Source organism: Podarcis filfolensis, assembly GCF_964270895.1.
Source record: "Podarcis filfolensis genome assembly, chromosome: 11".
Taxonomy (NCBI): domain Eukaryota; kingdom Metazoa; phylum Chordata; class Lepidosauria; order Squamata; family Lacertidae; genus Podarcis; species Podarcis filfolensis.
In genome coordinates this window covers 14,242,005-14,376,130 of record NC_139613.1, presented here as the reverse complement: position 1 = coordinate 14,376,130, position 134,126 = coordinate 14,242,005, and the positions used below count along the sequence as shown (strand labels likewise).

General features: G+C 45.1%; 1 protein-coding gene and 3 long non-coding RNA genes across 4 annotated transcripts; 3 read left to right on the top strand and 1 right to left on the bottom strand.

Annotated features, from left to right (window-relative positions):
• The first annotated feature begins 26,803 nt into the window (after window positions 1-26,803).
• On the top strand, window positions 26,804-31,247 carry LOC310744535. Its single transcript, XR_014539613.1, has 2 exons — window positions 26,804-26,857; window positions 31,125-31,247. It is a non-coding gene; the product is annotated as an uncharacterized lncRNA (long non-coding RNA).
• A 10,119-nt stretch (window positions 31,248-41,366) lies between these two features.
• Window positions 41,367-111,743, bottom strand: ONECUT2 (one cut homeobox 2). The gene is made up of 2 exons (XM_083575748.1): window positions 110,027-111,743; window positions 41,367-43,915 (listed from the first exon to the last, which is right to left on the bottom strand). Exons 1-2 carry the CDS (start codon window positions 111,255-111,257, stop codon window positions 43,629-43,631), a joined length of 1,518 nt encoding a protein of 505 aa, XP_083431874.1. The 5' UTR covers window positions 111,258-111,743; the 3' UTR covers window positions 41,367-43,628.
• Window positions 111,744-115,985: 4,242 nt separating this feature from the next.
• On the top strand, window positions 115,986-117,858 carry LOC310744524. Its single transcript, XR_014539603.1, has 2 exons — window positions 115,986-116,110; window positions 116,892-117,858. It is a non-coding gene; the product is annotated as an uncharacterized lncRNA (long non-coding RNA).
• Window positions 117,859-122,198: 4,340 nt separating this feature from the next.
• Window positions 122,199-123,679, top strand: LOC310744312. The gene is made up of 2 exons (XR_014539518.1): window positions 122,199-122,333; window positions 122,819-123,679. It is a non-coding gene; the product is annotated as an uncharacterized lncRNA (long non-coding RNA).
• The last annotated feature ends 10,447 nt before the right edge of the window (window positions 123,680-134,126 follow it).

Sequence of the window (134,126 nt, the reverse complement as noted above, 5' to 3'; positions counted from 1 at the left end):
CTGTAAGCCTGGAATGCTCTCCCGAGACAGACAGATGCCAACCATGTCGTAACTGTAGACATGGGCAAGCTTCGGTTCTGGGTGGTGGGAATTTTTATGTATATAGGATGATAAAGTTCCGTAAAGCTTCACATTGATCATAATTTATAAAGCACACATCTTTGCAAGGAAAAGCTAAAACAACAACAACAACAAATATATTATTTACACCCCGCTCTGGGTGGCTGCCAACAGAATATTAAAAACACAATAGAACATCAAACATTAAAAACTTCCCTAAACTGGGCTGCCTTCAGATGTCTTATAAAAATCAGATAGTTGTTTATTTCCTTGACAGCTGATGGGAGAGCGTTCCACAGGGCAGGCACCACTACCGAGAAGGCCCTCTGCCTGGTTCCCTGTAACCTCACTTCTCGCAGTGAGGGAACCTCCAGAAGGCCGTCGGATCTGGACCTCAGCGTCGGGGCTGAATGATGGGGGTGGAGACGTTCCTTCAGGTATACTATTTGATATAGGGAAGTTGTGGACTCTCCTTGCTTGGAGGTTTTTAAACAGAGGTTGGGTGGCCATCTCTCATGAGTGCTTTAGCTGAGATTCCTGCATTGCTGGGTGCTTATCTAGATGACTCTTGAGGTCCTTTTCCAACTGCAATTCTATGATTGTAGTAAAATCTCTTAAGTGCTTTACAAGATGTTTTAAAATTATCAATTAAAAACAAAAAATTAAAAGGTAAAAACTCGTCAACAGGGATAGGCTTGCCCAAACAAAGCAAGCAATAAAGGCACCTGCCTAATGTCAATAGGCAGGAAGTTTCAAAGTGCAAGTATTGCCACACCAAAAAGACTTGATTTCTTACACCTGCAGAATGATTATTGTGTAGAATCTGTAACTGATGGAATGGACGCATGTGGGATAAGTTGATCCCACAAGTAAACTGGTCCCTAGCCACTAAGGGCTTTATATATACGTACCAATACTTACACCTTAACCTTGGCTGGGACGCGGGTGGCGCTGTGGGTTAAACCACAGAGCCTAGGACTTGCCGATCAGAAGGTCCGCGGTTCGAATCCCCGCGACGGGGCGAGCTCCTGTTGCTCGGTCCCTGCTCCTGCCAACCTAGCAGTTTGAAAGCACATCAAAGTGCAAGTAGATAAATAGGTACCATTTCAGCGGGAAGGTAAATGGCATTTCCATGCGCTGCTCTGGTTCGCCAGAAGAGGCTTGGTCATGCTGGCCACATGACCCGGAAGCTGTATGCCGGCTCCCTCGGCTTTAGCGAGATGAGCGCCAGAATCGTCTGTGACTTGACCTAATGTTCCGGGGTCCCTTTACCTTTACCTAACCTTGGCTTGCTAACAAGCCAGAAGTGCAGAAAAGATGGTGGCAATGCAGAACACACAAAACCAAAGGACTGTACTCTTTCTACCTCTTCCTCAAACCCCAACAGACAGCGCTTGGACGCTCATGCAGATTGCTTGGCTGTCTGCTGAGAATCTGCCCAGACGTGAAAACTCAAGTCTTAAGTTTTGTGGGAATGTTATAATGGCTATAAAAATTGATTGGGGTTTTTATCTCCGTACCAAAGAAGGGAGGAAGAATTAGCTGGCATTAACGATGAGGCATCGTGTTTTATCCCACGGTAGCAGGAGGTATTTAAAATTCAATTTTTATGTATCCTTAACCTCAAGTGGGATAATTACCCCAACCTGTTTGGTTTGCTTTTTGCTGTTAGCCCATAATGTAGATAACAATTAATTTTCCAGCTTCTGGCAGGCAGATGATGATGGGGAGAGAAACACGGGTGGTTTTTGATTAGCTGGGAGTGTATAATTAGCACAGATTTTTTCTTTTGCCACATCTATTTGGCTGACGTCTTTTCTGTAGCATTAGTTTATAATTGTTTATATTTTCATCTGAAAAGGATGGCAAAACAAATCTGAAATATACTCAGAGTTGCAAAGTGATTTCATGCTCTTTATTCAGCTCATAGTGGTGAGGAGGAATGAATGAAAGTCCCCTCAAAGTATCTGCTTTATATACATTATTTACACAATGGGCTGCACATGATTGGCTAATTCCGGAATTCTACTGTAAGCCAATCAGGTTGTGGATTCACTTCTATATGGAGCATGATTGGGTGGTTCCTGCCAACCAATCATACTGCTGCATTGTTCTAGGACCAATCAGACTGCTGCCTTTTGGATCCTATTCAACTCAGTACATAACAAAATCCTTGAGAGCACAGTACGAATTGCCTAGCCTAATCACCAAATCTCTTAAACTTACTCCATTGTAAGGCAATAACAGGGTATCACAGCTTTATTTGATATTAGGCTGAAGGTGCATCAGTTTTGAGGCTGCATGTGAAAGTGAAGCTCTACTAGCTGTAGAGTGGAACAGAAAGTACAGATAGGAATGGCCATTGTCTTTGATGACTTTAAAGGGGTACTGGACAAATTTGTGGAGCTGGCAATGGTTATTAATCACAATGGTTATTTACCCCCGGTATCAAAGACAGTGACTGCCAGATGCTAGGGTACCCAAGCAGGAGAATATTATTGGCACTTGTGCCCTGGATGTAGGCTTCTCATGGTGATTGACAATTGAGGGAACAAAATGCTGGACTAGACAGACCTTTGGTCTGATCCAGCTGGGCTCTTTTTATACATTTTTATTGATTTTTTAACATATCCGTTCCAACAGTCATACAACGTATCTTCTCACCTTATACAATGTTTTAGACTTCCGTCAACACCTCTGATGATTTTCCGTTCTTTATCACTTATTCTGCATTTCTTAATTTCTATATTGCATTTAATTGTCCTTAACTAATAATTCTTTTCATAGTCTTTCTTGTAATATTTCAAATAATCCACCTTACAAAACTTATTGCAGTCTACTAGCGTAATCTGTTCATCACAATTACTTTTCAAATAGTTCATATATTTACTCCAGTCCTCTAAGAATCTCTGATCCTGCAGGTTTCTAATCCTGCCTGTTAATTTATCTAATTCTGCATAGTCCATCAACTTCATCCTCTATTCTTCTTTCGTCGGTAATTCTTCTTGCTTCCATTTTTGTGCCAATAATATTCTTGCTGCTGTCGTTGCACCAGCTGGGCTCTTCTTATGCGTTCTTTGCCAGTGTAAAGCCACATGGATAGAGTCTGCCTAATAGCAGCACAAGCTTGTGTCGTGCTGGTTTATGGAACTCACTCAACCTTAGCTTTTTGCTTCTAGAAACTGGTGCGTCATCATCAATATCATTGAAACAGACCTGGTGTAAAAACCAGTCATATACACATAGAAAATGTGCAGCGTGACATGCAACTTTGATGCAAGTGATGTCTTCACCCATTTATTAAAGCACAAATAGCGAAGCCGCATGGGTTGCCTTCACTGCTTGTCTTTGCTTGGGAAAAGCAGGCTGAACTTCTGATGCTATGTCGTTTTCCAAACGTCAAAGGCAAAACAAGTGTGTGTTTTTGCAATGCGCTGAAAGATCCTTGTTGAAGGATGCAAGCACAAGCAAGGACATAAAACCATTGGCTCCTGGCAGAACCATCAACGGCCTGTGAGACCCCAATTGGGGCAGCTGCTCCCCCAACATCCCTGCAGCTGCTAAAGACCCATAGGAGCCAACTCCTAGGGGCTTAGGTCCTTTGGCCTCCCCAATAAAATATTTGAGGGGGCCACTGTGGCGATCACAGAGGGTCCCCAAACATTTCACCATCTATTGTTCCCTGTGCCACCACTTTATTTCTCGCTGCCACCACCCAGGACCTACCGTATTTTTCGCCCCATAGGACGCACCGGCCCATAGGACGCATCAAGTTTTTTTGGGGGGAAATAAAGGAAAAAAAAATTATTTCCCCCCTAGGCGCTTGTGGTGCCGGCAGCGGGGAGAAGCGCTCTTCTCCCTGCCGCCCGCCCTCAGACCAGGTCCGGGGACAGCGGGAAGACGCGCTGCACCTCCCAGCTGTCCCCAGAGCTTGCGGGGCAGGCGGCGGGGAGAAGCGCTCTTCTCCTCGCCGCCTGCCTTCAGATCAGGTCCGGGGACAGCGGGGAGACGCGCTGCGCCTCCCCACTGTCCCCGGAGCTTGCGGGGCTGGCGGCGGGGTCTCCCCGCCGTCAGCCTCCAAACCACTTCGGGAGACAGCGGGATGGCGGCGTTCCGCCTCCCTCTGTCCCCCGACCTTGTGGGGCTGGCGCTGGGGCTCTCCCCTCTCACTCTCCAGGCTTCAGCGAAAGCCTGCATTCGCCCCATAGGACGCACACACATTTCCCCTTCATTTTTGGAGGGGAAAAAGTGCGTCCTATAGGGCGAAAAATATGGTACCTGGTACAATACTGAGTCCAGTCAGGGTTAAATTGGAACATAAACTTCTGTTTATTTATTGCAGTTTAACAAGCGTGTGGTTTCATAAACAGTATCGGTCCATTACAAATATTGGGTGCCTATCCAGACCTACAACTTCCGCTACCTGCTCTCACTCACTAAACCACCTCTCAGATATTTACTTGTCTTCCTAGCCCCTAACTGTTCTTGACTCAGCTTATTTCTTGACACTAACTCAACCTACCCACAGACTCACTCCCACTCCAACCAACCTCCCAACGAACTCCTCCCTTCGCCCCTCCCAGAGCTGGTTTTATAGTCCCTCTGACTCCACCCCCCCGGGTTCTGATTGGGTAACCCGTTTAACTATTTCACCTCCAGCACTCTCATACATTAACATCATAGCCACCCCCCCAAGTTGATGGACATTGCCATTCAAATGGTGCGTGTGCACCATGTCATGTGGTCGATTATGCAGGGCGGGGCGTCCCTGGCCTCCCCCCCATATTTTATTCAAGTTGGCCCACACCAAGGGCCACATATGCCACTGGCTCCCACTTGGCCTGAGAGGACTCTTGATTACTCTGCATTTTATATCTTAGTGTTTTAAAATTGTAAGGCACCCTGGGTTCTGCAAACTGCCCTGACACCTACGGGTATAGAGCCGGTATATAAAGTCAGTAAATAATAATAATAAATAATGACGACAGTGAGCCTCAAAAACCTCACTTACACCCATCCGAAGCTGAATATTACGTGGAGATTAGCAAAAGGTGGGCAAACTATTCACAGAAGCTTACCCTCCTCCATTACTCTGTGAGAAACTCCTAACGTGCTCCTGCAGAGCACCCTTTGGAAACGACGGCCTCGCACAATTTCCCATTCCCTTATCAAAAATCAGCTGAAACCCAAGGACAGCATTAACAAAGAGCTTTTTTTAAAAAAAAAAGATGGCAAGAGGAGGAGGGGGAAGGGAGAGCAGGCAATTTGACCTTGTCTCAAATGAAAACCCACCCACAACTGTTAATTTATTTGGTTATCTATTAACAGTCTCTAGGCAGCTTAGTTTTTACGTTTAAAATTAAGTGCTTGATTGATTATTTTCTGGAACAGTGATGGGATGTTGTTCTATACTTAAGCCAATCCATTAGTGAGCTCTCATTACTGATCTCTGGCATGTGTGTGTGTATTTATGTAGAAAAGGCATGGAGGGTGAAGGGAAGACCAGGGTGAGCTCAGATTCAAGATGCTGTATGGATTTGATTAGCCATTAAATGCAGGTCCAACATGAATGTATTGCTGTATACATGCATGTGTGTACATATGGAAGCCCATGCACATGACCCCGTGATCCTCATTCATGGCTGCATCCAATCAGAGCAAATTAACCATAAAATGCTCTCTTAAGGGCAGGAGATAAGGAGCTGGCCTTTCAGGCCAAAAAGGCTTTCTTCCCCTGCCCTAGGAGAAACCCAGGTGTAAGTCTGTATTAAGAGCCATGCCACAGAACTGCATGAATTCCTGTTTCATAAACCTCTTACATTACCAAGACCTATAGGGAGCCTGAATCTGTAGGCGGGAATCAACAGGCTGCATATCTGTTATTACCAGGGTTGTCAACCTCTTTATATAGTAGCCTTCTTAAACGTTTCTTCAGATTTACAGTGGGACCTCGGTTTACGAACTGAATCCGTTCCAGAAGTCCATTCTTAAACTGAATCCGTTCTTAAACCGAGGTGCGCTTTCCCTAATGAGGCCTCCTGCTGCCGGTGCGCTTCCACCGTTCAGCTTCCGTTCGTAGACCGAGGTAACGTTCACAAACCGGGACAGTACTTCCAGTTTTGCAGAGTTTGTAAACTGAATAGTTCGTAAACAGGACTGTTTGTAAACTGAGGTACTACTGTACTAGTTAATTTTGGTTTATCTGTTATTATCAAGCTTTTGGCGTGACATTTGGGTTCTGCGTTGTTGTTTTTTCAAAAGGTCGTGTATATGCTTCCTGAGGAGTATTTAGATTTCTGACTAATTTAATTCTTCTGTTATAAAAGGCTCGGTAGGCCTATGGGCTAGAGAGCTGGGCGTGCCAATGACAGAGATCCCTTTGCATTAGAAGAAGAAACTGTTTTTAAACTACATACCCACACACCCACACCCCTGCAACAAATTGTTTTCACATTCAGTTTCTGCTTGAATCTAACATTTCTGGGCCATTTCAAATTTCCACAGAGCTTATTTTTTCTTGCTGGTAAAAAAAAATTTCTCAGCAAATGTTTAAGACCCACTCTCCTGATTTGGTGACAAAAATTCAGTATCAAGCCTTAAAAGTTTGCTGAAAATTATGCTCTTCCCAATGCCCTCGGAAAGGAAATCTAGAATGGTAGTATATTTAATTCCCCTGCAAGAGTTCAGGGAAGAAAAATCTTAACATTTTGAAACTCTAAATACCGCTCTATGGTGGTTCCTTTTATACCTAGTTTTTCCCCTTTGCCAACCAACGCATAGCAGATGAATCAGCTGAAGGGAGATATAGGTACTTCTGGTCACTAAGGCCACCTGAGCCTCACATGACGATTCTGGATCCAGGAATACACCCAAACTTCAAATGTGGAGTAGTCTGGGTGTTCCGAAAGTGTACGTAGGAATAAGCCATCACTATTATTTCCTTAATCCATGTGTAGTGAAATTTGCTTAACTGCAGACTGAATTGTCTCATGATGTTGTATGTAAGTCCTTCCATTCCATCCATAGGCCGAACCAACGTATAGAGGAAAGTGGAAGGTACAATTCACATTTGGTTTGTCATTCAGCTGAGAGAATTACTGGGCAATGCTAATTGCATTAATTAAAGATAAACAGGGTTTGAGCTTTCTGTTGATCCTAAAATGGGAGTTTATTACGAAGCTATTAAATCCAGTCAGGTCAGTGTGGTGGCTACTGGAGTGGGGAATCTTCCACCATTCATGACCATATGGAGAAAAAAATATGGACGTAACAGTTCTCAAACTGTATTATAATCAGAGAAGGGTGACAAGTGAGAAGTCTGTAGAAAAAAAGGATTTGATTTGCTCAATATGGAAATGAGAAGTACAGTTGATAATAGTGGTCAGTCATTTTCTTGACATCATAAATTGCTTCCTTTACTCTTGCCGTAAATTATGGACAAGGCTAACTGCATTAGTTAAAGGTACAACAAACTGGATATGTGTTGTCTGTTGGTCTTGAAACTAAACTAAACGAATCCTAAACAATTTAGGCCTCAACCCTATGACCACTGGCCTGGGACGAAGACCTATTGGGGCTTACATTCATTGTGTTGTTGGTCAGCTAGTTATCCAGCCTCACAAAAGCCACTAGATTCATCTGGGGGGAAGCAGGCAAGAGATCCTTTAAACAAGAATGCTCTGAGATGCTTCGCCTTGTCACAGCTCTGAATCTGGCAGCTTCTCCCTTTATTGCAGGGAAGAGTGAATAGTGGACCCGTCTGGCTGTCACAGGCCTAATCATGTCAATTCTTCCCACTCATCACATCACAGGCTGATTGGAAAATGCTTGCCCGCTGCTAAGAAAACACCCCACTTAGACTTATTGCATCCAGAGAAATCTCAAGGTGCTACAATACCCGAGTTGCAAAAACCCAACCTGCACGGTGCCCCTCCACTGTGGTACAATATGCAATGGTCAACTTGTTGACTTAAAATGGCACCTTCCTCACCCTACCTAATGGTAGAGGCTCAGCCTCTGGAATTCTCCTTTCTCCGCTGACAAAGTACAAAGTAATCCCTTCCAGAAGTCCGTTCTTAAACCAAAACCGTTCTTAAACCGAGGCATGCTTTCCCTAATGAGGCCTCCCACTGCCGGTGACCTTCCACCGTTCAGATTCTGTTCTTTGACTGAGGTAAAGTTCTCAAACCGGGACACTACTTCCGGTTTTGCAGAGTTCATAAACCGAATCGTTCACAAACAGGACTGTTCTTAAACCGAGCTACCACTGTATTTCTGTAATATTTATTGGAACAGGATGATGAAAGGGATGACTTAAAACAACAAGGAATGACGCCTGGGTAATCTCATTCACGGAAGGCCAACATTAACATCCTTCCAGCGCCAGGTGAAGACCTGCTCTTTCTTCCAGGCAACAGAGAGAACGTTTCCTTCCACCGCTGAGCATCTTTCTCCCCATCAAACCACAGCGAGGAACGGCTTGCAAATTAATCGTGCTTGTCAGTCACGGCTTGGAGAGCCTTCCCCGCTGTCCCACGCCACCAATTTGCTTTTGCACCTCACCGAGTTGGCTCGGAGGGTCATCCTCCCCAGCTCTGTTGCAGCTCCCTCTCCCCTCGCGACACCTCGCCCCACACTTCCCTCCCCCGGTCCCCAATACACAAGGCGAATTTAGATTCAGGAGTGAACGCCGGAGAGAGAGAGAGAGCGTCATTTAATTTGTACGCCGTGCCCTGATTGAATGGCATTCTTTATTGTGACCGCGCAGAGATGGATCGTCTCTCAGGGCTTCGCAGTCTTTTATCCTCTGGAGTTCAGAGGTTACATCAAAAACTGCCTGCCTGCTGCCTGAGGTGACCTATGAACCGCAAAGGCCAGGAGGTCATGAGGCCAGTGAAGAAGGCAAAGGCACCGAGAGTGTCATCCCCATTGTTCTCGAAGGAGAAGAGTTTAAGGCTGCACCACATGGCTCACACTGGGTGGAATAACGAGAAATGGCACCCGCAACTGCCTTGTGATTAAGAACTGGCGTTGAGCCTTGGGGGTCACTCTCGCACCCCGCATATATTCTTATAAGCATCCCATTTTAATAAGAATGTTCGTTCTTTTCTGTCATGCTTTTCGTATCTGTCTAAAGCCAATAACACAACATTTTATTTTTTTATCTGCTTCGCACATGTACAGAAACGGTTCGGCGAGGTGGTTAACTCTCTAGGGTGCTTTTCTCCTTTTTTGGTCAGGACTGTCCAGAGCTTGATGATAATAAAGGAGCCATCACTCCCCGTCCGAGCGATTTTTATGTTCTTTTAAGGATGGTACACAAAAGCAGGGAAAGAAACAAAACTCTTTTAGCAATTAAATAATAGTAGTAGTACAAGGAATTCGGTGGCACCATAAAGAGCAACAAATTTATTGCGGCATAAAGTTTTGCAGGCCAAACCCCACAATATACTTGTAGGCCTTTAAGATGCCACCATGGCGTTGGTTTTGCTACAACCGACTAGCATGGCTGCCCGCCAGGAATCTTACGAATTAATCCTCTGCCTCGTGTCTCAGGAAGAGTTCTGCCACCAATTTTGTTTTCCCAGCCACAAGTGATGGATTCCCACAGAATACACGTTGTTATGTACTGAGCTGAATCCTAGAACAATAGGATCCAGAATGCAGCAGTCTGATTGGTCCACAGGGGCCACCCAATCCAGCTCCAGGTGGAAGTGAATCAGCAACCTGATTGGCCTGCATGAGCAGCCAATGAGGCTTCTGGAGGAGGTGAATCCGCAACCTGATTGGCCTACAGGAGCAGCCTGGAATTAGCCAATCATGCAGGGCCCAATGTGTAAATAATGTATATATAGCTAGACATTTTGGGGAAAGTTTCATTCATTGCTACTATGAGCTGAATAAAGAGCATGAAATTCACACTCGACTTTGAGTATATTTCACACATGTTGCTTCAAACAGACATTTTCTTCGTTCTCTTTACTTTCTCATGGTTCCCTGCTCCCTCCCCTTCCCAGTCGCTTGATATAAACTAGATCTCAGCAGCTTCCATGCCTATGTATGTGGCCACACTGCATTACGTGCCTGATTCTTACAAATGCATAAACACTTTGGCTAGGATCCATTTTGTGATGTTTGCTGGAGCCAACCTCAAAAGCATCCTTCCTTGAAATACTTTGATCTCTCTCTCTCTCTCTCTCTCTCTCTCTCTCTCTCTCTCTCTCTCCGTCAGGGTAAGTAATGGCTGTATGAGAATTTTTCAAAAGAAAAATAGTGCTGATTTGCAATGTTTTTCTTCAATTTCCTGGGCAGATAATATACATAGCATTTATTTCGTGCTTTACTATGAGCTTTTTAAATTGCAGCAACTTTAATAGATACGACTGCAGCTGGAATTACCATGGCTGCTGGCACCAGACTCGGCCTCCAATGGATCCTTGTTAAAGGATTTAAAGCACACTCATTCCAAATACAGGGACTTAAAAGAGTCCTATATGGTGTGTGTTTTTTTTTTTTATCACTACCTCCCTGACTTGGAAGTGGTTAATTTGTACACCTGCCTCCTTCCTTGGATGTGGTATCTTCTTTCCCAGGGAACTTCATCCTGATTCTCCATTACTGTGGTAGACGCAAGCTAACTATCATTTATTTCTTTATTAAATATCTATCCTGCCATTCCTCCCAAAGGAGCCCAGGATGGCAAACAACAAATAATGAAAATGATAAAAACATCCATAAAACAATTCCAATGCAGATGCAGGCTGGGAAAGTCAGTCAGTCAGTTTTATAGCACGTAGCCTAAGGCTGCTGCAATGTACACAGAATCATTCAACAATTAAAAGAAAATATACCGGATTGATACAAAAAGCTTAAAACATTTATATTATCAAGACATTACCTACTCTAAACAGAGCTATAAAGGTACCTTAATATACAAATTTAGACGTTAAACAATAAAATTTATAAGCTAAAATTATCACATGGCCACTAATATATATATATAAAATGTTAATTAATACAGTGTGCAATTATATTCAGAGTTTGGTGATAAAGATAGAATATAGCTTGATGTAGATAGGGTCAAATAAATTCATCTCCTTTACAGTTGGTGGCTACCTTGGCTATATAATTTGCTCTAATTTTCCTAGCGGCAGTTGCAAAGAGTACTACACACCAAGTCACATACTTATCTGTGTCTGTGAGGCGATATAAAATCATGTCAGAGGGGTTCTGGCCAGGGAACCTTGTCATAGGTGCAAAAAATCTTTCACTTCATTATATAAGGGGCAGCGCAAGATATACTGCATAAGGTCCTCTACTTCAGGACATCCCCGAATGCAAACATGTTCGTTTGTTGGTATGCCTCTGTGTCTCCCATCTCTAGACTGGGAAAGAGGAAGTTCTTCAGTAGGCACTGAAAGAATAACAGCGGTGGTGGTTGTTGCTGGCATCCGTCTGTCTTGAGAGACAATGGAGTGCGCCTCCAGGGGTGAAGTCAAACCCCTGCGTTAGAAGCACCAAAGTGACCTCCCCGGGGTGCAAGCCTGGGCAGCGTGTATGGAGGTTTTGGGGGTGCCCAGATTACAAGACCCCCCTCTTGGCCTTGCTGATGTGGTCCAATGGAAAGCAGAGCAAGATGTTTGACACCAGCTTGTCTGCAGGAGTTGCCAGAAGGAGGCATACAATGCATTATTCAACCATCTTAGGGACGGCTCTGTGTAGGGTTAACTCCTTAGCCTTTTCTTTCCCCATAGATATCACACAACGCAGTGGCAGTGCCTATCTAAGGAGGGAATACCATAGTGTGGGTGTCACAGCACTAAAGGCCCCGTTCCTACATTGTGCGGAACCTGCAGAGCTCAGTGATCAATTTGGTATCTAAGGGATAAGCAATCTTTTAGGCAACTAAAAACAGATGGACACTATGCCTCTCAAGCATATTCAGTGCACGCTTAAAGCACATGACTTCCCCCAGAGAATCCTGGGAACTATTTTTTGAACTGGAGAATCCTTGATTCAGCTTAGTCTTCTAAGCACTACACTAACAGACCCTCCAAGTGCCCCTATTTTCCAGGGACGTCCCTGATTTAGAGAAGCCACCCTGGTTTCTGATTTGAGCCCAGAATGTCCCACTTTCCCTTAGGACATTCCTATTTTCATCAGAGAATTGTTGGAGGGTATGGAGTTACCCGACCCTCAACCCATCTGAAGGCAATCCTGTATAGGGAAGTTTTTTAAAAAATGTTTATGTTTTTATATATGTTGGAAGCTGCCCAGAGTGGCTGGGGCAACCTAGTAAGATGTGTGGGGTATAAATAGTAAAATTATCATTCTGGAATGGGACGTCTCTATTTTTATCGGAAAAATGTTGGAGGGTGTGCACCAAAGTAACAAAACACAGCAACATTTCTCCTTCTCTTGTACAGTGGTACCTCAGGTTAAGTACTTAATTCGTTCCAGAGGTCCGTTCTTAACCTGAAACTGTTCTTAACCTGAAGCACCACTTTAGCTAATGGGGGCCTCCTGCTGCCGGAGCACAATTTCTGTTCTCATCCTGAAGCAAAGTTCTTAACCCGAGGTAAGAACCTGAAGCGTATGTAACCTGAAGCGTATGTAACCCGAGGTACCACTGTATATTATCAGAGCAAATGTTTCCAGTTTACACAATCTGAACCTTTGGTTCTCACCCACTCAGTTTTCCTGGGTAACTGGGCTGTTCCTTAGCGAGTATTGAGGTGTTTTCTACTATCCTCCCACCCACCCACATATTGATTATGCCCTTGCCCCCCACCATCAGCGCTGATGTGATATTCCCTCCCTGACCAAAGATCTTACGAGGTTCATTAGGCCCAAACAGATATTCCTAAAAGCTCTTTTAAGAGCTATTTGTCTTACAAGTAATGGGGAGAATGAAGTAGGGAAGCAGTAGAAGGAGGGAGAGAGAAACTACCCTCATTGCTCAAGCAATGGACTAAAAAGCTTTTTTTTTAAAGTGTCATAATAGTAACTATTACTGCTTTTTAAAAACACAACACAGCCACCCCCAAGGGGATTGGAAGCAACCCAAGCTTCAAAACACAGCGAGATGTCATTAGAGGGCGGGAGGAACAACTCTCTCAACATCGGTTTCTCATTTTTCTATTCATAAATTCTGTTCTTCTAACCTCCCTACCAGTTTGCTAAGTAATAATATTTTTTTTAAGTTGTCGTGAAAGCTCATGTGCATTTTAGTGCAAATCACTCTGCATGTAGACATTTTTGCATGAAATTTCCCCTAATACAACATTTTTGCATGTTATATTTTCACTAATATATGCATTCCTCTCGTGTACACATTTTGCGTGCGTCGTTCGGTTGGAGGAGATCACCAAATCTGGGAAAGCGCAAAGTTTGAAAGATAAACGCAGTTCGGTTTGCGTATTGTTTCAGGGTCTATGAAATAAGGAATTTGCACTGCAGTGCAAACTGAACCAAATGTTTACCCCATCCCTAATTCGAGGTGAGAAGATCTACTTGGAATAAGAGCAGCACTACGCTCTGTGCCTGGCTAGCATCTCAATACACAGCAAAATAAAATAACTACCCGATAAAGTGAATCCGAACACATTTAGTGTTCCTGACGCTTTGAAGGACTGTGCCCCCCGGTGCTCCCAGAGATTTTTATGGACGCCTTGGGTGTTCAGAATTTCCCAGTAAGCCAGGCCTCAGCGGAGTACAAGGGAAGTGTCTCATTGTCTCACTACAAAAATACATTACAAAAAATTAACTTCTGCTGATTTATGCCAAGGCTTCAAAGATCTCTTCGGAAATGCACGTGGAGGCACATTTACACTCCCCAGAGGTCCGGAAAACCTTATACAGCAGCAGAAAAGCAAAATACGTGAGTGAAGCTGAAAGCTTAAGAGCAGCGAGTGCACAGCCGTGTCTGAAAAGAGCCATTATAAATAGAAATCTCTCCTCAAACAATATCCCCTGACGGTCGTGATAGTGCACCTAACTCTGTGCCAAAAGCGCTTTGAAACGCAATGCCTACACGCACACATACACACACCAGCCATAGATGGTATCCCAACAATTCAGATGGAGGGGAAAAGGAAAGGGAAACTCTTGTGTATTCGCAATGTTTCTCTTTCTCTATCAAGGACTAGGATCTTCCTTTGTCTCCCCTCCCCCTTGTTTAGACATTTCCAAAGCACCTATTGCATGGGTAGGCAAACTAAGGCCCAGGGGCCGGATCCGGCCCAATCGCCTTCTCAATCTGGTCTGCGGACGGTCTGGGAATAAGCGTCTTTTTACATGAGTAGAATGGCCACCTCATGAGAAGAGAAGACTCGCTGGAAAAGACCCTGATGTTGGGAAAGATGGAGGGCACAAGGAGAAGGGGACAACAGAGGACGAGATGGTTGGACAGTGTTCTCAAAGCTACGAACATGAGTTTGACCAAACTGCAGGAGGCAGTGGAAGACAGGAGTGCCTGGCGTGCTCTGGTCCATGGGGTCACGAAGAGTTGGACACGACTAAACGACTAAACAACAAAGAATGTGTCCTTTTATTTAAAATGCATCTCTGGGTTATTTGTGGGGCCTGCCTGGTGTTTTTACATGAGTAGAATGTGTGCTTTTATTTAAAATGCATCTCTGAGTTTTTTGTGGGGCATAGGAATTTGTACATTCCCCCCCCTAAAAAATATAGTTTGGCCCCCCACCAGGTCTGAGGGACAGTGGACCGGCCCCCTGCTGAAAATGTTTGCTGACCCCTGACTATTGTGTATTGTAGTCGCCCACTCTGCCTTCTGTTGGCTTCTGAAATAGGCAGTGATGTGCAACACTCTGTTGCCCTTTGCATTTTTGAGTGGACTTGCATAGGATTGCACTGTTACATTTAGGCAGTTATAGATTTTTTGGGCACTGCAATCTCGCGCAGCCCCGAAAGAAACACATGTTTTTTTCCTGCGGTGCCCCAAAATGCATGTTTTGGGGGAACCATGCTTTCAAAGAGCACACCCCCTCAAAACAGAATGTCCCCATCATGGGAACAGTTGAGGGGTATGCACTCGCATACCATGTTGTAGATGTGTCACACTTGGCGTCGAGTAGGAGGCTAAGTGGACCATGATTAACCATAATCATTAAAGGATGAGGTGCTGGAAAGAACTCTGTGGACCCAGATGACTGAGCTTACTCACAGAAAGGAACTCTTGAGTTGTTCATCAAAGATGAAACTTCCTTCTAATGTTGAGTCATGGTGAACACACATTTCAGGACTGTGATGTATGCAGAGAAGGCCAAGATATCTCTGAAACAGAGGCAGAAGACTACGAAGGCAGACTGCTTTCTGACATGGCACACAGAACAATGTGAAACTTTAATAGGATCACACAGAATGGTACTTTGTGTGCCTTTTAAAATTGCTCAGGACATTCAACTGCTCAAAAAATGACAGCCCGACTTTTGCCTAGTGCTAGATGACGAAAGCATATCATTCTGAGTTTGTTCCAGCATCACTGGTTACCTGGGCTTGATTTAAAACTTCAGTATTGGCCTTCAAAAATGGTCAAGGTGTTGGTTTACCTCAGGCATTACCCGCTTGCTTCTATAGCAACAGCCGGCCCTGCCATTAGACAGAGTGAGTTGGTTGCCTCAGCAAATTTTGGGTGTCACGAAAAAGCAGAAAATAATTCGTTTAAAATTTATTATCATTGCATTTCTATTGCTAGGAAGCAAAGCAGTTGCTGAAGTACCCTCGTAACTTGACTATCTTTGGTGCTATGTACTGTAGTGCAGGTGGTGCCATTTGCTATTCTGCCTCAGGCAGTAAAATTTCTTGGACTGGCCCTGCTGCCTGGACTTCAATGTTTCAAGAATCTCTGCTCTCTTTGTGCCCTCATTATAGGTGGCTAAGCGAGTGAGTAAAAAAGACAGAGCCTGCTTGATAGAGACTTTGGACTGCCCTCCCTGTGGGGTTCTCACCTGGTTCCATCCTTCCCTGTTCTCTGTTAGAAATACATTGCTTGAACTGATTTTATTTTTAATTCAGAGGCTGTCAATGTCTAGGTCTGCTCCTGCTTTAAATGACTGCTATATTAATTGGTGGGTTTAATATTTCCTGTTGTGTTTCTGTTTTCTGAGTTGCTCTAGATGTTAATCTGAATAGAAAAGTGGGGTGGAAGTATGACTGAATAATAATCTGCCTCTCAGCTTCCTCATTTAGAATGCGGTTCTCACAATGATATAGGAAGATGGGAAGCTGTCTTATACTGGGTTAGAGCACTGGTCCACCTAGATTAGGACTGCCTACACTGGTTGGCAGTGGCTCTCCAGGTTTTCAGGCAGACAATCTCTCCCAGCTGGGGATTGGGACCATCTGCATTCATAACAACTGAGCTACAGCTCCCCACTATAAACCTTTGAGTCCTTCTAGGCCATGCACTTATGCTTATAGGGATCTTGCCTAGAATATCTGTTTCTCGATAGATAGAGATATGGATTGATTAAATAGACAGATAGATATAGATTGGTTGGATTTCCTTGAAGGTTGAACCAAAACAGTTGCGCAGAACAGAACTGTAGAGTCGAAAGGGACCTTGTCTCGTCCAACCCCATGCAATGCAGGAATTTCAACTAAAGCATCCATGGCAGATGGCTATCCAACCTCTGCCTAAAAACCTCCAAGGATGGAGAGTCCACAATCTTCCAAGGGAGACCACTCCACTGTTGAACAGCTCTTACCGTCAGAAAGTTCTTCCTGATGTTTCGGCTGAATCTCCTTTCTTATAACCTGAAGCCATTGGTTCGAGTCCTACCCTCCAGAGCATGTCCAACTCAGAAGTAAACATGCTCACCTGAAGCCTCTTATTTGAAAAAACACATGATGCTGGCTGCCTCGTACCCTGAACTATGGGGCATTCCCTGGAAGGTGGACCTGCCCCCTCTGTTTTCAACAAGTGGAACTCAGCCAGTTCTTGGCATGTTTATGTGGGAGATAAAGGGGAAAGCATTGCTAAGACTACCACCGTTCTCATTTCCTGTGCAGAAAACACATGGGCACCAGCAAGCACACCCTTATATGAGAAGGGCCCCTGAGATACGTTGTTTTCTTGCCATCGGTTGGTTCGGCACACTCAAAACGTGCTATGCTCCTTCTTTGCGTTTGTCATAAAGTGGTAATTTTCCCACATGGCAACGTAATGGAACAAGAGGCGTAATGGACCTTTCAGAGCTCTCTAGGTCGTTCATTCCCCCCTCCCCTTCCTCCCCCCCACCCCTCCCCTGTCATTTTTAAGGATGATCCACAATGTGTGAACGCCACCCACAAGTGAGGCCTAATTACGTTTCTTAAGTGAGCATGTTGCATTTCGGAGGAAGTCTTAAACGAGCACTTATGCAGTAATGCTCCAGGGTCCGCCGCTGCGGATTTTAAGGCCCACTATGTATCCTGGAGGCTGTGCTGAGCTGGTCGCGGACTACTCCCACAAGTACTTTTAGCACAGAGTTATTAGACCATTATGGCCGACGATTGTCTTTTACTGCCTTGGATCTCGTCTGTTGTCAGACGTGAGGAAAGTGATGTGTAATCCGATCCAAAAGGCTCTTGTTTGTTTTAATCTACTGTTTTAATATATTATGGCTTCCTGCCATTATAGCTTCTCCAAGAGATGGACCCTGGAGTAATTGGGAATGGTTTCTATATAGGCCGAAACGTAAAGCTTCCCGCCCCTCCCCCTCTCGTTCCTTACCCACCCCCCACTCCAAATGGCCATGTACCATAAGAAGTAACACTACCCTTGCTCTCTTGTAGCTCTTACGCAGAGCAGGAGATGGAGAGGCATGTGGTGGATGCTTGTAATGGGCTGTGTGGGTTAAAAGAGCCCTCTACACATTATTGCGTAATGCATTATGGCTGTGGGCCTCAACTCTCCCTATGGATGCATGATTGCTTGGAGGTGCGAATTGTTCCTTAGGCTTCTCCCAGCCGTGATCTGAATGTGTCTAGGTTAACATGACTCTGTTCCCATTGTAGTGGATCAGGACCAGGCAAACGGCATTTTAGGCCACTACTCTGAGCTGAGAGGGTCTCGGATTGCTTACTCTGCCTTTTTTTGTAATCCCTACCCCTATCTTTGGAATGCACTGTCAAGGAACGGCAAGCAGAACATCCTCCTGGAACAAGGGCGAAGATGAGGTTTTCATTTTTTAAAAAAACATTTTAAAGAGTTGTTTTTAACTGTTTTTACTGATAAATTTATTGTTTTATTCTTTTTGTAAACCATTTTGAGGTTTTGCTTTGCAATGAAGCCGTATATAAATTTTATGAAGTAATTAAAATGTGAATAAACTGAAGACTGCAAAAGCGAGAGAATGGGAGAAACCGGAACTTGACATATTTGTCCATTCCTTGTCTTGGTGCAACCATGTTTTCCCACATCATCCTTGTTGTGTCTCCTGGTACATTCCTGAAGTTCTGCTCTGCCTCATGATGGAGACCAGGCTGTATGGTTCCTCTTTTCCCTACTGCACAGTTTCTCAAAATGGAGAGTGCTCAGAATATGAAGGGGCAACTACGGAGAGCACCACAACCTTACTTCGCCCAAGATTTGGAGAGCCAGTGTGGTGTAGTGGTTAAGAGCGATAGACTCGTAATCTGGGGAACCGGGTTCGCTTCCCCGCTCCTCCACATGCAGCTGCTGGGTGACCTTGGGCCAGTCACACATCTCTGAAGTCTCTCAGCCCCACTCACCTCACAGAGTGTTTGTTGTGGGGGAGGAAGGGAAAGGAGAATGTTAGCCGCTTTGAGACTCCTTCGGGTAGTGATAAAGCGGGATAGCAAATCCAAACTCTTCTTCTTCTTCTTTAGGGCTGGCACCAGGTTTAGGCATACCCAGTTTATTTATGTAATGTTATTTAATTTATGAATCACCAAGCCAAAACAAAGAATCTCCGTTTCTCCTGATACCAAATTCTAGACACGTTATCAAAACTCTGTGTTTGTGCTGCATTTGCATGGAATATGCAGCCCTACCTTTGAGGAATAATGTGGTAAATCAATCAATTAATAATAATAATAATCATAATACTCTGAAATAACTAATCACTCCTCTGAATACATATTTCCGTATAGGTGTTTAATCATTTGCGCTGTTGTTTTTTCTCTGTTCAAGGTCAGAATTGTTTCTCGTTTCTTTAAAATAAAATAAGAGAGAGAGAAAGCAGTTTAACTTGAAATAATCATGCAAGATCTTGTCGGGTCAAAAAGCGGGGAGACCAGGGCAAGGTCATAAGAATAGACTGATTGCACAAAGTGAAGTTAATCTGGCTGGCATGGAATGTAAAATGTTAATGGAGAATGGAGTATAAATGTCATGACCTTAAACTGATAGAAACAACCGTATGACAGAAATGTAATTTTTGTCTTAGAAGGCTTTTTAAAATATATTTTATTGATGTTTGCCAGCCCAAGAGGGAAAGGCATTTCCTATGTGGTAAATGAATGCTTTTCTCCTCACAACTCCTGGTGGTGTTAGTGAAAATTATACTTGCAGTCCCCTGAGCTGCACCTTGATTTTAAAGAATACAGAGAGAAGAATTTGAATGAGATTATAAGGTGGCAGTGATGTTTGCTTTTTTGGTAGGAAAACATGGTTGGGAGGCGAGAGGAATGACAGAGGGACAAAAAATTATGAACGATGGGAAGACTGGGAGAAATCCTCACTGCCCCACCCCCACTATACGACAAAATCGGCAATACATTCAGGATGGGGTAAAAAAGTAATGACATATCCATGTAACACATAATTAAATTATGGAACAATGTAGGAACATAGGCAGCAGGCTAATACAGAGTCAGACCCATTGGTTCATCTAATTAGGTATTGCCTTTACCAAGGTGGGGAGCCTTCAGTCTTCTGGTCAAACTTGGCCGCCATTTTGAGCATTGTGACACCAGAGGATTGACTGGTGGGCAGCCCCGTCTACCTGCCAAATTTGGATCCTAATCAGGATTTAGCCCATGAAGCCTAAAAGGTTGTTTGGTTATCTCAGTCCCCTTGGAATTGCTAGGGATTCGACAGTTGGGAGAAATCCAGTCTTCTCCTGGAGCACATTTGGTGAAATTGCCTCCCTAATTTTGCTACCTGAATTGGCTGCAGAATTTCGGGTGTACTTATTCCCCCCTAGAGTTCCACCCAGTACCTCCTTGCCACCCATCCCTGACAGGTGTTAGACCTGCCGAGCTTGGGAAATGGTGGATCTTCTGTCACGGATTCTGCTTCCTTTACTAAAGCTCTCCAAGAGTGGAGCTTAAATCATCCGGGGCGTGTGGAAATAATCACACAAAAAGCGTTTCACATCCATCGGCTTTTAAATACATACATTGTGGGGAGACTAATTAGACTCCAAAGTCTTCGTCCTAAGTGGTTTATAATGACAACCAATCTAAAGAAGCCTATAAACATCCTAGAAAGATTTCCTGTCCAATCTCTTGTCTCCCTGCTGGCAAAGAAGATAATATATTTTGTGTAGGGTGGCTGCACATTCCCCACCCCCCATGCTCTGGAGAAAAGAAGTGCAGCTCTTCACAGTGTGCTGCTGTTACCAGATACACAGATGTTTTCTGTGGATGTTTGTTTGTTCCACTTTAGCGATAAACAGTGAGATTTCCTGGGGAAAGCAGCAGAATGGAAGAAAAAGCTCTCAGACTCGTGTCCAAAAATCAGAGGACAAGTGTTAGAGTGGGCGAGCCCTTTGTCATGTTCATTAATGTCAGTGGGTCTACTCTAAGGTTACCAGATTTTTTTCAATGAATCTGGTGATACTTCAACTTCCTACTAAATAGATGGATTTTGTCAGGGGACTGTCCCCGGGAAATGGGGACATCTGGTAACCTTAGTCTTGCTGTTGTTTAGTCGTTTAGTCGTGTTCGACTCTTCGTGACCCCATGGACCAGAGCACGCCAGGCACTCCTGTCTTCCACTGCCTCCCGCAGTTTGGTCAAACTCATGCTGGTAGCATCGAGAACACTATCTAACCATCTCGTCCTCTGTCGTCCCCTTCTCCTTGTGCCCTCAATCTTTCCCAACATCAGGGTCTTTTCCAGGGAGTCTTCTCTTCTCGTGAGGTGGCCAAAGTATTGGAGCCTCAGCTTCAGGATCTGTCCTTCCAGTGAGCACTCAGGGCTGATTTCCTTGAGAATGGATAGGTCTGATCTTCTTGCAGTCCATGGGACTCTCAAAAGTCTCCTCCAGCACCATTAACCTTAGTCTACTCTGACTAAATCTTAGTTGAATGCCACTCATTTTGTTGCCTGACTTGTAACAACAAGCGGCACCTCTGCCTGCTAAGGTGTGCGTATTATTATACTCTCCTTCCTTGGAAGTTATGAAGTAGAAGTTGGACGGCCATCTGCCATGGATACCTTAGCTGAGATTTCTGCATGTTTAGTCTCCATGGGGCTGCTTTTGGGGCTCCGTTTTAAAACTTTGTGTGCTTCTGGAAACTGTGGGGCTCCCCTGAGGATGAAGACACAATCCCAAAACGGTTTGCTCATCTGAAGCTGAATTTGATGTCTTCTCCGCACAGCTAGCAAAGGCCATTTTATTTAGAAACTGAGACAGGACATTTGTTCATCTAGTTGGAAGATGAGAATGGCTACCAGCCACAATGGCTATGTCCTGCCTCTTCTGTTGGAGGTAGTAAGTCTCTGAATGCCTGCTGCTTGGAATTGCAGAGTGAGGAAGAGTGCTACTGCACTCAGCTTCTGCCTGCAGGTTTCTCATGGGCTCCTGTCCTACTCAAGTCAATTGTATTGCTTCTGTTTTGAGTGCAAGAGACATCTTTGTACTATCAAAGTACAGTGGTACCTCGGGTTACGAATTTAATTCTTTCCGGAGGTCCGTTCTTAACCTGAAACCGTTCTTAACCTGAGGTACCACTTTAGCTAATGGGGCCTCCCGCTGCCACCACACGATTTCTGTTCTCATCCTGAAGTAAAGTTCTTAACCCGAGGTACTACTTCCGGGTTAGGGGAGTCTGTAACCTGAAGCGTCTGTAACCCAAGGTACCACTGTATGGCTATTGTTTTGGGAAAAGGGAGGTTCATCCCAGTTTCTTGCGTATTTTGTGTTTTTTTATCTTTCCATATGAACCTACCCATCATCTTCTGAGGCCCTCCTTCGTGTGCCTCCTCCTTGTGAGGTCCAGAGGGTGGCAACACGAGAACGGGGCCTTCTCTGCAGTGGCTCCCCATCTGTGGAATGCTCTCCCCAAGGAAGTTCGCCTGGCGCCTTCATTATATACCTTTAGGCGCCCGGCAAAAATGTTCCTTTATAACTAGGCCTTTGGTTGATCTAATTTACATCCTACGCCCTTTTAAAATGTGTTTTGTGTGGGGAAGGGAGGCTATTGGGTTGTTGTATTTCTTTTTATTATGTATTTTGTGGTTTTATATCTTGATTTTGTTTTGTGAACCGCCCTGAGGACCGCCCCCCCCCCCCCGGGTATAGGGTGGTATATAAATTCAATAAATAAAATAAATAAATAATAAACAAATATGGTTGTTTTGTGTTGTGAACAGCCCTGAGATCTGCGGGTATAGGGAAGTACAGTGGTACCTCGGGTTAAGAACTTAATTTGTTCTGGAGGTCCCTTCTTAACCTGAAACTGTTCTTAACCTGAGGTACCGCTTTAGTTAATGGGGCCTCCCGCTGCCACCGCACGATTTCTGTTCTCATCCTGAGGTAAAGTTCTTAACCCGAGGTACTATTTCTGGGTTAGCGGAGTCTGTAACCTGAAGCGTCTGTAACCTGAGGTACCATTGTATACAAATTTTAACGACGACAACAACAATCTGGTTAGTCCTGTGAGAACAGGATGCTGGACTAGATGGGCACCTGACCTGATTCAACAGTGTTTTCTCATGTTTTTATGCTCATTATTGCCCACACTCATTGGCAGACAAGAGACTCTGCCAGTCCCTGGAGATGCCAGGAATTAGACCCAAAACCTTCTGCAGGCAAATCAGAACCTCTACCAACTAAGCTGGCTTTAATGTGAGCGTGTGTGCCTCTGCCTCTGTGCTTTATTGATTCTGCTGGCTTGTTTGTTTTTTATTAATTCCGCTTAGTTTTTGTTTTTATTGCTCTTCTGTGTTTAATTTATGTTTGTTTTTCTTTGATATTGCTCTGGCGACTGGGAGTTTTGTTAAACGGAAGGGCGGCACAGAGATGCCTTAACGTAAACAAGTAAAATAAAATAAAAGCAGTTTGCCTTAAATCTGGGGGCTCCGTTTAGCTTTCTTGGATGAGAGGTTGGCGGATAAATTGGCCTCTTTAAAAGCTAGCGAAGCCAGTCAATGCAATAAAGGAATTGCATCTTGAGTGTGAAGAAGCGATTCCTTTTGTCCATCTTGAATGGGCTGCTAATCAGCCCGAACAATTGTAGATCTGGGCTGGGGATCCTGTGATCCTTCAGACATTGTTGGACTCCACCTCTGAGTCCAGCAGCCAGCACTGCTACTGGCTAGAGATGGTGGGAGTTATAGTCTAACTATAATAATTATGGGACGCGGGTGGTGCTGTGGGTAAAACCTCAGCGCCTAGGACTTGCCGATCGCATGGTCGGCGGTTCGAATCCCCGCGGCGGGGTGCGCTCCCGTCGTTCGGTCCCAGCGCCTGCCAACCTAGCAGTTCGAAAGCACCCCTGGGTGCAAGTAGATAAATAGGGACCGCTTACCAGCGGGAAGGTAAACGGTGTTCCGTGTGCTGCGCTGGCTTGCCAGATGCAGCTTGTCAAGCTGGCCACTTGACCCAGAAGTGTCTGTAGACAGCGCTGGCTCCCGGCCTATAGAGTGAGATGAGCGCACAACCCTAGAGTCTGGCAAGACTGGCCCGTACGGGCAGGGGTACCTTTACCTTTACCCTTTATAATAATTATAATAATAATAATAAGTTATTATTTATACCCCGCCCATCTGGCTGGGCTTCCCCAGCCACTCTGGGCGGCTTCCAAAAAAATATTAAAATACTGTAATACACCAAACATTAAAAGCTTCCCTAAACAGGGCTGCCTTCAGATGTCTTCTAAAAGTCTGGTAGTTGTTGTTCTCTTTGACATCTGGTGGGAGGGCGTTCCACAGGGAGGGCGCCACTACCGAGAAGGCCCTCTGCCTGGTTCCCTGTAACTTGGCTTCTCACAGTGAGGGAACCTCCAGAAGGTCCTCAGCGCTGGACCTCAGTGTCCGGGTAGAATGATGGGGGTGGAGATGCTCCTTCAGATATACTGGACCGAGGCTGTTTACTAACACCATCTGGAAAGCCAAAGCTGGTAGAATGGACTCTACTGCTTCAGAGTACAAGTCACATTATTGAATGCTTTGCTGTGTTATAAAATACACACAAACTTCCTGTACCTAGCAAAGCGGGGTGAACACCCTGGCCTGCAACATTTCTCCAGTATATGCTTTAAAAAAAATACATTGGAGTTTTTGTTTGTGTCCATAAGACAGCAATACAAGTGACACCTGCAGTCTGGAATAGTACATTCCACTCTACCCCCCTCCCCTCCCAAATTATCACCTTATCCTGCTGCATGTACAAACCCGGCCTAATATTGTTCCCAGTGGGGTGGTTGTTGGAATGAATGGAAATGTTCAGAAAGGATGTTGTCAATCAAGCCGCACAATGCAGGGCAGGGTAATTAATACAGTGAATTGATCCCATCAGTTAATTGCCACTTCAGATCCTCTTAATGGCCATTTGGTTTGCTCCAGTCACCCACTCCAGAAAAATATGAAGTGGTTTCTTAGATTTAGTCAAGTGGCTCAGAGTCAGAAGTGACAATTGGTTGCAGCCGGTTGAACTACCATCCATCTCCGCGGTCTGTGCTGCTTAACACCAGGTCAAGCGAAATATAGGCTCTGTAAGTATCCAAAGTCTACAAAACTGAACTCACAAATGCAAGGGCAACAACAGATGGGTCCTTCCGGTTGCTGGACTAGTAGAATGTCACTTATGCGTTGCCAGAAGAAGAGGAAATGCCACTCCAAAAATGGGGACACAGAAGATGGAGCAAACCTTTATGGGAAGACATGCAGAATGGTTGCCCAGCTGAGGTGGAGTTGCTATGTTAGCTTCCCAGCAGATCGGGTCCTCCCTTAAAGAGGGCACGTGTTGCCGTGAGACCTGGCAACCAAACCCTGTGTTGTGGGTGGGTACGATTGGCTAGCCACAACACCCAATTGGTAGGTCCTTCGATGCAGGGTTTAATCAAGCCAATGGGGCGCAGTCCAAATGGTTCGAGGGACCTATTTATGCCCATGCACGTGACCCAGAGCTTCCTCTTTCGGTGCATGCATAGGAACACCCGCCCACCTCTCCCTAATTTTAGGGCTGTGCGCTTGACCTTGCTATGCCGTCGTGTCTCGTCTGTCATTGGGACAAGGGCACGGCAGGAATTTCCCCACTTGGCTGATTGGCTGTTGCCATTTGGGTTTCGCCTGCTGCATATCAAATCGTCACAACTTGTAAGGTTGTGGATAGGCTCTGGTTCAGGTGATAGGGATGGGAGAACGCTCTCGCCATCCCTATGTGAAGGGTATTCCGTTAAAGGAATCCAGGGACTCAATGGTTTGGTCAACCCTGTGAGGGGGTTGTGCCGGTGCCAGAGTCCAAGGGGACTTCTGGGTGGTGGACATAGCCTGTTCCCAGCTTTCCGCCTATCCGGGTGTTCACCCTAGGCTGACCTATGCTGGAGCCCTGGGTCAGTGCTACCTGCAACGGTGCAGGGAACTAGTCAAACCAGAGCCTATGAAACCACTCACTTGCTGTAATCAATAAAGTTGTAGCCTAAATTCTGCCAAAAACCAAACCAAAATTTGAGTCATGTGTGAATTATTTAAGGGGGAGGTTTAAAGGTCTGAACACGCAAATGGGCAGCTGCTGTTTACCAGGCGGAAGGGAGGGGGGGATGAGGCAGTTGAGAGGTCAGCATCATGCAATTGCACCAACAGAGACAATCCTGATGCTCAGCATGATTCAGGTTCACCAATGGGCCAAATCTTGTGCCCCTGTAACCAAAGCACCTGGCTGGAGCCCTGCCCCACCGGACCAGGTTTACACAAGTCGTCCTCTATGGCTGCTTCTGAGCAAACTGATTTCATCCCATGCCACACGCAAGGAGTTGTCACACTTGGGACCATTGTTCCAAACCTGTGTTTCTCCTAGCCTGATACTGAAGTCTTACTTTCTTCTTCTTAGTTGAAACTGGAACCACCTTTCAAGACGCAAGCCCAGAGTAATGAAGAACAGCCAGCCAGGAGCACAGAACACAATTGTGTCTCTGGGTGAGTACTTTTGGGGTGATTGGAGGGGTGGCTTTTTATTATTCAATTAATTTATTTCTCATGGCCTGGCACACCAGCTTGGGAAGGGTGCCTTTAAATATTGCTTCAGCAGGTTAGTATGAGCCACTGTCAGCCCTGAGACCAGTTGCATCTAACGTCAAAGGAAAATGGACTTAAGGTCCTGTGTATGTATTTGTGTGCGCGCGCTATTTTTCCATTTCAGTTGATAACAGAGGAAATGGCTTCTCTAAACGCTTTAACTTTTTTTTTTCCTTTTAAAAGAAGCAGCAACTCTGAGACACAAAGGGAAAGTTCACTCCTAAGTGCTTTCCCTTGTTTGTTGATGCAATTGCATCTGTTCTACTCTGCGTGAGGCCACTCGAGAGACAAATGCTGGACTTTTCCATTCAAAGTAAAATGAAGGTCAGCGGAATCCATTGTCAGAAAGCCTTCAACTCTCTTCTAGGTAACTAAAACACTTTTTTTGCGGGGGGGGGGGGGAGAATTGTGTCTACATTGGATGGTTTCGCTCAACTCTTAAAAGATAACTATCCCAGTTATATTTGGATTCTCCGAAGTGGTTGCCCTTTTATTCTCTCTCTCTCTCTCTCTCTCTCTCTCTCTCTCTCTCTCTCTCTCACACACACACACACACACACACACCTGTTGGACTTACTGATTTAACAGTCTTTCTTTCTAGAGAATCTTGGATTGGGAACTTGTGAGGAAAGTCAAAAGCTACACAATACACTTAGTACATACTGGTGGCATAGACGCCATATTTTAAAACCACATTTAAAGCACTCCCCCCAAGAATTCTGGGAATTGTAGTTTACCTCTCAAATAGCTACAATTTGCAGCACCCTTAACACGCTACAGTACCCTGCATTCTTTGGGGAAAGTGGAATGTGCCTTACATACGCTTGCAAGGTATGGTTTGTATGCAGACTTTGCCTCAGTTTCTCCCCCCCCCCACTTTGGACTAGACGCCCCATCTGCTCCCTTCCAATTCTACAATTCTATGGTTCTAGGTGTTGCAAATACTGTGAGTGGCACCCGCTGGAATTTTTCATCACTCAGGGAAATGAGGCAAGCCCTTTGGGAACTATAATAACAGAAACTCCGGAGTGACGCTATTCTCTCTTTTGCCCAGTTTCCTGCTTCATTGGGATGAAATCTGGACTAAGCCACCTTATGCATGCGTACTCAACCCGGCTGAATTCAATGGGTGTGCTTTTTTTCTAAAAAAATATGTTTAGGGGGTACTCTCATTTTCCTACTCATATTGAAATACTGCCCCTCAATGAGGCCAAACTTAGATTCGCAAAATGTTTAGGGGTATGCATCCCCCTGCGTCCCCCCCAGGAAAAAAACACCACTGCTCTCAGGCATTTGTGTTTAGAAATGCAGCCTTATACAGTGGACCCTCTGGATACGAATTAAATTCGTTCCGGGGGTCCGTCCGCAACCCGAAAAGTCTGTAGGCTGAGGTGCTGCTTCTGTGGGCACACAGCGAAATCCGGAAGTATGCACTTCCGGGTTTGCCGCGTTCGTAACCCAAGTTACATATCCAGAGTGGTATGTAACTAGAGGGTCCACTGTACAATTGTGGGTTGCATCCAAACCAAGTTAGCTGAACTTAATTCCCATTGAAATCAGTTGGGTCAAGTTAGTCCTGACGTAATTTCCATTCCACTGGCTTCAATGGGAAGTAACTTTGCCTGGATGCAGGCCTGTGTTCGCTCCCACCAGCTCGGCTTTGTAGCTTTCTAAGAAGAGTTTGGATTTGATATCCCGCTTTATCACTACCCGAAGGAGTCTCATCTCAAAGCGGCTAACATTCTCCTTTCCCTTCCTCCCCCACAACAAACACTCTGTGAGGTGAGTGGGGCTGAGAGACTTCAAAGAAGTATGACTAGCCCAAGGTCACCCAGCAGCTGCATGTGGAGGAGCAGGGAAGCGAACCCGGTTCACCAGATTACGAGTCTACTGCTCTTAACCACTAACAACATTTGGGCATAACTCAGTGTCTACAATGATTGGCAGAGGCTATGCAGGGTTTTAGGCAATCTCTCCCTTTTTGTCCATGGCACAAGGTGCAAGGGGATGCAACAAAATAAAAGTAAAGTAAAATAAAAAATAAAAAAGAGTAGGCATTCTTCATTTATTCAACTTTGACAAACCATACGTGTTTTTCTCTTTATTTTCACATCAAGAACTATAAATTAAGACTTTGACACATATACAGTAATTTGTTATTAAGGTAAAGGATGTCTGTTGGCACAAATAATTGAGTAAAAACCATTTAATAATAAAATAACATTCATTCTGTAGCTACTTTTATTTGTCTGGAACACTCGATTTAACATATCACCTTCACAAAAGAAAAACAAAAAAAACGAAAACGAAAACCCAAGACATATAATGGCATTATAAAATATACCTTAAATTACAAGTATTCTTGGCAAAACTTAGTAAGCTGGACCACCCGCTGTTTGGCGAAACAGCAGCTGGCATTGCCATTCTCTCACATACCCCTTATTTCCTTTGGATCGAAAGAAAAAAATAAAATAAATGCATTTGAGTGTTATGCAAACATTACAACAAACGGCTGCATTTTGGATAACTATGGTTTGTGAATCTGTTAGCATGACTGGAATTCACTTGAAACAGATATTTGGTTCGGCTTATTGCGGAAGAACATATAAAGCTTTTGGGAAGTTTTTTTTCTTTTTCTTTTTAAACACTATTACAATCATTAACTGTCTTACAAAAAAACCTATTTAAAATCCTTGTATCCAGTACCATCTTTGGCAGATAAATAGGAAAACAAAAATAAACAGACTATAGTACAAAGCTTTCGTTTATCACAATCTACTTTTATAAGGCCAAATAAAAAATATGTTCCTTTGCACTAATGTAAAGCACACGTCCAATATATTCTTAATGACAAAAGACATAGAAACACACTACGGATGTTAATGTTGGACGTCGTCTTGTATAGCAGACTGCCGTTTCCCACACATGGCCTATTTCCTAAGTGGCACTCTCCTAAACATAGTAAAGTGTACTTAGCAGTTTTTTTGGCTTTATGGTGTGGCCAGGTGGATGGTTTGAGGCAGAAAGTTTGCAAATGGGACCAGTAACGAACCCAAAGAAGATCTGGTGTGCTAATGACAAGCCAGTTCTGCCACATACTATGGTTTTGGTTTTGTTTTAATTTGGTCAAGGCTGGTTCAAGTATTGTGTGCTACCCTTGACAGGAGAGTGTGCTGCAGGGATTGGGCCAAAAGGAATTCCCCTCATAACCTGAGAGTGCACCCCATCGTTCTTGTTAAAGGATTCTGCAAAGCACTCTTGCAAGGAGCTGGCTGAGACAGATGCAAGAACTCGTGTTTGACATCTGATAATGGCAGGCCCAAGGTGTACCCTGCCTATATGGTTGAGGCAGCCTTTGATTCCAAAACGCTGGACCAGATGTTGTGGGTGTCCAATTTTTGCGTCCGTGGTTGGAATCAGCGATGGTGCCCCAACTAAGGACCAAAATCTATTGCTGCCCACCCTCCTTAGCAAAATGCTTCTGAAAGGACCGAGTCAGAATAGAGTGCACACCATTCTTGACCTGTCTCCAAAATATACCTTCATAAATATAAGCCATGGTGCCCTACTTTGTCCTCTAAAGAAGGCTGTCCCCATTTTCTTTCTTTCTCTTTTTTTTGGTGAGGTACAAAACAAAATGGACAAACACCCTTCGGACACACTTGAAAAGTGAAATACAGTTGCATAGGCAAGGTAGATGAGTAGCTATTATAACCGTGTTGGGTGTGGTTTTTTTTAATTGATTTTTTTTAAAAGACTGAACTACCAAAAGAGCCTGTTGTCAGTCACAGCAGACAACAAGACTTGAACAGACCCTGCTAATTCCGGTGGGGTTTGGCTTATGCCAAACGTTGACCACCTTGTATACACCCCAAGAGAAATAAAGCACTGGACCATCTGTATGGTGTTCATTCCCAGCAGAGCTAAGGGGAAAATTGCTGCTCTTTCTTCTTCATCTTCTCAGAATCGCTATATAAATTTGCTATAATATTTCATGTATTGCTGGAGATTTATTTTATTTTATTTTTTAACCATAAAGCCAAAGGAACTCCTTTTGTATTGGAAAACAATGCACAGCTGACTCATATTTCCAATTAAGAGGTGTCAAAATACCCACATATAAGTGACATTTGTCTTAGAAACAGGGAACTGCCGACTGGCCAATCTTTCTTGTTAACATTATAATTTGAATCTAATTTGGACTGGGTGTGGGTTTTTTCTCTCTCCCCAATGTGCACTGATCTAAATGCATATTAGAATGGAAATAACTTCACTTTGCAAACCAATATTTCAACTGTATGAGACAGAACTGTGCACATTTTTCACAGTCTAAATGCAATGTATACACAAACTGTTTCACAACCGCTAACGGATAACAGGCTCTCATGCATAAATAAATTTCATCAAATGAAAGGGAAACATCTATTTCCAAATGAAAAAGAAATTGCTATTAAGAACCACAATGCATTACACTGCTAAGTTTTTTTCTTTTGCCTCATGCATCAAAATTATAGCACTGAAATTATAGCAGTTGCTAATTATAATACTACACCGTTAACACAGAACAATTAATTGTTCAGACCAAGTAGCACAAATGTAGAAAATAAATCATACTTTTTTTTCTTCTTCAACAGAGCAAATTAACACAGATTGTTTCTTCAGCAAAATATGAAAAACTGTAAACTTTGGGCTCATTCTGCAACTTTTCCCAATCCAGAATAAATAAAAATCCAAAGGGAAGAAAGACGGACATACAACTTTAAGCGCACCTTTTTTTTCCTGTCTATTACAAAAGCACAACCTAAAACGTATAAAGCTTTTTTTTATTTCTTTTAAATCACAGTTACCAAAATGAAACAAGTGAATAATTTATTACATACGCTATAATAACATTACTCTAAACACTATCATCTATGAGGTATATCTGAGAAAATTCGGTAAGGAATTGAGCGGTCTGCGTTGCCAACATGCCCATGGTTATATTTTAAAGCTTTGGAACCATGAAGAAAGAGAGAGGAGAGGAAGAGAAGGAGGGAGAAGGAGGAGGAGGAGAAGGACAAGAAGAAGAAGAAGAAGAAGAAAAGGACCTTTGGTATTATTATTACAAGTCATGTTCTTTGCAGGGTTGCATTGCAAAGCACCACAGTACAATAAGCCCACCAGTTACAATATGGCGGCCCAGTTGACGCTGAGGTATTCACAGGAAGAATTAAAAAAAAAGCACAGAGAGGTCTAGACTGGCAAAATCGTTGCTTTGGTTCAAGCAAGGCACTCATCCTGTGGTAAGTTCACACTTTGCACGTGAAGCATGAGTCTGATAGGAAATGTGGTTTGCCATCAAAGGGCCCTGCCAATTTTGCATCATTTTCTGTGTCCAGGCTCTGGGACTTCCTTCGACGTTCCCTTGCAGGGCGAGAGGTCGACGGAGGGCCCGGCCGGGAAGGGCTCAACACAAAGGATCAATCATTGTCTTCCACACATGGAAGGCATCCTGAGAATTATTATAGCTCTATGTTGAAGGCATATCGCCATACGCAATGTAGAAAACTTTACACAATAGGAGTCAAGAAACTGGTGGCGGTGGGAGGGGGGGTGAAGTACGTCATATGGAGGGGATGGGAGGAAGGAGGGGAAAGGAAGGATGCGAAGGCAAAAAGGAATCTGTGACAGGATTGGGGTTTCGTTGTGTTGAACTGACGAAGGGCACAGTTTGCACGTCAAAAAATCTATGCCGATCTGCTAAAACCTTGTTGGAAAAAGGCAAAGTGGAGGATGGGAGAGGAACCGTTGTTATTTATTATTAATTACATTTGTATACAATATTGTCTCATTTTACTTTTTGTATATTTTAATCTGCTGTAAGATGCCTTGGATCTTTCTTAGAAATAGGCTAATAATAATAATAATAATAATAATAATAATAATAATAATAATAACAACAACAACTAAACTAAACCAAGGTCTCATCTGGACTATACATTAATATACTATTATAAACAGCCATGGCTTCCCCCACCCCACCCCTTTTCGCCTCACAGGGCTATTGTTTCCAGGGTGGGGTTGATGGTTAAACTCTGGGAATAGGTAAAATGAGCTTTGCAAATTTTTAAGCTGGGAAATGGCAGAATAGAGATGGTTTAAACAGTATTCTAAGAAGCAGGTTTCCCCCCCTGGGACAGTGAGTTCCTGCTTCAGGTGTTCTCTTTGGGGAGGCCAAATTGGCGATGGCTTGGAAAGGGTCTTCTCCTGTGTCATTTTTATGGAATTCCGAGCCCAGGAAAAACCTGGAAGCAAGTTCTCCTCAGAGTTTGTGAGGAACATCTGAAAGCACATTTCACAAGGTCTTTTGAATATTTTGGAGTACAGGAAGTTGCCTTACACTGAGGCAGGCCATTGCTCCATTTACCATTTAAACTACACTGATTTAATCTGCCTGTGGTTTGCTTTTTCAAATAATAATAATAATAATAATCAAAAGATGCATATTTGTGATTTTTTGTTTACTCTCTTTTCTTATCCCTTTAAACTGGATTTCTAGTAGAGGACTGTCCTGAAATAGATGACTATGTATTGTAAACTAAGACACACAGACAACCTGAGTATGCCAGAATCAAATGGTGTCAACAAATCTTGGGTGAAGTCCCTCAGATATTTCCAACAAGTATTTAGCAGCTAGCAGAAAGAGAAACAACAACGGCTGAGGTAATTTCATAGGAACAACAAGAATAGCAATGAAATATGACTCATGTTCAACACATTTGCCTTCTTTACTTTGTAGATCCCCACAGCTTGATCTCCAACACATCTACCCTGATCCTTGTGCAGAAGCTTGCATGAGAATCAAGCTCTTCAATGAAGTGGCCGTTCCTTGCATTCGAAGAGATGCCTTGCTGAGCTTCTGCTGAAATGAAACATCGTCCTGGAAGTTTGTGCATGCACAGAAGCCCACATGGCTGGAGCTCCACCTCCAAATGGCCACAAGCCAGAAGAACACTGGGCAAACTTAAGTTAATCAAATGCATAGGTTGATGGTCCAGCCACAGTTGCTCTGAAGTAGGCACCACTGGTGTTAGTTGGATTTACTTCCAAGGAAGGGTATAATTTAAGGCATCCTTCACCAACCTGCCCATCCTCCCAATGTTTTGGACTACAATTCCCATCATCCCCGGCCATCTGGGGATGATGGGAATCGTAGTCCAAAACACTGGGAGGATGCCGGGTTAGGCAAAGCCTGCTTTAAGGGTATGATTAGCACATTCATTTATTTGACCCGGACCCTAAACACACCTGCTTGGAGATTGCATTGATCTCAGTGGAACTTACATCCAAGGATGGGAATCTATAATCACAGTCTTACACAGAGTCTGAATGCTCCCCTCAAGTTAATGTGAGTCCCCTTAAAACTGGTGCACTTGCTGCATGTCTATGAACAAACCAAGCTAAATTATGCTGTGTCAGACCATTGGTCCGGTCCAGCTAGCTAGTAGCGGGCAACAATTTTGGTCTTCAAGAGCTGCATTCTCTCAGGAGTTAAGCTGCTACCACCTGTTACCCATCAATTGTAATCCACAGTAATAGTTGTAGTGTATCTCATGCTTCCTTCAGCAGCGATACATTATTTAATTTTAATGGGCGATGGCAGTTGTTGAACCTGCGCCCTTCTGGGTGCATAGCCTGTGTCCTAGCACCAAGCGACTGTCTCTCCCCATCGGTCCCAGGCCATAGTCCCAATCAAGTTGCAGTCATGGGCAACTAGATCCAGTAAACTTAACTAGATTCCAGAAAGGGACTCACATTCCCATTCAGCTGGCTAAGGCCACTCCAGCAGAGCATCCAACATTTCTCTGATGAAAACAGGGATGTCCTATTCCACAATAATAATTTTACCATTTATACCCTCGCCCATCTGACTGTGTTGCTCCAGCCACTCCAACATATATAAAAACATAATAAAACTTCGTCTTTTTTTAAACTTCCCTATACAGGGCTGCCTTCAGATGTCTTCTAAAGATTGTGTAGTTGCGTATCTCCTTGGCTTGGAGGTCATGTAACTCCATACCCCCCAACATTTATCTGATGAAAATGGGGGTGTAATAAGGAAAATGAAGGACATTCAGAAACTGGGATGGCTTCTGTAAATCAGGGACTGTCCCTGGAAAACAGGGGCACTTGGAGAGTCCGCTCCAGGGAGCGCGATGCTAGATTTTGTACGTCTTTCTGATTCAGGTCATTCCAGAAAGTCATGCACGCTGCCATCCTTCAGAGTAGCAAGCGTGAGTGTCATGATGCAAAAATTGCTGTGCAATTCCATCAGCTACACCCACACCCCTCTCTTTTCTGCATGTGGATCATTCTTGCTGTAAGAAGGCAACTGTGCCTGAGATCAAGCTGTGGGTCTCATTTTTTTGGGAGGCAGTGGGTAGGGACTGGGGCAGGGGGAAGAGGGGGTGGCAGAAGGATAAAACACAGAAAATGACTTTGTCAGAATTAGCAGTTCCCTCTGATAACGGTGTTTGTCGGGACAGAGGACGGGGCATCTAAGTTGCAGCTGTACATACTGGATGTAAAGGAGGAAAAGTTAAAACTATAAAGAGCACAAGCAAAATGCAGACCGCACAGAGAAAGAAATCTTTGGTATCTTTGGTATCATCAACACGATTAAAATTACAAATGGAAAAAGTCAGTGAGGTAGCCTCTTTGGTTCTCACTAGAAATAGAAAGTTTTTTTTTCCTTTTTCAGTTTTTTTTAATCCTTTTAATTTTTATTTTTTTTACACACACACAAAGTTCATTCTTGGAAGCAGCTACTTTAAGGGTTTCTCTCTTTTTAGGTTTTTTTTATTCGTTTATTATTATTATTTTTTGCTTGTTGTTATTTTATATTTTTTCCCCCCAGCTTAAGTTTTTAAAAAGCCACAAAGTTCAGGCAAAGTGTTGCAGTGTCTTGGTTTTTTTTTTTCTTTAAAAAATCCCCTGTTGTTCCTGAATGCATGGTTTAGACAAAATATTCCTTGCTTGTCCAAAAAGAGAAAAGGAAAAAAGAAAAATCATCATCACTCTGTTGTTCTGACAGCAAATAAGTTGTAGTGCTTTAAGTTGATTTCATAAAAAAAATAAAAATATAAACTATACAAGGGCACCTGCAGTAGATGCTGAATAAGTTAAATAAATAAGTTATATTATGAAGGCTCTTATGTGCCATAATAATAATAATTAAAAAGGTATCCCTCACTGGGTTTTTTTGGTTTCATTATTTTGAGTGAGGTGAGGAAGAATTAAATTAAATAACTTAAGGGTCAATCATTTTATAAAACCATTGAGATTGATTATAAGAAATAAAGCATGCTACAGTTTGGGAAGAGGGGTTGGGGACTCTTTAATATTTTTGGTACCTTGTCTCCCCGCCCCCCCCATGTCTGTAACAGAACTTTACTAATACTCCCTCCCTCCCTCCCCATTAAATTTATGTGCTAACCTCAGATTTGCATCTAGGATGCACTACGATTCTAGGATTGATAAATAAAGGGGGGGAGAGCAAATTAAGTCTAACAAAAAGGCCCAGCCCAGCAGGAAAGGCTCTTGCATACGACCCATTGAAATCTGCGGCAGTAGCATGCATCCATGCTCCTGCACAACTTTGGTTCATTTCAGTGGGACATGTTTGGGAGCACATCCAAGTGGGCTGCGACCAAAATAACCAGCAACGTCATCAAAATAATCACAAAGGGTAATCAACAGAAATCTGACCCTACCGTTTTAGCTCCAGCTAAAGTCACATCCGAAAATCCAAGATGGCGCACTGGCTCCATTGGAACCAACAGAAGCTTTGGTCGGAAGGAAAATTTAACTGGAGCTAAGGCTTTCGGCTTAGGTCTTGATCTCATCAAAGCAAATCTTACGATTGATAACCACCAATATAGCCCCAACATTATCAGGAAAGAAATAAAGGCTTTGAAGATGACTGGCGTAACTTTTAAACAATAGCAAAAATAATAATTCCCATAATAAATATAGAGTAGGCCAAGCATAATCTATAAAAAAAAATCACAAAATACTTAAATATGGTGACAAGCAAGAAAAACATCAGAATTTTTGTTCCCCCATAGCTATGTCATTGCCCCTTCTCCTCTTTTTTTTGGGTAAAAAAAAAGGAGGTTGCTATTCCCGTAAGTCGGTCTGAGCTTTACGTTTTGCTGGTTTTTGTCCTCCGTGGGTCTTTGGATTTAGCTTTAGTTAAGAGAGATCCAGTATAAAGCTATTCAACCGAAGTAATCAAGCACATTCTTTGTTCCTCCACAGATGATTAAACAATATCCAAGGTTTCTTGAAAGTTGAATTCATCTTGGATGTGCCCATGAAAAAAAAACTCCAAGTATAAAAGGTAAGGAAGATGTTGGGATACTATGTCGCTACTATTTGGTGGAGCAGAACACACAAAATGAGCAGTACTCAATGCAATTATACAGAAGTTTAAGCCAAGACATTAAAAAAATTCAAAATCTTAACAATGGGTGCCATGTCTCCAAGATGCCCTTGTCATTCGGTGAATGGCAGGTGGCAAAGTTACATAAATGTTTACCAACAGTGCAACTGCAACGAAGGAAATACGGCTGGGACAAGTCAAAATAAGACCACAAGAGGTTAGGAACAGAAGTAATGGGAACAGAGACACTGGAAAACTTCAGAGAAGGAAGAATGTGTGTTATACGTTGAGTAGAAATCACCAGCTAAACTGTTGGCAGCCATTGGTGGAGCTACAAATGGCATGTCAAACATTAACCACTTTCTTTCGTATTCATATAATTAAAACAGAATATGTGTCTCATGCCTGAGTAGATATACCAGATGACAGGATTTGACAGTCTGAGATTATCCCTTTTCACCAATATGACCATTACGCCAGAAATGCTGTCAGAGATCTCTTTAGAGTAAGACCGCAGGTAAGTCTGAATGTGTGTGTCTATATATGTATATATCCATGTGCAATGGGTACACACACACACACACACACGGGAACACATCATTGTGCATAAGGTATATTTTATCAACACTTGGGCACTCCAATCCTAGCAAAGCACAGCTGTAGCAACCTTGATTGTGTGCAATGAATCTGCTCTCCACACGAACTCTTTCTCCTCATCCCTAGGGATTCCTGTTCTGGTGCTTTGCCTTCCAGGGCTTGCCGTGTGTGTGTGTGTGTGTACACATGTGCACACACACATAATGCCAGTGCTGACCTCAGGAATGCAGTTCAATGCTGATGAATACTTTTGATGTTTCATATTATGTGAAAAAACCCAATGAGATACATGCATGCTCTACTGTTCTGAGTTTAATCTCCCTCTCTCTCTCTCTCTCTCTCTCTCTCTCTCTCTCTCTCTCTCTCTTCTCTCTCTCTCTCAAACCTGGAGTAAATGGAAGACCTAATGTGTGATGATATGCAAAAGCCACATCTCTGACTTGTCCCCAGGTAGCAGGGGGCTAAGGATCTCTAAAGGAAGTTTCTCTGCACTTTTCCAAATTACCTTTCATGGGATTTTTAGGGGGAGCCCACTATAAATTTGATGAGGGTGATGGGCTTCTCCCAATAGCTGCAGGGCCACAGGTTTCCCATTCCTGGCTGACTGCTTTGCCAGTGCAATCCTATACACATCTACTCAAAAGTAAGTCTCACTGAGTTAAATGGCACTTTCTCCCAAGTAGGCGAATGTAGGATTGCAGCCCAAACCTTTTGCCATGTAAAATATTTTCATGCGGATTTTGCTTGGGTAGAAAGGGAGGTCCTAGTTAAGAAGAACATAGTCAGTCAAAATGCAGAGCTCTTGCATCAAGTGTATTGTTTGTACTGAACTGTTGCTCAGTGCAATACCAGCAATTATCCTGAGCCCTGGTGCCTCTAAGTGCTTGGATAAAACTGAATTCCTCCCCCCTTAACGTGCAAAATCTGTGTCTTCCACATTTCTTGTTTTTAAACTAGATTTCCTGTTGTCATTGACTGTGACTTCTTTGCCTGCATAGAACAGAAATGGGGTGTGGGGTCTTTCATGACTTGTGACTCGCATAGATTACAAGCCTCTTTGGACAGCAATCTTAGCACTGTGTCTAGCCTTTCCATAGATAACTGAGGGCTTTCTGCCCATTGCTTGTCTGTATGGTATGGCTGCAATTGGATTTTGTCTGCATCTTTGACAGAGGACAGCGGGATTTGTTCTAATACTGTCTCAGGGGGTGGTTCTAGCTCAGAGTTTTCCAAACTTGGATCTCCAGATGTTTTGGGAATACATTTCCCATCACCCCTCACCTGCAAGCTAGGAATGATGGGAGTTGTAGTCCAAAAACAGCTGGAGGGCCAAGCCTGGGAAACCCTATTCTGGCTCAAGGAATAGGGGAGCACTTAGTTATCCCTGCCTTACCAGTTATGTGTGTGTATTGTCATGCCAGTGTGTGGGGGTGGGGTGGGAGCAGGTAAATGTGGAGGGAATCTCTCCACCCCTTTGCTTGAAAGTTTGTAACACCAATGCAAGATGCTCTTTGGACAAAGGCAGACTTCTGCAATTTAGGAAATCCCTCCTGTTGCAGCCATTTACACTGATGCAAAGACTCTGCAAGTGACTGAGTGTAACGAAACCTTTTCCCTGTAGCATCTATGGCAGCCATCCGCAAACTCAGCCCTCCAGATGTTTTGGGACTACAACTCCCATCATCCCTAGCTAACAAGATCAGTGGTCAGGGATGATGGGGACTGTAGTCCCAAAACATCTGGGCTGATCTATGGGGATGCCTGATCTATGGTATCAATTGACAGGATTGGAGCGCTGGCCATGCTCCCTAAAAAAATGATCCAGAAACATCTTCTGCAGTCCAGAGTGTGTCTGATGGTGTGAGCACCTGGATATTTAAAAAAAAAAAAATTCCCACATTCACCAACAGCTGGAAAAAAAGGCAATATAAATGGATTCTAGATCAGCGGCATTCAATCTGTGTCACTCTAGAGTTCCTGAGAAGTCTTATCAGGGCTTCCTGGATACCTAAGAGCAGCCAGCATGGCAGACAAGCATTCCGAGAAAGACAGCTTGCTTATCGCTGCTAATGTTTCCCTGCAATGTACACACAGCCACAGGGGAAGGGGCGGCTGTAATATAGGGCACACTCTCAGTTCATGCAGGGCAAGAGTGAGGCCTGATAGTCTTGGCCAGTGAGCTGCTTGATCTGACTGTGCTGCCTAGGAAGTCCCCCAGAATCACCCATCTCTCCCTGGCAAGCAAAGGAAAAACAGAGAGCAGTATTTGAAGAGGTTGGAAATGACCTTTTGCTCTTCAGCTGAAGTACCATGTTCATCGCAATTAGACGTCTGAGACATATGAGCAAATCAAATGCAAGAATGAATCGACAGCATTGCATAAGTGAACATTCTTGAATAGAACATGACCCAAGATGCAAAGTGTGTATCTTATTTTGGAGGGATGGGCCACATCTGCCGATGCCTGGATCTGACCATACCCGGACTTTCACATGGACCTCGTGATCCTTTTCATTTGCACAAGAGGCTTTGCAAAACTCACTCAGTGTTGATGTTCTGTGACCATTGAGAAGCCACTGTGGCAATGGTTGGACCTCAAGCCAGGCTTTCAGTTTCTGCCATGGCAATTCTTAAAATAATTAGAAGGGGAAATTTAGGTTTTTGGCGCAAAGACTTTTAGGGCCAACACTCCCTTCTGATATAAGCAAAATCCACCTCTCACACCAAAGCACTTTGGAATGAATTTTGGGTGCTTTTCCTTTAGATCTTCAGGTTAGGATTAGGATTTCATCTTGAACTCTTTCTCATGGAAGAATCCAAGTTTGTTCTACAGGTGAAACAGTTCCAAATTCTTTCCTACAATTAAGTTAATCATAACCACCCTGTTATTGTTATAGCGATGGATCTGAGCTGAGAGCTTAGTCCAGAATTGTTTTTTTAAAAAGAAGGGGAGAGTTTTGCTACCAAAGTCTGGCAATACTAGCAACAATTTTAATGGGTGTGGATGATACCTGCAAGTCAACATCTCCAGCTCCTCATCCAGCTTAAGTTACTGATTCCCAAACAGTAACACCCCACAGAGGAGTTGGAGGTGTCTTACGGGTGGTTCCCCTTTGAAGTGGGGTGACTGAAGGTGGATTTTGCATATAGCCGTTATGAAAATTTCATTACTAGCTCGAATTAACAGAATGCAGGCTCTCGATGGAGACAGAATACCATTGGTGGGTCCGCAATATTTAAAAAGTCACCAAGAACAGTGTTTCTCAACCAGGGTGGTGGTGTGTTATTACTTAATACGCTTTCAATATTCTGGGTTCTCCAAAGGAAGGATTACCATTCCACTCACATTGATGACTGAGAAGGGTAGAGTCATGCATCTCTGATGTTATATGTCCAGTTCCTGAGTTCAGAGAGGGAGTTCTCCCAGGAAGAGTGAATGTATATGAATCTAAGGGAAGAAGCTGTATACCGTGGATGAATCAGAGCTGTATACTGTGTGAGCAGGAGCTAGGCATAGTATTGTTTGGGCCTGCTTGGTGGTGTGGGGACCAAAGAGCTAGAAGGTCTAGAAGGTCTATGATTTTCTAATTTGAGAAACACTGGTCTGGACCTGAGTGGTCAAGACTTAATGGCCATGTGCAGGACACTAGATAGTGAAGTTAAACTGCCCAAAGATCTGATTAAGAACTAACTATTCACTGTATGGATTATATGTGTCAGGCTCCTTTCCAACAGTATGAGATTCCTCAAGTATGAAACAAGAACACATACCATTCATTTGCATTCACAAAAGTTGTCCTCTAACCCCTGTCTCCTAGGTTATCATTTAAAAATCACATAACATATGCAACCCCACTGAGCCAAAATTATCATTTAAAGAGTAAGATGCTTCTCCACTCCACACACGCACAACATAGGGTTGGAGAAGATCCATTAGCTTAGTATCCCAACATCTTATACTTGGAGCCCATGGAATCCTTTGGAAGATTCCACGTGAGAGCAGAAATTGAAAAAAAAAGAAAAGAACCTTTTAATATTAAAAAGAAAAATATCATCCTTTTTGTGTGTTTGTTTTTTGTTGCTCAAAAGAAACAGAATCAATTTACCTTTGCACAGATCAATCGTGCTATACGCATATTAGCTGTGCAAGGGGGGGAAGAATGAACTGAACTAAAAGTCGTGAGAAATCCTCATCTTTGGTATTGTAGCTGTTGAGGTCTCGGTTGCTCTGTTCCTTGTTCTTTTGAAAAAACTGCATAGGCACAAATTAAAGACAATCTTCAACTTTAAGATTACTGAGTTGTCAAAATGAAGCAGCAATCCCCATTGGCTTTTCCATTCGTTTCCTTTCTTGTCAACCCTTTCTTTGAACTCTGCTTCCTAAAAATGTCCCAAGATGTCTGTCAAAACACAGTGTGTTAGCATTGGTTTGTTTCCTGACGTGCTTCCTTGGTTTGGTTTTTTTATTTTTTTATTTAAATTATTATTCATTTCTTTATTTTTTTTCCCCCCTAAATGGAACAGTTTGTTGCAGAAGAAGTAGGTGCAGAAAAAGTTTCTTTGGTTTCGATTAAGTAGTACATAAAAGAGTCTCAAGTGTCTTTAAAGGATCGTTACAGCATTTGGCTTGCTTTTGAACACTCAAGTGGTGTTCCAAGGAATGGGGGGCTATTCACTGGTGAATATGCACATTGAGTGACCATAGCAATTCTGATGAGAAAGATGGCGCGTGTTGTGTGTGGGTATCCTTAGGTGAACACTGTACCCTAGTGAGATTAAAAGTTATCTTTGATGCTTCACTTGAGAACACTGTCTCTTTCAGCTCACTGGACAGGTGAACTGGAATAGAGCCGTACATTGACTGGTGTTTACTTCTAACATATTCAAAACCTGACTACACTGATGACAAGGACAATGGCGATGGCGATGACGTTGGAAAATGGCAAGTTATAATGGTCTTTGGCTTGCAATATCCTGCATCTTTGGTGTGTTGCATTCTTACATGAAGTGGTGGGTGGGATGCTTTTTATCCATGGAAGAGACTTGGAGTAAGTGCTCCAGTGGCCAGTGAAGTTATGAAGGTATTGGCTTTATTTTCCTGCCTGGAAACACCAACTAACTCAAACACAGAATGGATATGGCCAAAAAAAATAATAATTAAATAAATAAGTGAGGGGATGAAATTGGATGTCTCATAACTGTTTAGGACATATTCACCATTAGTGTTTTTTTAATATAAAATAAAGTCTAGAGCGTTTCAAGTGTTGCATTTGCTCTATCTGTGGTAGCATCTTAATCTGGCTTCCTGAGTGTGTGTCTGCACTATGTACAAATAGAAATTGTGAAGACCTGCAAAAGTGTGCTTGAAACCAATGTGTTCGCTAACACCCCCTAACTCCGAGCACGTCTTGTAAGAACAGGCAAAGAGTCCAGAGCTGTTCCTGTTTTCTGGTGTCTTTGTGCTTGATAGTTTGGGTTCAAGGGAACCGAATCGTACTGATCCAAGACCTTATCTCCATTGACATTTTTCCCCCCCGTAAGAGAAAGCAAGTCGGATAGTTCTGAAAATGTTTAACGTAACAATGCCTGAGTTTCTAAAATAAACCCCCCATGTTCTTAGGTCTAGATTAAGTTTGTGCTCAGTACTTGTATGTTTCAATGCTTATGAGCTTTGGTATAGTAGTGTGGAGAAACTAAGCATGTTGGAAACAAAATAGGTCCAGTGTCTTTGGATTTCCTTTGGTGAACAAATCTTAGCAAAGTTGATGCTGTCCTGTTGACCGATTCCTTGGCCCTCGAAGCTGATGAATATTTTCAGCTTCCGTTGGCTCTGTCATGATAACCCTGGATTAATTTGGGTCATGCACGACCTACTTCTGTTTCAGACATGCTTAGTCTTGCCTTTTAATGTATTTTTGACCTGCACATATATTTTTTTAGAAGAAGAAAACCCTAAAAAACCATTTAAATAAAATTAAAATGCCCTGTGTTGTAAATCAGTATTACTGTTTTAAGAGGATTGTGCTTTCAAATCACCAGTGAAGGGCCCCAGGAAGAATCCATTCCTTTTCATATATATATTAGTTGAGTTGTGCCCAATTTAGATTCTGATTTTCGATCATGCTTTGGTACAAGTGGTGGAGGTTGAGGAGGGCCCCCCGGTGCTCAGATCATCCTGCCATTTCTCGAGGCTCCGCCTCCTAGCATTCATGAAGAAGTTACTGACAGTGGTAAGTTCCAAGCCCAGCTGCTGAGAGATGGTGATCTGCATTTCTTTGGATGGACGTTTGTTCTCTTTGAAGATGGCAAAAAGTGTTCTGCGTTGGAGATCAGTGAAAACCAGACGAGATTTCTTCTGGGAGTTGTTCCTATCTTTGTTTGGTTCTTGTTCTTTGCGTTTGCATGCTTAGGAAAGAGAAACAGAGAGAGGAGAGAGAAAGGAAAAAAGAATCAATGCATGCATAAGTACCAGTCAACTGAGCAGGTGATACATTGAAAACATTGATGAAGCTGTAGAGTAGATGTAAACTGTTAAACTTTTATTGTGCAAATTGCAGAAACGTCAATATCTAACCTGCCCAGGCCCATCTTTTCTGACTGGGAGTGACTAATGCAGGCGAAGTGCATAGTAAAAACCATCTCTGTTAATACAGAGTGTGTAATTAACCGGGTTGGCATTAGCATACAGGCAGACTACCATGGCTCTGCCCCTAGGAATGGAGGAGAAACTCTGCTCTGCCCAGATTTCAAAGGGAACCCACCCTATCCTGTACTTTCCAAAACAATACACAAATAGCCATCCTTTGAAATTTGCACTCCTCTGAATTTTGCAGCAGTGAATTCTCCAGCCAAGTAATGTGTAAAGGGACGCCTGACCATTAGGTCCAGTTGTGGCTGACTCTGGGGTTGCGGCGCTCATCTCGCTTTACTGGCCAAGGAAGCCGGCATACAGCATGACTGTGGCCAGCATGACTAAGCCGCTTCTGGCGAACCAGAGCAGCGCATGGAATCGCCATTTACCTTCCCGCCAGAGCGGTACCCATTTATCTACTTGCGCTTTGATGTGCTTTCGAACTGCTAGGTTGGCAGGAGAAGTAATGTGTACAAGAAGCATATCAAAATAACATACAAAAGTGAATTGTTTTCGGGGAAACTACATTGCAGAAATGTGTCTATTAGGCAAATTTGATGAATCACACCATTTCAGTTTCTCATTTTTCCAGCCTCAAGTTCAGTTATCCAGATTTGCACATTAGTTTGTGGTTGGTTTGGTTTCGGTTTTTTTAAAAAAAGTCATTGTGAAAATTCAACAGCATTTTAGTGTACAGCGGTACCTTGGTTTGCAAACAGTCTGGTTTGCATACATTTTGGATTACAAACACGTCAAACCCGGTAGTGCGTGTCCCGGTTTGTAAACTTTTTTTGGGATTACAACCCATTTTTTGGGGGATTACGACAAAAAAAATTTGGAAGCCTCATTGGCGAAAGCGCACCTTGGGTTACAACCTGCTTTGGTTTACAAACGGACCTACGGAATGGATTATGGTAAGCCAAGGTACCACTGTATTTTTCCCCTAATGTGCCCATTCTTATCCCATTTCCCCTAATGTAATGCATTCTACACGTCCTTTTCACCAATATGTGCATGTCTACCCACGCTTCTCCCCAGTATGTGAATTTTGTACACATTACTTGGCTGGAGAGCTGCACTGCAAAATTGGGAGAAGTGTGAATTTTGAAGGGCGGCTGCATTTCAGTTTTGTGTATTGATTCAGAAAGTGTGAATTTAAAAGGTCCACCTTTACATGTGAGCCAAATCAAAATTCCTCCTTCCAAACAAGCTTTTTCATCTTCCATGTGACAGCCCTTAAGATATTTTGTGCCTGTAACCTCTCAGTCTCCTCTTTCCCAGACTAAACATACCCAACTCCCTCAACCATTCCTTATAAGACTTGGTTTCCAGACCCTTAACCATCTTGGTTGCCTTCCTCTGCACATGTTCCAGTTTGTCAATATCCTATTTAAATTGTGGAGCCTAAAGTTGGACACTGTACTCCAGGTTGGGTCTGACCAAGGGAGTATAGAGTGGGACTATTACACCCCTTGATCTGGCCCCTGTACTTCCATTGATGCATCCTAAAATAGCATTAGCCTTTAAAATTAAATTGATATACTGCCCTCATTATATACTGTAACATAAAAACACATAACATATAAAGACATAAAAACACATGCAAACAAAAACAACAACTCAACCTGCCCCCCAACACATTTAAAAGTGTGTTAAATCCCAATCACTAATTTCTATGGACAGATTCACATCTTCCTCACAATCCTAAATGAAAGCTGGGCATTCACAGATTCATGGAAACGAACACTGAGAAATCTATGTGCAAAACAAACTGAAAAGCGGGTCTTACAATGGATTGTGTTAATCCCTTGGGAAGAATTACCGCAGACACAGTTAAATCATTGTATTTCCAAAAGATATAGCTATTAGTGTTGGCTTACGCTACTGATTCCCTCCTCCGCCCCCAAAATTAAGAGACCTGATTATCTGAACGCTGTAGGATATATTCCCCAATGGAAGCATTTCGCTCTTTTCCTACAAGGTCTCTTCAGGAGACATGCTTCTCTGCCTGATTCCTACAGCTGTGGGTTTGCTGTCCCTCAAATCCAGCCCTGTGTTAGGCTGCAATCCTAACGCCACTTACTCAGGAGTAAGCCCCACTGAATTCAACAGGTAAAAGTAAAAGGTAAATGATCCCTGGACGGTTAAGTCCAGTCAAATGGGGTTGCGGCGCTCATCTCGCTTTCAGGCCGAGGGAGCAGATGTTTGTCCACAGGCAGCTTTCTGGGTCATGTGGCCAGCATGATTACACTGCTTCTGGCGCAACGGGACACCGTGACGGAAACCAGAGTGCACAGAAACACTGTTTACCTTCCCACCACAGTGGTACCTATTTATCTGCTTGCACTGGCATGCTTTCAAACTGCTAGGTTGGCAGGAGCTGGGGCAGAGCGACGGGAGCTTACTTTGTTGCAGGGATTCGAACCGTCAACCTTCTGATTGGCAAGCCCAAGAGGCTCAGCGTCACCTGCGTCCCTATTCAACAGGACTTACTTGTGACTTGCTGTGGTTAGAATTGGCAGCCTTGGGGCTTCTCCAGATGATCTGTTTATTGGGCATTCATGCAGATTTGCAAGCAGAAAGCTTATGCAGAGATTAGACTATGTCTGGTAATTACTGAGTGTTTATTCTGATTTGTTTGCAGAGCAGTTCAATGACAATGAGAAGCGGCTATCCTGATTTGCTTGCAAGGTGTTCGTACGCCTTCCCGTTCATCATTCATTCATCATTTTTCTAAGCTAAAAAAAGCATGCTTTTTAAATAGTGGTGAATCTGTTGCACTAGAGCCCCAGAGCACTTCAAAGTGCTTTAATTGCACAAACCTAGTATGCTCTCCAATCCCTCCTACAAAATAGCGATGGTTTGGAGGCAGCCCTAGTCCATAATCTGGTAGGCAAAGTATAGCATATTCTTGAAGAAAGTGAAAACAGCTGTGAAATGAATCCAGAACAAATAACTCTTTTAGCATAGCGGGTCAGGCAATCTTGACCTAATATTTTATATCTACTCCCATGAACTCTACACTACTATATTTCCTGCTCTCCTCGGCAGTACTATGCTGAGTAAATGCAACATTAATCTGCTAAGTTAATGCACATGGTTGGAGACAAAGCTGAGCCAACATAATTCTCCTCCCCTCCTTGTTTTGAGCGTGGAAAAGCCTTGCCAAATGCACATTTGCAGAACTGAAGTTCCCTGGATGAAATGTGGAAAGCCCCTGTGGAACATCTACACCAGGCATGGCCAAACTTGACCCTCCAAATGTTTTGGGACTACAGTTCCCATCATCCCTGACCACTGGTCCTCTTAGCTAGGGATGATGGGAGTTGTAGTCCCAAAACAGCTGGAGGGCCAAGTTTGGCCTTTCTGATCTACATGTATTTCAAAACCAAACCAAACCAAACCAAACCAAACCAAACCAAACCAAGCCCTTTGAGAAACTGTTTAGGTTCAGTTTAGACACTAGCAGAGCAAACCAAACCTCCTTTACACATGGCTGGGGATGGTTTGGATTGGGTGAAAAGCATTCTTCTGTTGGGTCTCGGTGTCAGCCTTCTGACATCACTGGGCATGCTGCTGCCTTTTATACACATGCGTGCTTCCGTTCCCACATGATTAATCCATGAAAATGGCAGGAAAGAACTGTCTGCTGGAATGCCACCCCAAATCGTGCCCCATGGTATGATGTGTGACAACTGTGGGGAAATTACACCGTGGAACTCCTACAACATTCTGGCTTAACGAAGTTGCAAACATTTCTTTTTCTTTTCTGGAAGCAATCATCGTGAAAATGAGTGCAACACATCTGCTAGATTTCAAGGAGTGGCTTTTGTGCGAAATATCACATAAAATGCAGGAAACATCAGGTGTGGAAACACTGGGGAAATTGAATGAATGCTGTCTGAATGCAGCCTTAGGCTGCTTGTTGAAAGGGTAAACTCTTCAGCAGCTGCCCAAAAGACAACAGATAGCGTCTTTCTAAGATTAAAGGGGAGGGAATTCCAAGGGCAGTAGATGCCACAACACTAAAGGCCTGGTTCCTATATTTTATGGAATGAACCTTCTGATAAGATCTGCAGGAGGTCTCCCCCTGCAGTGACTGATTGGGCATATAAGGGGCTGGATCAGGTGGAGGATGCATGTCTGCAGCAAGTGTTTAGATGCAGGATTCCTCACCCAGATAGAAACGGGCCCAAGGCAGATTGTTTCTACATTATTATTATTATTATTATTATTATTATTATTATTATTATTATACGTGCTCACCCTAACTGGATAGGAATAACATGCCCATCAACAATGCCAATTTCACCATCCTGGCTTCTGATTGGATGTCCTATTTTTGATGCCAAGCTCTCATGTGAGTCAGCTGGCTCCTCCGAGATCTTGGCACCAAAATATATGCATCCTCATCCCTTGATAAGACTCAGTTCTATGACTTTTATGCCTCCAGCCCTTAGGAATAACAACAGCAACAACGACAATAAGTGGAATAGTAATAGTACTAGTAGTAATAATAATAATGGTAACTACTAGTACTAGCGGGACGGAGGTGGCGCTGTGGGTTAAACCACAGAGCCTGGGACTTGCCGATCAGAAGGTTGGCGGTTCGAATCCCCGTGACGGGGTGAGCTCCCGTTGCTCGGTCCCAGCTCCTGCCAACCTAGCAGTTCGAAAGCACGTCAAGGTGCAAGTAGATAAATAGGTACCGCTCTGGTGGGAAGGTAAGCGGCGTTTCCGTGCGCTGCTCTGATTCGCCAGAAGTGGCTTAGTCATGCTGGCCACATGACCCGGAAGCTGTACGCTGGCTCCCTCGGCCAGTAAAGCGAGATGAGCGCCGCAACCCCAGAGTCACAACTGGAGACCTAAGGGTCAGGGGTCCCTTTACCTTTACTAGTGCTAGTAGTAACAACTAGTAGTAGTAACAACTACTAGCAACTACTACTACTAGCACCTAGCAACTACTACTAGCCAGGGGCAGAGGAAGGGGGGTGTGGTAGGGGCAGTCTACCCCAGGTGTCACCAGTGGGGGGGGTGACAAAATGCTGGGCGGCACTTACCACGGGGCCTGCAGCGTGCCCGAGCCATGCGTCTCCGCACTCCGCGCTGCCCCAAACAGTCCCCATGCCGCCTCCCCCTCAGCTGTAAGGCGGCTGAGTGGAAGGAGGCAGGCGGACTCTTCGGAGGCCCCACGGAGCGTCCTCCCCCAGCTGGCCCCGCCCCTGGGAGCAGGGCACACGTGCTGCCCCAGGTGCCCGATCGGCTTGCTCCACAGCTGCTACTAGCAACTACTACTAGTAGTATCAGTAGTACGAATAGCCCTGCACACTTAAGAGAGTTTCTGTTCACATTATCCCAAACTTCTTTTCTGCCTTGGGAAGGAGAAAGATGAGAGAGAGAAGGCAACAAGCTGCTCAGGAAGCTTGCAACCTTTCCCTTTTCCAAAATACTCATTCCCTACTGGAACAAATCACTGCTGATAATCAGTAATGTGACATCAGCAGCCATCAAGCCAAACTCTGCCCTCATCTCATGCTTAGTTGCAGTCAGTGCAGGACAAAGCAAAGTCAGGGGCTGGAAGCAAATGGTCAAGAATGAGTGTATGCAGAGAGAAGCAGGAGCCAGCAGTCCCTAGCACCATTATAATGATGGCCTGTATTTGTGGCCTCATTCTGAGACACATTCCTACAAACGGGTGTTACTACTAAGTCACTATCATCACAAACGTTATTTCAGTTACCCTTACAGTTACCCTTGTAAAGTAAGCCAGTCTATTGTTATTCTCATGTAAGCATACCAATACCTGCCTTTGTCTTTCTGGAATCTACTGGATTTTTCAGTGTATAAGACGCCCCCTTTTTTGGGGGGGGGAATTGCCGCCATTCCCTCTCCCACCTGACCACCACTGCAAATCGCACGCCTCGACAACCAATTGTCTGCCCACTTGCTGCCATCAGCCGCCAATCGCCCGCCATATTGCCGCAGCAGCAGCCAATCGCAAGCAGGCCTCGCCACAGCCACCAATCACACACACAATTGCCGCCGCAGCAGCCAATCGTCAGCAGGCCTTGCCACAGCCACCAATCACCCGCCCAATCGCCAATCGGATTCTCCAATTCGCGAATGCCACCAATCGTCCGTTCCTCACCTACACTATCTGTGTATAAGACGACACCCTAAAAAAACACCGTCTCTTATACATGGAAAAATAAGGTATTTTCACTGTCAACTCAGGCTTCAAACATGTGAAGTCCTACTGAAGGCAAGAGTACCTCTGTGCATATGAAGAGCACTTTGCCTGCACCACTGAGCAATTACACCTCCAAGATGAGCAGTAAGGACATCCTAAATGACAATGTTGTGGCTTTTATCAAGTTTCATTCTTATTTTATTTTACTTACAGTGGGACTGCCTTATAAAGTTCTTGGAGCAGTCCACAAGAAGAAATAAAACAACCTAAAAGTCACAAAACCCACACAGAGTTGGAAGGGACTCAAAGGGTCGTCTAGTCAAAAACCCCAACCCTCAACAAATGGCAGCAGCAATATGCTCTTTTGCTAAGAATAAAAATGGTTCATGTCTAAAACGGATTTAAAAGGCCTGGGGAAATAAAAAAGGTATTCGCCAGACACCTGAAAGTGCCAGATGAGCCTGATATTGCAAAATGAGGGGCCACCACTGAAAAAGACCTTGCTCCATTGCCGTTGTTCCTAGTTGTACTTTTCATGAGGCAGGAGCTAAGAGAGGCTTTTTTAAAGGTTCTAATACCTCCCCCCCCCCCCAAATCTTAAACTGTGTATGTGGAATAATTACTGGTTTAATAGGGTCGTATGAGATTTCTTCCCCAACCTCAACACTCCCCCCCCCATTTCTTTTTGCTTCACTTAGGTTATTTATTTATGATGCCTGTCTCCAATATGGTCCCGCAAAAAGCCAAGAGAAGTTACGGAATATGATCAGGAGCTCTTACCTTTTCACTGTAGTTCCTAAAAGGTTTTTTGGGAGGTTATTTTATCACATCACTAATTCATGGCCTTATCCTTCTCAGTAGTGAACAATAAATAATGCAAAGGTTGAATGCGTCTCGATGCGATTCGGTAAATACTTTCCTCCAGCTGTTAAGTTTGCTCTGGAAAAGGAATTGTGGGGGGGTCTTCTCTGCCCTCCTCATCTCCCCTTGCCCCAATCACTGAATTTGAAATCACATCTCATGGCTGCAAAAAAACCCCAGCACCACACTACACACCAGAAATACATGTTTGGCTAAGCGTGTGACATTTGCACGAGGAATTTTGAGGGTTTGTTTCCGGGCAGACTGTAGAGTGCGCTGGGACTGAGGCAGGAATGTTTGAGGATAGAAGCACAATAAATTACCTCGCGATGAGCCTAACACACATAGTATTGTCCACACTGACTGAAGAAGAAGAGTTTGGATTTGATATCCCGCCTTTCACTCCCTTTCAGGAGTCTCAAAGCGGCTAACATTATCCTTTCCCTTCCTCCCCCACAACAAACACTCTGTGAGGTGAGTGGGGCTGAGAGACTTCAAAGAAGTGTGACTAGCCCAAGGTCACCCAGCAGCTGCATGTGGAGGAGCGGAGACGCGAACCCGATTCACCAGATTACGAGTCTACCGCTCTTAACCACTACACCACACTGGCTCTGACTGACAGCAGCTCTCCAAAGTTTCAGGCAGGAGTCTTCCCAGCCCTACCAGGAGATGCTAGAGGAATGAACCTGCAACCTTCTGATGTATACATGGTATATTACACCAGTACAGATAGCAAAAATGTACAAAACCGGGTCAAACATATGTTGGAAATGTAAAGAGAAAGAAGGGATTTTTTATCATATGTGGTGGGAATGTAAAGGTAAAGGTCAAGGGACCCCTGACCATTAGGTCCAGTCGTGGCCGACTGGGGTTGCGGCGCTCATCTCGCTTTACTGGCCGAGGGAGCCAGCGTACAGCTTCCGGGTCATGTGGCCAGCATGACTAAGCCACTTCTGGTGAACCAGAGCAGTGCACAGAAACGCCGTTTACCTTCCCGCCGGAGCGGTACCTATTTATCTACTTGCACTTTGACGTGCTTTCGAACTGCTACGTTGGCAGGAGCTGGGACTGAGCAACGGGAGCTCACCCCATTGTGGGGATTCGAACCGCCGACCTTCTGATCGGCAAGTCCTAGGCTCTGTGGTTTAACCCACAGCGCCACCTGCGTCCCGGTGGGAATGTAGAGAAGTTAATTTTTTTTGGGAAATGATATATAATGAATTGAAAAAAAATGTTTAAAATGACATTTGTAAAAAAACCAGAAGTATTTCTGTTAGGGGTTGTAGGACAAGACCTGCCAAGAAAAACAAAGAACTTATTTATGTATGCTACAACAGCGGCAAGAGTCTTGATAGCACAAGGATGGAAGAATGAGGAAATCCCAACGAAAGAACAGTGGCAAGAAAAATTGATGAGTGACGCAGAGTTGGCTAAATTGACATACAAATTGTGGGACAAGGACAAGTGTGACTTTAAGGAAGAATGGGAGCTTTTCACAATTTATCTAAAAAGACAACAAAATGAATTGGACTCCATGGCAGGTTTTGAATAAACATACACAAATTTATTAGTTGATAACATGGTAGATAGATAATGTAAGGATATGTATAACTTTATAACATGCAGAGAATAATAGGTGCTGAGAAATCAGAGAGAGGTGGTGAGGGAAGCATCGGGGGGGAGGGAGGGTTTGAAGGGGGAGTGGGAAAAAGGGGGAGAAATAATGAATATGATATGTTTTGATAATTTGTTATGTTGAAATTGTTAATAAAAACTTTTTTTAAAAAACAAGAACCTGCAACCTTCTGCATGTTGCAAAGGAGATGTTCTGCCATTGAGCTATGGCCCTTCCCTGTATTATTGCAGACAGCTCTGAGTGCAGACAACCATCGTCCCAAGGCATAACTTGCTGCAGTATACACATAGCCACTTTGCATGCCCGTCCCCCTTTATGCTCCCTCCTATTAAATGGGGAGGATGGTTATTTTTATATGTGTATCGCACAGCTGCATTTGACTGGGGTTTGACAAGCATTTACCAAGTATTAAAATGTACTGCAATGGACATAGCCCTATCAGCTTCCTTCTTTCCTCATAATATTTTTAGATTGTGGTTTCATAACAACTTTGCCATTCAAATCATTTTAAAAGCATTTTGGGCAGGATTCAACTAATGAGTCCTGCTAAGCAGAAGTGGGGCTGTCCCCTGCTCTCTTCTCCCCATACGCCCCACAAAATTATCTTGGGAGAACCCCCAGAATGTTGTGCAGGGGGAGGAGAGGGGAGATTGTCCCGTCCGGCAAAGTAAAATGCTTGCACTGATAGAACGATTGCCGTAGCGCTACATTTAATTCCTCCATTTATATGTTCTTAGATATTTTAAATTGTTTTTATCATTACAGTGGTACCTCCGGTTACGAACTTAATTGGTTCTGGAGGTCTGTTCTTAAGCCGAAACTGTTCTTAACATGAGGCACACTTTTGCTAATGGTGTCTCCTGTTGCTGCGTTGCTGCCGATGCACGACTTCCGCTCCTGGGCTAAGTTTGCAACTACAGTGGTACCTCGGGTTAAGTACTTAATTCATTCCGGAGGTCCGTTCTTAACCTGAAACTGTTCTTAACCTGAAGCACCACTTTAGTCAATGGGGCCTCCTGCTGCTGCCGTGCAATTTCTGTTCTCATCCTGAAGCAAAGTTCTTATCCCGAGGTACTATTTCTGGGTTAGCGGAGTCTGTAACCTGAAGCGTCTGTAACCTGAAGTACCACTGTAGAGGAATCTACTTCCGGGTTAGCAGAGCTCGTTACCCGAAGCATTCATAAGGAGGACGGTACGTAACCCAAGGTTCCACTGAACGCACATTCACCCAGAAATCCACATGTGCCCATGGATCTAAACAGGTTGGCAATTCCTGCTTTAAGCACTCTTGAGTGTGTTTGGACCAGTCCTACACTGGCTTCCAAGCACAATTCAAAGTGTTGGTGCTGACCTGTAAAGCCCTTTTCGGACTTGGTCCTGCATAACTCCATTGTTTAGCCCAGACACTGAGGTCCAGCTCCAATGGTCTTCTGGCAGTTCCCTCACTGCAAGAAGTGACCTTACAGGGAACCAGGTAGAGGGTCTTCTTGGTAGTGGCACCTGCCCTGTGGATTGCCCTCCCATCAGATGTCAAGGAGATAAATAACTATACAACTTTTAGAAGACATCTGAAGGCAGTCCTGTATCAGGAGATTTTTAATGGTTGATGTTTTATTATGTTTTTATATGTGTTGGAAGCTGCCCAGAGTGGCTTAGTCAACCCAGCCAGGTGTGTGGGGTATAATCATAAGCATAGGTAAAGGTAAAGGGACCCCTGAGCTTTAGGTCCAGTCATGGACGACTCTGGGGTTGCGGCGCTCATCTCACTTTACTGGCCGAGGGAGCCGGCGTACAGCTTCTGGGTCATGTGGCTAGCATGACTAAGCCACTTCTGGCAAACCAGAGCAGCGCACGGAAACACCGTTTACCTTCCCACCAGAGCGGTACCTATTTATCTACTTGCACTTTGACATGCTTTCGAACTGCTAGGTTGGCAGGAGCAGGGACCGAGCAACGGGAGATCACTCCGTTGTGGGGATTCGAACTGCCGACCTTCTGATCGGCAAGTCCTAGGCTCTGTGGTTTGATTAATTTAATCTATTTGTAATTTGTGGGTTATAGGGCCAGCTCTACCATAGCACCAAGTGAAGCGAGTTGCTTAGAGTAACATCATTTGGGTACATTTCAACCCGGGCAGCCGCAGTTGTTAAATCCCTGTTCCAAGGAAGCACGCCAAATGAAGGAGACAGATGGAGGTGGGCATTGATGTGTGAAAGGATTGGCCTTTCTATGGAGGGGGGGTGGGCAAGGGGCATGGCTTGGCGCTTTGGTTCAGGAAGCAAAATGTCTTGGACTATCACTGCTGAGCTGAGCTGTCTCTGGGATGGATTGTCTTGAGGCTGTCCCTGGAAGGGAATAAGGAAATGTCAGCTACTTGCCAGGGAAATTTGGAAAACGCTGTTGAGGAAATCTCCGAAAGGCTAGGAGGGACGCTCTGGTGAGGCACTCAGCAAAATCATTAGCATTCACAGCCAGAGAAAGAAGCTGCCATTGCATCAGGTGATTTCTCAGAAGCAAAAGCCTCGAGAGATAGAAAAAATAGAGAGGAAAAGTCATGTCAAACAAGAACATTTTTAGTTCTTACCAGACATCTAACAATGCAGACTCTGGTAACTAGAGGACAAGAGACCGGCTGCGAAGATGAGTGATGATATGGAGAGCCCACTGCCAGGAGAATTGAGACAGAATCTGGTATGTTCCCCCAAACTTGCAACATATGCATTCTGCATATTGAGCCATTTTTGCAGGCTGGGAAGATTTTGGAAAGCTTGCACAACCTTGTTAACTGGCATAATGTGTGTGTGCCTCTGCATGTGTATAAGGCAGAATTGGCTGTCGAGATTAGTCTCTGTTCAGAGTGGCAGGCGTTGCTTCTTGCAGACCTTCTGTGGGACCTTGTTTGTGACCTACCCCACCTGCTAACTCAAGGTCTTGGAGGGAGAGAAGGGGGCTGAGAAACCTGCAATCCTTCCACAGAAGCAGCTAGATTTTCACGCCAGGAAGTACAGGTCCCATTTTGCATTTCTCAGAAAAGCTGCAAGTGTGTTGAATGGCTTCTGCAATCTGCTTTGACCTAAAATTTGGATCTGAGAACTCTGCTGGCCAGATTTGGGTTTGACCCAAATGTTCCAAGCAAAAACCTTAATCTGACTTATCTGGGCTTCTTTACAAGCAGCACAGACCCTACCATTAGGCAGAGTGAAGCAGCCACAACTTTGGGTGTCATAAAAGAGCAGCAAATTGTTAGTAACTTCACTTTCTTTTTGTATTTTTGCTGCCAGAGAGAGAGAGAGAGAGAGAGAGAGAGAGAGAGAGATGCAACATTTTGTGCAACCCTATCATGTCTTCAAAAAAACGAAGATCGTGGCCACTGGGCCCATCACCTCCTGGCAAATAGAAGGAGAAGAAATGGAGGCAGTGAGAGATTTTACCTTCTTGGGCTCCATGATCACTGCAGATGGCAACAGCAGTCACAAAATTAAAAGACACCTGCTTCTTGGGAGAAAAGCAATGACAAACCTAGACAGCATCTTAAAAAGCAGAGACATCACCTTGCCAACAAAGGTCCGTATAGTTAAAGCTATGGTTTTTCCAGTAGTGATGTATGGAAGTGAGAGCTGGACCATAAAGAAGGCTGAAGAATTGATGCTTTTGAATTATGGTGCTGGATGAGACTCTTGAGAGTCCCATGGACTGCAAGAAGATCAAACCTATCCATTCTTAAGGAAATCAGCCCTGAGTGCTCATTGGAAGGACAGATCCTGAAGCTGAGGCTCCAGTACTTCGGCCACCTCATGAGAAGAGAAGACTCCCTGGAAAAGACCCTGATGTTGGGAAAGATGGAGGGCACAAGGAGAAGGGGACGACAGAGGATGAGATGGTTGGACAGTGTTCTCGAAGCTACCAACATAAGTTTGGCCAAACTGCGGGAGGCGGTGGAAGACAGGAGTGCCTGGCGTGCTCTGGTCCATGGGGTCACGAAGAGTCGGACACGACTAAACGACTAAACAACAATAAGTCATGTCTTCTCTAACTTGCATTCCTCTAAACCGAAAAGTCCCAGATGCTGCAACTTTTCCACATAGGGGAGTTTTTTTTAATCCCACAGAGTCATTTTGGCTTCCCTTTTCTGAACCTTTTCCAACTCTACAATATCCTTTTTGAGGTGAGACGGTCAGAACTACACACACTGCTCCAAATGCATTTGTGTTCTCATATTATTTCACATCACTTCTAATTAATTTTTTTAATTTCTTCATCCTTAGGCTAGTTCGCACACGATGAAGTGCTGTGGAGTGCCCTCCCAGCTGAAATATGAGATGCCCCATCAACACTGGCATTCCGCCGGCTCCTGAAAGCAAACTTTTTAAGGCAAGCGTTCTCCTGGTTTTATTGTTGTAACTGGTCCTTTTATCTGTTTAAACTGCTGTCCTTTTAGATTGTGTGTTTTATTATACGCTTTAATGTTTCAATACTCCAGTGGAATTGTTATTGCATATTTTAATTATAGGTATAAAATGCTCAGGTGCCATTTTGGCACATAAGGCACAGCAATAGATTTGGGTACATTTCAACCAGGGCAGCCGCAGTTGTTAAATCCCTGTTCAGTGCACTTGAATGGCAGGCACTGAAAAGTGCTGGGTTGATCTGAAACTTCTACCTGTGGCCTATTCGTCATGCCAGGAGACCTGAACTTGTGGTCCTCCTTACGCCACTGGACTACAACGCCCATCATTCCTGGCCAACATCAGCTGGCAGGAGCTGATGGGAGCTGTAGTACAACAACACCTAAAGAGTTTCCCACGCCTGATGCAAGCCATCACTTGATGCTGCAGTCATCAGGTGATGTACATGCATTTGTCAATGAGCCCCAAGGTTTCTCACTCTTGTTGTAAGCCATCACTTGATGTTGTAGTCAGCAAGTCATGCACATGAGCAAGTCAATGGCAAACACCCCCGTTGACTGAGAGGCGTGACAGCAGGTTTGCCAGGGACGCAGGAGGAAGCAGCTGCATATCTCTTTGCAGCAAGTCAGGGTGACTGTGTTCAACTAATTGTGCAATCCATTTCTTAACTCTGAGCAAAGCATCATAATGTCCCCTTGGATGCATTATGGAGAAGTGATCAGATCTGTAATGAGGAAGAGTGATTAATGAATCACTCTATATGTATGAACTGGAAAGCTAGTTCAATTAGCGTGAGATCCTTAATGAAACAGGCTTGCAAGCCTGCCCGATGCAGAATACTAAAAATATTCGCACTTAATGCTGACATTAAAAGTGTTAGCATTTTAGTTGATCCTGTTGCAAGATTAATGGAGGGCAGGGAAGTTCATGCTTTCTTAAGCTATCTGTTGGAGCTGTCTGAAGCTGGAGCTGCTTACACATGCAATTCCCCTGATCCAGTAAAAGGAAATCCCTGCATGGAAACCGGGGCATCATTTAAGGAGGACAGAGGGGAAGTAGGGCCCTCCCTTCCCCTTGTTTCTGATGTGATCATTCCTCAGCAGCATGGATATTTCACTGGTTCGACACATTAAGTGGCTATCTCTACAAACAATTAAATGGGCACATATCCTTGGTGCAAGGGGTAGCTGTGGTGACTCTTGGTTCATCACCTTTCAACCAATTATTATGAAGCTTTAAAAGGCAACAATAGCAAGTGCTTTTAAAAGACACCACTTTTGCTCTCCCCATTTATTTTTTTAAGCACTCTCTCACACACACACACTAAAACAACATTATACACCTTTTTGTTTCTTTGTTAACAAGCTCACATCTTATACCATTTCCTACTTCTTTCACAGGTCATGTCTCAAGTCTGCATTCAAGCTGCCAAGTTCCAATATGCTCAGGAAGTCGCAGTCTGCTTTTGGTGAATTTACCACTGGGTGAGTCGGTGTTACCTACAGCCCACATTATTTGGAGATCAGGGGCCTTTCCAGAGCCGGATCTGTACCACAGCCAATGATCTATTAGTGCTGTTGTCAAGAGCTATGTTGCGGCCCTCTAGTTTCTCGCATCAAGAAACACAAGAAGGGCCTTTACTCTAGCCAGAAGCTTGCCCTTGCTGGTTTTGGAAGCAGCATTTGGAAAAGTCCCGTATGCTCAGAGACTTTGCGCCTGCCCATTAGGGGAAATAGGAAGCCCCAAGCATTTATTTTTTAGATGTCCCTTTTATGACGAGATACACAGAGATACCATTGACCCTCAGCTGGAGAGGCTTGCTAAGCTTTCGAATAAGTCTACACTCAATTTTCTCCTCTTAGGCAAAGACCACAAGACGACCTGGATGGCTGCCAGATTCTGTGTGCAGATTTGTGGGCGCAGACCACCCCCTGAAACAAATTAGTTCACTAGGAAAACAATCAAAGTCGGCCTCCATGGTGGCAGGGCCAATTTGTATGGTAGCCCAATTTTTAGGTCTTTATGTGTACAGTGGTACCTCTGGTTGCGAACGGGATCCGTTCCAGATCTGCAACATGAGCAGAATGCAACCCGCGTCTGCGTGTGATTCGCCGCTTCTGCGCATGCGCGTGACATCATTTTGTGCATCTGCGCATGCGCGAGCTGCGAAACCCAGAAGTAACCCTTTCCGGTACTTCCGGGTCGCCGCGGGACGCAACCTGAAAACGCTCAACCTGAAGCAAACGTAACATGAGGTATGACTGTATATGCGTTTATCTCTTATGTGTATATGCGTTTATGTCACTGCCAAAGAAAACCAGGGTTTGCCGTGCTTCATAGAATTGTAGAGTTGGAAGCGACCCCCCCCTCCAAGTGTCCTCTACTCTAGCCCCCTGCAATGCAGGAATCGGGGGCAGGGAACCAAGGGCCATATTCCTTTGTGTGCATCCTTCCACAGCGGGTTGGGGGCATATGCCAGTGGTGAGCAAGGCCAGAGGCAGAAGCGTAAAGAACGAGAGAGGTAACTCTGAACTTTGCATAGAAGGCTACACAAAAGCCAGAGTGTTCTACATGACCTCCTACCCCAAATATGCGTCATCCATCCAGACAAACAAGAAGCATTATCACCATCCAGGGGCTCTTTCCAGCCAGGCAGAAGAATATAGAGAGGGCATGAACCAGGGCCAATAAGAGGGATGGTCTAAGCAGAGTCCTGAAGGCCAGGCAGAAGTTCTCCACCCATGTCACCCTTTATTCTTGAGTGCATCCCACAACAGGCTGTCAGGGATTGGCAGGACTCTGCAGAGAGTGTGCCAAAAGGGGAGTGACTCAGGAGAGGGGACCAGTGATTTGTAGGGTGTGATGCCACTCACAAGGCAGGAGCCAGGGAAGTCCAAGGAAGGCACACAGGGATGGGTCAGTAGATTCCCCACCTTCCCCTGCACCACTGTCCCATAGAATTCTGGAGGTGAAAAAGCAGGATTCAGATTTCAAAATAAATACATACAATTAAGCAAGTCAAGGCATAATTTTGGGAAACTGAAGATAGAAAAGTCATCACACAGAGCATGTTCAAGGGCAGAGGAAGGGGGGCGGTGGGGGCAGTCTGCCCCGGGTGTCACCACTGAGGGGGTTGACAAAATGCCCGGCAGCATTCACCGTGGGGCCTGCAGCGCGCCCGAGCCACACGTCTCTCCTGGGAGTGACGCGGTGGCTTGGGTGCCCGCCATAGCTGTCAACGTTTCCCCTTTTTAAAGGGAAATTCCCTTATTCTGAATAGGATTCCTTGCAAGAAAGGAATCACATAAGCCTCAATGCAATTTATAAGCATACATAAGCCTCAATGCAATTTATAAGCATACAACTAAAAACAACTAAGATAGAAACACCCAGGGCAGAGACCTAGGAATGAAGCGTTCATCGGGTTGGTTCGCACATCACTTAAAACCACAGTTATGCCTAACTATGGTTTACAAGCGAATGTGCAGCACACAGGTACACAGGGGAAAAGCCACAGCCTCTTCCCTCTTCCCTTCTTTGCTAGCAGGAGTTAAGCCATGGTTTGGCTCAGCATGATGTCCAAACCCAGGTTTATGGTTTGCCTCTCTCCAAACAAAACACAGGCTGTAACCAAGGCTAGCTCACCAGTCCTGGAGAGAGGCAAAGCACAACCCCAGGCTTGGATAGAATGCCAAGCAAAACCATGGTTTTAGCTCTTGGTAGCAGCAAAAGCGGGGGGGGGGGGATAGCAAAGTGGCTGCAATTTTCTCCCCGTGAACCAGCATGCTGTGTGTTCACCTTAAAACCATAGTTAAGCTTAAATTGTAGTTTAAAGTGGCGTGCGAACAAAGCCAGTGTGATCGCAGCAGTTTGTGAAGTGCTTTGCCCATCTGGTGTTCCTGCTGGTGCATTTCCACCATGCTGACCTCCCCACCACCTCAGCCCCCCTTTTCCCTCCTGGGAAGAAGAAGAGGAAGAGGAGAAGGAGGAGGAAGAGGAGGAGTTTAGATCTGATATCCTGCTTTATCACTACCCTAAGGAGTCTCAAAGCAGCTAACAATCTCCTTTCCCTTCCTCCCCCACAACAAACACTCTGTGAGGCGAGTGAGGCTGAGAGACTTCAGAGAAGTGTGACTGGCCCAAGGTCACCCAGCAGCTGCATGTGGAGGAGTGGGGAAGTGTGACTGGCCCAAGGTCACCCAGCAGCTGCATGTGGAGGAGTGGGGAATCGAACCCGGTTCACCAGATTACGAGACTACCGCTCTTAACCACTACACCACACTGGAAAGCAACAGTAACCCATTCACTGGAATGCTATCACAGCAACACCCTCCACCCAGCGAACCGCTTTTGAAGTATCATGTGGAGTGCAGCCATATGCCTAAAACCCATCAACCCTCAACAGGATCATATCCATAGCCAATACATTCCTAAGTCACTCTGCATTTTTTGCAAGGGAAAGGCTTGCATATTGGTTTATTATGTGCTGTTTTCTGCGTGTGCAGAGTGCATCTAGCTCAGCCGAGTTATCTGCCCAATGGAACTAAAAAAGAAGAAGAAGAAGCAGTTTCTCAATTTGATTTCAAACAGACCTCAATGTGAAGAGAAATTCAATTACGCCCGTAATGCTGAACACAATGAAATGACTGTCAAAAGGGGGCTTCCAAAGGTTTAAAATGTTTTCCTTTTTCCCTCTAATTTAGTTACAGCAACCTCTTGTATATCTGTGTTAGTACAATCTCTTAAAAAGTAGGCCCCAGAAATCAATTTGATTACCTCTCTGAATTAAGTATGCACAAATGAGAGCAATTGAGATCGATATAAATTAGGTTAAGTACTCCGCTGTGTACAAAACCATTATGTAACAGGGAACAATTGGAATGAAGACACAAATAAACATAGCGTAAGGGGGGAGGCTAGGACGGTAAACATATTTATCTGCTTATTTCCGCCAGGTAGTTGCCCATTAAGCCTGCCTGTTATTTCTAACCTTAGGAATACCCTCTAAAGACACTTTACACATCACTGTAAAACAGGCATTTGGAAGCCATTAGTCAAGCCAGCAGTCCTCCTACCGGCATAGACGTTTCCCATCCCTGGTGGGTGCTGGAACTTCAAGCTGATTTGGTGACCACTGGGAGACAGTAAGCCCAGTTCAGACATTGCCCTAGGGAGAGTGGTTGCCATGCCAAAGTCAGCTCAAGTTGCACTGATGACAAGAGAGGTTTCCTACCATATGGGCCACCCAGATTGCATAGGTACACCAGCGCCAGGGGTGTAAGAAAGCATTGCTTTCCCATTCCACCACATGCAGCGCTGTTTCTAGTGCACTGCAGTTCATCTGCCACCCAATACTACATCATTCGTCTCGCTGTCCACTGTGGTGAAATTACATAGGTTACACCATTTACCGTATTTTTCGCTCTACAGGACACACTTTTTCCCCTCCAAAAATTAAGGGGAAATGTGTGTGCATCCTATGGAGCGAATGCAGGCTCCTTGGCTTCAGCGAAAGCAACGCGAAGCCTCCAGAGCGCTCCCTCTGCGCTTCGGAGGCTTCGCATTGCTTTCGCTGAAGCCTGGAGAGCGAGAGGGGTCGGTGCGCACCGACCCCTCTCACTCTCCAGGCTTCAGGGATAGCCGCCTGAAGCCTTCGGAGCGCAGCGCAAGTTCCTGCTGCGCTCCGCAGGCTTCAGGTTCCTTTCGCTGAAGCCAGGAGAGCAAGACTCTCCTGGCTTCAGCAGAGAGGGAGAGCTGCGCAGCGCCCCTTCAGCCAAGCGGGAGGAGAAATGGAAGGGGCTCCGTTTCTCCTGCCGCTTCGCTGAAGGGGCGCTGAGCAGAGAGGGGGAGAATTTTTTTCGCTTGTTCTCCCCCTCTAAAATAAGGTGCGTCCTATGGTCTGGTGCGTCCCATAGAGCGAAAACTACAGGAATTGCATAAATTACATTGTTGTTACTTTACGCCATTCCATTTGTACCAATGCAAACAAGGAAAGGAAATGCCAATGGGGTGCAACATAATTAAGTAACATTTACAGACCGAAAGCAGAAGCAACAGCGAATAGCAATCTTATTCACTGGGTTGATTTCAGTTCTGGGCATGGGATGAATATGCAAACACCGACCGTTCCCAATCCTGTTCCCATTTCCACTGGAATTTTCCAACATCTCCAAGTGGTGTGGGTGTGTGAAGTTAGCCACAAATATTTCATCCAGTCATTCTTTCATTATTAAAATGCATATTCCATCTTTCTTGGTGAAACACCCACCAAAGGCAGCTTATAAGAGCGAACTCAGGTGGCAAGTGCCGACTAAAAAAGAAGCCCAAACTGGACAACAGAGAAATTAAGGAGTGGCATCAGCATACTCATGGTTTTCAAAATATAGACTGAGCCTGCTCAGTAGTCTAGCTTTGGTATGCTGGGTGTTCATAGGCAAAGAGAAATGGAAAACCAGGTGGGAGTTGCCATGGTTTGGCTGGCTGGAACCCTGATCAGGAGCACGCACCTTACATACCCTTCAACATTTTTCTGATGAAAATAGGGACGTCAACAACAACAACAACATTTTAAAAAACTTCCCTATCCAGGGCTCTCTTCAGATGTCTTGTAAATGTTATACAGCTACTTATCTCCTCAGTTCGTGGGGCTCATAACTCCGTACCCTCCAACATTTCTCTGATGAAAATAGGGATGTCCTAAAGAAAAGTGGGACATTCCAGGATCAAATTAGAAACTGGGATGGCTTCTGTAAATCAGGGACTGTCCCTGGAAAAGAGGGACACTTGGAGGAGCTGCTCTTAGGAGGCAAAAATGTATCACAGTGTTTTGTTGCAGCAACCTCCTTTGTGTACCTTATGCAAGATAACAGAATGAGATAAAATATAATGAAAGCATAAACCAGTCTCACTAGACAAGGCTACATGGAGCAATATCCATACATCTGAATGACCTACAATATTATGGGGAACATCATACTCTTCTACTTCCCAGTAGGGTTGCCATATTTCAAACTTTTTGGGGACAAAGTTGTTGAGCTTTTTTTAATTTTTGGCAAAACTTGTTGAGCTTTTTGTGCAAAATTGCAGAAATAAAAATTTCTCCTCCTACCAGGTCCACTGCCCTGCTATTCCCTACTGATCTAGGCCTTTACACCTCATTACTGTATGCTAGTTTTGGGGGGATTTTTACACTGCAATCGCCTCTCTCCCTCCCCATTGCCCCCTGAGGTATAGTAATTCGAGTGCTGTGCTAGGACATGGGGGACCAGAGCTCAGATCCACACCTGGCTATGAAGCTCACTGGGTGAATTTCATCCAGTCACTGTCTCTCAGTCTGCCTCGCAGTGTTGTGAGGACAACCCATGTACCATTTATGCCATCTTGAACTCCTTGGGGGTAACATGGGGTATAAATGCAATACTAAATAAAATAGAGGGCATTGCTGGTTCAGGTGTCTAATTTCAAGCAAGACTGCAGAGGTGCCAGCCAGATGCTGCTCCCCATCTGTCTTATAGGAAACTGTGTTGTGCTACATCTGAAGATTTGCCTGTTTAGTCCAAGGATGGGGAACCTACAGTTCTGCAAAGGATGGACTCCACCTTCCATTAGCTCTGGCCAGCGGTGGCAGACCTACATTTTTTGGGCCCTGAAGCTTGAACTGTTATGGGGGTCCTTTTGCAACCAGCAACGAGGTCTGAGTAACCACTGTTATCTCCTTCAGCTGTGTTAAGATAACCACTGTTATCTTCTTCAGTGGGGTTGTTCCACAACAGATCGCCACAATTTTTGGGTGGGGAAACACACCTCAAATTTTGATTAAAATTGCTATACTGAATTACCGTATTTTTTGCTCTATAAGACTCACTTTTTCCCTCCTAAAAAGTAAGGGGAAATGTGTGTGCGTCTTATGGAGTGAATGCAGGCTATGCAGCTATCCCAGAAGCCAGAGCAGCAAGAGGGATCACTGTGCAGCGATCCTTCTTGCTTTTCTGGCTTCTGAGATTCAGAATATTTTTTTCCTTGTTTTCCTCCTCCAAAAACTAGGTGCGCCTTGTGGTCTGGTGCATCTTATAGAGCGAAAAAATACGGTATCTCATATTATGTGAAGCACATTCTACAAAATACACCTTTTCTGATTTTTTCTAGCAATCTATTCACGTACTGTTTCATCCTACGAGAGTTTCCTTGCAATATCATTTTCTAGAGGTAATAGGAATAAAGAATTTAAGCACTCTTACCGTGACATTCCACTTTTACAACGTACGTCCTACTGACTCTCAACTTTGGGATTGTTGACATATATACAACAAGAAATTAAGCAATTTGAGTCATGCAACTCAAATTGGGTCTACTGGACCTAATGTTTTCTTAAGCAATGTAGATGAAAGTCACTTCTGGGGCCCTTCCTGGATTAGGAGCCTTGGAGCTTAAGCTTCATTAGTTTCATAGTAGATCTGCCCCTGCTGGCCAACAGGGCCAATGGTCAGGGATTACGGCAGCTGGAGTCCAGCCACATCTATCAGGAACTCAGGAAGCTACCAAATGGTCCATCAAGCTCAGTCGTGCCTACATTGAGTAGCAAAGGCTCTCTGAGGTGTCTTCTCCTAGCCGGAAGGTATACACAGGAAGTTGCCTTGTACTGAGTCTGACCATTGGTCCAAATAGCTCAAACCTGTCTATGCTGATGGGCAGTGATTTTCCAGGACTTCAGACAGGGATCTTTCCTACTTAGAGGTGTAAGGAATTGAACCAAGGATCGTCTGCATGCAACGCATGTGCTCTAACTACGAGGGGCTTAGTTAGATGGCCCTTTCTGAATTGCTGGAGAGCCACTGCCAGCCTGGTGCCCTCCTGATGTTTTGGCCCACAACTCCCAGCAAGCATAAACGGACCATAAATGGAAGCTGCAGTCGAAATATTCCACAGGGAACCAGGTTTGCAAAGACGGTTGTAAGTTAAGGCCCTGAATCCAAAACAACATTCACTGTTCCTGAGATGAAAGTTATCTGGTGCCATTCTGAACATGCTCTAAAGAAGCGAGAGGAGAGAGGAGATTAAGCTTCTGTGGCGATCACACAGGGTCCCCGGACGTTTGACGGTCTATTGATCCCTGTGCCACCACTGTGATTGCCTCTTCGCTGCCACCAACCCGTTTCTCATGGGTACACGGGTCCAGACAGTTGTTAACATTAACAAATAATCAAGTTTATTTTATAGGCATGAACAAGCTTATGGTTTCAGTTAATTTTTCTTGTCAGTTTCTTAATCTTAGTTCCTTTACTGTCCTATATGTTCCTAACAACTTCAAACTGATTATTCCAACTATCTATCTGACTCCACCTAACAATTCCTCTCACTCTCTCACAACTCGACCAACCCACAGACTATTCCTCCCTCTTCCTTTTCCAACTCCCCACTCTCAACTGACTTCCACACACTCCAACTCTCTGTTTCCACTGGCCAATCACTTCACACTCATTTAACCCTTTCCTTATGACCCACCTAGGAGGCAAACACCACAGCTTCTTCTTCCATTTCCATTCTGGGGTGTCCAAAGCTGTTCTCAAAGTGCTCTGTGCAACTATGGAGCAACTTGGGTTGCCCAAAATGCCCCATCTGTCTTTTCTCTCTCTTTCCTCGACACAATATGCACATCACCACCGCCCTGATGTTCTCGCTACCTCATATTTTCACACCCCAGCAGCTTGATTCTGTATCTCTCACCATCTATCAACTGCCCATCATTCTTCTTACAGTTTAAATCAATGAAAAGTCTGGTTGACTATCAAATGAGAGTGCAATGCCAGACACTCTTCACATGCAAATCTCTGCCAGAGATCAATTGGAGATCTGAAAGCAGCCAGGGTGGAGGAGTGGGGTGGGGGTGGGGGGTCAACCTGGCAGGAACAGGCTTAGACAAAAGACCCTTCACTTCGACACACAAACCAGTTCTGCTTTCAGGACTTGAATGGCATTCCCTTCTGTCAGAGCAACGCTGAACATGGATCTTTCTTTCTTTCTTTTTTTTGACAAAAGGGTAAGCTAGCTTGTGTCTGGAGACCTACATCATGTGTATGGACATTATTTCAGTCTATATTATCTTTTGCAGAAGATTCTAAGAATGATGTTGTTGTTATGAATACATATCTCCTAGTACGTTTCCAAGCACAATTCAAAGTGTTGATGCTGACCTTTAAAGCCCTAAACGGCCTTGGCCCAGTATACCTGAAGGAGCGTCTCCACCCCCATCGTTCAGCCCAGACACTGAGGTCCAGCGCCGAGGGCCTTCTGGTGGTTCCCTCACTGCGAGAAGTGAGGTTACAGGGAACCAGGCAGAGGACTTTCTCAGTAGTGGCGTCTGCTCTGTGGAACACCCATCAGATGTCAAGGAAATAAACAACTACAGTTGTAGCTTGGTTCTCAAACAGAATGTGTTCCAGGAATCTGTTCGACTCCCGGAACTGTTCAAAAACCAAGGTGTGGCTTCTGATTGGCTGCAGGAGCATCCTGCAGCCCATTGGAAGCCATGGAAGCTGCACCGGATGTTTGGCTTCCGAAAATCGTTCGAAAACCGGAACACTCACTTCTGGGTTTCAATGGTTTGGGAGCCGATTTGTTCGGGAGCCAAGGTACAACTGTATCTGAATTTTAGAAGACATCTGAAGGCAGCTCTGTTTAGGAAAGTTTTTAATGTTTGATGTTTTATCGTGTTTTTAATATTCTGTTGGGAGCCACCCAAAGTGGCTGGGGAAAAAGTAATAATAATAATAATAATAATAATAATAATAATAATAATAATAAAATATTTTCCTGCCCCCTCTACAGCTCCTGGATTCCCTTGAGGTGCAAGATGGAGGGGGACGATTAAAGCACTTTCAGGGATGGGATTCCAAGAGCCACTGCATGTGTGCCCAGTGATGTTTTTGACTTCTTGTCAAATGTCCCGCTTTTCCTTAGGATGTCCCTACTTTCATCAGAGAAATGTTGGAAGGTATGCTGATTATGTTCTGATCGACACATTAGTCTAAGGAGCTTGGGTCAGTTTAAACCGCTTTGAATCAGAATGGCAAAGAACTGATTTCTCAAGCATCCGTGGTTGCATCCAATACAGTGGTACCTCGGGTTACAAACTCTGCTAACCTGGAAGCAGTACCTCGGGTTGAGAACTTTGCCCCAGGATGAGAACAGAAATTGTGCGGCGGCAGCGGGAGGCCCCATTAGTGAAAGCGCGCCTCAGGTTAAATACGGTTTCGGGTTAAGAATGGACCTCCGGAACGAATTAAGTTCGTAACCCGAGGTGCCACTGTAGCAGCTTTGTAGTTATATAAAGTAATTCTACTTTCCCAAGAATTACGTTTTGAATTAGGTTTTGAATTATGGTGCTGCAGGAGACTCTTGAGAGTTTCATGGACTACAAGAAGATCAAACATATCCATTCTTAAGGAAATAAGCCCTGAGTGCTCACTGGAAGAACAGATCCTGAAGCTGAGGCTCCAATACTTTGGCCACCTCATGAGAAGAGAAGACTCCCTGGAAAAGACCCTGATGCTGGGAAAGATTGAGGGCACAAGGAGAAGGGGACGACAGAGGACGAGATGGTTGAACAGTGTTCTCGAAGCTACAAACATGAGTCTGACCAAACTGCGGGAGGCAGTGGAAGACAGGAGTGCCTGGCGTGCTCTGGTCCATGGGGTCACGAAGAGTTGGACACGACTAAACGACTAAACAACAACTTTCCCAAGATGGGGGGGGGGTCCCATTTCCTCCTCACTATACTGCTGTGAAGGGCTCCCCCAACCCCCAGAAGCAGCTTTTCAGGGTGTATTTGGAGAGGGAGTGGGTCCTGCAATGGGGAAGTGGAGCTGATAGAAAATAAACATAAGATAGAACTAAAGATGGGCAAATCTATTTCAGTTTCTTATTTCACTTCCTCCCTATTAGTTTGCAAGGGTTTTTTTTTTCCTACAAAAGTCCTCATAAATGTGTTTGTTTTGTACACATTAAGTGGCTGCACTGCAAAATTGGGAGGGGTGCACATTTCGAGTTTCAGTTAGCATGTTGCTTTGGAAACTGTGAATTAGGTAGGTTTGCCTTTACAGTGGTACCTCGGGTTACATACGCTTCAGGTTACAGACTCTGCTAACCCAGAAATAGTACCTCGGGTTAAGAATTTTGCTTCAGGGTGAGAACAGAAATCGTGCTCCGGCGGCGCGGCGGCAACAGCAGCAGGAGGCCCCATTAGCTAAAGTGGTGCTTCAGGTTAAGAACAGTTTCAGGTTAAGAACAGACCTCCGGAATGAATTAAGTACTTTACCCGAGGTACCACTGTAAATGTAAACTCAGTTGAATTCCTAGACAGATCCCCCCAATATCTTCTCCTTGATATGCAAGGTCCCAGGCTACAGCCTGAAAGCAAATGAAACTACCACCTTGATGCAGCTAAGCGGGTCTGGATCCAGTCAATGCCTGGATATGTGACCTTAGTGATGTTTTACCTTGTGCAAGGCCAAAATTTGACACCCTCTCCAGCCTTGCCCCACCCTATAAAAGCTGAGTAAGTGATAGGTTTTAAGAAAGAGGTGTGAGGCTCTGGCAGGGTCCTGAAGCCCCTCGCCTCCTCCTTCCCAATGCCTTGTAAGTTAATGCCCAGCTTTAGTAAGGAGGTAGGAGGACTCTAGGACCATGCCAGGCAAGTGCTTACTAGGCTTTGAGAAGATGCCCTCCTTGGCTGCATGTCAACTGTGGGTGAACCAGCGGCGCTGCCCTAAAACCACCTCCGGTGTGACTTCCTGGGTCCATAATCGAAGAAAAGATAGGATATACATGAAAAAAGCCGATAAAATTACTCTCCACCTGCAGAAAGCATCATATGATTCCATACCCTGCAACACTTCACCGATGAAAACAGGTATGTCCTATTCAATAATAATAATAATAATAATAATAATAATAATAATAATAATAATTTTATTATTTGTAATCTGATAGGGTTGCCCCAGCCACTCTGGGCGACTTTCAAAATATATAAAAACATAATAAAACATTAAACATTTTTTAAAAAACCTTCCCTATACAGGGCTGCCTTCAGATGTCTTCTAAAGATTGTATAGTTACTTATCTCCTTGGCTCGGGGGTCACATAACTCCATACCCTCTAACATTTCTCCGATGGAAATAGTGATGTCCTGAAGAAAAGTGGGACATTCCAGGATCAAATGAGAAACTGGAAGGGCTTCTGTAAATCTGGGACTGTCCCTGGAAAACAGGGACACTTGGAGGGTCTGTGATTCTCTGTGTTGCTAGTTGTGATTGACTGAATATACACAAAGTGTGCAGTGCTGGTTGCAACGGTTGTGAGGGGAGGGGAACCAGTGGGTTTTTCATTGCCCTTTTGTCCTTTCCTTCTTGCCCTCTTCTCTTTGCAAAGGATGTTTCCTCGACTCAGGGGACTTTTATTTCCATCTCTTTTAGAAGGTGCATTTCTTCAGATACCTTTGGCCAGCCTGCTGCCCATCTGCACCCCTGTGCAATATGGAGAACGAGGTGAGAGGATTCCTCGTTTTCCCAATGCCAGAGGGTTTGTTTTTAATATTTTTTAAAAAAAACCCAACTATGTTGAGAAAGTGTTAATATGGCATTTGTCCCAGTGGAACCAAATCAATGTGAAACACGAAAACTTGCGAAACCTGTTGAAATTGCAAAAAAAGGAAAGGAGAAAGGATCCCAATCCTGAGCACACGTTTACGAGTGGCAGTGCCAGCATCAGTGCCCACATCAGCATAAAGAAGAACACCACTAAAAAACTAAGGAAACAGAAAGTCCCAACCAAAGAAGAATGGATAACTAAGATGATGGAATACAGTGGTACCTTGGTTCTCAAACGCCTTGGTACTCAAAGAACTTGGAACCCAAACACTGCAAACCTGGAACTAAGTGTGAACTTTTTCCGGAAGCTGAAGGTACTCCATTTTGAGTGTTATGCTTCCGATTTGAGTGCCACACTTACGTTTTGAGTGTTACGCTGAGTTCTGCCTGTTTTTGCTATTTATTTTGTGTTTTTGTGGCTCTTTTTTGTTTTTGTGACTGTGTGGAACCCAGTTCAGCTACTGATTGATTGATTGTGTGACTGCAGTACATTGTTTATTGCTTTCATTTTATGGAACAATAGTCTCATTAGATAGTAAAATTCATGTTAAATTGCTGTTTTAGGGGTTGTTTTTAAAAGTCTGGAACGGATTAATCCATTTTTCATTGCTTTCTATGGGAAAGTGTGCCTTGGTTTTGGAACGCTTTGGTTTTGGAACAGACTTCTGGAATGGATTAAGTTTGAGGACCAAGGTACCACTGTACGCCGAAATGGCAAAGATGACAGTGAAGATCAGACACCAAGATGATAACAAAATTTTAGTCAAGAGTGGAAAAAATGTATGGAATACCTTAAAGACCACTGTAGATACTTAAAAACATTAGCAGGATTGTTATAACACTTACAATGTAATATGACTTAAAGTAAAAAAAGGAGATAAAGTGTATTAGAAAAATATAATTAGATGCAATAAAAATAGGGGGAAATTGGAAACCAGGGGGTGGGGTGGGGTGGGGTAAGTCCGAGGGATCTAAGTAATCCCAGAAGTGCAGAAACTGAAAATGATGTGAATGTATAAAAATATTGTTAAAAAATGAAAATGATTTTTTTAAAAAAAACAAAACAAAGGAAGCAAAAAGGGGAGGCCTCCGTATGCTCCAGAAAATGACTTTCTAACAAATAATAATCATTATTAAACAAGAAAATACCCCATGTGTTTCAGTTGTTGACATCCTTCTAAGATTAATGTTCTCCTATCAAGGCAACGTCACATGGACTTCCCACAATGCCCAAATGGAATATTGCTCTGAAGCATTATGGGAAATTCCTAAGAGCAGGTGAATTACAATACTAGCAGCTGCCCACCACCACTTAAATCCAGGGCAGGAGGGTGGTAGAGCCCCAGTCCCACACAGGTCAACATCAAGAGATCCCAAGAGGGTGGTCAGGCCCCAGCGGCTGCCCAGGAATGCCAAGTGTTGATGCCAGACCTACAGCCGAAAGCCCATTTCTTCACTGGGGGTTTGAACAGGCTGCGTGCAATGCAACCCAGAGCTACATAACATAATATTTAGAAAACCTTGCGTGGCAGATGTGCCTTCTGCACCTTGCATGGTTCACAAACAGCTCCACAAGTGTGTTCCCAATCCTGGAAGACACCCAAGTCTTGAACAACTAAAACAAAACCAGATATATCGCTTTGTTCAAACCGCCTGTTTTAATGGCTAAGATATAGGGCAGCCTTTGCCAAGATGGTGCCCCCAGATGCTCTGGACTACAACCCCCATCAGCCCAGATGCTGGGAGTTGTAGTCTAGAGCATCTGGAGGACACCAGGTTTGGCAAAGACGGATATAAACTTTCTTCAGAGCACAAGACGGTACCAAATGTATTTTGTATCTGCTTTCCAATTAAGTCTACAGAGCTGCCAAGCCCAAAACACCTTGTCTGTCCAGCTACATGTTCCTTTGTTACCCATCATTAGTGCCACAACATCAACTGGGAGAGGGAAGCAGGGCTGACCACCCAAGGCTTTTTGCTGCCTGAGTCAAAGGGCAAGGTGCTCCTGCCTTTTCATGTGTGGAATTCAACTTCATTGGCATCTGAACCTTACTTCAAACTAGCAGCAGAACAGAGTCTGAAACTATACCTGGTTAGTTTAGAGCAGGTCCAGGGAAGCCTTTTCAGCCCTAGGGATGTGTTCCTTAGTGGACAACCTGACTTAGAATTGACTCTGAGGGTCATCCCCCTGCAATGCAGGAATTTCAGCTAAAGCATCCATCCAACCTCTGCTTAAAAACCTCCAAGGAAGGAGATTTGCAAGATTTTAGGTGGAGGACATTCCCAGCCCTACCTGCAGATGTTGGGAATTGAACCTCATACCTTTTACTTGCAAAGCAGATTCTCTTCCTCTACGTTTCTTAAATTTCATTGCCTTTTGGTTGTATGGTTTACTTAATAACACACAAAAATACCCCTAGGTATGAAAGACACCTGGATAAGTGGATTCCACTCCATGAAAGCTTTTGTCACAATTATAGTCTTTAAGAAGGTGCGGAACTCTTGCCTGGCTTTGGCCAGAGCACCTACAACGATGGTTTGATTGCTGGGCTCAGGTAAGACATCAGATCCACTGTGGTTTGCACTAATCAGACTTAAGAACTGAATGCCATGGTTTGCGTACAGCAGGAAAACTGTGAAGCAGAGCTGTTTGCTTTGGTTTAGCTACGCCAAAACCACCCATCCCATTGCTTAAAAACATAGCCCAACGACGACTCAAAACCAAAAGTGGGAGTGCTGCGTAAATAACGCTGCAACGGTTATTGTGGCATACACAAACATACGCATGGGCACACAATGATACTCTTAACCGCTCCCCCTTGCAGTTTAACCTTGAACATCTCCAAAAGCAGGAATTTGGACCTTGCTAAATCTTGTTGCAACGCACCGAAAATAAACATAACTTTGTTCCTAAACTATTAGTAATGTTTGGCATGGAGTTGCCTGGCTCCCATTCTTAGGCATGACGCTGCACCAGCTTTTCCTGTCAGCAGGAGTGAGGGACCTGTGGACAAATCAACCCATTTCAATTTCTCATTTTGCGAACTTTCAGTTTCCCCCATTTCTGCATCCATTTGTAACATTTTCTCTTACAAATTCCGACAAAGATCCATATACATTCTTGCACAGAACGCACAAATCGTAAGTGCAGCTTTGCACACATCTGGGTCTACTAGAATGTAGCTTCACACATTATTTTCACTAATGCATGCATCCTTGCGCACACTTTTTGGCTGAAGAAATGCATCACAAAATTTGGAGGAGTGCAATACTCACAGGATGACTGCATATCGGTTTGCTTGTTGACTCGGGAAATGTGAATCAGGTAGGTTTGCATGAACCTGCAACCTGAACACATTTCTTTCTCCCCCATCTCTACCCGTGCCCTGCCCTCCCTGATGTTGCCAGACCATGCCTTTCATAATCTCTATTGGCCAAGCTGGCTGTAGGTTGATGAGAATCCAGATAACCTGCAGGGCCACAAATTCCCCTTTCCTGATCTATTGAGATGCACTTTAAAAGCACATGGTTCAGCAGCTGGGATCCATATTCAACTTATGCAAGCATTTTGCTCATCAACCTTGAGGGCAGGGAAAATGCAGAAAGACAGCAATGTTTGTAGATTGCAGAAGAGGGTCTTGCTGCCTTTGACTCTTTCGGTGGACTATCATTGTTTATACAGTAGGCCTACTTGACCCTTGACCCCTGGCTTCTGCAAATAGCCAACAAATGAGAAACAGGTTAATGACACTTGCTGGAATCCCTAATTGCATAAACAAAAGGCTTGCTCCATTCTAATAGAAACACTTTTTATTATTCATCGGTATCCCCCTGCCTGCCCTCTCTCTCCAGGTTCTGCCTCTCCTCTGCACGTCAGTCGTTCCAGTATACCAATTTATCCAGTGGCAAAAGAAAAACCTGCTTCTTATTCATAGAGTCATAGAACTGTAGAATTGTAAGGGACCACAACGGTCATCTAGTCCAACCCCCTGCAATGCAGGAATATTTTGCTCAATGTGGGGTTCAAACCCACAAGAATAAGTAGTATTTTACAAACAAAATAAAAAAACAAAATTTTATAACCAAGTAGTGTGAGCCTGTCTTACCACTTCCATTTCTGTAAACGGAATTCCTTCTGGCACTGCCCCAGAAATGCAGCTGTTTGCCTACCCTGGATTTGATACAGCACCTCTGTCTCAATTTTTTTTTATTTGCTTTGCAGGAGCACACAGACCCTAGGAACCTGGCTTTGTGGGCAATTAATCTGAACCACATTTGAACTCTGGCCTTTGAACTCTTCAGAATGGTGATTTTGCTCAGCTTTCCCCAACCTGGTGTCCTCCAGCTACTTTGGACTACAATTCCCATCAGCCCCAGGACTGTCGCTCTTCTGTTCCTGGTTGAACTGGTTTTGCTGGGTTTTAAAACAAAAAAACACCAGCCCTGTTAACCAGACAGTAGAACCATTTCCTGACAATTTCATCCCACCCACTTCCTTGCTTGCTTCTTGTCCAACTAAAGGACCTTTGGCCTAACAAGGCAAGGGTGCCTCTGCAAAGCCAAAGCTGGAGCCAGCTTAACGTTTCCTTCCATGAGAATTACCCCAGAATGATTTCCAGAAAATGTTGCATCAACTAAAAAGCCGTGCAGTTTGTGGAAAGATCCCAAAACAGGAAGAGGTGGCAGGGGTCTAGGATCTTCTGGCGAAGGCTAGCTCAGTGGCTTGCCTGTCATGGGCTACTGGGAGAGCCACTGGCTTCCACTGGCTGTGCTGCCCTGTTCATAAGGGTTTCTGTTTGTCATTGGCTTTGCTGCTCTGAATCTGGTCTGAGAAGCATGTCTTCAGCATCATTGGCTACCCGTCCCAGTTTGGTGTCATCTGCAAATCCGATGAGCATCCTCTCAGTACCTTCCTCCAAGTTGTTTATACAGATGTTGAACAACAAGTGGCCCAGGACAGAACACTTGTCACTTTTTTTCCAGGATGATGAGGAACTATTAGTGAGCACTCTTTGGGTTCGGTCAGTCAACCAGCTACAAATCAGCCAAAATCAGTTAACTCGTCCAGCCAGGGGCGTCTTACCCATAGAAGCTAGTGGCGCGGAGCGCCAGGGCACCAAGTTCTGGAGGGCGCCAGGGAAGAGGCAGAGGCTGGACGTGGTGCCTCCCGGCATCAGCTCACCGCCCTCACCCGTCTCCACCATGCTGCGCCAAAGCAGCGCCATACCCAGAGCCTCTGTCTGCCATGGCCACCGCGGCAAGAAGCGGCCAGCTGAGCCGGGAGGCACCACATCCAGCCTCCGCCTCTTCCCCGCTGGAGGAGCCGCCCTCCAGCCGCTGCCCGCCTTCTCCAACCCACCGGCAGCGCTGTCCTCCCTTAAAAACTCTGGGAAACTGGGGGTGGAGGAAGCTTTGCACTGCGGCACTGGATATGCTTAAGATGGCCCTGCGTCCAGCCCATGTTGGCTCTTAGTAATCACAGCATCCTTTTCTATGTGCTCACAGGCCAACTGTTTAATTATCTGTTCCTAAAATATTTTTCCCTCAGACACTGCTCACCACCATCATCACCATCCCTGCTCATGAGATCAGCTGAGAGATTCTAAAAATGCACAACAGCCCTATGCAGATGTTTCACTCAGGTCCCAACCCATAAGTGCGCCTGAGCCGAGTAACCCCCCTCCCCACGACAGGACATGCCATCCAGCCCCACCTCCTCACATCTGGACATTCATAGAGAAGGAGACTAGATGCGTACGTGCGAAGCCTCCTTCCTTGCAGACATTTGCAATGTAGGCCCAGGTGCCAGGATTGGGTGGGGGAATAGTTGGTGCATGTGAACACAGGTACTCGAAAGAGAGCGTAATCCAGAATGCCTTGTTGTGTAAATAGCCTGAGGCAACCTTCTTCAACCTTGGATCTTCAGATATTGTTGTACATCGATTGCTATCATTCCTGACCATTGGCAAAGATGGTGCTGATGGGAGCTGGTGACCAACAACATCAAGACCCAAGATTGAGTAACTCTGGCCTGAAGTATGTTCAGATAATCCAAGTTCTGATAAAACCATAGGGATGTAGGGAGCTGCCAAATCAGACCATTGATCCATCTAGCTCTGTACTGACTGGCAGTGGCTCCCTGGATTTAAGGCGGAGAGTAATTTCCAGCCCTATCTGGAGTTGGTGTTGCTGTTTAAATCTGTATACCGCCCTTCATCCAAAAATCACAGGGCAGTTCACAGCATAAAAATACGAACCGAGAACCCAAAATACATAATAAATACAAAAACAAACCAATAATTCCCCTCCCACAAACCTGGGACCAGTGTGGGTGTGAGGCCTGGAAGCAGGGGTGCCAACTTGAATTAAATATTAAGGGGGGCAGGCCTTAGTCTCAAGGTCGTAGGTTTGAGCCCCACGTTGGGCAAAAGATTCCTGCAAGTCTATGACTCCAATTCCCATCAGCCTTGGTCAGTGGCTGCAGGTTAGCTAATTCTAGAGCCAGGGCAAAACACATTATGTTTATTCTTGCTTCTTCTTTTTCCCCCATGCCTTTTGTGACACAACTTGCTGCATTTTTGATAGCAGCCGGCCATTGCACGGGCATCTTCGGGGAGCTTCCGCTAATAATTCCGAGATCTCTTTCTTCGGCGGAAGTAGCTCGCTTTCCATTTCGTCCGCTTGTTTAATACCATCCGCTGTTACCCAGACGAAACCACTTAAAAGAATGTTGCAGGCACATAAAGGATAAATCTATCGAATGGGTGTGTTGGGTGGCGGGAGTGGGGGGGGGGAAGGGTGCCTTTTAACTATGCGGTTTCCTTAAAGGGAAAGATTGGATCAATAGGATCAATAGAAAAGGTTTCCCTGGCTCTGCATAAAGCATGCACACACATACACACACAACGGGCGGAAGCCTTCTTTTCTCGATGGTTTAACTTCCCTCCCTGACAAATGCAAATCAATGGATGTGTGTTTACAACAGATTCCGCTAACAGACTGGACTTGGGGGATGCCATCACTTAAGCCAATGGAAAGAAAGAAAGAAAGAAAGAAAGAAAGAAAGAAAGGAAAGAAAGAAAAGACCCAGCAAAGACAATGGTGCTGGACAGCTGCCAAAAGACCCCTGGGTCACGGCCAATTTACATAAAATGGAAAACATTGAAGGTGCCCTTACGTTTAACATGGAAATAGGCTCTGGGGATTTGGCAGCAACGATGCAAGCTAAACACTGCACAGGCCTCCCGACCCATCTTCAAAACCTTAGGCAGGCAACAGAGTCAAATTGGATTTAGAAAAATATGCTTGCAATAATTTATGCAACGCCATCAATGTACACAGAACTTTACAGAGCAGCCAAAGCAGGCAGGGGAGCCTTGCATCCACAGCACCAGTAAATGAAGAATAGGCCTGTGGTGTCAGTGTTGGGGACCTTATAATTTTGCATACATTACTACCCCCCACCAGCCTCTTTATCACCTCTGCACACAACAGAACATAGCTCCCCATGAACCACCACACGGCAGAGTAAGAAAACAGGAGATGCCGGATTTTCAAATAGACGCCTGGTGCCACGTACTAATTGTGTATTGCAATCTATTTCCCACTGCATTTAGTAACTCTTCTTTGCATCTTATCAGGACTGCAAGTTTCAGTCCAGAATTACAGCTAAGATGGGGACAGAGGTAGAACTTTTGTCTGTGCATTCTCAAAAGCCTACAGTGAGGGCCGAGAAAATTACAGTGGTCTAGGACAGGATGGGGAACATGTGGCTCTCATAGAATCATAGAATTGTAGGTTGGAAAGGATTCCCAACCCCCAGCAATGCAGGAATCACAGCTAAAGAATCCCTGACAGATGGCCATTGAACCGATGTGCAAAAACCTCCAAGGCCTTCCAAGGCAGACCATTCAACTGTTGAACAGCTCTTGCTATCAGAATTTTTTTCTTGCTGTTTAGTCGGAATCTCCTTTCTTGCAACTTAAGTCTATTGGTTCAGGTTCTACCCTCTGAAGCAATAGAAAATAAGCTTGCTCCATCTTAAATGTGACAGCCCTTTCAGATCCTTTTCCTGGGCTACAGCTTTGTCTCTGCATCATCATTTGTTCTATTATAACCAAGTTGAGCGCTGCTTTCCTTTTGGGTGAAGACACAGGCAAAGCAGGCATTGAGCATTTCCGCCTTCTGCCTGTCACCCAAGAGCATTTCTCTGTCTTCTCCATGCAGAGGACCTATTGCTTCCTTGTTCCTCTTCTTGCTTCAAACATAAAGATAAGGTAAAGGGACCCCTGACCATAACGTCCAGTCGTGGACGACTTTGGGGTTGCGGCACTCATCGCTTTACTGGCCAAGGGAGCCAGCGTACAGCTGGTCATGTGGCCAGCATGACTAAGCCGCTTCTGGAGAACCAGAGCAGCGCACGAAAATGCCGTTTACCTTCCCGCCGGAGCGGTATCCATTTATCTACTTGCACTGTGACATGCTTTCAAACTGCTAGGTTGGCAGGAGCAGGGACCAAGCAACGGGAGCTTACCCCGTAGCGGGGATTCGAACCGCCGACCTTCTGATCGGCAAGCCCTAGGCTCTGTGGTTTAACCCACAGCACCACCCGCGTCCCGCTTCAAACATAGCTTGGGAGAAAGCCATTTTAAACTTCTCTCACAAGCCTGAGCTTGTTCAGAGTTTCATCGCACCTGACCTTCTCTCTGAAGGTGCTGGTCACTCATTTATACTCTTCCTTTTGATTTGCCCCTTCTTCCATTTCTTATACATTCCCCTTTAAAACCACAGCTCTTCCGAAAGCTCCTTGCACAGCCACGCCAGTCTCTTTAGAGTCCTTCTACTTTTCTTTCTTGTTGAAATAAAATACGGCAACCCTGCCCCCAAATCCATATGGTGAGAACTTGCAAGCATTATGGTCCGGGCAGAGACGGAGGAAGGGGGCTGCGGTGGGGCGGTCTGCCCCAGGTGTCACCACTGAGGGGAGTGACAAAATGCTGGGCAGCACTCACCGCAGGGCCTGCAGCACGCCCGAGCCACACCTCTCTCCTGGGAGTGACATGGTGGCTTGGGCAACCGCAGGCTCCGTGCTGCCCAAATGGTCCTCTCGCTGCCTCCCCCTCAGCTGTAGGGTGGCTGAGTGAGAGGAGGCAGGGAGCATCCTACCCTGGCTGGCCTCACCCCCGTGGACAGCTGGCCCAACCCTGGGCACAGGGTACGCACACCGCCCCAGGTGCCCGATTGACTTGCTCCACTGCTAGGTCCAGGGCGGAGATCAGTCATCAAGGGGAACCACGCCCAGTGGCATCCCTGCGGCAAGCATAATGCATGCCCCATAATAATAATAATAGTAATAATAAATTTTATTTATACCCCACCCTCCCCAGCCGGGCTCAGGGTGGCTAACACCAGTAAAATTACAGTAAAATCATAATAGGAAAAGAAACCCCAATTTAAAATACAGGTTAAAATGCAATTTAAAATGCAGCAGTCTTTAGCATCAGCAGCCAGGAGTGCTTCAGCCCTGTTTTTGAGTCTGTTTGAAACTTAAAACCTCAATTTCTGAATAGGGCTATGTTTAAAACTTGTTTGAGTCTCTGCCCTGTTTTTGAGTTTGTTTGAAACTTCAAACCTTAATTTTGTATTACTATTGCTTGGTCCTTTTAAATAGGGAAGCATTTTCAGCCCTGCTCTTGAACTTGTTTGATATCACTTAAAATCTTATAATTTCTTTATTTCCTTCTGAGGAAACTGATTAGTTCAGTGAAATGAGTTTTGTAGCTGGCATCTCATAAAGTCTTTGTTTAATTCTAGTTTATTTTTTGATTATTGTTATTCTATAGTCGATTACTTCTCGTTTCAGGAATTTTCACGGTAATTTTGTTTTGTTTTGTGTAGTTTAAAAGTAGCCCATAGATCAAAACCATAAGGGGAGGGAAACATAAGGGTCCGACTGAGTCCAAACCAAAGGCCAGGTGGAACAGCTCTGTCTTGCAGGTCCTGCGGAAAGATGTCCAGTCCTGCAGGGCCCTAGTCTCTTGTGACAGAGTGTTCCACCAAGTCGGGGCCAGTACGGAAAAGGCCACAGGGTCCCCTTGGCAGGTTTCATCCACTCACCCTACTTTTCAAACCCAGCAGCTGGTGTATCTAGAGCGTCCAACCTGATGGAAGGAGAATGACATTGACGAGACGCAAGCAGCGGTCAGCAATCTGGCTGTCCAGGATAACATGCCAGTCAGGTCTTGCAAGAAAAGCTCCCGCCATGTAAATGGATCCTTAATTATTAAACAGACCTTATCCTGCTGTGTTTGGCTGAACAAGATTCCCAGTGGTTCAACCAGAGTGGGGATTTTCTGCCTTAGGCTGTCTGCACATCAATACCCTTTGTCACATTTTATTTTGCCCCTCACTGCATTTTCCACTCATATTATACAACCCCGCTCCCCTAGGGTGGTGGTGCTGCCTTTATTTATTCCCCCGATGTTGTTTGACTTTATTTCACCCACCCACCCACTGATCGGCTCCTGCTGAAAAGGGGGCATTTGCTCTCTTGTATTATTATTTTCAGTGTGCGCTGGTTCAAAGTCTTCTTAACGTTAAGAATATTCCTTCAGAAGTCATTTTTAATTTCTTGTTTTACAGGTTCTACAATTGTTCACATCATTGGATGTTAGTTATAAGAATTGTGTTGCTTCATATATTGCTACTGTCTGTTTGTCAATTTGTAGTTTGTTTATTTGATTGTATGTTTGTCTGTTGGTTTGCTTTGCTTTCCTGGAATAAATGTATCTATTTTAAAACAATAAAGATATACACATTGGAGGAGGGGGTGGGGGAGAGAATATTCCTTTGTGAAAACTTACTAGGGAATTCGTTAGTCAATGGGTGCTCATTTTCCCCGGACATTTCCAGGAGTTTATTTCCCATTTTGATTTTATTCCCAGAAAAGAATATCTCTTGAGCTTCTCAGCACACAAAACAATGGATGATGCTGTTGCATTGTGGGACGAGGAAGTATAATGTGCCAAAAGTGGGAAGCAGAACCAAGGATTTTGATTTTTAAGGCTGTAAGCACCAGGAGCGGATGGGAGGATCTGTCAATTCCGGTGCTCTCAGTCTCTCATCCTATAAATCAGTTCAGTTCTCCACATTCTGCAGCGATTTGCAATTAAAAAAAAAAAAAAAACTACATGAAACTCCACCAGCATTTTAGCATGAATTTATCATACTAGACACATATTTATACACAGTTTTGACTGGTGTACTGTACACATTTTTGCAAGCAATTCCCCCCAACATAATGCATTCCAATGTTATTTTTACTGTGATATATTAATTTTTATGGGCACATTCCTCTAATATATGCATTTTTGTAAACATTGTCTGGAGAACTGCTTTGCAAAATTCCGATAAGTGTGAGTTTCAAAGGATAGCTGTGTTTTGGACAGATATTGTTTTCATTTTAAACACCTAGAATGCAAAGGCTGAGAGAGATTCTGGTCTAGGTTGTTTGGAGGAGATGTTCTAGGAAGAATATATATATACCATTTGTCCTCTACCAAATGTCTTTAATTATTCGTTCCTCTTAATGTAACTTTGCTCCATCCTGATTTCATATGATTAGTACTTACGACATGCTCCAAAGTCAATACTGGCTATATACATTTAAATTATTCTCTTCCTGAAGGAGAATGTGTATGTATATTCGATTACTGGAGCCAAAGTCCAAATGTGATTAAATTACGGTCGAGGTATGCTTATAACCCCGACAAAGCCAACCTGTTTCTATGAGAATAATTCATCTTTAAAATGATACAGTGCAGCAAGGAATGAATGCTAATATTTCCCCTGCCTGTATTAGTATTTTGGCCTATGGCTCCAGTGCCTGGGGGAAATGCTACTATTGAATGCAGTAATATTTGGCTCAGGTTGTGCATGTTGTATTTTATGAAACATTAGAGGGTTTGCAGGACTTCCGTTAGATCATCATTTGGAACCACCCCCCTTTGTGCTCTTCTGTAATTACCACAATCATAATTATAAGTTAAAAAGGTAAAGGTAAAGGACCCCTGGATGGTTAAGTCCAGGCAAAGGCGACTATGGGGTTGCGGCACTCATCTCACTTTCAGGCTGAGGGAGCCGGCGTTTGTCCACAGACAGCTTTCCAGGTCATGTGGCCAGCATGACTAAATTGCTTCTGGCACAATGGGACACTGTGATGGAAACCAGAGCGCACAGAAACGCTGTTTACCTTCCTGCTGCAGTGGTACCTATTTATCTACTTGCACAGGCATGCTTTCGAACTGCTAGGTTGGCAGGAGCTGGGACAGAGCAACGGGAGCTCACCCCGCTGCGGGTATTTGAACCGCTGACCTTCCGATCAGCAAGCCCAAGAGGCTCAGTGGTTTAGACCACAGCACCACCCACCATAATTATATATGCTGCTGGCATCTGTCTGTCTAATGAGATAACAGAGGAGTGTGCCTTTGAGGGTGAAATCAAAGGCCTGCTGTGGTTGTAGAGACCAATGCAGGAGAGACATGCTTTATTGCAGCAGGGGCAGATGAAGGCATCCAGTTGTGCTGTTGCAGATGCACCAAGGCGTTTCTTCTTTCTGTGCTCCTCCCAGCAGTGATTCCTCCTCTTGTCACTGCTGTGGATACACAACCTGACTGACTTGTCTCCAGGCACTGCAGTTGTTTGCAAGGGATTCCCACATGGCGGGTTTGATTCATGTGATAGAAGGTGGGCGTGACCTAACCTGTCCAGGTAACAAAAGGACGAGTCACGCAGCAACCTTTCTCTTTTTGACGTCCTTCTTCATTTGACCAGCTTTTAGCTAGGACTGCTCTGCTAGCTCTCAGCTAGCAGAAGCACTGGGATTATTCCCCCATATGGGGTAGATCCCCATGTACATATTTGTAACTAAGTCTGCCTTCAGGAATCCAACTGTAAACTGATGTAAGTAAACCTCTTTTATTGACTTTGAATAAGATTGTGGCGTCTTTGTTCTTTTTAAGAGGGATTAAAATGAATTTACCAGGAACATACAATTCAATCTGAAGACAGACTGAACTGTATAATAGTGAGAGGCTCACACGAGCCTGCAACCACCTATCTGCTGTTCATGTAAAAGGGAAATGTAACTCTGCTAAGTAAAGGAATTTGCCAGCGCAAGTTAGGAAGGATATTCAACATATCCTCTCCTGCTACCCTGAACATTCCAACAATGTCACGTTTGCAGACATCTTTGTAACACAGAGTTGGTCTGCCAACTCGCCTGGTGCCTGAAGCCAGCTCCCCATAGAGCACATCCTTGAGTGTCCTGCCATCTTCCATTCTGCGGACATGGCCAAGCCAGTGTAGATATAACTGAGACAGGAGTGTGAACATGCTGGGAATGAGGGCTTGGGAGAGCACATCTCTGAGACTCTGTCCTGCCGTGTGATGCCCAAAATCTTCCTGAAACAGCATATGTGCAAGGCATTGAGGCATTGCTCCTGGCGGTTGTAAGTTGCCCATGACTGACTCACTTCCATAAAGCAGTGTGCTCAACACGCAAGCCTCGGAGACCTTCATCTTGGTATTGGACATTAGCATCACATTCTCCCACACCCTTTGGGAGAAATGAGCCATTGCCTGGCTGCCTTTGCCAATGCATTTCAAAAGAATCTGAGCAGACATTCTGCTGTCAGAGGCAAAGGATAAAATAGTGCCCCAGTCCATGGATGAAAGCTGCCAGAGTGGCAGATGAATCGTACTTCAACCCTGGCTGCAGCAATATCCTCTACTGCACCTGAGGGCAATGGAGTGATGGTGAAGGTCAGGCTACATGACTCAGATGGGGCACCTGCCTCACTCTTCCTAATGATACGGCCATCCCTGAAGTTTGAAGGAAAGCCCTGCCATTGTAATGTGAAACATGACCGATAGCATTTCTTTTACACACTCTCTATCCTCTCCCACACCCCCACCAGTAGGAAATACCTCGTTTTTTTTCAAAGTGAGATGTTTTGAATGCAGAACTTGCTTCTGGACTTTTGACCAACCAAACCTAGCCACTGAGGCTCCAGAATTTGGGGCCAACTAATGGAGATGCTAGCTTTGAAACGGGCCCATCCAATGTTTTCTTAATTCCTAAAGGCAAATGGTGTGGAGAATGGAATATCAGGACAGTACTATATCCATCTCTGAGCACCATATTTTAAGGAGGACATTGACTGAGAAGAGCGGCCAAGATGAAATGGCAAAAGGTTTGGAAGCAGACCGGTGAGGAACAGTTGAAATAGCTTGGCATGTCTGGAGAAGCAAAGATTAAGGAGAGGCCTAACAGCTAACTTCAATCGTCTGAAGGGCTGTCATGCAGAAAATGGAGTCAACTTCTCCCCTTTTACCGCAGAGGGCAGGAGCTAGAACTAATGGATGGAAATTGCAAGGAAGCACTGTTTGGCTGAACACTGGAGAAACTTTCTAACTGTAAAAGCTGTCCAATGATGAAAGAAATTGCCTTGGGAGGTAGTGGGCTATGTTTCAGTGAAGGTATTGAAGTAGAGGATGGATGGCCAAATCTTGGGGATAGTTGTACTCTGCATTTAAATCCTGCACCAAGGTAAGACTTGTGCAATCCTACAGCAATCTTCCTTAATGATAGCCACTTAAGTGAAGCACTTATTAGGCATTTTGGAAGAGACTATGGGCACAGTATCCCCAGTGAGGGTACCTTGCTTGTTTCCTGCAAGGTTCTCACAGCCATCTTGGGACCAATGTGTCCTTCATCTGTACAGAGAAACACAGGAAGTTAAATCAGACCATTGGTCCTTCTGGCTCTGCATTGTCTGCAATGACTGGTGGCATTTCTCGAATATTTCAGGCAGGTGTTTTCCAAGTCCTGCCTGGAGATCCCTGAATTTGATTCCAGAACTTTCTACATGCAGAGCACTACCACTGAGTCACAAGGTCCTTTCCCAACAGATCACCGGAGCATTGAAATATCTCTAACAAGATCTTTACCTAAATTTATCTAAAGCCCTGCCATACCACATCTGTGGCCCTGAATTCCATAAATTAACTCACCTGCCAGGTGAAGAAGTATATCTCAGATATATAATATTCTTCCAGTGCTCATTTCACTTTCTCCCTCTCCTTCTCTCCCCCACTCCCCCTAGGCAACCCTTTCCTCTCCCCGTTCCTTTATCTTCATCCTTTATCACACTGCACCTGAGACCTGGTTTGGATCGGCACTGAAATTACACACCAGGAGTGGCTGACTGAGGAGTTGTGGGGTTATCTTCTGGTTGGTGCCTACAGACATCAAATGCATTTTTGATAATAAAAGTAGACTGAATAAAAGTAAAGACTGAAAAGTAAAAGTAAGACTGAATAAAAGATGTTATTATAGTGCACTACAGGGGTCGTCAACCTTTTTAGACTCACAGACACATTTGGATTTTTGAGGGAGCACTGTGGACACCATCTCTCCCCACCCAATTACTTTTCGCCCCACCCTCGATCAGACCAGCTACCCACTAAGAGACAGAGAGTGCACGTGGACACCTCTCTATTCCAAGGGAAAATGTCAGATGCATTATAATCTGAGCCTTGAAAGGCACATAGAGCTGAAAGAGGAAGTGAGAAAGAGTGCCCCTCTTCCAACTTCCTCTCTCAGCTCTTTGTATTTTTACATTATACAGTGGTACCTCTGGTTGCGAATGGGATCTGTTCCGGAGGCCTGTTTGCAACATGAAAAGAATGCAACCTGCCGTGGCGCATCTGCGCACGAGTGGGTTGCGATTCGCTGCTTCTGCGCATGCACGTGACATCATTTTGTGCTTCTGCGCATGCGTGAGCAGTGAAACCCGGAAGTAACCCTTTCTAGTACTTCCGGGTCACCACGGGACGTATCCTGAAAGAACATAACATGAAGCAGAAGCAACATGAGGTATGACTGTACAGTAATCTGAGCCTTGAAAGGCACATAGAGCTGAAAGAGGAAGTAGGAAAGAGTGCCGCTCTTCCAACTTCCTGTCTGAGCTCTATGTGTTTTTCAAGGGAGGGAAAGGGAACGTGTGGAGTGGGGGTTCAGATGCTTTCTGGATGCTGAGCGCTACTGCATTCATGGGTGCTCACTATGTATTGTAAGATGGGACCTATGGACTTTCAAGGGACTGATGTGATGTCTCCACCATTCACACATGCATTTCCCATAAATAACCCACACCACAGTGTGCCACAGACTGAGGGCTGCAGTAATGCAAGGCATTGAATTTGGCATTGCGCGTGGCTCCAGATTACTAAAGCCACCTACTAGGCTTTGGGTACTGTAAGGAGGGCACCACAGTCTTAGGCAAAGGGTAATAGCTCAGTGGTAGAGCAGCTGCTTTGAATGCCGAAGGTCCCTTGGTTCAGTCTCTTGTATCTCCAGTTAAACAAGGATCTCTCTCTCAGGCAGCAGATGATGTGAAAAGCCTCTGCCATCCAGAGTGGACAATATTGGGCTAGAGGTCAAAGGCAGCCTTCAGTGTGCTATACCATTAAGGGGGAAAGGAAATGTGTTCCCATTAACCCCCTGCATCCCTGGGGACTGATTAGGACAACCAATGGCAGGGCAGGGATGGGAATTGACTTGATGTTCCAGGGCATATTTTGCTAACATCTATTCATATCTCCATAGAGACAGCCACGTCTCACTGTGCCTCATGCCTTAGTAGGGTTGGGTGAATATGTCAATTCTGGATTCTCGTTTTTCCAATCTTAGGTTCACTTCTCCACATTTCCACATCAGGAAATTTATCAGCATTTTGGAGTAGACTTTTTTTCTAATGTACACACTTTTGCAAAGCGATTTTCTCCAACATAATGCAGTTTTGTTTGCTATTGTCACTGGTGTGTATGTAGGTATATGTATATTTATATGCATACTTTAGCCTAGTTGTGCATTTTTGTACTGCAAAATTTGGAGAAGCACCAATTTTGAAAGATGCCTTTGTTTCAGTTTGGAATATGAAAAGTGGGTAAGTCTGCCATTCAATGAGAACCGAATCCGATTTCACCCCCTATCCCTACCTTAAAACAGTAGGAAAAAATAGTTTGTGTTATAGCTCAGCGTTCTCATTGGTGCTGTTGCAATTTATGGATCACACTTGCCATCTGAAATATCTGGAGAGCATCAGGATGGTGCTTAATTTTCTCCAGATATCTTCTTGGCACAACATGAACATGTGAACATGCTACATGCTGCTGCATGTTCATATGGCATTGCTGTTCTGGGCTTCCCACTTTCCTGGCAGGAGACCTGGGTGAGTGTAGGTGAGTCAAGGACAACACTATAGAGTTTACTTTCTGTTGGATGAGAAGGCATTAGGAGAACATAGTGGAAGCAAACAGACTCTTGTTGTAGGCAGCACATGTGCTAATGATCCTGCACGTATCTGATTCCAGTATAACATTTCCAACTCTCTGTGACGAAACTTTTTCTAGCTATTTCTCGACCCCTTTCTGAAACTCTGGTGAGTGTGACATCCCAAAGGCAGAGAGAGAGATTCCAGACCATTAAGGACCATTAAGTTCATTTTCTTAAGCCATCCATCACCCATTAGTTGCACTGAAATCAGCAGGATCTAAGTGCATTGAACAGTCTGGTTTCCACACATTATTTTGTGAATTCTTGAGGCATTTGCCTTAGGGCAGACAAGGAACATCATAAGTATTGCCGAAAACAGCAAGACCTCACTTGAGTTTCCTCCTCTGCCCTTAACATACAGTTATCGAAATGCATGTTTGTCACCACTATAGCAAGTGGTCCTCCTCCTGCTGCAGCTGCCATGACAACTGATAATATAGAATGAGGGGGTCCCATGAAATGGATGCTGCTAAAAACCAAGGAAGGGTTTTAACCATGTGCAGAGAGCTAAACAAATCTCTTGTGTAATAGAGGGAGCTTCTTATCTCCCCATTAGAAGTAAGAAATACTGCATGTGGTGTTTTTTTTTAAAAAAATAAAACAACAAAGCAAATCACTGCTGAGATATGAGCAATCAAGAGATTTTACTACAATTTAGAAGAGATATTATATCACTCCTGATGAGATTTCCCCCCCTCTTACTCACGGGTTCAAAGAGAGTTTGTGTTACTAATTTACTTTTCCTAAGCAAGTGCGCTCTGACGGAAATCCTACAATGAGACTCCCTCCCTCTAGTAAGTGTGCTTAAGGCTGTAGATTTTAAAAGATGTTCTCGGGTCCTAATCATTGCACAGGGCATCACATCGTCGTAGCATTGGAAGGGACTGCAAAAATCATCTAGCTCAGCCCTCTGCTGAAGCAGGAAATCTACTAATATTACAGGTCCCTGATAGGTGGAGACGCCACAACTAAGGCAGCCTGTTCCGCAGTCGAACTTGCACTGTGGAACCGCTACCACTATGACAACTACATTCATATCCCAGCTTCTCCAAGGGGCACAAAGTAACAACCATGGTTCTCCCCCTTTTCATTTTGTCCTCGCAGCAACCCAAGAGACCAGGTTTAGGCAGAGAGAAAAGGGCTCTCTCAGCCTAACAGTTGGGCATCATTATGGCCACCAACTTAAGGTAAAGGTAAAGGGACCCCTGACCATTAGGTCCAGTCGCGGATGACTCTGGGGTTGCGGTGCTCATCTCACTTTATTGGCCGAAGAAGCCGGTGTAGAGCTTCTGGGTCATGGGGCCAGCATGACTAAGCCACTTCTGGCGAACCAGAGCAGCACACGGAAACACCGTTTACCTTCCCTATTTATCTACTTGCACTTTGATGTGCTTTCGAACTGCTAGGTTGGCAGGAGCAGGGACCGAGCAACGGGAGCTCACCCCATCACGGGGATTTGAACCGCTGACCTTCTGATCGACAAGTCCTAGGCTCTGTGGTTTAACCCATAGCGCAACCTGCGTCCCTGGCCACCAACTTTAAAAGATGATTGGACAAATTCATGGAGGATAAAACTCTGGACGGCTACTAAACCTGATGGCTGCGTTCACCTTCCACTTTTGCAGACTAATGCTTCTGTATACCAGTTGCTGGAAGCCACAGGAGGGGAGAATGCTGTTAAACTGAGGTCTTGCTTGAAGACTTCCCATGGCCATCTAATTGGTCCATAGGAGCCAACTCCTAGGGGTCGAGGTCCCTTTGGTCCCCCCAATAAAATATGTGAGAGGAGTCCAGGGCCCCCAAAGCTGATAGGCACTGCCATTCAAATGATGTGCGTGCACCTTGCCTTGTGATAGATTATTTGGGGCAGGGCTTACCTGTCCCCCTGCCCAATATTTTATTCAAGTTGGCATCCTTGGGTTGGCCAAAGTGAAAACAGGATGTTGGACTAAATAGGCTGCTGGCCTGATCCAGAAGAATGTTCATTCTCATGACTGGTCCAAAGTCACCCAGTGAGCCTTATCGGGGTTAAGGTTTGAACCCTGGTCACCCAGATCCTAGTCCAGTACTCTAAACACTGTGCCACAAACCTATAGCCAAAAATTCCTTCCTTGCCAATTGGTTTGGATGCAAAAGAGAATGCAGATGTGCTTCCACCATCCACGTTGGGCAAAAGATTCTTGCATCGCAGGGAATTGGGGCTAGATGACTCTTGTGGTCCCTACAGCTCTATGATTCAATGTGTCAGTCCTTCTTATAACTCAAGTGGCTTGGTTTTTTTAAAAATAACTGCATATAAACAATTCCATAGGTTAACTCCAAGCTATGTGAAGAATAGCTTGCCAACAAAGGTCCGTATAGTTAAAGCCATGGTTTTCCCAGTAGTGATGTATGGAAGTGAGAGCTGGACCATCAAGAAGGCTGATTGCCGAAGAATTGATGCTTTTGAATTATGGTGCTGCAGGAGACTCTTGAGAGTCCCATGGACTGCAAGAAGATCAAACCTGTCCATTCTGAAGGAAATCAGCCCTGAGTGCTCACTGGAAGGACAGATCCTGATAAGCTGAGGCTCCAATACTTTGGCCACCTCATGAGAAGAGAAGACTCCCTGGAAAAGACCCTGATGTTGGGAAAGATGGAGGGCACAAGGGGAAGGGGACGACAGAGGACAAGATGGTTGGATAGTGTTCTCGAAGCTACCAGCATGAGTTTGACCAAACTGCGGGAGGCAGTGAAAGACAGGAGTGCCTGGAGTGTTCTGGTCCATGGGGTCACGAAGAGTCAGACATGACTAAACGACTAAACAACAACAATGTGAAGAAGTACCTCCTTTTAGCAGAACCCCAATGCAATTTATCCAACACTGTTATTAGGTTGTGTTATTGCCGCGTTATCTGCCCTAAGCCACCCCAAACGGCGGCACCATCAGAAGGGCAGAGCAGAAATCTCTATATAAATAAATGGGAAATAAGCCGTGTGCTTACGTTTCCACCAAAAGGCCTTTTCAACACCCTTCCCTGCCCCATGTTTGCTTATGAATAAGAGCCTCTGGGACTTATTCTCTCGCTTGAAGCCTTAGCAACTGGTGTGGCGACCGATTTTCAAAATCCAAGCCCGCAGCTCGGGGCTGTGTGGATCCAGAAAGCAAACAGAAACAAAGGCTGGAAAGCTGAATGCTTAACTGGGCTCGGTCACGTCACGTGACAACCTCCCCCCCACCCCCCCAAAAAATCAATTCCTAAGGGCAGTATGAAATTTACAAAAGCTCTCGCTCGCTCTGCTCCTCTTTCTCAACCTATTTGACCTTCCAAAGGGTTGCGGGGCCGGAGGGGCTAACGGGGGGGGGGGGCTGGGGGGGTAGGGGAACGGGCTTGCTACCGTCCTCTTGGTAAAGCAGCGCACTGCAATTCTTAAGCAGCAATTAGGAGATAACGGCGGTTGCATTTAGGAGGAGGCGGAATGTAGAAAGTAGGCGGCACGTTGGACTGGAAATCTCTAGCCTTATTCTCTTAATATACACCCGCGCAGTTTGCATTTAACTTATTTAAGCAACTAAAGCACTCTGAGGACGGGCTGGTTGTGTCCATACATTTGCTTGCCAAAATGAGACCCAGCCAACTCCCCTTGGAAGCCGATATGTGTCCCCAATAAAGGTTGTGGGGATGCGGTTTTTAGTGAACTGCGCTCTGTGCATGCCCTGAGACTCTCTTCCCTTCGTGCGGGTGGGGGGGGGATGAGGGGGGCTGAGCCCCTCTGCATCAGCACCAAGCCTTAGTTTAGGGATCGGAGCGGCTTGTTGGCAAATAAGAGTGACCGACTCCCCATAGCTTCCGGCTTTTGCAGGCGGGGGCCTCTTCTATTAATTCTTTCAGTCTTTATTTAGGTAGGTATTTAAATTTGTGGTGCGACCTCAAACTCACAAACCGAGAGTTGCATTCCATTGAAGCGATTTGATAGGGATTTGTTAAGAAGACCAGGGTGAAAGTGATTCCCATGCATTGGGAATCACTTTTCAATACATCCCATGCATTGAAAGCACGTTTCTTTACCCACACCCCAAAAAATGAAGAATCGTGGGAACTTTAGTTTACCTCTCACTGAGCTACAACTCCCAGCACCCTTAAGAAAATATAATTCCAATGATTATTTTGGGGGGAGGGGAGGGGGGGGTAAGACTTAAATATACGATGTGTGCACAGAAAACACGCACAGGATGGGACCGCAGGATTTCTTTAAATCTGCACACAGAGTTCAATGGGGCTTACTCCCAAGTAAGCGTCCTTAGGAAAGTTGCCTTTGTACAGTCCAAACACACCAGATCAAGCAGGAAGTCACCACCTAAGGAAGGATTTTATTATATTCACCCGGGGGGGGGGGTTTAACATCCTGATCCTAGGTGCTTTTACTCAGAAGTAAACCTCATTGATTCCCATGGAATTTGTTCCCATTGAATAAAGTGACAATTGCGTTCCGGTGGGTGCTGCTGAGGTCTGAAACCTGCCTAAAGACCACTGAAATCAATTCAGTTAAAGCGCAAGAAAGAGTTGAGGTCTTTGTACACGGCGTTTACTTGAAGGTAAGCCCCGCTGAGCCTAGTGAGATTTACTTCCGAGCATCATCGGACTAAAAAACACCGAACAGCCTAATTTTAGGCTTATTTACGCAGAAGTAGGTCTCCTTGTGCGCATAGGATTGCGGCTTCAGTCGATTAACTGTATGCGTTTTCAACGCAAGTCAATTAATAAATAGATCTGCCTGTGGAAAAAGCCACAGTTTCGAAGGAAATGGCATATTTTGCGTGGGTGAGTTTTTATTTTATTTTCAGGATGCTCAGATCTGTCACAACCAGCACCATTTTAGAAGGGGCGTTCCCTCAATCCCCCCCCCCCCCCATTTTGATGGCTTGTTTTATTGAGTATTGTGTAAACCGCTTGGTGGCAAATAAATAAATAGATGCGCAGGAAATTTTTAAAAAGGGGGAGGTCTCCTCTGAGTTGACACTTTGCCATCTGCAATTTTATTTCCACTTAAAATTCTTTAAAGTGGAAGGGGAATCGGTTGCTCGATTAAGCGAGTGATGCTTTTTAACAGACCGAGAGGTTTTTAATGAACGCATCTAAGCGATTGATCATCGGGGTCACAACTTTGCAGCCCCTGCTTCCGAGTCAAACATTCATAGGATCGGGATGAGCATAGATTGGTGGACTTGCAAGGAAAAATAGAACTGTAGCGATATATACATATTTCTGCATCTCAGCGTTTGGGCTGGAAATGGGTAACCGAGAAATGGCTCACGGATTCTGCTCCCTATTTTGCCTTGCCTGCCACCGTTCACTGTGCTTGGATGTCAGGTGCGATCCAGAAGGCAGCTAAGCCAACAGCCACCGTTCAAAACATGTGAACTTAGAAACCTGTTGCACTGAAACCAAGCGGATTTATTTCCAAGGAAACCGGTTGGCGATTGGGGCGCTGGATTTTGTAAAGGCAAACCACACCCGGATCGACGAAATTCCCATCGACTGCCCATCCACTTCAAAGGGACTAGCGCCTTAACTCTGTCTCCCGGTTAAGAGAAAGCCCAAACGAATGAAAGCAACAAGACTGCAATTCTAGGCGCCCGAAATAGGTCCTTGGTCAATGCAGGGAGGCTTGCTTCGGAGTAAGCGGCGGCAAATACTTCCAAGTAGGCAGGTGGGTTTGAGATCGGATTGTAAAATGATGGGGGGGGGGCCTTTGGAGCAGTGTTTTCCAAAATTGGGTCTCCAGCTGTTTTTGGACTACAGTTCCTATAATCCCTGACCACAGGTCCTGCTAACTAGTCCAAAAATAACCTAAGTTTGGGAAACACTGTTTTGGAAAAAGGAACCAATTCGGGTTCGGCGCGGGCGCTTAATTCGGAGTAAGCGCTCTCTTCGTCTCTCTCCCTCTTTCCTTGCCGTCCACATTGTCAGTTCCAGCTTCTGTCTCTCCTTCTCTCCTCCCACCCCCACCAACGGCCCAGACTTCGGGGAAAGAGTGGTGGGCGATGCCCGGGGGTGGGGAAGGGGCGAGCGGAAGCCAGACAAGAAAACTCACCCAGACTGGGAAATGCAGAGGAGGGGAGGGGGGCGATGCCCCGGGGGGGGGAGGTAGGGAAGCCAGAGGGGAGGGAGGCGGCCAGCCCGAGCCAGACGAGAAACCCACCCAGGCTGGGAAAGTCGGGGGAGAGGGGCACGCGGGGGGGTGCTGGGTGAGGGGGGGCGGCAGCCTTTGATGCCTCTGCTGGGAAAGGCGCGCGCCGCCAGCTCGCAGTTCCTGGAAAGGCGCCGGCTCGAGTTGCCGGGCCAATCAATGGCGAGTCGGGCGCGCACGCTCTGCCGTCGTTGGCAGCATTAATGCGCTTTTAATCTTCGCAACATTATCAGCATCGATCCGGCTCCATATACACATCGGCTCGAGAAAGTGACACAACCACAGGGGCGAGCGAGAAGGCAGGCGGGAATAAATAGAAACAAATAGAGGGGAGGGGGAGGGGGAGGAAGCAAGAGCCGCCAAGTACAGAGGGAAGGAAGGGGGGGTCTGCAATGGCCCTGCGCCAAATCGAACACCTCCGTTGGTTTGTTGACAAGGTGCTCGCTCGTATACAGTTGCTTCGCCCATGCAAAAGCTGCCTGAGAGACCTGGCCGCCAGGCTGCTCGCCTAGGTAGCCTTCTGTTGCCTGCTCAGACTGGCAGCGCTGGAGTAGCGGCCAGTAGGCAAGCGAAGCAGGAGCACCAAAAGGAAGGAAGGATGGATCTCTCTTGGAAATAAATTTGCAATCAGAAAAGCTAGGAACAAAACTGTTTTAATACCTGTATGCATAGAAGTTTTGTACGTTTCCGAGCACAATTCAAAGTGTTGGTGCTGACCTTTAAAGCCCTAAATGGCCTCGGCCCATCATACCCGAAGGAGCGTCTCCACCTCCATCGTTCTGCCCAGACACTGAGGTCCAACGCCGAGGGCCTTCTGGTGGTTCCCTCATTGCAAGAAGCAAAGCTACAGGGAACCAGGCAGAGGGCCTTCTCGGTAGTGGCACCCGCCCTGTGGAACGCCCTCCCACCAGATGTCAAAGAGAACTACCAAACTTTTAGAAGACATCTGAAGGCAGCCCTGTTTAGGGAAGCTTTTAATGTTTAATAGGTTATTGTATTTTAGTGTTCTGTTGGAAGCCGCCTAGAGTGGCTGGGGAAACCCAGCCAGATGGGCGGAGTATAAATAATAAATTATTATTATTATTGTGTCACTTTTAAAAACAATATTTTCTTTTACTGTCTAGTGTTCTTTTTGTTTTGAACCTTTCCCCTGTTTATGACCTCTAAAGGTCTTAATCCAGCCTGCAGACTGGCACACACAAAGATCAGAGGACAGGTCCCAGGCATAGAGGTCTTTCACATCACCAGGCTATTCCCAACTATAGAAGGCAAGGACTGAACCCAGGACCTTAGTGCTCTATCACTGAGTTACACTCTCCTCTCCTAGCTCCTGACTCAAGGCTTAGGTCTGCCAAAGCACTGGGAATGTGGAGAATCAGAATAAATGGTGAGCATGACCCACCTGGTCTCATTGACTCCAAAGGCAGAATTAAAAACACACTTCTAAAAATATCAGCCAATAAAATCAATGAAGTGCTGCCCCATTTGGTACACATGTACTAGGAAGTTCGTAATGGTGCATCCTTAGGAGGCTTAGCTTTGGCTGGATTGATGAATCATAGAATCCCAGAATTTCAGAGTTGGAAGGGATCCCAAGGGTCATCTAGTCCAACCCCCTGCAATGCAGGAATCTCAACATGAGGTGTCACAAAGCATGCTGGTCAGTACACACTCCAAAGCTGGAGCTAACCTTTTATTAGCACAGGAGTCCATCCCTGGTGGGTCTTCCTCCAGGAAATCAGTTACTGGGACTGAAGGTCCCTCCCATCCCCACAGCTGTCTATATCTCCTTTTTTCCAAGCAATCGGAGACTATGCCTACATAGGGGCAGCCAATCTCTCCTCCGCCCTTTGCATGCCTCTCCTGGTTCTGGGATACAGTGGGGAGAGGAGATTGTCACAGCCGGAGGGAGAGATACCCATGATTCTTCACCGGCCTGAATAATCTCTGCCTCTCGCTCTCCTCCCACTCGCCAGCTTCAGCTTCTGATTCTTGAATTCTCTCTGCCACAGACTCTCCCAGCTCACCACCTGGTCTTCCTAGTCATCTCCCTCTGACTACTCATTGTCAACCCACCACCACTTGCCGGGCTCCTTTGATGGTTCCCCAGTTGGTTCTTCCCACCATTCCTCTGTGTCCAACCAGTCCAGGACACAGTGTCCCCCATCCAATTTGAAATCATGCTTAGCTTTGCAAATGTGCTAGCAGTTTTATTGCTGCACCAATAGCAAAGCAATCAAACGTTCATAGGTGTTAGGTATGTTCCATTAAATTTTCAACCCAGTCTTGTGCATGCTTACTCAGATCTAGGAGGGTTTCTTAGTCAATAAGGCTGCAACCCTGCGCACCAGCTATGACTATTCTGTGGTTGGACTTCCATCCGTCCCAGTCCTTCCCATTCATGCTCTGGTATTTTTAGACGGCTTTCATTAAGTGCCCAAATTAAGTGCTTCTATTTGTCCTTAAGGGACGCAGGTGGTGCTGTGGGTTAAACCACAGAGCCTAGGACTTGCCGATCAGAAGGTTGGCGGTTCGAATACCTGCAACTGGGTGAGCTCCCGTTGCTCGGTCCCTGCTCCTGCCAACCTAGCAGTTCAAAAGCATGTCAAAGTGCAAGTAGATAAATAGGTACCACTCTGGCGAGAAGGTAAACGGTGTTTCTGTGCACTGCTTTGGTTTACCAGAAGCAGCTTAGTCATGCTGGCCACATGACCCGGAAGCTGTACGCCGGCTCCCTCAGCCAATAAAGCAAGATGAGCACCGCAACCCCAGAGTCGGCCACGACTGGACCTAATGGTCAGGGGTCCCTTTACCCCTTTACCTTTATTTGTCCTTTCTAGGATCCTGTGGGATGGGTCATTGCTGTTATCCCCCACCCCATGCTGCTGCAAGCCAAGATCTAACAGCTTGCCTAAGGCCAGGTACTGTAATGAGTTCAGCTTGGCCTACAGAACTGAAAGTGGTTTATAGCTTCTAAACAGCATCCAGAAAAACCAGGCAAGAACAGGAGCCAATACAAACACTCTTGGCTGGGTCAGGTTAAGTTATACAAAAGCAAAGTCCTACTGCAACCAGCCAGATTTACTTCCAGATAAGATGTTTCCCACTGGGAAAATAACATACTTAAAACATGCAATTAGCATCGCAAGAAAACACACTCATATGAAATTGCTTTAGACCACTGGCCCACCTTGCCCAGCACTGCGTACACTGACTGGCAGCAGCTCTCCAGGTTTCTGGACTGGGAATCATTCCCAGCCATATCAGGAGTTGCCGGGGATTGAACCTGGGACCTTCTGCATGCAAAGCGGCTGCTCTACCACTGAGCTATGGCCCTTCCCTGCACAGCTGGATCACAGGGGCCTTCTGTGTACAGATGTGCTCTGCCACCGACCTATGGCCTGCATTCAGACAACAGCTTTTCCTGGAAACATGTATGGAGCAATTCGCTGGGGCCTCATTTTCCAGTTCCCACATGCCCCTCTGCAATTACAAGAGCCACCTATGAACAGACTGTGGGGACAGAAGTGGCAGTCATGACGAAGGGTGAAACTGGCATGGACAAGGATGGGGTGGTTGGTTTTTGGCCATTTGCTTTAGAGGTGAAGTTAGGTAATTTTAGACTTTGGACCAAATGGTCTTAACAGGGCCTCTGTCCTCTAAAGAGAACCGTGTGTATCACTTCACTAATACAGTGGTACCTCGGGTTAAGTACTTAATTCGTTCCGGAGGTCCATTCTTAACCTGAAATTGTTCTTAACCTGAAGCACCACTGTAGCTAATGGGGCCTCCCGCTGCCGCCGCGCCGCTGGAGCACAATTTCTGTTCTCATCCTGAAGCAAAATTCTTAACCCGAGGTACTATTTCTGGGTTAGTGGAGTCTGTAACCTGAAGCGTATGTAACCCGAGGTACCACTGTATCAAACTGCCATAAGGCAGCCCTCCTGGTCATTCGTTTGAGTATAATATAGTAATGCATGCAGATACTTCAAACCAGTAAATTTATGTTGAGGGACAAAGGCCCAGGGAATAAAGCAAACACAAGAATGACAGACTGGGCAGTTATGTTAGTGCAATGCCTTTGAGTTGCGCAATGAAACTTCCTCCTCCCTCTTCTCCCCACACTGCCCTGTCCCCTCTAGATCTGCTCTGTGTTTCTCCTCAGTCCTCTGGAGCAGAGGGGGCACTGAGGGCACAAGGGTGGGATAGTGTGGTTGTATACCACACTAAAGAATGCGGAAGAAGGGCCTGAATTCCTCTAAAAAGGAAACATGGAGAGCAGTGAGTGCATAATATTCTTCAAATATCTCAAGGGCTGCCACATGGGAGATGGAGCAAGCTTGTTTTCTCCTGCTCTGGCAGGTAAGACTCGAACCAATGGCTTCAAGTTACAAGAAAGGAAATTCCGACTTAACATCAGGAGGAACTTTCTGAAATTAAGAGCTGTTTGACAGTGGAATGGTCTCCTTCAGGAGGTGGTGGACTCTCCATCCTTGGAGGTTTTTAAGCAGAGGTTGGATGGTCACCTATCATAGATACTTTAATTGAGATTCCTTGAGAGGATTCCTTGTGATCCCTTCCAACTCTCTGATTCTATGACTCTATGGTTCATAGCACATGGATCAAGAACTGAAAGCCTTTTGGTCAGATGAGACCCCCACCAATTTATTACCCAACTTTCCAACATTCAGTCCAGAGGGTGAGGGGAACAGTCGAGCTGAACATAGAAAGCTGCTTCCTATGAAGTCAGACCATTGGCCCAACTAGTTCAGTACTGTTCAGTACTGCCTGCACGGACTGGCAGGAGCTCTTGCTTCCAGATACTCTAGCACTGAGCTCCATCCTTTCATTTGGCCATGGGACTTGGAGTAACTCAAGGCACAGGGATCAGGGGTGGGGGGAAGCCTCTGGTGCCCAAGCTGTTGTTGGGTTCCATCTCCCATCAGCCCCAGCTGGAATGGCCAGTGGGCAGGGAGCTGTAGCCCAAGAACACCTGGTTCCATACCACTCAATTAGGTCGTCTGTCCCCTCTGGTTTTATGAGACTGGAGACTGCCTTATCTGGATGCTTTGCAGTAAAATAAGCACAATAGCTGCTTTCTTTCCCCTGCAATGCACTGTTGCCCTCCTCCAGACACACTTGGCAGATGTCCTTTAAACTGAAGGACCCAGGACTGGAGACAGATCTCCAAACAAGGAGGTATCTAACCAAAGCAGAATGAAGCAGTGCCATTACTGCTTGGGATCTGAGACTTCTGCTCATGCAGTGAATGACAGAGTTTAGGCAGTGCATAAACTTACTTCCATAGAACTGCATAAACTTACTTCCATAGAGCCACTTCATTCATATTCCTTTTAAGGAAGTTACATGGGCACTGCTATAGGTTAGTGATAAGGTCTGCTCCTACTACATGTGTCTTGATTGCTTTTTTGTACATGGGGTGTAGAGTAGAGTCCTTACCTGTTAAAGGTAAAGGGACCCCTGACCATTAGGCCCAGTCACGGACAACTCTGGGGTTGCGGCGCTCATCTCACTTTACTGGCCGAAAGAGCCAGCGTACAGCTTCCGGGTCATGTAGCCAGCATGACTAAGCCTCTTCTGGAGAACCAGAGCAATGCATGGAAACGACGTTTACCTTCCTGCTGGAGCGGTACCTATTTATCTACTTGCACTGCGTGCTTACGAACTGCTAGGTTGGCAGGAGCTGGGACCGAGCAATGGTAGCTCACCCCGTTGTGGGGATTCGAACCGCCGACATTCCAATCGGCAAGCCCTAGGCTCAGTGGTTTAGACCACAGCGCCACCCGAGTCCTTACCTGTTACATGTGCTTAAATCTCTTCCATTTAAAGCAACTGAGGATTAAATGTGCTTAGATTTGTCTGGGCTGAGCCCCACACCTTGAAATCATTCATGTTGTGGTTCCAGTGTAAAATTTGGTGGCATGTAAGGGGTTCAATGAGGACATGAATTTAGAACAAGCCAAATGACACTATTTTATTTGAAAGAAAATTCATATTAAAGCAAGCATCACACACACACACACACACACACACACACACACACAAACACTGCTTCTTGAGCCACACAACGACTCATCTAGATAGTTCATTACTGCTCCCATTTTACAGATGGGCAAGTCAAAAGAACAACTTGCCCAAACCTATAAACAACAACAGGCCCAGTCCTGACTAACAAGTTCCTGAATTAGAATTTGAATCTAGAACACCCGTTTTTCTCTTGAACCACATTCTCTTGAGCTTAGGATGCTCATATTTTTAGGACGAATTTCATGGAAGCAATATGTCGTGACTTATCATAACACAGGAGTGTAACATAAAGCTTTTTTTTAAAAAAAAATCAAATTAGGCTATTGGTTCTTCTAAGCCTACTGCTGCCTGTGGCTTTCCAAGATCTCAGGGATAAGTTGTTCTGAGTCCTACCACACTTCTGACCTTTCTAAGTGAACATGCCAAGAATAAAAATTCAGACTTCCTGTATGTAAAATACCTGCTAAGTTATGGCCCCTCCGTAGTTCTGTGCACATACGTGGCATGGCATAGCCTGTTGCAGAAACATACCAGAGACTCAAGAGACTGCATTTCAGAAAGTACTCACAGTGGCAGGCAAGACAGAATAATACATACACATATGATTTGGTTATAGTGCCTGGAGACAGACAGATAGGTCATGCATTCATAGCCGTGACCAGAGGAGAAACTTCATCTGCCCCAGCTGCAACAACACATGTCTCTCCTGTATCAGTCTCTGCAGCCACAGCAAACGCTGCAACCTTCCAACAGTTTGACTTCACCCCCAAAAGGGAGACACTTTTCCATTGCCTCCAAAGAAAGACGGATAACAACATCCAGTAAATCAAAACTTTTTCAATTAGCTAAAAAGTTGGTAATATAAGGACAGCGAGCTTTAATCAGTCTGATCATTAGATTAATCAACCAAGCCTTTATAGACCAGTTCTAAGCATATTTAGTCAGAAGTAAGCCTTAAGTGTAATAGTTTCCCTGCAAGTGAGTGTGCTTGGATTGGACCCTAGTTGATTGATTGGGAATGGGCTAATTTTAAAGGGTGAGGCCAATTTTTGAGTTGGTGTGTCTGTTTATCCCTCCACACACCTTTTTTAAAATTCTGCTGCGTTACTGCAACAAGCAAAGGAAATTATAACATTACAGTGGTACCTCGGGTTACATACACTTCAGGTTACATACGCTTCAGGTTACAGACTCCGCCAACCCAGAAATAGGACCCCGGGTTAAGAACTTCGCTTCAGGATGAGAACAGAAATTGTGCTCTGGCAGCACGGCGGCAGCGGGAGGCCCCATTAGCTAAAGTGATGCTTCAGGTTAAGAACAGTTTCAGGTTAAGTACAGACCTCCAGAACGAATTAAGTACTTAACCCAAGGTACCATGTACTGTAAGTATGTCCATGGTACCAACAATGTGAAGCAGCTTTCGTTTCTCAAGGCTGCAACCCTGCACACACTTACCTAAGAGTAATTCCTATTGAAATTGGTGGAGTTTAGTTGAGTAGATGTGCATAGATTGCCCTGTAAATTGCAAGTTATTCAAGGTCTGAAAAATAACCACATATTCCATTTTTTGTAGTATGTAAGTTATTTAAATTTTATTCAACGAATTGGTTAAAAGGCAGATTATTAATACATGATCGTTATCGTGTATGCATGTGTTTCAAACACAGCAGTGGCTAAGTATCATTATTCCACTTGTGACCGGGAATTTTCTAACACCAGTTGATTGGGTTGTTATTATGACCAAGAATGCTCATAAGCATTCCAGTCACTCAAAAACTGTCAGAATGTTTACAGTCCCCCGTCCAGCTTCTGTAAGGGAAGAAGAAATTGTTAGTCTGGCTAGAAGTAAAACCTGCCATACACTCCAGGGACAGAGGTGGCTTTGTGTGCTAGGCTAGAGGAAAATGGAGGAAAAAGGTGTGGGACAGAATTTTGCATCTTGATTTGGGTCAAATGATTCTTGGCTGCTTATTCTCTACTGCTGCATATTCCGTAATGTATCTGTGCACGCAAATATTTTGCCCACCAATATCTATGAATAAAAAGAGATTGCATTGTGACAACCTGTCTAAAATATAAAACATAGTATTGAATGTTATGGTATTGCAAGATGGTTTGTTTTGGAAGAGGGGAAACTGTGTGTTTTGTTATAAAGGCTTTGATATGAGTAGGTGCTCCAAATCTGTTCTCTCTCTCATAATGTTTTCATTATTTATATCTGCATGTTGCAGTGACAGGCTACAGAATAAACAGAGAGGGATGTGTAAACAAACCCAGGCAAATTTTGGAAGGTACTGATTGAAATTGCTAAAAAGGGTGGGAATATGAATGCATAAAGCAAAATACATGTAATATACATACAGGCACCAATCAGAGATATTGCATACACACTGCTGAACTTAAAAAGCCCGCCACGAAGCAGTGCTTTATACTTTATATATAAATACTGACACAGCTCTCTGTCTCCCCACAAACCATATTGCACAAACCATAGAATTAAAGACTGCATAAACCATAGCATTCAAAATCCCTCAAACCATAGCATTCAAAACTTATGTTCTGTATTTTGGACAGGTCTCACCACCTTCTGAGTCTAGAGATAGAATCTATATGTGATAAATAAAAATGGATGGATTGGTCAATTTCTATTTCTCATTTCTTCAGCCTTAAGGTCACTTCTCCCCATTTCCATATCCCTTTGCAATTTTTAAAATTATTATCTTTAAAAAATAGTTTGCATGAACACTTGCGCACATTTTTGTATGCAACCTTGTCTAATATAGATATTTTTGCTAGTAGTTTCCACTTAGATACACACCCATCGTTTTTGTATGTTATTTTTGTGAATATAGGCATTTTTTGTGCAATCTCCCCATAATATGTACAATTTTGTATGCACTTTTGGATACTGAGCTGCATTGCTAAGTTTGGGTGAGTGCAAATATTGAAGAAAATATGTATTTCAGTTTGTTCGGGAAGTGTTCATTCCATAGGCATGACCAAACAAATGTCTTTCCCAGCCCTGGTGATTAGTACTGATGATCTGTTCGACAATGGCAATATGACTTAGTATTTATCCCCCTCCTTCTGCACAACACACTATTTCATTCACAGGATCCAAAATGATTATTTGATTGCAGAATATTCTTTCCACATGCGCATCACCATTTTTACACCAGGATAGCACAACACATGTGCACATTGTGATGAATAAATTTGTTTTTAAAAGATTAGCCAAAACGTGCAGTATTCAACTAACAGAGTGGTTTGCATTACATTATTCTTGGGTTATTATTGCTGACACTGTATTCTTCCGGCATTGGTATATTATAATAGCACTCTGCTTCTAAACATATTGCTGAACTATAACTCTTACTCATGCTCAAGTTCACTGGTTTTAAATATGCTCCAAACTCTCTTGGGTTGTGTCCATTGATACAAGTTTAAGGAGTATTTAAGGATAATTAAAAATTGGTCAGAAATAAGTATCAATGAATTTAACAGGGCTGACTCCAAAGCAAGTCTGTTTAGGTCTGTATCCTTAGTACAGGGTGAATTTCACAATAATTTAATGGGTGTTTTGGTCACTGGTTTTGGTAGTGTGTGCATTGCAGTTTAGATTGGGGGTGGGGGAATAATTCAATCAGGTTGCAGGAATCAGGTATATATTATTGGGAGTAAGCCTATTTTGTAACTATCATGCACAATGTATGAACATAATCCACTGGTAGGTGGTCCTGCAAAAGCTCCATAGAAATAAGTCAGAGCTGTGTAAGGGGTGTGTAATTCTTTCAGTGGTCATTAGGCCGAAGTCATTCCCCATTTCCCTGACCTATTACAGCTGTATTCAGTAATCTGTATGGTTCATAATGAATATGCTTGCACCACTCTTGTGCAGTTCCCAGTCTGCACTGGAGAAAATCCCAGTCTGCTCTGCCTCTCCTCTCTTATATAATATATACTGTACACCCCATATTCAGAGGCCAAAGACTCTTCAGCCAGCTCATGGCATGAAATCGCAAGGCAACACAAAAATTGCAATTAAAGCAAGCAAGCAAAACAAATGAATGAATAAAGCAAATAGCAGAGATCTATAAACAAGCATGTGTTCAACGAAGCAGACACAGGGCTGATTCAGCCACTGTTAAGCACTCTCAGATCCCATTGATTCCTATGTGCGATACTGAAACACACAAAGGCGCACTCTCTCTCTCTCTCTCACCGATTTCAGTGAGACTTCAGAGGTGCTTAATTGCCACTATAATTGTGCCCTCTATTACTCCACGATCTGCATATCCCACAATTAACCACCCTTAAATCATCTGCCAATGCCCTTATTCCTTTGGCATTAGGGTGGCTTGGAACATCTGGCAGATGTCAAAATTCCATTGTTTTTTGTTTTGTTTTCCCTCCATGAGTGTGCTTGCTTACCCTAGCCACAAATTATCATTTAACATATCTTTAGGACAGCAAGGGAAATCTAAAACCTAAAACGCTCACACAAATAAATGCTGTTGGTTTTTTTTAAAGAAGGGAAATGTTCTGTACGAAATAGGTGTCTTCTGGGAAGGGAGGCGCGGCGGCGGAGGACAGAGTCCTCCTGTTTGCAAACAGAAACATTTGCATTGATCTGAGTGGGAACCTGACCATGTGCTCCTGTGCCAATTAGGCGCACATCTGATGCTCTGGAATTGCGCAACGGCCATTGCGCATTCAGAACTCGCCATAACAAGAGGAGAAAATGTCAGCCGGGGGCTGAAGGTCTCTCTCTCTCCCCCCCCCCCCACTCCACCCCCGCAATCCTCCCCAGAGGGAGGCGGGGAGGGCAAATGAGGGAATGGTAATTAAAGGAACACCGGGTGTTAATCGAAACGATAGCTTCCTGATAGCACTAATATTAGCCGTTCGAGGAAAATGTGGGCGTTCATTAATAACCAGCGCCGCACAGCAATGGAAAAGGAATATATATGCGTGGAGCAAATAAAATCCCTCGGAATGTCTCCCGCTTGCACTGCTGGCCAGCCAGCGAAATGTATGCATGTGTTATATGCCTAGATACACACAGATACACAAATATAATCAATGCATGCGTTATAGTGATTATCTGGCCTGTCTCCCCCTCTGTCCCTCCCTCCCTCCCTCTTCCTGTTATGTTTCTTCCTCTTAATTGAAAATCGTTAAATTTAGGGGTGGGGAGGGGGCGCCGAGGAAGTGGATGGAGAGAGTGGCGGGGCGACTTTTGCATAAGTGATATTTATCGCAAAGGTGAAAACAATTAACTAGCGTGTTCAGAGCTTCTGCCAGCGAGGGCAGGCCGGCCTGGCGATGGTTACGCGCGGCTACCACTACCAGCCCAGCCCAGAAAAGGCTGTTAGGAGAAACGTCTGCCTTCTGCATCTCTCTCTTTCTCTCTCTCTGTGTGGATAAATTTTAATGGTAAAATTCGAACCAGTGAAACCCGTCGGCTCTTCCTGCTGCTTCTTTTTCGACTGGCTGCCTATTATTATTATTATTATTATTATTATTATTATTATTATTGCAGGCTGCTTTCTGCCTGAGCAAACAGCCTAAACAGACATTAAATATGTAAAGAAATCACCCCGGCACAGCGGCCCATCTCGCCCTGTGGGGCTTGAGCATGAATTTTTAATAGCTCAGAGAGAGAGATGGAGAGACTATACCAAGTCACCTTCCATCATCACTCAAACGCGGCTCTTGAAATTGACCAGACCTTCCCCCACCCCTCTGCCCAGGTCGCTGCTGTTGCAGCTGTGAAACTGAGTGGACCAAACGGTGGGTTGTCACTCCCTTGAAATGCGCAGAAACCTCCATCCTCGGTTTGCTGCCAAGGCTCCAGTTCTGTGACTCCCCAACCCAAACCGGAGTGCGCTTCGCAATCCACCCCCACCCCCCAAGCATTCCCCATTTCCCCCGGCTCTCCATAAGCACCCAGATTTAGTTTAATAATTCATAGAAAGAGGGCTTTTGTTCTTTTTCTCTGCGCACGTCCCCCGCGCTTTTGCTGGTGTCTGCAGCTACGCGTAAAGTCCATGGTAATATCTCCTTCCCTCCGTTGGCTCCTTCGAGCAATGCCAGCAACTTCTCCAACAGACAAGCTGCGGTGGTGAATATGGCAATATTGGCCATCCCCGCACCGTGGAGAACTCCTTAGGCTGCGTTGCAACAAGTGTGCCAGGGCTACTCGGAATAAAACGGCGGATCAACATCCAAAACGGAGCCGGAGCGCATCTACACGCGGTTTTTCAAAACGTGCAACCCGCATACTGTTGAAAGTAAGAAGGGAACGAGATTGTGGCTGTACTAGAAACCTTATCAAACAATCAAGTTTTTCCTCCTCTTTAACGGACTCCTAGCCGCACCTGCTGGAAGGAAAGCTCGTTGATTTCAATGGGCCCTACTTTCGCGTAGCGCATTCAGAGGGGAGCTGCAAGGAAGCAGCCTAAGAGCACAAGCCTCTATATGTTTACTCGGAAGTAAGTGTCGCTGTGGAGTTAAAAGTGCAACCTAAATGGGATCGCGACGCCAAAAATGTTCATAATAGTATCTTAGCCTACTGATATTTAATAGGCAGGACAGGAAAGTATTTCCCACCTATTGTCACTCTTGCACCTCTGATTTTGGATTATAATCGGGCAGCTTTGAAGGTCAGCATATTTTTTAATGCTTTGAAATATGAACTTCTAGACGCAAGATGTGCGTACGGTCCCATTGGAATCCATAGAATTTACTTCCAAAGAAGGGCGTTGAGGACTTGAATCCTAAAAAGCAAGAGACTTGGGGTGCATTCCAGCGCTCCCCCCCATCCTGAAATTCCTTCGGCTCTGCGTAAATCAGAAAAATCAGAAAGAAATATGGGACCCTCTCAGCACCCCAATCTAAAATAACGCCGCGTAACACCAAGAGGAAAACACCACGGTAATACCCTCTCTGCCCCCCTCCCTTCGTTCCCAACGCGTTGCTTTATTACCGCAAACAACCTTGCTATTAAAAGGGGGAATACCATGCAAAAGGCGGGTCGATAGACCAATTCAGACGGTTCTCACGTTAATTATCATCAGTAAGACCCAATGAGAAAGGGGAGGGGGGCCGAGAGGGAGGGAAGGAGCGGGTGGAAGCGGAGCTCATCTTTGGAGACGAGGTGTTCACAAACTGTCTTGTTAGGGAAAGAGTGACGTGACAACACACACACACGAACAAAGGATGTAGCCACACACCCAGCCTCGCCAGGAAAGCAAAATATTCACACACTTAATTTCCGCTCCTGCCTTAGTTTTCCACGAGCTGGTAACACAGCTCATAATTAAGAGAGCAGGAATGCTAATTATTAATAAATCGCCGGAGACGCGTCAGGGGAAAAACCACCCCACTCCCCACCCTCCTAGCGCCCCCTCCCCAAAGAAGGGGGGTTTGAAATCTCCTGCAAAGGATCGATCAGTCCTTTGGTATATCTATAGTAAAAGGCGAGGGTAATTTTGGAGATGGGGTGGGAAATTGGGGTGAGGTGAGAAGAATTTGGAAGCGAAGTCATCTCGGGGGGGGGGAGGTATCCCTGTGTAGTAGTTTTCTCCTCTGCTAATCAATACCAGCCAACGATTAATTGCAACAGACCAGAATCAATCAAACTACAGGTGAATGAGGCAATTGTCAAGGATAGAGGAGGAGGAGAGATTCCTCTTATTAAACGCGGTTGTAAACATTGGACGGGGGCGTTAGACTGTGTGAGAATGTTTAAATATGCCCAGCTGGAGCAAGCCTAGGAAACAATAGATCTCAATGTACCAGAAATCAACACGCTCCTCTGTGACTCTAGCCTTGGGCATCTAACTACCTTGTGATGAAGGGTGATGAAAGGATGAGAGGCGAATCCCCGCGCAGGGTTATCTTTCCATACCCGAGGCTGCACCGCAAAATAGCTGTCAAAACCATGGTGCAGTCAGTTCCCCCTTCTGATGCATACATTATATGGGATGGAAATATATATATTTATACACATTCCCTTCTGGCGTCTCCCAGTTTCAGACCATTCAGCGTGATTTGCATAGTAAGATCTGCCGACCCTGCCCACCTTTATCCAGGTGATTCATTTGTCAACAATCCGTACTGTAATATTTTTTCATTACGCACAAATGGACGAAATTCCTTGCCATCTTTAGAACAATAGAAGGGGTAGAAGGCTTCCCTTAGCTGCCACTAGAGGGCGCCCGCAAACAACTCGGCACACATCAAAAGAACAATATACCAAAAAAATGTGATTGTTCTCTCTCCTCCCCCCTCCCCCCACGCTCAAATATATCCAATCTGTTCTGCAGAAAATAGCGCCCTTTCCCCTGCTTCCCTCCCTCCCTCCCTCCCAAAAGAGTCCCCAAGCTTTCTGATGCGTTCATCTGGTAGCTTTCAATCTCAGCGCCTCATTTTTCGCAGAGCGAACCCGGGTTTTAATTCCCCATTTCCACTCACGATGACTTTTAAATGATACACACACATATCTGAAGGGAACGGTGTGGGGGGGGGGGTAGACGAGGATGGAAGATTTCCACCTCGACACAACCACACACGCTTTTATTTATCTTGCAGACACCTTAGCAGACTCCAAAAATAAAGGCTTTGGTTTTGTGCTCCATTTCGAATGTAATAAATAGACGAAAGAATTCACAAACAGCACTCAGAGATTGGAACTGAGAAAGGCACTGTCCTTTCCCAAAGCTGGGATAGTCAACGTGGCGCTCGCCAGATGCTTTTTGCACTCCCCTTAGCCCCAGACAGCATGGCCAGCGGGTCAGCAATGAAGTCCAGCATCACCTGAGGAAGGGGCACTAGGTTGGCGACCCCTGTTTCACAGCATACACAAAGCTGTAGCTGTCTTCTCCCGCGCCCGCTCCCCGCGCATCCTAAAAGCTGCTCAGGGGAGAAGAGCTGCTCCCTTTTCTCCATCTTCTAGGGAACTTTCCTGAGAGAGAAGGGGCACAACACAACAACAACAACAACAACAACACAACCCTCTCCAAAGAAGATGTCTAATTTTGGAGCATTCCTGCCCGGAAGATGGAAACCTCGGGGATTGTTTATAGGTGTCGCCATCCAGAAGTAACCACAGAGACCCAAACCGAGACCACCGAATAAATAATAATAATAACAATAATAATAATAATAATACGGCGGCAAGGGCGCGGAGGGAAGTGGGGAGAAGAGCAAAGGGCCTGGGCATTGTCTCCCGAGCATCCTCTCCCGAAAACCAAGGCGGCTGGTTCTTAGGACAACCCATCAGCAAAGTTCAAAAGCGTGTGCAGCACTCAGGCCCTACACACACACACACACACACACACACACACACACACACACACACACACACACACGTAGGCGAAGTAACCTCTCTCCCTAGCCTCCAACCTGTTTTGACCCGAGGACCAACAGACTTGGCCGCTGACTCCCTGGGAGAGCGAATATTCTGGTGACCCCCCGTGACACAAGGAAAGACCCGGGGAGAGCGAGAGGGACGGGTGGGAAGGCTTACCAGCAAGTCTTAAGGCTGACATCCTCTGGAACTCGGGTTCCTGCAGCCATTTCCACATTCTCCTGAAGGTCTCCCTGCCCGATTTCAGTTTACTCCAAGGTTTAGGGTTCCTTAGAAGGTCTGAAAGGGTCCCCTGAGAACGGCACAGCACCCTCTGGGCGAAAATGGCCTGGGGGATGCTGTAGCGCTTCAGCTCGGCCGTGATTCTCTGCGCCACTTCTTTGGTGTTGATCTCTTCCAGCTGCCCGGAGTTGTTGACCTGGGTTCCCGAGGAAGAAGACGGGGGTCTCTCCCTGCCGGAGGCCAAGACCGGCCCGTGAGACTGAGGGTGGCCTCCGGGGTGGCTGGGGTGGTGCATCCCGTTGAGGTGAGACATCATAGGCGCCGGAGGGGTGCCCAGGCCCCGCGACAGGTGCTGCTCCCCGCGGGCCAGCATGGCAGTGTGCGCGTCGAAGTTAGGGCTCAGCATCTTCTCGTGGCCCGCGGGGCCGTAGCTCTGCAGGCCCTGCTGGGTGTTGTGGATGGAGCCCAGCCCGTTGCCCAGAGGGCTGCCGCCCAAGGGGGACAAGCTCTGGCCCATGCCGGGCATCTCCTTGTAAGGGCTGTAGAGGTTGTTCATGGCCGGGAGGCCCCTCTCGTCGCGCATGAGGGTGAAGCTGCCGCTCACGTTGCCCGACAGGCGCTGGTGGTGGTGGTGGTGCGCGTGCGGGTGGTGGTGCGGGTGGTGGTGGTGGTGGTGCGGGTGGTGGTGCGCGTGCGGGTGGTGGAACTTATCCGACACGGTGGAGATGGGGGGCAAGGGCTGCAGCGGCGTCAGCGTGGTGTAGGTGCTGGTCATGCTCATGCCCGGAGGAGACGAGTCGCACGGCATGCTCATGGCGTGGTGCAACGGGATGGACAGCTCCGCGCGGTAGTCCCCCGCGCCGTCCAGCAACGAGGCCATGCTGGTCACCATGGCTGAACGCGACGAGGCGGACGCCAAGTCCTGGTGGGAAGGCGGCGGCGGAGGGCCTGGAGGCGGCGGCGGAGGCGGCGGCGGCGGGTGGACCCGGAGCGATCCGGCGCTCCGGCTGCTGGGGTGGTGGTGGGGGCTGGGGCTGCCCATCAGCTCCTGCTCATGGCTCGAGGGCCCGTGCAAGGGGCCCAGCGTCTCCATTGTCATCTCCGGGTTCATGGCGCAGCTGTCCAGCTCTTTGGTTAGGCATCGATAGGAGGTGCACGCAGTCTTCATTCAGTCCATGGAGAGGGGTGGTCGGCACCAGGGGGCTTCGCGGGGCTGGGTGCAGAGGGGGAAGGCAGGCAGGCAGACGGAGCTCTGGGGGTCGCTTGGCTCTGGGGAAGGGGAGGAGGTGGGGGGGATCAAAAGCTCCAGCCGCGGCGCTTCGCCAGAGGAAGATGCTGGATGCTGCTGCTGCTGACGCTCCTGCTGTGTTGGGTTTTCCTTTCTTTTTTTTGGACGGGGGGGTGTCGATATAAGGCCTCTCAGTTGTGTGCGTGTGTGAATTGTGTGGTGAGTGCGTGTGGGGGGCGGGAGGGGAGCCGAGAGAGAGAGAAGGGGGGGTGGGGGAGAGAAAGAGAGAGAGAGAGAAGGGAGGGCAGCCACCAGCCTCTCCGTCAGCCTGGCCAGCGCCGCTGCAGCCGCCTCGCCATGTCCGAGCCCTTTCCTGCTCTTACGTCGTCTGTTTGGGTAGCTGGAGCTGTCCAGAGTTGCGATCGAGGCTCGCCTCCCATCAACCTAGCCCAGCCCCGGGGAAAAGGCGGGCTCTGCGGACGGATGGACGAGGCGATCGCCCACTCAGGACGCCTCGTCGAGCCAGCCGGCTCAAGGTCTGCGGGAGCCCGGCCAATGGCAGAGGCGAGGAGGAGGAGCGACGCGCCGGGAGGCTTCAAGCTTGCCTGAAGATTCCCAGGCACTGGAATCAAACGCCAAGGAGAGAGGCAGAGAGAGAGAATGAAAGAGAGAGAGAATTTAAAGATGCAGCGTCCTCCTGCCTTGGGTATCGAGACGGAGCTGGCCAGCCCTGCTTTTCTCTTTCTCTCTCTCCGCGCCCAGGCGCAAGCAGGGCGCACGGCGCGCACAAAGGGAACGCGGGAGAGGGAGCTTCTGAAGATGGGGGGGAGAGGAGAGCCACGCCCGGGAGCTGCCTCCCTTCTCGGAAATAAAAATAAAATAACGGGGTACCGCCAAGGCAGTAATCAGAGGCGGTTAAGTGGGTACCTAAAAGGGGTGGCGATGCCCGGCAGAAATCTCTTTTCCAGCTCTCCTTTCTGCTAGGCACAGGCACCAGCTAGTCAACGTTAAAGGCTACAACACACACACACACAAAGACACACACATAAATGTCTATGTAGCGCCCCACTGTTAGTGATTGCCCCCACCCGCATTTTCATGGTCGGTCTTTATTTAGGGAGCCCGTCCACCGCCAACCCAGGTACCCTGGGCTGCAACGCCTCTGCGCGCCTGGCTGAAAGCGAGCCTCCCTGGAGTCCTGGGGGGTTTCCTTCGAGTAAGACAGCCAGAGGATCCGGCTCTTCGTCACCAAACACCCAGCCCCCTCCCCAAGCATTGCCTTTCTACACCAGCTCAAAGTCCGTCAAAGGTGATGTTCTGGTGTTTTATTTTTTACTGGGAATATTTGGGCTGGCTTTGCTGGATGGCTGGTTTTTAGAAAAAAATAAAAATCGTCAATAATAATAAATGCATAAAACCGACTGTCTCTTGGGGAGGAAGAGAACAGAGCTTGTGATCCTAGCCGATCGCCTTTGGATCCGGAGAATCTTTCAGCCTTCTTTCTCCCCTCACCCAGCGCCGCCTTCCTGGAGCGCCACAGAACTTAGCCAAACTTGGCTTCATTATGCAGCAGCCACGCTCATTAGGGGCGGGTTGATCTTCGCTGAGGAGCGTGGCGGCCGAGGCTGCAGCTCCCCGCGAGGTAGACGGCAGCGGCGGCGCCTGCCTCGTTGCAACCACAAACAACAACAAGGGGTGTGTGTGTGAATATGCATAATATATGCGCTCTTTATGGAGAGGGGATGGCCCTTTATGGAGATCTCGGCAGTCCCAAGAATGCCTCTAGCTGGGCTGTTTCGCCATCCCAGTCTACTCCTCCTCCTCGCCTCTTTCCAAAAAGAGGCTTCGGTGGAAGTCTGCGCCGAATGAGCCCTGCAATTATGGACTATGAAACTGGCATCTCGATCCTTAAACTGTTAGGGCGCATGGAGCTTAAGCAGACTGACGCAAGGAATAGAGAGGTCTCTGCCCCGAGGGCACGAAGCGTTAAATTTACAAATTTTCCAGGTTGCCTTTTTGCGCGCGCATATGCAAGTGTCGCAATCCTATGCATGCACACCGGCTCCTGAACGCGTCGGAGCTGCGCGCTTACATCGACGTGTATTGCAAGGGCAATCCAGTTGCGAAGCCAACGGCCAAGATTCGGCCGCCGCTAAGCGGCCGCCGCTAAAACGCCCATTGATTTCAATGGGAAAGTTCAGCGCCTGCAATGGGGACCTACAAGGCATTTAATTTAGGCTGGATCGTGGCCAATGCGCTTAGCTGTCCTTGGAAGCAAGAGCCTTGATTTTAGTGGAGCTCAGTTCCACACACACCCTCCTTCGGATGGCAAGCTTATAAAAAGCACGGTTTCCTCGAATGTAAACCTCACTAATGTGAGAAAATCCAAGGAGACGCTTGGCTGTCTTGTGTTAGGGACCCCCAACGTGGCAGAAGCTTTGCAGTAGCTGTGCCTTCAGGAACCTTAATGAGATTTCGTGTGTGTGTGTGTGTGTGTGTGTGTGAGAGAGAGAGAGAGAGAGAGAGAGAGAGAGAGAGAGAGAGAGAGAGAGTCAAAACAAATGCCAAAGGCCTGCTCTTGAACTCCCTCAAGTTTAATTAGCAGATAATAAAGAAAATACAAATTTATGGTGATTATGATTATTACAAACCTGTGCTTTTGGTGGCTATTTTCCAAACAGCTCACAATAACCAGAAACACAGAGACTTCGGAAGATTAACCCCAAGGGATGCAGTTGGCCCGATTCATATCAAGACATGGAACCTTTACCTTAGGGAGAATTTGCTTGGGAGTAAATAAGCTAAGTTCGACAGAGCTTCCTCCTCTGGTCACTTCGCCCAGGGTTGCAAGGAGGAAATTTACTTCGTGCAAGCAAATCCTTTACAGATTTACTTTGGAGTAAGCCCTAATAAGCTCGTGGGTTGCCTTGCTGAGTGCAAATATGTCTAAGATCCCCCTGCACGTTCTACACCGAACTTTTTTTTTTTTTTTTAATTACCTTCCAATATACATTCACTTGCGAGTAAGCCACATTGAACTCAGTTTTTGAGTAAGCATGCCTTCAAACAAGAGAAATAAAAGGCCATTGAAAGGACCGAGACTCAAACATAAGTGAAGACTGCAGTCCTATACTGTATACCTACTGTAAGGCCCATTGGACGCAGTCGGACTTACTTCTGAGTAAACATATAGGATGGCGCTTGCAAGCTGACCCAAGGGAAGTGTTCCTGTAGATCACCCACATCAAGTAAAATTGATGTCTAGGGAACTTACTCCCGAGTAAGGAGTCTATCTTGAAAGGGGCCCATCCCCCAGCCCCAAATCACACACCCCCAAATTCAGAAATTGAGGGCTTCCGCTGAATTGGGTTGGGCCAGTTCCGAACCTGAGAGGATGCAGCCCTAAGCGTGCTTATTCGGAAGTAAACCCTATCCAGCTCGGCTAGCTAGCGTCGTCGCAGTGGGATCCTATGCATGTTTCCTCCCTCACTGGACATGGCGAGGGTTACTCCCTAGCAAGGCTGCTTGCAGTCACATCCCACGCGCATTGATCCACCAGTTAAGACCCCATTCAGCGCCCTGGGATTTTTGCTCCGGTCGCGATGCTTATTTAGGGTTGCAGCTTGGGGGTCCTCCCAGAGCCCTTGCCTGCCCGCCCACTAGTACGCATCCATCCCTCGCATTTTCTGTGCCAGCCTCCTTGCACTAGCCAGCCGCCGAGAGAGAGAGAGAACGAGAGAGCGCGCAGCCCCTTCCAGAAGTAACAGCTTCTCCAAGGGGGGGGGGGGGCGCGCGAGAGAGCAGGTTGAGGCTGCGCAGATGTTGCCTTTGTTTAAAGAGACAGTAATTAAGGGCAGGAGGGACATAAGTTTGAAAAGCGTGACCTATTTTCTTTTGATCAGCTGTCAAAAGAAGAGCGGGGGGTCTCTTAAGACAGTCCCTTCCAACCACTTCCAGCTGTTAGAGAAAACTTGGCTCGGAAAACAATGGTGGGTTGCGGGGGGGGGCGCGGAGAAAGAGAAGCCCCACTTTTTAAAAAAAAAAACTTGAGAAAAGCTTGCAAAATAAATCTTTGGACCAGTGACATGGACTTGTGGGGCTTTTAGGGGGGTGGAATAGTAGCGCCCCTCCCCCTCTCGAGGACGCTTGAGACCCTCATGCTAAAACAAAAAACAGGACTTCGAACGAGACGTGATTACTCAAAAGTTATAATAATAATAATAATAATAATAATAATAATAATAATGATAATAATAATGGCCACTGAACTCAATAGTATTTCATTGGGATTGTCATTTGAATGGGACTTGCCCCTAAGTAAGGTTTGAGTATGGGAAAGGGCGGATTACTCGTACGTAAAGCCCTTAGTATGAATACATATGGCCTGAGCCCAAGCGTGTTTATTCCGAAGTAAACCCTGCGTGGATTGGGACCGTCTCCCACGTAAATTCGCTGGAAATGGAAGCCATAGGCTGCAATCCTATGCACGCTTACTTAGGAGGCGGCTCCACTGAACCCAACGAGGTTAATTCCTGAGTAAACATGCCTAGGATCAAGACTACAAGGACCTGAAATTGATTCAGTATTGGCCTCGGGAGCGGTAAATTCTCAAACCACTCATTTCTGGAGTAGTCCTCTTGAATGTAGGCTAACAACGGTAGTGATAGAAATAATGAAGATGATGATAAGTGGATAATTTGAGGATAGAGGGGTTCAGTCGCTTTCAGAATTGAAGCCCTACGTGGGTGCAAGAGTCCTAGACAGCGGTGGGAAGGAAAGTCCCAGCTTCTCAGGTAAAGCAACAAGGTTAACTCAATAGACGTTGGGGTATCAGTCCTTCCGGATAGCCTTTTTAAAATTTCTGTGGTATTAGATGATCAAATAGGATTAGGCTTGCAAACAAACAAACACATTATATTTTGTGCTAAAATAAATCTCTCTAATATTACCTGTATCTTGATGTGGGTAGTATAACCCCTTCCATAAAATAATAATAATAATAATAATAATAATAATAATAATAATAATAATAATAAGGATTAAATTGAAGGAAGTCACTTTGAGATGCAACCTTTCTGAGTTGGGTTCAGGGACACAGGTGTCCAGTTCCTTACCCAATCATCCTGCTGTATTTTTTAATTGTTGGTGGAGCACCGTCTCTCAGCCCAGTCTACCTCACACGGTTATTATGAGGATAAACAGAGGGTGGAAAGGGGACTTCTCCAAGGAGCGAGGAAAGAATAGAAAAGTCACCATAAACATTTTTAGTTAGGGAATGTGTATTAATTTATGGGCACACATCTACATTTCTTGCAAAAAAAATATTTCTAGATATTTTTTTTTTGTTTGGTTTTGGTATGTCACATCAGAATAAAAAGCCATTAGAATTATTTCAGCTCTCTCCCCATTAAAATCTTAATCCTGACAACAACATAAATCCTCTAAAAAGGGGGTGGGGGAACACTTTTGAAACGTGCTCAGTTTGGGGCTTGAGAGGGAGAATCTCCTGTTTGGTAGAAATAGAGAAATCCATCCACGTGTCAGTTTTAAACTAAGAAGGAGGTGTTTTTACAGCTGACTCCAGAGGAGCCAATCGCAATTCCTGGGCGCGAATCCGCTTTGCTCCTGAAAGAAAGCCTCTCTGACTCGCCTCAGAACAGGGGGATCCACCGCACATCGAAACGATTAGCTAGGATTAGCAGCACTCCGCGCTTCTAAACCCGTTTCCCGGAAAGTTAAGCCCAACTGATCTCCAGCCCGCTTACTCGAAAAGGTGCTTCCATTCACACGTGACGCTGCGCTAAATCGGACGAAGCCCCAGCAGATCGCTCCACCTGCTCTTTTGTGCTACTCAGGCCGCAACGCCAATTTACCCGGGAGTAAGCTCCACTGCATTCAATAGGACTTACTTCTAAGTAGGCATGACTTAGACTGCGCTGCCAGCTTCCAATCTCTCAAAATCAGGATCCATCCGTTTGTAAGGCTTGAGGGGGAAGAGAACCCCTATTTGGAGCAAAGCGTAAACATGCGGCACCCAGGAACCCCCAAGGCTGGTTTTTTTGAAGATCTCTGCGGCCTTTTTCATCTACATTTTCCTGTAGGGAAAAAGGGGAGCAGTGAGTGCCCCTATTCTCTTAACCTGGGGGGTGGGCATGGCGGGTTGAGGTTCTCTAGGGTGGGAGAAGATCAACCTGGAAAAATAAACCTGTTTTCTGGCTGCTGAGCTCCCTGGTCACGTGGGCCAGAGTTTAAAGGTGAGGTGTTGCATGTTCCCACCTCCGGATCAATACTCTGCTTTCTGTATGGAATCAGGCAGACAAGCGGCTCTTTGTGTGCTGAATATGCCTTTGACTCGGCTCTGGATTTCCACGCTGAGCGTTTCGAAGGCGAAATGAAAACAGTCTCCAACACCCCTTTTGTAGGGAAAGAGGCACACGACACAGGATTATTTCAGATTAGGATCGTTTCCTATCCAGGGCATTAAATGACTGACAAACACACATAAAACGCCTTGCTCGCAGGAGTCCTGGGAACCTCAGCTGTAAGCGTCACCATATATATATGCCTTTATTATCAGCAATAATCATATTCGTTTTAAAAAAGGAAACATGGTCTTGGATCAGCATAAGTGTTTTGCTTTTTACCGTGCTATTTTAATTTCTTTCTCCCCCCCCCACCAAAAGCAGTAAATAAGAGTGACTCAGGAATTGCTCCCCCTAATTAATATTTGAGAAAAATTGCACGCACCCCAATGATAGGAGACGTGGGTTTGCAGACAGCTGTTTTTACGCATCCAATAGCAAGCGTGGGGAAGGATATCAAATACTGTTTTGATATCAAATATTCTCAGCGTCTTTCTATAATTGTAAGAGGGATCCTGCATGCTTGTGCCAGAATTTAACCTTTCTCCTCTTCAGTCCTTTATATTAAAAGGTGTATGTGTGTTCTCCAAATATACTTAACCTCTCTCTCTCTCTCTCTCTCTCTCTCTCTCTTAAAAAATCTATGTCATCATGACACCAGCGTGCAATATTCGAGGAGCAATCGTGGGCAGATTGAAGTCAAATTTGAGCACTCAAGTCCCATTCATTCCAGTGAGGGAGATTTAACCACCAATTCATCATCCCCCCCTCCCCAATGAAAACAATGAAATGTTTAAACACACACACAATTTAATGCTATTCGATGAATGTGTTGACATACATTGTATATGTTTTTATCTGATAGGCATTCAGGCATCTAGTAGTATTTTTGCTCGCGTCCTGAGCGAGGTTTGTGGAAAGATCACAGGCTGAACCCCACCCCCCGCTTTCTCTCTCTCACACACGTGTGCACGTGTGCAGCACGAATGGCTGTGTCCTCGTGTGCAAAGCCTTCATTCCTGTTGGGAACAACCTAATTGTACACGGTGTGCTTGAGGATTCTCTGTGAAGGTCCATCGGTGCCCTCTGATTTTTTTTAACCCCTTGGTCTCCTTTGAAACAAACTAAATCCTCGGGTACACGTGTTTAAACACGCCGCCCAATAGATACACGCATGCAATAGATATTTTAAGCGAGTTTGTATTTGCTGCAGAGGGGGAGAGAGTGAAATCTCAACATTTAATCCGGGGGCAGGGGCAGTATTTTTTTCTAGGAGGTGAAGAAGCAAAGAATAACGTGCCACTGATATTTTTTGTTGGTTGAAATGTCTTTATATTTATTTTTAAAACCCTTCCACAGGTCTGTGGGATACTAGGGAGGCAGGCGTTGGGTGGACCTGAAGTCTCTCTCTCTTTTTTAGTTTGGAAGGTTTTTCTTCTGCCCCCCTCCCCTCCTTCTCTTCCTTTTCTTTCTCCTCTTCCAAAACCATCTGGCACGTGAGTGCGGGGGTATTGATCAAATCCGTGTGTGCTGGTGACCCCATGCTAATCTATAGCGTTGCTGGCCATCAGTTTTGCTTAGGAAGCGCATCTGCCTGCCCTGTTCCGTTCCCAAACAGTCCTATGATCCTTCCTTCAGGTTCCCCTTTGCCCCAACTCCAACCTCCATTCAGGGGTAAGTCATGCGCTCTCTCTCTCTCCTTTTCTTCACATTTTGTTTTGGGGAGGTGGGAGCTGGCGGGGCGACAAAGGACCGAAATGCCGTAGACCAGGCTTTCCTGCATTTGGCGAGCTTCTCCGATTTGCCTTCGTGGAACATGAATAATAATAATAATAATACTGGCGAATTAATAGCAGGAAGGAGTTTTGCAGGAAGGCCTAGGGAGATGCCGCCCAGATACTGGCGCTGCGTTTAACATCTGGAAGAGGAGGTGGACTCGCTTTCTCTGTGGTTGTATTTAAAGCAGAGGCACCTCAGGGAAATGTCCGGACGGTGAACGCGAAGGGGAGAAGGGTTTTTTGGCTGGTGAAATGAGCTCGCCCCTTTAGAAAGGCTCAAAAGAGGCGCTGAGATCTTGGGTGCCAATTCAAAGTGAATGAATTTTAAAATCCTATTACTTCCGCCCACCACCCCAGGGGTCAACGTTAGGAGATGATCTAGGTAAGGAAGTGAGGAAGATCCTCGCTTCTTCTGGCAAGAGGGAGAAGTTTTGCAATGTGTCCGAAGTGGAGTTTGAGAGTTTCATAGCTTTCTTGGTTGGAGAAAGGCGGGGAGATGGGGGCAGAAAGAGTTGGGTGCAAATTGCAAGATTTATGCAGCTGTAAATGCCAGAGGAACAAAAAGGAGAAAGGAAAGGAAGAAAGCGATTGGACAAGGGAGGGATCCTGCTCCTATTGAAGGCGAATGCAGTTGGGGTTGAAGGGAGAGATTCAGGATTGATAGTCCGAAGCGGCTTTTTGGGTGGAGCTTTTTTTCTTGGTGCAAAATGAGGTGGTCTGCAAATCTGGCCTCAAGGTATGATCAAGCCAATGGTGGCCTTGAAACTGGTGAGTCTTAAGACTGGCCACCTGTCGGGATTTGGGGCACGGTGCCCTCCTCTCTCCATCTTCCCCCCTCTCTCTCTCCACGCCAAAAAGCTTGGGTTGGGTGGGGGGAGGAATAAATGGATGTGGGAAAGAAGAGGGCGTGCAAAGAACCGAGATGGGCGCAAGAGGAAAGGGAGGACAGAGCCACCTCCCCCAAAAGCTTCGAAGTTCCTTGACTCACAGGCTGGCAAGTCAAGTCAGTTAGCCAGGAAAGATCGCACATTTCGGGGGATGCAACTCAGCCAAGAGTCCTGTGACACCTGCAAGGCTAACACATTAATGTGGTGTCACCACCAGCTTTTCCTGTAAGGGAGCTGACGCTCCAGTCCAGGAAAACGTCCGTACAGTTGACCAATGTATAATAATAATAATAATAATAATAATAATAATAATAATAATAATAATAATATAATTGCCACAGACTAACATAGCTACCACTGTTGAATTTACCACGTTTTTCACTTCGAGGTTTAAAGGGCTTATTTTTTCGTATGTGTGTGAGGGTCTCCTTTCTCTCCGTCCAACACCCCCTTATTTCCCACCTCCCAGTTTTTAATCAGTAACTTCGAAAGGAGTTCTCTCTCTCTGTCTCTCCTTGTTTGGCGGGACAATCTTATCTCTGGCAACCCTGTGGCCATCTTTTGTTTTGTTAAAGCTGCCCTCTTTTCAATTCACCCTCTCCACCCCTTTCAACCCCTCCAACCAACCCCACCAACCCGGCCCCCCCCCCCTCCAGGAATCTGTTTCTTGCTGCTGGGAATCGCTAGATGGAAACGTCACCTTCTTTTAAGGTCAGAGAAAGTTAATCCTGTTTCTATTCTAACCCACTGAGGAGGACATCAGGGAGAGTTTCAAATTCGACAGAAAAGAAATAAAGAAGGGGAAAAGAAAGAGGGGAGAGCGCGCAGCCTCCCAAATCCTTGCATCAAGATAGCTCAATTATACTATTTTGGGTTTTGAGCGTGGAAGGAGAAAAAGAAAAGAAAAGGCCACAGGTTTCTTTGAAAGCAGAGGAAAGCTCTAGGGCTGGATCCAGACTTAATCGCACATAAAGTAAGTTAGGCATGGCTTACTTAAGTCCCATTAAAACCCACGAGTCTAACTCGAAGTATGACCTTAAGTCTGGCGTCAACCCCGAAGACCTTTGGAAAGGGAAAAATGCGATTTACAGTACTGGTGGCTAATACGATTGCCCCTTTTGGGCGCAAGAGCACTGGGGGGTGGGCAGCGGACTCCCTTTATGAACAGAGGAAAACTTCCCAATTGAAAGCCTCAAAGGGGGAAATGGGAGGGGGTGTATGGTGAAAGAGAGGCGACATTTTGCCCCTGTCCCTCCCATTAAACTGAAGACACCCCAGGAGTTCAGCAGGCTGCCGTTTCCATCGTCCTCTTGATTCGATTCCGGTGCTGTTTGTATTTCCAAGAGGACTCCATCCGGCTGAACGCCAAAGAATTTGGTTTAACTGGGATGCTGACCCCACCGTGTGAGGCTTGTGTACGCGAGGTGTGTGTACCCCTGTGCTGACCTGCATGTGTGCATTCATACACCAGACTCCCCAGGAGCACACGCAAGTTGGTGGTAGCAATACAATACAATACAATACGTTTTAGTTATTTAAATTCAAAGGCCACTTTAACCCAGCTACAGAACCTTCCCATTCTTACATCTTACGCAGTACCTTTCTTAAACTTACCCAATTTTATCTTATGCATGCTTTATTTGTGAGACTGTACAACTAGACTTTATATGTGTAAGTCCTTTTATATATTCTTATACATACCTCTGTCTACATTTTATTTCTATATACTTTCTGCATATGGATTGTTTAATTATACTTTATTTATCTACGTGGCTTATTTTATAATCTTTCTTTCTTTCTCTCTTTCTTTCTTTCTTTCTTTCTTTCTTTCTTTCTTTCTTTTTTAGTAAAAATAAATAAATAAAAAATCCAATGAGACTGAAAGCTTTTAACGTCCTGTATGGAGAGATCCCGAATTTTCCTTTCCCTTTCAAACCCGCAGTCCTCTCCTGATTGCAACTCAGGGACACCCTACCCTCAAATAAGAAAGTATGTATAAAATTGAGTCTTCTTCTCTCATCCCCCCTAACAAGCGACTCACCCTTCGTTTAACACGGGAGGAGGGGGCGGGCGGGGCCGGCGGGGGGGTCCCGAAGCAAAGCGGCGCGAGGTCTCTTTGTTCCGCTCAAGTTGGGCGTGAAATCTTTTTGTTGCGCTTTCAAAAGGAAGGCAAAAGTTGCTGTTGATTGTCAAAGGGACAAATTTAACTCTCCGAAAGCGGAAGCTGGCTTCGGAGGAGAAACTCGGGCCGCGATTTTTTAATTTATCGCCACTTTGGGGTGGACTCGCTCGCTCGTCCAGGACATTTCACGTTTACTTGTGAGAAATCCAAAAGAGAAATCCAGCTGACGTCTCTCTTTCTGAAGTTTAAGGGAAGGAGAGGGAGAGGGAGAGGAGGAGGAGGAGGACATACGAATTTTAAACCCGAGAAGTTTGAGCTATAAATAATTTCCTTTCTTTCTTTTTTACTTTAGGGGAAAGTTTCCCACTTGTTGGAAACGATAAATCTACAGGCAGCGACTGTTCTGAGCTATAGGAAAGCCTGCTTCGATCTGAGGTCTTTGGAAACTTTAAGAATAGCATGAAAAATGTACTAAGTTTCAGCTCTTTTCGGTGGAAGGTGCCCGAAAAACTATATTTTTGGAAATATCTTTCGAAGCCGGTATGGGAACAAAGGAAATTTGTATATATATTTTTTTAACTCCCGGGTGTTTGCTTGAAGAGTTTTCCTGACATCCAACCAATTTCTTCACGGCTTCGCGCTCCACGCAAACACCTGCCCAAGATCCCGAAAGCACTTCCCTCAACTCCTCGGTAGTAACTTTTGTTGAAAGCAGTAAACTTCCAATTAATCGAGCAAATCAAAGTCTTGTAAACCGGCTCGTGAGCTTTCCTGCAGCTCGATCCGGAAAGCACTCGAGCGGAATTCAGTTCAAATCGGCTCAGAGATCCATCTAAATCCAACGCACAATGAAAACCTACTCGGCAATTCCGGCTGGATTTGGACCTCGGCGTGGTCGGCGATATGGAAAAGAGAGGGAAACTTTTTATTTTTGATGCGGTGACTTAGCAGAGTCAAATTCTTCGTTTTCCATTAGCTGACTTTAAATATATATATATAACTGCGTAAGATCCTACAGCTCAGAGTAGGAGAAATACAGGCTATACCTATACTGAAAGAGGTTTGTAAAAGATCGGTTTGTAGTGGATTTCATGAGGTATATATTTAAATCTGCCAGCCTGAGTTGAGGAGGGTATAATATGAATAATAAGAAATATAATTCATGCATGCTTTGTGTTTATACATAGATTAAAATGTGTATATCTATCTCTCATTTCTTTGACATTTATTAATTGCACAAAAGACTAGCCATATAAATATATGTCCCAACTTTTCCTGGAAATTTCTGGTTTTAAGAGAGAGATCTAGCTGTCTACTAAGAGTGTCAGAAATGTTAGAAAAGAAGTGTCATGGAGATGGGAAACTGAAAGGAAAAATGGAGGGGGGGGTGTCAAAAAAGAATGAATCCATCCAGAATTGTGATTTTTGTGGGCGCCCTTCCATCCGTTCGGAAGATGCTATTTTTGGAGGCAAATGTATAGTTTAAAACTCTTCAGGAATACCCGGAATCGGCCAGGCAGAAGGAGAGCTCCCGTGCCAAGTAAGGGACCCCCCCTCAAACAGTACACAATTGGCATTTCCCAAGGAAAGTTTTTCATCTCGGCTGCAAGCAATGGGCGAAGGAGACCAGAGGGCAAATTTGGGACCCCAGTTCCCACCTCTTTCTCTCTTCCCGCGGAGCCCCCGCCCCCTGAAGCAGCCACGGAAAAGGAGACCCTCCCTGCGGAAGATTCTTCATCCTTGGCTGGTTTGGGATTCTCTGACAAGCGGCTTTGGGAGAAACTCAGAAAGGAGGCGAAACCAGGAAACCAGTCCAGGAAAGCGAATGCTACAATAAATCTGTTTATTTAAGGTTCTTAGCTGTTTTAGCTTTTCAACTGAAGGAGGAAGAATCTAGCAGGCAGTTTAGGTCAGTGCAATAAACACACTCTGGCAAACATCTGAAAACACTTTCATATCCCTCCCTGTTCCCATAATTGAAGATGCAGAGTCCTCCTCTGCCTACTTTTCCTGGAGTAAGCCAAGCTGAACTCAGTAGAATTTACTTCTGAGCAAACAGCATGAGGCCTCCTTTCTGCACTCAGGTAGGGTTCAGAGTCCCGTTGCACTGAGCCTTGCCTGCTTCAGAGTATAAACAGGTGGTGTGTTGCAGTGCTGAAATCCTTTTGCTGCTGGAGTCATCAGCAAAACTCCCCCTTGGTTTCAATGGAGCAGAATGACTGCCTAAATGTTTCTAGATAGTTTGAACTTTTATCTTTGTCTTTTTTTCTGCTCTGGTAGATAATATCACCAAACACTTCAGTTGGATAGGTACATATAAATATGCTGAGTTACAGAGAGATAACCTAAAACTTTCTGGACTGCAGGTTTATATTTGGTCTTCCCAAGGCTGCAGATAGCAATGGCTTTGCGGCAACTTGCTCTCCATGGAACCACACTGTCCGTAATACGTTCCAAAGAGAAGTGGAATTGTCCACTGGAATGAAATATCCCAACCAAACCAAGATCCAGTTGTGGACTAGACGCAGCTGTTGTTGTTGAGATACAGCATGGCCCTCAATTAAAACCTATGTTACTTCCAAACAATCAGTTTATCTAGAGCACAATGGCCAGGAAGATCTTAGGTTAAATATTGCCCATGCCAACTTTACAATTTTTTATTTTTATTTATTGCCCATGCCAGGAATTTAAAGAGGAGGGCTCTGGACAAGTCACTGTCCCTCAGTCCTCATTTGCAATACAGGGAACGCTCAACTTACGCTGGGGTTATTTTCCAGGGTTAGTGCGTAAAGCCATTAACACACAGTGTCAAAAAGCATTGGGGTCTATGGTGGGTGGGTTTGCCGAAGTCTTTTTCCCCTGATGCCCACCCCTCTTCTGACCCCTTTTAAATTTTTGATTGCCAAGGATGTAAAGCTGAATGCACACAAGTTAAATGTGGGTAAGTTGCGAGTTACCTGTATGTAGGCAACAATACTGGCCCACTTTATGGGACTGTCATAAGTTTAGCCAAGATAATATATGTGAAATGATTACAACACTCAAAGCTTGCTGTGTAAATGTGGAATGCTGTTGCCATCTATCTAGTGCTGGCTTGTGTGAATCCAGATTTTTCTCTATTGGTTTATTGAACTGATCGCAGCAGTCTGGTCAGATTACTTCCCTCCCATTCTGTACATTCACCCAGTTGAAGTCCTGGAACAGGGTGTCCTGCAAGGGTTATTTCCTGATCGATTCCGCAAGATTTCCAGGAGCTGGTTGAGGAGAAAGCTATAACCATTTCATATCTTACAGTTTTCTTACAGTGGAAGAAATCACCCAAAACCTATGCGTCTGCACATGGGCATTTTCTGTGGCATGCCAGTGTGAGATATTTGAAAAAGGTTGTGCCCATACATGCTATCTCCTGCTCCCTGCCCAGCCCCTGTTCCTTCAAACCAAAGCAGGGGTCCTCAAGTGGTTTGTGTGTGTATTCCTTGAGAATTGCTGTGGGTCTTGGTTTAGCATTTAATAAACTTGTTTTTCCATCATCATCATCATCATCATCATCATCATCATCATCATCATCACCAAAACCAGTTGGAAGCAGGAACAAAAACCAGCAGGTAGACAAAACATGCTAATTTAGCATGTTTCAGACCCCGCTGGTTCTTTGACAGGGAAATCCAAAATCTGTTTTAAGAATCTATATTAAACTTCAGAGCTGAATAGTGTCCTATGATATAAGTCTATAGATACGATGTAAAGTATATAAAACCACAATTGACTTTAAAAGGAGCACATGAGCAACTAACACCCTACATTGATCTTTTTCAGAAAGCGAAATACACAGTGATCAAGAAAAAGTATTCTAATACTTATTATACTAGATTGAAAATGAATGTTAAGACTGATTACTTGCTTGGTGAAATAATGATTCGACATTTAAATGTGTTGTATCTTTATGTTATGCTAAATCAAGCAACTAGGGCCAAATATACCACCCCAACTACTCCAAATTCCAAATAGCTGTATCTCAAAGTTATGGTAATCACCCCAGAGTCTTATTAAAGTCTATAAGAGCCACGATGTCAACCTCAGAATCCACCTAGCTTCCTTTTCCAAAAGTATCCTGTCCATTAGTTTTTGGATTTTGTTCCTATAATTCCAAAAGAGAAATCCCATACTTTTTTGATGCATTTCATCAAAACCAGTGACATATTATGAAAACCATGGTTCCTAGGCCAGAGTTTTGCTAATCTGTTTGATCATCTGCCCCTCGTTAAAACTGCCACTATCAGAAAATCACAAGACCAAATACAGATATTCTTCACTGTTCAAAAATCTTCCCAGCAGAACCGGACTTGTGCTGCACAGATGACAGTGTGAGAATTGCCAATTTTTCTGCGGCCCATGATACTTGCGACTTCAACAGGCAAGTATTAACAAGGGGTCGTGTCTATTTCTTCCTGCTGGGAAAAAAAGTATTCACCTGCTTATTTCTGCAGTTAAGGGCTCAGGATGCCGCCCCCCTCCCCTGACTTCCTGGTCACTTGGTAACTCTACTTGAGGCTGACCTTTTATATGAGATTGCCCCACTGTCACCGGATACAAATGGCTTCTGCCTTAAGGAGGCTGGCATTAGGAAGTCCTCGATACAGCCTGCTGCACTTTCAATGCAGCATCTCAGAGGTGATGATCTAATGAGCTGCCTTTATCCATAGACAGCCTGATTTCACCCCACCCTTTGCCTCCCAGGGCACAGGCGAGCAAAGGTCAGCACCTTCAGGCCTGGCCAAGCGAGGTCCTTTCTATTAGCATAGGCCTTTTCGTTTCGAAGACCAGTGGGTCGAAAGAAAGGAAATGGTGTGATCTAATTCAGGGCGAGCTAAGGCAGGGATTCTCCCGGACGCATGCACATTCATGCACGCATTGCAATCAATGGTAAAAGGACACTAATAGTGGTGTGCGTTCTATCAAAGGAACAGAGAACGCACACAAACTGACAGCACAAATGGAGAATTTTGCACACTTCCTGGTCGCGAAGCTGCCTTGGTCATTGGCTTTCAGTGCTTGTTTGATTGCATTCTATAATTTTGCTAAACCGATATATTATTTGTGATTTGCTCAGAGGACTCTGTTACACAGTGGTTCATTAATATTAATATTAATATTAATATTAATAATAATAATAATAATAATAATAATAATTTTATTATTTATACCCCGCCCATCTGGCTGGGCTTCCGCAGCCACTCTGGGCGGCTTCCAAAAACATTAAAATAATGTAATACATCAAACATTAAAAGATTCTCTAAACAGGGCTGCCTTCAGTTGTCTTCTAAAAGTCTGGTAGTTGTTGTTCTCTTTAACATCTGGTGGGAGGGTGTTCCACAGGGTGGGCACCACTACCGAGAAGGCCCTCTGCCTGGTTCCCTGTAACTTGGCTTCTCGCAGTGAGGGAACCACCAGAAGGCCCTCGGCGCTGGACCTCAGTGTCCAGGTAGAATGATGGGGTTGGAGACGCTCCTTCAGGTATAGTGGGCTGAGGCCATTTAGGGCTTTAAAGGTCAGCACCAACACTTTGAATTGTGCTCAGAAATGTACTGGGACACAAATAAACACAATACCTAATGATAAAATGCAGAGTTTCCATGTGATGTTGAAGAATGTGCACAAGTTAACAACAAAAATTGGCGCATGTGTATATGGTCTGGTCACTGTTTGGATCCCCGACTTAGGGAGTATGCATACTGGTCATGTGATGCATGAAACTTCTTCAGTCTTCACATTGTCTGCTATCAGTTGGTACTGTAATTCTCCATATCGACGGGGCAGTAATTGAAATCCGTTGTGGATTGTGTGGGTTCCCTATGTCTCTGTGCAAAAGTGCCCATTTGTCTGTGTTGATGCATGCTGTTCATTATAATCGCACCAACCCTAGAGTAAATATACCATACTTTTCTGTGTATAAGATGCCCCCATGTATAATATGCCCCCTATTGAGCTTTTTAAAGGGGGGATTGCCGAAAATCGCTCAGTGGCACAGAGCGCAAAATCCGCCTCTCATATGTCCCCTCACCCAGTTGCCACAACATCAGCCAATCAACACCAGCCCTTGACGCAGCAACCAATAACACACACAATAGCCGCTGACAGCCATGGCAGCAACCAATCAAATGTCCACCCTGTGCACTATCCATGTATACTACGACCCCCACTTTTTAGCATAATTTTTAAAGAATAAAACCTAGTCTTATAGATGGAAAAGAACAGCGTATTCTTGTACAGTGGTACCTTGGGTTACATATGCTTCAGGTTACAGACTCCGCTAACCCAGAAATATTACCTCGGGTTGAGAACTTTGATTCAGGATGAGAACAGAAATCGTGTGGCGGCGGCGCGGCGGCAGCAGGAGGCCCCATTAGCTAAAGTGGTGCTTCAGGTTAAGAACAGTTTCAGGTTAAGTACGGACCTCCAGAACGAATTAAGTACTTAACCTGAGGTACCACTTTATTACAAAGTTAATCTGTAAGATATTCAGTTTTGGAAGTTGTGCACTGTATTATACCAAACAACTATACAAAAAGGGGGGGGGGGACTGAATGATCTACATGGGATGATCTCTCCTTGATCACAATCTGTTCTATTTTACAATGCTGCATCTCCGTTCATTTCTTCCATATAGCTTTAATGTTTTTCTTCATATCACAGTCCTCATGAACGACCTCTTCTTTTGTAGCCAAATACAACTCCTTTAAAATTCACACATTTATGGCCAAACTCAGCAATTCTTGCACTTTTTCATTGGGGAAATTCTTTATTTTTATTTTTATTTTTATTGAACTTAACCATATAACCCCGATGACAAAATAGAACACTATGAGACTAACACATAAAAACCAAACCAAAGAAAACCAAGGCTGGCATGGGATATCACATTCACAAGGGGAAATAATATAGCTGGTTATATGGATATTTGTGATGAGCTGCAAACAGGTAAGTGGAGAGTACAGTCATAAGAATTAAGAGAGAACAAGTAGTGTTGACTTTCAAGATATACAGAAATATAAAACTGTGACTGAAACCATCAGAGACGCAAGAAAAAGCTAGCAGTTTTAATATGTACAAAGGTTTTTTTTGTGTTTCATCTTCACAACGGTCCTGCAAAGTAGGTTACTGCTTGAAATTTTTACAGAATAGGATCTATGTTTCGTGACTGGTCCAAGATGATGCCCTAAATCATCAGCAGAAAAGATTCCCCCCTCTATAGACCATATATCAGGCTTCCTCAACCTTGGCCCTCCAGATGTTTTTGGCCTACAACTCCCATGATCCCTAGCTAGCAGGACCAGTGGTCAGGGATGATGGGAATTGTAGTCTCAAAACATCTGGAGGGCTGAGGAAGCCTGCCATATATTGTTCCAATATGGGACCACTTTGAAAAGGCTAAAATGTGGTTGGGGCATGCTCTGAAAAAGCACCTGGAAAAGATTCTCTGTGTAAGAGAAGACTGCAGTAATCAGAACTGGTTGAAGGGCTGGCAAAACCTTGGGCCTTGTGTTTTTGGGTCATCTAGTCCAACTTGCAGCGCAGGAATCTTCACTAACACATCCATGACAGATGGTCATCCAACCTCTGCTTAAAAAACCTCAAAGAAAGGAGAGTCCACCATCTTCTGAGGTAGTTCCTCTCTGTCAAGCAGTTCTTACTGTCAGAAAGTTCTTCCTGATCTTTAGTCGGAATCTTCTTTTTTGTAACTTGGAGCCATTGCCTCGAGTCCTGCCCTCCAGAGCCGGAGAAACATCTTCCATGTGACAGCCCTTAAGATATTTGAAGATGGCTGTCATATCTCCTCTCAGTCTCCTCTTTTCCAGGCTAAGCATATCCAGCTCCTTCAAGCGCTCCTCATAAGGATTAGTTTCTAGACTCTTGATCATCTTGGTTGCCCTCCTCTGCACATGTTCCAGCTTGTCAACATCCTTCTTAAATTGTGATACCCAGAATAGGACACAGTATTCCAGGTGTGGTCTGATCAAAGCAGAATAGAATGGTACTATTACTTCCCTTGATCTGGACACTACTTCTGTTGATGCAGCCTAGAACAGCATTAGCTTTCTTTTGCTGCACCACACTTTTGACTCACGTTAAGCTTATGGTCCACCAAGACTCCTAGATCCTTTTCACATGTACTGCTTGTAAGCCAGGTGTCCCCCATCCTATATTTGTGCATCTGGCTCTTCCTGCCTAAGTGCAGAACCTTACATTTGTCCCTATTGAAATTCATTTTGTTAGCTTGTGCCCAGTTCTCCAATCTGTTAAGGTCATTTTGAATTCTGATTCTGTCTTCTGCAGCATTAGCTACCCCTCCCAGTTTGGTGTCATCTGCAAATTTGATGAGCATCCCCTCAATTCTTTCATCCAAGTCATTTATAAAGACTTTGAACAACAACTGGCCCAGGACAGAACCCTGTGGCACCCCACTTGTCATTTTTCCCCAGGATGGTGAGGAACCATTGCTTCCCTTGACCTGGACACTATACTTCTGCTGGTGCAGCCCAGAATAGCGCTAGCTTTTTTTTATGCTGTTGCATCACACTGTTGACTCATGTTAAGCTTTTCCCATGTACCACTGGTAAGCCAGGTGTCCTCCGTCTTATATTTATGAAGAAATAAATAGGGCTGTGCAAAGGAATTTAGGAACGGGGTGGGGTAAAGAGAAAAATAAGTAATTGCAATCTTGTTTAGTTTGTCTTCCTCCACTAGAAAAAGCTCCCTGAAGTTTTTCTGATCCGCAGGTGCATAAATAAAACAGAATAACAACCAATAGTTTTTATTTCATTTTTTAAATATATGTTTTCATTATTTTTTACATATCATTCTCAACAATCATATAACATAGTTTCTTATCTTATACAGTGTTTTGGACTTCCATCAACCACTTCTGAAGATTTCTTCAGTCATTATCACTTAATCTACATTTCATAATTTCCTTATTACTTTTAATTATCCTTAACTAACAATTCTCTTCATAATCTTCTCTGTAATATTTTGCATAGTCGTCATTACAAAACTTCTTGCAATCCTACTAGCGCAATCTGTTTATTACAATTGCTTTTCAAATAGTTCAAATGGCTTAGGCACCTCCAAGACGGGAGATGCATGTAGGTCTTGCCACTGTGGTTCTAGTCGTCCTTGTTGGCATCTGTCTGTCTCGAGAGATAATGGAAGAGTGTTCCATCAGGGGTAAAGTTGTAGCGTAGGAGAATTACAATGCCTGCTGTGGCCATGGGGACTTATATGGGGAAGATATGTTTTAGTTATTGCAAATGGGGCAGATGAAGGCATCCAGTTTTGCTGTTAGAGATGCACCACAACGTTTCTTCTCTCTGCGCTCCTCCCAGTGGTCATTTCTCCTCTGGACATTGATGTGGATACATGACTTGACTGTCTGTCTCCAGATGTGGTTTCCCCTAAAGAATTGTGGGTAGTTTGGGGTGTAGGGATTTGCTAGCCTGCTCGCAATTCTTGTGGGAAAGGGAATCACGATAAAACCAGGCAAAGTGCAGGAAAAACTGTGTAATCAGCATATTCACAGAGCTTTTCTTTAGTAGAGTCGAGTCAATATGCAGGCAGGCCTTTTTCCACATAGGAACACTTCTGTCTTTGGGTAGCAATACTGGGTTAGGGAAGAATGCTTCAGAGCTGGAAGGTCTTGGGTTGGCCTTCCATCCACACCTTCCTCATAGTCTCCTTTTTGTCCTCCTGTGAGGGACAATCTCCCTCACCACCTGTCTTTGACACTTACCTCTTTTCTTTATGGAAGTGGATCTGTTCCAGGCAACATGAGTTATCTACCCAGCCTATGAGGAAGCACCTGCAGAAGATGGGGTGAAAATGTGTGAAGCCGCTTGCTTACAGATTCATTGATTTTGGACTGGCCTCTTGGAAATTGGATTGTGGAATATTTGAGGGATAATAATAATAATAATAATAATAATAATAATTTTTAATTTATACCCCGCCCTTCCCGGTTCAGAAAACCGGGCTCAGGGCTGCGAACAACAAATTTAAAACACCTAATAGTAGAAGCAGCATAAAATACAGTATAAAAACATGAATAACAATAAAATTCAAAGTTCAGAAATCAATTTGGGGGAAATCCATCTAATAAGCATCAGATAGTCACCAGGGCTAGCTGGCTGAATTAGTCCTATTTGGGCCAGCGAGGAGGCCAGGGGAGAATTAGCTGTGGGGTCTCAGAGCGGGTACTCTTCATAAAAGGGGAGGAGAAGGGGAATAAAGGATCAGGCTGAATTCAAATTAAAGGCCAGGTGGAATAGCTCTGTCTTACAGTTTATATATATATACAATCTGCTTACACAATTTTGGAATGCTGGAGTAGAAATATTTAAATAAAAATGCTTGCTATGTGGTGCAGATACTTTCAGGATATACTATAACTGATTGTGCTTTTGTGATATGAGATAGTATGGCATGGGAGAGCACCCAGACCAATGGTGCCAAGTCTTAATAACAGCACCACTTCTCTCAAAAGCAGCCAGCAAGACCTAACCAGAGCCACTGATATTTTTTTTGGCCTGCACACTACTGTGGTTGCCTGCTAGAAGATGGCTGCTGTGGCGGGGGAGTCTGTGTTATAGCACAAAATGGCTGCTGTAAGGGTGTGACATAATCAGGGCTTTCCCCCCCAGCCCCAGTCCTCTCAGGTGGGCGCCATAGTTGTTCTAATACAACAAGGAAGAAGTTCGTGGTGAGTTCCGGCACCTCTTTTTCGTGGAAAAATAGCACTGGACAGAATTGTTTCTATACTTGTAATCCCCTCCCCCCACACTTGTTTTATGGTTGCAACCAGTGCTTTTTTCTGGGGGTACTCAAATGTTAAAAATATGGCACATATTGCAACATCTTCATGGTGTGTACTGGCACCTTTCTCCCCCTAAAAAAAACTGCTTTATTTGTTTTATAATTTTAGAGCTTTTTATTGTAACCTGTCCTAGGAACATGTGGCGAAGAGTGGGTAAGTTTTTAATGTTTGATGTTTTATCGTGTTTTTAATATTCTTTTGGGAGCCACCTGGAGTGGCTGGGGTATAAATAAATAAATTATTATTATTATTATTATTATTTGAAAGACAAGAGCACAAAACAGGGCAAGCAGACTCATATATCAGGGCCACCTCTCTGTCAAATAGGGGAAAGGCATCTAAGCTAGGCAACTCCAAACTCACTCATGAGCCATTGTGTGGTGTAGTGGTTAAGAGCAGTGGACTTATAGTCTGGTGAACAGGGTTTGATTCCCCGCTCCTCCACATGCAGCTGCTGGGTGACCTTGGGCCAGTCACACTTCTCTGAAGTCTCTCAGCCTCACTCACCTCACAGAGTGTTTGTTGTGGGGGAGGAAGGGAAAGGAGATTGTTATCTGCTTTGAGACTCCTTAGGGTAGTGATAAAGTGGGATATCAAATCCAAAACTCTTCTTCTCTTCTATATAGGTTTTTTTTATTTCCTGATGGGTTCTCGGTTGATATCTGTATCATACATTGAACTAGTTACAGATAGGTAGCCGTGTTGGTCTGCCATAGTCAAAACAAAAAAATTTTTTTCCTTCCAGTAGCACCTTAAAGACCAACTAAGTTAGTTCTTGGTATGAGCTTTCGTG

What these genes read in the sequence shown, in the direction of transcription:
- ONECUT2 (XM_083575748.1), bottom strand. Translation starts at nt 111,257, where the DNA reads ATGAAGACTGCGTGCACCTCCTATCGATGCCTAACCAAAGAGCTGGAC. An exon ending in GTCAGCCTTAAGACTTGCTG is followed by an intron (nt 43,916 to 110,026) that starts GTAAGCCTTCCC and finishes CTCTTTCCTAAG; the next exon opens with CATGCAAACGCAAAGAACAA.